The following is a 144179-nucleotide window of genomic DNA, read 5'->3' on the forward strand; positions in this document are numbered from 1 at the left end:
AAGAGGAAAAATACGTATTTTTGATTTTGGGGTGAACTGTCCCTTTAAGTATTCACTACATTTCGCGTCCATTAAATGTTTGAGGTTTTTATGCTGATTTTGACAAGTTGTGACTGCAGAGCCTCTTTTCGCTCAAAATGTTGTGTTTGTAGCTACAGCCACTGTACAGTTTTTATTGTTTACACGTCTATGTTGTCTGCCTTGTTGTTTTGTTCTGCTGTTAATTATATAATTATATTGTTGGTTTGGACACTAGGGTTCTGTGATGTGATGTGTATATGTTGGCATGTTAATGCACTTTGTTTTGTAGCCTAAATGTGTTCTTTAATTTATTAGGTCTATCATATAAAATCAAAATCATCTATGTTTTCCTTTAAATTACCTACTTTTAAGCCATTTTAATTTTACTAATATTCTAGTACTCTTTCCATCCCTAGCAAAAAGACACTTCAAACTGAACCTGTGCCCTTTTTTGTAAAAGAAAAAAAATCAAACAAAAGAAATAAAAATAAAAAAGGAGCTCAAGCATCAAACAGATGACGTGAACAGAGTGTAGTGCTGCTGTCCTGGGGCATGATTTCCTGTGAGCACCTTGGATCACACTATCACCACTTTGCTCCCCAGGAGGTGAGGTCAGGGTGCTGAAATGAAGGTTGGGGCTGCCCCTGAGCACTGAGATTCAGGCCAGTTTTCTTCAACTTCCTCTCCCTGAGCTGTTTTAAGGTTTGAGCCAGGTTTGAGGGGAAAAAGCTGCTGAGAGCTGCCGGCAAGGGCACTGCGCGCCTCCTGAGGCATTTAAAAAGGCATTCTCCCTCTGCGAGACACCTCTATAGTCAGACACCAGGGCAGGAAAGGCAGTTGCTGGCCAACATTTAGCTTCCTGCTGCTGAGCAGGAAATGGGAAAAGGTCCTCGAAAGTTCCACCAACTGACTACAAAAGCAGTAGACATCGCCGCAAACCACTCATGAGAGGTCAGCTATTTTTTCTTTTTCCCTCCCTCCCTTCCTCCACACGGCTGAAGTTACACCATGGAAAGGTGAACCTGAGCTAATCCTGTGCTGGTGAGGGCAGCCGTCACCTCGAGCGTCAAACTAACGCTAACATCCACAAGCTCCAGTGTGGCCAGGATGAAAGGCAGTTGGAGGGGAGTGAACTGTACTGGGCTCTGCAGTATTGATGTTGGAGAAAATGAACCGACTCCTCCATCGATCCGCAGAGGGAAAATGTAGAAATAGAAACTGTAAATCTGGCTAACTTGACTAACAGCTTAACGGTGGCCACCCCCCCCCCCTTTTTTTTTGTTGACTTCTATGTAAACTGGGCCAGTATTCCTGCATTGATGTTTTCTAAAGGGCAGTAAAGCATTTGAAAGTTATATTGGCTTGTTTTGTTCTGTTCTAGATGAAGGACGCTGTGTTTTCATGATTAATAGAGCAGGTCTGAGTTACTGTTCAAGTTAATGTTATTAAGGACAGTAGAGCAGTCACACAGATCTGGCATGTCTAGCTGCTATCTCATCAGATGTCTCGGGAAAGGATTTTAACTCAGTTGAGCAACAATGCCTAAAGACAGTGTTACGCATGAATGAGTGCCGTTCATTGAACATGCTCATGTTTTTGGTGTACGGTGAACTGAACGTATCCGTTTGCAACTAATGAACGTGAGTGTCGTTCACTCCCATGAGAGTGAACGACACTCACGAGGAATAGTAATAGTTTTAAAACTTGAAATGAAATATTGACTTTTCGAAGGATATATGGACTGTCCTATGTTCAAAGAAATTAAGTGTATGAAATATATGAAGGTGACGAGCAAAAATTAAATGTGATATGCATAAATAATTAAATTATGTGGAGGTGGAGGTTGAATGCAATGCACAATATCGAATCCAGTTTGATGAAATATATGAACATGACAAGTGCAGGGATTAATTGAGGGATGTGAAAGGTAAAGTCCAGTTTGATAACGCCTTCTTAAGAAAGGTGATTTCATAATTAAATATACTCAGCCACATATTCTTGGAAATATAAAATTAAATGAGCAACTTCACATTTTACAAGCACAGGCTATAAAATGCCGTTTTTTAAAAGAGATAGTGATGTTTGGATTAAGGTTACGGCCGACCGGCAGAAATTTGAAATGGAATGAAGCCCACTGACGGCAGACAGCCCAAAACAGGATTCGTACCCACCAAGTCCACCCACAATTCCCTGCGTAGCAGCGTCCGTAGCAACCACCATAGCAATGATCTGAGACCTGAGAGAATGTTTGCAATCACTAACAAAACTAAGGATCATATACATTCACTGAATGAAGATTATGAAAATAAAATGCACATTTCTTGCTAGAAATGTTATCAAATCGCATTTTAAGAAATAATCTAAACTGATAGCCATAACATTAACCTATCGTATTGTTGAATTATCTTTTGTGTTTTAAAAGAAAACCTTAACATGGGAATTAACAGTGAGATAAATACTTCTGTGTTGCGGATCCTCGGTTCTCCAATGGGACTGATGCTCACAGTGTCTTATAGCGCCGCAGTATATAATACTGTATACTATACTGTAGTATAGTATATACATACTATATACTATACTATAGTATAGGGAATACAGACACGCAAGCTTGAGTTTACTTGATGGAAAGACGGCAGAGGATGAAGACATAGAGGAATTGATCCCGAGGGAGTCACCGTGGCCGTACCTCAAGAAATACATGAGTCTAAGTGAAGCAACAGAGTGAATGTTCAGGTGCTTATTGAGCAACCCCAAGAAGAAGCTGCTCTCAACTTCCAAGACATCTAACAAAAAATGTAAGAACACACATTCAGGTATTATTCCCGAATAAGCTAACACAACCTTTGCCAACCACGATAACCATCACAATTCAGTGTAGTCTGCAAACACCAGCTAGCAACTTGTCAACAGCTAATTACTAGCTAGCTACAATTTTTTCATTGTTGGCAGAAAATTAATAAAATGAAGCGTGGGGAGCTTCTGTAAATCACCTCGGTACTGTATTCCACATTGGCCCTGAAAACCTCCTCCTCTCAGTGGTCCAAAGCTCCTGTGCTAAAGGTGTAAACAACATCACTCAGCCGGTGTCTGTGCTCCCAGTTTGGGCAGAGTCAGCTAATAGGACTAAATAACTGCTAACTAGTTAAGCTGCAGTTAGCGGTTACTTAGCAACAAGTAAAGCTATCTGTCCAGCAGCCGGAGGACATCAGAGGGAAAACCAGAAAATATTTTCTCCATAAAATATGATCTCTGTGATGTTGCAAATGGAGTTGCTGTGATGCAAGAAACATTTCAGACTCGATCTGACAATAAAGTATCACTATCATCATCATCATCACCATCATCCAGTTTCACCAAAATCGGTGAATAAAGTTATAAAACTTGTGTGTTTTTGTACAGTAATCTGTGAGGCTCGGCCCCCAGAAACGCTGCTGCGTCAATTGTTTTTCAAACATAATTCTTGTCTCATTTGTAGTCTGATGAACAGTAAATTCATCAAATTCAGTGCCACATATCACTAGTCAACATGTCCTCATTGTTGATATCTTACGAAAAGTAATCCTACGAATGTCCAGCAACCAGCAACAGGCGTACCGGACCTTTGTTGTCATGGTAACAAAAAACATGTGGTTAACGTTGTGAAACGGTCGTAATTTGGTTATGTTTAGGCACCAAAACTACTTGGTTAGGTTTAGGAAAAGCTCACAGTTATGGTTAAAATAAGTAAGTTACGTTAGTAACTCACAGTAAGTCACGTGATATAAATACGTAAGTCACATGAAGTAAATCATGTGACACATGAAGTAAATCATGTGACTTTACTTACGTAGGTTACATAACCTACGTAAGTAACTTATCTTACGTATGTAACTTACAATAAGTAAGCATAACTTAAAATAACTCAACGTTGACTTTTGGTTTCACACAAGATACGAACCCCGGCCTCCCGGGTGACAGTCCTGGTACGAAAAGTGAATGAGAACAGCCTCCACTAGTTTCACCAAAATCAGTGAATACAGTTATAAAGTTGTGTTTTTGTACAATTAACCAGTAGTCAGTAAGGCCACCTTCTCGCCTTTCTGCCACAGGCGGACTACACACGAGCAAAGCACTTCAAGCACTCAGACCGACATAACACTAGCAACACTTCTCATTCAGAAAACACACATTTCATTCACAACACACTGACCTAAAAAAACACTAACAACAGGGAGCATTACATGATTGATGAACTTTTCTTTTTTAATGTTTCAGTGATTTTCCACATAAATACTGTAACACAATTTCACTTTATTGAAAGCATTTGTAACACGAATGAAATCAGAAATTAATCAAAATTTCATTTTTTTATATGAATATAGTACTTGAAAATTATAACCAAAAGGTGAAAAAAGAGGGGAAAAACTCCAGGGCTGCAATGATAATAAAAAAGAATAAATAAAATACATTCTACACATTACTGTAACGACATGTGTAGTTGTTCATTATAGTAAATTACAGTGATGGTTCTAGTCTGCTCTCTCCGTTCTCATCAACATCACATCTGATGTCGTCTCTGGCATCTTGGAAAGTTCCTCCTGGGATGTCTGATCCATCCCTGAAAGCCTTCAGGAGAAATGTCTCCACACCCCGCATTCATTGCCTCCAGTATTTTAGTATACTTTCAGTATTTTAAAATAATTACTGGATAAATGCTTGGAATTTGCCATCATTCTGTTTTGAATGTGTTTGTAATAATTTTGAATGCAGTGTGTTAGCATTAGAAAAATGTGCTGAAAATACACAGTATTTTGCATGTTGTGGAGTACGAATGGGAAAAGAGTTCCTGAATTTTGAAAAGTGTGGTCACTGAATGCATTTTGTCTGAAAGCAATGCAAAATGGTTCACAGTTTGGTCTGCATTGACTTCTGTTTCGCTGACTGTGTGAAGAGTTTTGAAAATGTGGTTTCAGTATTGAACAATGCTTGTTAGCAACTGGAAAAAACTAAGTTCACATGCGCCAACGTGCATGCTGCCGTAGCTCCGTCTCGTCGTCTTACTTTTTCCAACTTTTAGCGTTCCTTTTTCTTCCAAACTTGAGTAACTTGTGTGTAAGTATAATTTAAACTACGCTCTTTACGAAAATGAGAGTAGAAAGTGGAACTTCTTCTCTTGCTACTTGGTCAGGGCACCGCCGCAGATCAGCTGTTTGGCCGCATTGTTTACACCAGGGAACAGCTGAAGCGGAGCGTGCCATTGTTGTGGCTGTTTACATCCCCCCCTCTGCTAACTCAGCATTGGCGTGCAAAGCCATTCACAGCGCCACAGCACAACTCCAGACTCAACACCATGTCAATGTTTCAACAACACTAACTAATTTCACCCAGTATGTGAATTGTCCTACTAGAGAGGAGAGGACACTGGACCTGTTGTATGCTAACGTTAAGGATGCATACAGCCCTCTTCACACTAATGACTCCCTCCCTCCCCTGCCTGTAACCTCTGCTGTGTGCCTGATTGCTGACCAGGTGAGAGGACAGCTGATGAAACTCCACTCAAACAAGGCTGCAGGCCCCGATGGAGTTAGCCCCGGGGTGCTAAAAGCCTGTGCCCCCCAGCTATGTGGAGTCCTTCAACATGTCTTCAACCTAAGCCTGAGTCTTCAAAGGGTCCCTGTTCTATGGAAGACATCTTGCCTCGTTCCTGTACTGAAGACGCTGCGTCCCAGTGACTCCAAGGACTACAGACCGGTGGCACTGTCCTCCCACATAATGAAGACCCTGGAGAGACTGGTGCTGGAACAGCTGCGGCCCATGGTCAGACCCCTTCTGGACCCCCTTCAGTTCGCCTACCAGCCCCGGCTGGGAGTTGAGGATGCCATCATCTTCCTGCTGAACCGCATCCACGCCCACCTGGACAAGCCGGCAAGCACAGTGAGGATCATGTTTTTTGACTTCTCCAGTGCTTTCAACACCATCCGGCCAGCCCTCCTCGGTGAGAAGGTGGCTGCGACCCCGGTTTCCATCCAGGGGTTGCTGCCAGTGTGGACATTGTAGAGGATTACAAGTACCTGGGAGTACACATGCACAATAAACTGGACTGGGCTAAGAACACTCAAGCTCTGTAAAGGAGGGCCAGAGCCGCCTCTATTTTCTGAGGAGGCTGAGGTCCATCAACATCTGTCGGACAATGCTGAGGATGTTTTATGAGTCTGTGGTGGCCAGTGCTATGCTGTATGCTGTTGCATGCTGGGGCAGCAGGTTGAGGGTAGTGGACTCTAACAGACTCAACACACTGATCCATAAGGTGACATTGTGAGGGTGGAGCTGGACTCTCTGGCGGTGGTGTCAGAGAGGAGGATGCTGGCCAAACCACATGTCATCTTGCACAGTGTCTCCCACCCACTCCATGACGTGCTGGTCAAACAAAGGAGTACCTTCTGCGGAAGACTCATCCCCCCAAAAAGTACCATAGAGCGCCACAGGAAGTCATTCCTGCCTGTGGCCATCAAACTCTTTAACTCCTCCCTCTAAGTGTTAGTCTATATGACCCTAAGTCATTAAACAGGACATTGGTCATTACATCTCTGCAATACTTGACATAATTGTGCAATATTCTGTGTAATACTCCCGTGCAATATACCCTTTTCAGTTTAAAATTCCCTATTTATTGATATTGATATTTATTCATACCTCTATTACTGCTGTGCAATATCCTCCTTCTCATTATAATCTTAATAAGCTACACTTGACAGTTCATGCACTATTACCTTATACTGTATTATTATCATCAACCGGTAAACCCACTTTGTACTTCACACTTATTTTATTTTATTCTTATACCCACTTGGTACTTAATTTATTTTCTGACCTGTATTATAGTGTATTATATTTTTTGCTAGTATTTCTATTCCTGTGTGCACTGACGTGATAGTGAGCTGCTGTAACAAAAGAGTTTCCCCTCGGGGATCAATAAAGGATTCTGATTCTGATTCTGAATGTCACTGAAAGAATATTTGTCAATACAGAAAATGGTGAGCCATATTTGGTAAACAATATCATACCACTTCATTGTTCATATAAAGTAACTGTCATTGTTATTTCAGGGTTTATTGATCTTTGTCTGTGTCAGTATGACAACATCAAGCCTCACATTCTTCTTATACTGTCAATTAAACATAACATTAGTTAATAAATTTTGTTTCTGTTTTGCAAATGAATTTCTCTGTTCTCTTAAGTCTATGTTTTGATGAGATCCAGAGCATGGTTCATTGAGGGGTTGAGTTTCAGTTTACCAGTCAGTAAGGGTCATAAACTAATAAACTGGCTTAGCTTCACTTTCAACTGGCACTCAACATTCCTTTGTGAGTCTTGCACCATAGTGTGAATTGTATTCCAACAGGATATCAGATTAGTTTGGCTTCCAAACAGACCTGCTGTAAATCGAGAGATTGTCATTCAACTTTCCATTAGTGACCTCTGGAGGTCCTGTGAAAACAGGAGCTCATTTCATGACACAGAGGCCATGAAGAATAAACTTTAATTAATTTTATCCATAAAGATACAAAATGCTCATCAGAATCGGGGTTGATCATGCTACAGCACGCACACACAGACACACACAGTCACAGACACACACACAAATAAACATAGATGAACATACACACACTCTCGACACCAGCTTTTTGTTATTATGTGGAGCACATGTTTGTTTTTGTTGCCAAATTGGTTTTGGAGCAGTAAGAGCAGAGAGCACAGCTAATTATTTAATAAACAATTGAACTTAACATTTTTTGCCAGCCTATCTGTTTGACTGACAGTCTTATTGATCACTGAGATAGCATTGAAATGAAGTTGGTTCAATGTAGAAAAAAATAACTGATGTAGTAAACTACTTTTGCCATGCTGCTGTAGCTTAGCTTGCTACATTTTTCTGGGGGGGGGGGAAGCTTCATTTAATGTAGAGTAACTGGTAGCTTAGCTCACTACACTTTCCAAGTAGCTCGCCCATCACTGTTTAACAATCAACAACCAGACAGATACGTGAATGAGCTGTGAATGTGCGTACCTAACGACCAATCGCTGATCCTTGTTTGTCCGGGAAACTGTTTCTCCTTTGTTTGTGTTCTAAATTATTTAACTTTAAACTTACCTTTACTTTTTTTATAACAGTAAGTTTATTCCAGAGTCTGGATCCTCTCTATTCATGACATTTCAGTTCCACAGTCAACAGCCTTCATAAAAAGGTTTAGAAATTACAGTTAGATTTAGATGCATATTAACTGATAAAATTTGACAATCTTTGAAGCTGAGTTCCAAAAATATTTGTCAGTGGCACAGATAAACTCTGGTTCATCCATATGATTTTATTATTTCAGAAAAATTCTCATTTCATAACAACATCTATTATATATCTAATATAATTGTCTAATATCAATTCTCTTATCATTTTAATGTTATTTTGCAGCACTGGTGTACAGGTGTACAGCTTTCAAGGTATTTTTTATTGCTCCCTGTAGGAGGTACCCCAGGGACACTGACAGGGACATTGATTTCAAACAGTATATGCTTACAAAATATGCTCATTATTACATATATTTGTAGGATTTTAATACCAAAGAAATCCCTGACTGATGAGATGGAATGAAGTTGCTTTGCTGTTGTGCACTGAGTTAAAAACAGGAGTTTGTACACAGATTAAGCTCTTTTGTTCCACTCCACTGTGTTGTTTTTGGGTGAATAAAGCTGAATCTAATTTTTTTCCTCTGCTACAGCGCACTCTGAGCAGAGTGCCCTTAGTATTTTCATCTCACACATCATGCTTTTAATTATGGGACATATCGAGCAGCGTGTCCAATGCACAATGGCTCCGCTGGACTATTCATGTCCAAAGTTGGAGGAAAGTGAAATGTAATTGTAATTAGTGAAGAACCTGGTGCTGCCAATTCTCAAAGGAGCATCTGAGTCACCTGCTGTGTGTATGCGTGTGTGTGTGTGCATCTGTCCTCCTGGCTTAGCGTACCTGGACACACCAGGGAGTGTGAGGAGCTCTCTTGGCTTAACTAGGAGATGTACCTGTCTGTCTCCTTGCTCTGGGCTGAAGTGGCTAGTTAGCATATGCGCCGCCATGCATGCGTGTTTAGCCTATACGGGTGTGTGTGGGCATGTGCGTGTGTATGTGTGTGGTGTGTGTGTGTGAGAAAGAAAGTGCACGTGCGTAGGCCTCATCTCAAGTCTCACCGGAGACTTGTTGTCTAAGATTAATGAAGGTCACTGGAATCCTCCAAAGTATTCTGATAATTAAGGCTTTGTTTATCAAAAACAAGTTATATTAAGAGCAAAAAGATTCATGGTAATTATTCATAATCTTAACAATTCAAGTGTAGCCACCTCATTTGTGCCTTTAATTCTTCTTGTTAATGTTTTGCATAAATCTGCATAATTACTTGAGATGCCTGTTGTATTTTTGACAGCTACTCAGTTCGTGTGCACTAAAGGGTATCGAATGTGCCGCGCGCTGCATACTTAAAAAGTGCCTGTATGGCTAGAGCCACAAAGCATATTTCAGTCATCATGCCGGCTGTGCTGGGCAGCAATGCATGCAGAGAATGGGGTGTTTTCTATCAAAAGGAGTAAATGAATACTTCTGATTCTGGTGGTTAGAATGAGGGCTTTTATGAGTGAGGCGTCCCCCAAATCATGTCGCAAAATGGGGGCATTGGCAAATAAATCCTTGCTCTAAAAAACCGACCCACAAACAGGAGCTGTTGTGAGTTTGCTTTTATTTTGAAGATCAAGTCACCTCTATAATATACACTCATGACATAATTCAATGTATGTGTGTGCATGCCCTGAGTCTCTGTGGATAGCTTGATATGTCAAGGCGCCCCCTGTATAATCCCTGTATAACTGTGATGTAGTAATCACATGTAAATGACCACTGCATGGAAATGCACTCTCTTGGTTTACATAATCTTGTAATGACCTCTTGTAACACATTGTCTGTGATATTGGCCCTAATAGATTGTTCTTGCTATAGTTTTTTTTAACCCAAATTATTTTTTGCAGTGCCGGCTCCTGGAATTACTTGGAGAGTGAGGCTGGCCTATTAGCACCGTGACATGAGTGATTTAATTTACCCTCAGTCTCTCTCTCTGTTACTCTGTCTCTCCTCTTATTTAGCATGCGACAGGCGTGGACAGTAATGCCTGTGTGATTGGGCTGCACTGGGTGATGATTTTAATAAACACACGCCAAGGGCCACAGGTTAACGGTGTTTGGATTCATCAGCCGCACAGGTAGGATAGAGCTGTGAATGATTCAAGAGCATGTTACACACACACACACGCACACACACTTTCAGCATTTTAACCAATGGTCAACATGTTGTGTGAAGAAAACATTGACTTTTCTGTTTTTTCTGTTCTCTTTTTGTGGATGTTTGTGTGTGCATCTGTGTGTGTGTGTGTGTGTGCGTGTGTGTGTGTGTGTGTGTGTGTGCTATCACTGCCCACTGCGTCACACTTTTCTGCGTACCCAGCCCTCCATGCAGGCCTTGTGCTCCTGTTCAAAGAAACATGTGGCTCTGATGTCAATTGAAATTTGTCTAATGAAGTTAAGAAACAGAGAGAGGGACTCATAGGAGAAGAGGTTGGTAGACAAAGAGGGCAAAGAAGAGGAGAAGTAAGAAAAAAAAGAAAGCTTCAACTTTCTTTAATTATGTTTACCCAACAGGCTTTGCTTCCTCATTTAAATAGCATAAACATCTGGCCGTGGCGCGCCACTAGCATGGCGGCAGTAGTCAAGCAAATCTTGTGGAAAATAATGAAATTAGATCCCTGGTGCTGTGACAGTGGAAGGGCAGAAGACATCCGCTCCATGTTAATAAAATTGCCATGAATGAGTGAATACAATTAGGAAATTGTCAGTGGTGGCAGTGAACTTTTGTAACTCACCGATGTTTGCATCATTCGATTAAGGCAGCAATTTGGACTTGTTTATTTGCGGCTGTTGTGGCTTTTATTAATTGTGACCTGGCAATGATTGGCCTGCGATTAAACCAGTCACATATGATGTGGCTGAGGGTGAGGGATGGATTGGTGGGCACGCTGATGGAGGACATTTTTTTATTGTTGTTTATCTTTGTGAGTGCAGAGTGAGGAAGATGGAACTCTGTGTGTAGTGAATGCATGGATGTGTGTTTGGCTCAAACTTTGAATTGTGGCAGTGAGGATATGTGGATTTAATTATGGCTTCATATTTTACAACACAGATTCAGTTGATATGTTTGGGAATCAATCTCAAATTTATGTTTTATCTTAAACGCTCTATAATGAATTAAAACAAATTCAACACAAATGGGATACCGTGTTCTGTACTCCTTTACTGTATGCCAAAATTTCCAGCTGTCCATACTAGTACTCCACATATAGCCCTTTTCTACTGACGTCACATCATGTAACATATAGCCACAGTCATGGGTTCTGCTCTTGTTTCCACTGTTCTCCACCCACTTTAGGGATGAGTTCCTGAAACTAAATTTGGGCACTGCTATTTCCAAGTGCTTTCAGTGTTGTCTTACAGTGCTCTCAATTAGAAATGTCATCACATTACAACGAGGATGACTACAACAAACGCAAAAATATAAAAATATTCGTAAAGACAGCCTACAGTCTAAGTAATATAAAACCTTAAAAGATGATAAAAGGTGATCTTTCAGATAAAGTAAACTAAAAATCATTACTACAGCATCTTAAAACAAGGCAGAATAAGGTCACTCAACTACTATCATAAAATTCAGACTTGATTATAAACAATGTTTAAAACAGGTTAATCTGCCTTGGAAACACGCAGAATTAGCTCGTCCAACTCCAGGATTTGTGTAGTTATGAAGAAATATACAATTTTAAGACTTCAGTGATGACATTCCTTGATAAGATGGACACTGGAAAAACCTTTACCACATTTGTTACTACCTTCTCTTCCCAGAGACATACTGTATTTACTATATATACAGTATAAATACAGACTGTGGTGCTTTGAAATAAATCCCTTCAAATGCTCTCAGTCTTTATCATCTTCTCTCTTCAGGTCTGGCATTCACCATTTCAAGTTCCCATTGCAAATTTTAAGTAGTACGTCCCTACCCTCATTGCTCTGTGCTTTCCAGAGAGAGGACTGTGTTTACTTTACAGCCTCACGCAGGCAAGGGAAGGGATTACATTTGTGGAAATGAGTTGTCATTTCAGGAGGTAATAATGCATTTGGGCCTGAGAGCTTGACAAACACAACACAGGGAGAGCGGAGAGGATGAAACATAAGAGCAGAGGTAGAGAATGTGTGTGTACACAATGGATTTGTGCACACACAGGGAGGATGGGACATGCACACAAAAGCACACACGCATGCACTATTTGGCTGGACATCTGTACAAATGAGAGAGTACTGGTGGATTCTGCTGGGGTGCCTGGTTGGGGGATGGATATCCCACCACAATCTCCAATCTTTAAAGCTCCAGTCCGGTTGGAAGTAATGGTTACCATCCCTGTTGCCAGATTGGGTTCGTCCTGTCATCACCGCTGTATTTACTGACAACCATGTTTTATCTTTTTTCTCGGCCACCCTCAGAATTGCCTCTGTAGTATGTTACTCTGACTTGAAATGTTTCTTCTGTCTTTGGCTGGAGTTTTGGAAGTTCCATTCTCGCCTGCCAAAGGAAACAGGCCTTCTTGGTTTTACCCTCTTGTCTGTAACCATGACCTTAGAACTGCACAGTAGTATGCCAGTCACATTAAATCCATCATCATCACCACACAGGCCTTTTTATTCCATCCCACCTCCCATATGCAGCCATGCATAATGTGTTTGTCCACTGAGTTTTATTTGCACCCTTAGAGCATTTAATTGTTCTTATCTACGCGTTCGTAGATATACATATACATATATATGTATATATGTATATATATATGTATATATGTATATATATATGTATATATGTATGTATGTATATGTGTATGTATATAAATAGCGGCTGGATAGCTCAATTGGTAAGTCACAGGACTTTCACACGGGAGCGCAATGAGCAATGACCCATCATCCAGTGTGGTCGCTGCTGCTGCTGCCTACCTCATGATGATGAGTGACAATGAAATGATTGACATGCCGGCTCAGACGTCGCCCGGCCAAACAAGGTCTGCGTCAGGTGTTGGGGAACCAGGGCATCGAGACGACAAATGGGCTACTGGAACAAGGCGGAAATGGGCGAGATGCGATAATAAGGCTCTGTTGGAATGCTACTACTCCAGTAACCCTAGTCAGAGGGGTTACATGCACAGGATGTGGGTCCTATCAGATACCCTGCGGGAATAATAAGATGGCCAAAGGAGGAGATACAGACCACAGATGTTAAGACGCGAAAGCTCCTCACCATGCATGGAGGGTTCCATCCCAAATCCAGCACCCTGAGACTGTACGCTAGCCGTAAGGAAGGCGGCCGTGGACTAGTGAGTGTGAGAGCCACTATCCAGGATGAAACATCCAAGATCCACAAGTACATCCAAGATAAGGCCCCAACAGATGACGTGCTCAGGGAATGTCTCAGGCAATGGGGAACAGAGGAAGACGTGCTGGAGGAAGGACCATCATGGGAGGACAAACCCCTACATGGGATGTACCACCGGAACATAACTGAAGTGGCTGATATCAAGAAGTCCTACCAATGGCTAGAGCGGGCTGGATTGAAGGACAGCACAGAGGCACTCATCATGGCTGCACAGGAGCAGGCCCTGAGCACCAGAGCAATAGAGGCCCAGATCTACCGCACCAGACAAGACCCAAGGTGTAGGCTGTGCAAAGAGGCCCCTGAGACAATCCAGCACATAACTGCAGGGTGTAAGATGCTGCAAGCATACATGGAGCGCCATAACCAAGTAGCTGGCATAGTGTACAGGAACATCTGCACTGAGTATGGACTGGAAACCCCGAGGTCAAAGTGGGAAACACTTCCAAAGGTGGTAGAGAATGACCGAGCCAAGATCCTGTGGGACTTCCAGATCCAGACTGACAGAATGGTAATGGCGAACCAGCCTGACATCGTGGTGGTTGACAAACAACAGAGGAAAGCCGTTGTGGTTGATGTGGCGATACCAAGCGATGGCAACATCAGGAAAAAGGAACATGAGAAACTAGAGAAGTACCAAGGGCTAAGAGAAGAGCTGGAGAAGGCCTGGAAGGTGAAGGCAACAGTGGTGCCCATGGTCATTGGAGCACTCGGGGCAGTGACCCCCAAACTGGAGGAGTGGCTACAGCAGATCCCTGGAAGAACACCAGACATCTCGGTCCAGAAGAGCGCAGTACTGGGAACAGCAAAAATACTGCGCAGAACCCTCAAGCTCCCAGGCCTCTGGTAGAGGACCCGAGCTCGAAGGATGATGAGACCACCCGTGGGGGGTGAAGGACAAAGTTTTTTTTTTTTATATATATATAATATGTTCTTTTGGTGCGTTGGTTGTATGAATCCTCAGAAGTTAACACTACACACTGGGAAGATGCAATTGCACAAGAGCTGTGACAGTGATGCAAGGTCAGCAGCAGACTCTACACAAATGACAACAACAATGGCAGGAAGTTTTGAAAAGCCACTTGCCACTTTTACTGCCTCTTAACAATAAAGTAACCTCCTTGAGTTTTGCCATGTTTAGTTAGGTTTACATTGTACAAATTGGGAGGTTCTCAAGGAAACTTTGTTGGCCAGGGATGATTTGGCTTTGATCTGCCCCCTAGTGGATATAATTGTTAGTCCTTCAGGTACATACAAAGTATGCAGGCAATAGTGTCAACAATGTCACTAGTGTCACAGCTGCTTGTCTGAATAAATGCATGCATAAAAGCAAGAATGTAAGCATTTTTAATTAATTGAACTGGGCTATACACTTTTAGCATACAAGACGGTGTAGTCCCTCATTCGTCCAGGAATGTTCCATCGTAGAAAAGGTTTCAATCGTAGTCATCTGGACACTGTTTTCAGAATCAAGATGTTTCGGCTCCCATCCGGAAGTCATTCTCAATTGTGAAAAATGGTCTGAGAACTCAGAAATTTAAGCTAATCTTTTAGCATACAGTTGTGAGGCCAATTTACACTTTGAAACAAAAAACTATACTTTAAGTTGTAAATCAGCTATCATCAAATCTCAGTCTCATGATGGCATTAAAGAAAAGAATACTAATAGAAAGAAAAAAAAACATCTTTTAAAAAGACTGCGGGTCATATCTACCATTAGGGGTCCCAGGCAGATTATTTTACAGGCTTTGCATGTACTTCATACTTAATGATGGGACCATATGCTTGAGAATGTATATACCTTGATGTGTATAAAATGATTGTTTCAGGTTATGCATAGGTGAGGGGCAAAGGGGTTTGGTTATAATATGACTGGCTTTGTTAAATAAACTCCACATACTAGCAAAGACATTTTGTGACATACAGCTGTGAAATCACAGGTTTTTTGCAATTAATGAAATATAAGGTAAGCCACAGGACTATAGTTACTGCACATTTCATAGAAAATATCATTAGCCTGAGTCTCTTATATGCTGACTTATGCTTTAGTATAGGTGATGAGGTAGTTGTGTATGCATTTGTATATGGGCATTAGAATGTGTGCCGGCATGTGTGTGTACGCATTTGCATCTGTGTGGAGAATGAATTTGTGTACAAGTATCTACTTGTGCATTACCGTGTGCTTGCATGCTTGCATGAATACATGTGAATCTGTATGTGTGTGTGTGTGTGTCGTGAGACAGATGGGTAATAGCCCCTGTGCTGAAAGCGGGGCCCTGTGTAACGTGCAGCCCTGATTGCAGACCTGATTACCTGCCATATGCTAGCTGAAGGGTTGAGGGCCAGACCAAATGAGAACAGTATGCAAACGTTAAAGCAGCGTTTTTATAGCGCAGTCATTATGCCCCCATTCTGGCAAATGAAAACGAGCGTGGCAGGGAAGGAAAATAATGAAGTCGTAAAAAAATGGACGGGTCACGGTACGTGATCGCCACCACCGCCACCTCCCAGCTGTAATCCCATTGGCTAGAGGGGAAGGGAAAGGGTACCCTGCCAAGACGATGGTAAAGCATTGGTCAGACCGCAGGGTGGCCCTGTTCGATCAAAAAGCCCTCCAGAAAGGGAATATGGCAGTTAAAGATCAAACTGTATCTTTTTCCTGGATACATCACCTTTAGTTAGGGAATGAGTACAAAACACAAGCTTGCATGTGTGTGTGTGTGTGAGTGAGTGTGTGTGTCTGTGTGTGATGTGATTATGTTCCTATTAGCCTTTGCATTCTCCATTATGCATGCAGCGTACAGGGCTAAACTGACCCTGTAAGATGATCATTGACTCTCCTTGGAAAACACTTGTTATCCCAGGATTAACACACACCAATTACTGCCTGCTCGCCACATGAGCTCAGGAAATAAAACATTTCCTATCTGTGTCTCTTACAAAGGGGGAACTCCCAGCCCTCTGTGTACACACACAAATGTGGGGGCATGCAAATACATATAAGTTTTGTGTACACTTATTTGTGACGTTTATGAATGTATAATTTAAAGGCAGAATATATTAACTTGATGGCAGGGATCTGAATGGGCTGTATTACTAACCAGGCAGTTTATGCTACTGATAAAAGTCATAATTAAGATTATACAGCATGTTTTAAAAATCATGTACATTCATGTTTCATGGGTGGGTCAAATTTCCAGTGGTTTTGCATGAATGATGTTCTGTGTTACTACTAACTGGTGGGTCACCTTCAAAAACATGATACATCTACATTTTAGAGAAAAAGGCCCTGACCGTAACTGTTAATGGAGTGAATAGAGGGTTTCAGTTTTTTTCAATTGATTGATGTCTACTCTGTGAATGGATAAACCATGCTTTTGAAGTTTTTTGGATAGTACACAAAGTATGGCTGTATGTATGTCACTACATCCATGTCACTACAGCCACAAATATATATAAATATATATATATATATATATATATATATATTCTTTGTGATTGATTTTGAATAAAACAAAGTGTTAGATGTGTTGGTGGGTGTATTTTCTTACTTTGGACAGGTTGATGCTAGCCGATTCTTCCTGCTTTCAGTCTTTATGCTAAGCTAGGCTAACCCGCCCCAACTTCATACTTAATGCACAGACATGAGATTTATATTGATCTCCTCATCTCACTCAGGGAAAGAAAGTTTTTGAGTATTTGCATTTCCCAAACTTTTGAACTATTTCTTTAAGATTAGATTAAAAACATTTTCCTATTTAACATACTCTAAAGGGTTGAATTAATTTTTCATACCAATGGAAATTACATTAGGATTTGTCTATTCTGTTTGATGTGCTTACAAGAGGAGATTTCTATTCTGGTTATGCTCTAATCATGTTGTTAACAGAATACTGGGCCCCATGTAAACCCAGCATTATGAGATTATTTTGTCCATGTACCATGTATGTCAGTTTTGTGCTGCATTTGGCGAAGAAAACTGATTCCCATTTAACAAGCTGAGACTCCCACCTTACTACAAACCTGTTAGTTGTAAGGAATGACTCTTGTTGCCAGGGGCTCCCCATCACTTTCCCCATTTCCATCCATCAGGAGAAAAAGGGAACTTGTGCATAATCCTGAAGCCCATTGTGACCTATTTAGTGGGAAGGGAACATGGCTTTCTGACTGGTCGTGCCTTTGTATGTGGGTCATCTTCATTCAAATTCTCTTTCATTCCAGCTCTTCTTCCAACACTGTGGCCCATCATTAGCTCTAATATAGGTCACCCCAGGCTTTGTGAAGCTCCAGCCCCATTTGCATTTTTGATTTAGATGTAGCAGTCATAGAGTGACTGTAGGTAGGGAGGTGGGAAGCTAGGGGGGAAGGTGGCATCAGAAGTAAAGGAGAAGCTTTTATCACTTTTGATGAAAGGATGGGGTCAGTCTGGATACATGCTTAAAAGGATCATAGTGTTTTCCCAGTAGTGGGACGATAAAACTTCTAGATGCAGGTTGAAATGTACAGTAGGTACCCTGTCTTTCCTTTTCTTCATGGTGAAAAAAAGAAAAAAGAGGAACCACAATTAAGCTTACTATTACATGTCATATTCCAAGAAATAATCATATGTCAAGGTAAATATCATTAGAGTATTTAAAGAAATACTAAAACTACTAAGCAGGAAAGAAGACCTGTAGTTGAGCTGCCCCTGCAATTTCATTAAGTTTTATTAAGGCAATGGCCACTCTACTCCTGCATTCAACTCAAAAACCTTATTTGAGTTTTTAATTGAGGAATGGGAGAGTGTACTTGCCCTACACACCTCCAAGCAAATACAGGTGTATTCACAGAATAAATGGTTTCCTGTGAAAACTAAGCAGAGGGTTATGACAATGACCTGAGAACAAAATAAAGCTATTCTGGTGTTTGGTGTTCTGCTACATCCTAGGACTGTACAAAGTGAGTGGCTATTATTATTATAGACCTGAACGATGTGTTCATGATGTGTTATTTGTGAGACTTTTTACTGTTGCTGCAAAGTTTTCATCTGCAAAGGCAACATTGTAAAAAACAGTTGTTAGTAATTGCTTTGTCATAATATGTCAGGGGCATTATGTAGAAATGTTATCTTGCTTGTACCTGTTTATCCCACCTGTTACCCATCTACTGTATGTAACTGTTCTTCTACAGCTTCATGTTGACTTTTATGTCCAGCTTTCTCCAATCATCCTCCAACCAGTTTTACGTCATCATTGAGCCCAGAGGGAGCAGATAGTGCCACTGTTTACTTTCTGCCTATTCAGAAACCTGGTAGCCCAGTCTTACTGTTGACATTCCACCATGCTAAAGTCTTCCTGCCAAGATGGTGGTAGGATTTTAAGTTTGTGTTGTACAGTTCTGGGAACACTGAGAATGAGCTTTTCGTCCATCACAGGTAGGTTTCAGGTTACGTGACAGACACCTGTCATCTTGTTGGTTGCGCATTGAAAGGTCACAAAAAACAAAATCAGAGTTGACACTGATTGAGCTTTGAGTGGATCAGCAGGGCATAAAGGTAGAGCTGCTGCAAAGTTTGACGTCATTGCTTCGCCATAAAAAAACAATGGCTCATGTCACTGCAAATTAATTCTGATGCTGATCATGTGTAGATGGTTTAACTGATGACTTGAAGTAAAAAAATAACACATACAAGAGCCCAGTATCCCCAGGAATTACGCTCATTTTGGAGGATTCACCTCATGATTTACATCCAGTGCCAACATTTAGTCTCAGTGAAAGAAGTAGAAGTAGTCCTTTATGTAATTTTTTGCAGTGTCATGTTTGGGTGGTAAAAAGGCATTAATCACAGTCCTAAAGTCCTTAGCAGCAGCTCCAGCCTCTGTGTTTAGTATGCAAAGGCAACAGAGCCTATTGAAGTTTTTTTTTTCTCCTTTGCAAATTACATGTTTCCACCTTAATTGTTATTGGAGATGTTATCATGAATTGGATGCAGCCTTCACTTCTGAACCTGACAGTGGTGTGAAGGGGGCAGAGGAGAGGAGTTATGCAAAATACGGCCTATGTATAATTAATGACCCCCTACACAATACACACAACCCTTCTATCCTCTTTAGGATGGACAGCTGGCGCCAGGGTGTCTTTTTGACTTCTATGGGCTGCTGTGTTAAATTGAGATACTGAGGGCAAGGAGGGAATGGGAACTGGTAAAGGTTGGACGCTAGAGAGAAGACACACACACATGCACAGAACTAAAGGGGCATTAATATAACTGGAATGAAAAATGGAAATGCTCGCAATTTGGGAAACTACATCTTCAGACAATAAAAAAAAAAATATATATATTGTACACATGCACACACACACAATTCAATTCAATTTATATAGCGCCAATTCATAACAGAAGTTATCTCATTGCACTTTTCCTATAGAGCAGGTCTAGACCGTACTCTTTATAATATTATTTACAGAGACCCAACAAATCCCACCATGAGCAAGCACTTGGCGACAGTTGCAAGAAAAAACTTTTAACCTTTTAACAGGCAGAAACCTTGGACAGAACCAGACAGACCAGGGGGGAGGGAGACACAATGCAAATACCACTTAGAATTTTTAAAAATATAGTAATAATAGTAATTGTAGTGGTAATATTAAGAAATTATAATAATAATAGGAATGACAGCTATAGGAAAAATAATGACAGTATTAATAACAGAGCCAATAACAACAACTGTAGTAACAGTTGTCGAGCAGGAAACCAGGGGCAGCAAGTGGCCCACAACCACAGATCCAGTCTCTGCAGCTCCGGAGGTAGAAATACAGTACCTGTTGAAAGTGACAGAAGGAGAGAGGAGAGAAATGAGAAAGCACAGAACTACGGAAGAGAGAAGATGTCGAGTTAGTCAAATGCAGTAATGGGATAAAAATGCATACAGATGGAGAGCAAGAGAAGGAGAGAGGAAAGAGGTGCATTATAGGAAGTCTCAAGACAGTCTAGGCCTATAGTAGCATAACTAAGGGATGGTTTAGGGCTCACCCAAGCCAGCCCTAACTATAAGCTTTATCAAAGAGGAAAGTCTTAAGCCTACTCTTAAATGTAGAGATGGTGTTTGCCTCCCGAACCCAAACTGGGATCTGATTCCACAGGAGAGGAGCTTGATAACTGAAGGCTCTGGCTCCGATTCTACTTTTGTATACTCTAGGAACCACAAATAACCCTGCATTCTGGGAGCGCAGTGTTCTAGTCGGGTAATACAGTATTATGAGCTCTTAAAGATATGATGGTGCCTGACTATTAAGAGCTTTGTAGGTGAGGAGAAGGATTTTTAATTCTATTCTGGATTTTATAGGGAGCCAGTGCAGAGAAGCTAATACTGGAGAAATACTGTCAGTACACATGCCGCAGCATTCTGGATCAACTGTAGAGTCTTAAAGGACTTAATACGGGCAGCCTGATAATAAGGAATTGCAATAGTCCAACCTAGAAGTAACAAATGCATGCACTAGTTTTTCAGCATCATTTTGAGACAGGATGTGCCTCATTTTTGCAATAGCGTAGGTGAAAGAAGGCAGCCCTTGAAGTTTGTTTCATGTGGGAGTTAAAGGATAAATACTGATCAAAGATAACTCCGAGGTTCCTTACGGTAGTGCTGGAGGCCAGGGCAATGCCATCTAGAGTAACTATATCTTTAGATAATGTGTCTCGAAGGTGTTTGGGGCCAAATACAATAACTTCAGTTTTGTCTGAGTTTAACATCAGAAAATTGCAGGTCCTCCAGGTCTTTATGTCCTTAAGGCATGCTTGAAGTTTAGCTAACTGGTTAGTTTCATCTGGCTTGATTAATAGATATTAATGGGTGTCATCCTCATAACAATGAAACGCTACACTAGTACAGCTTAGATGACAGAAATCTGATGTTTAGGGGTCCACATTTAATTCTCCTATTTTGTTGTGCTATTTCAGTGTTTTTGTTTAGGTTTTTATGTATAACTCCTCTTCTGTTAACTTTTGGTTTTATTAATTTAAGTGGACGGGGGGCAGACACCGTCACTAAGGAGTTTTGGGTGGGTAACTGCTCTGGATGCAGAGAGAAGCGTATAGGACTGCAACTCTGCCTCCTGGTCTCAGCTCTCAGTTGTCATGGTTTTGGTCCACTAATAAAATCAGTCAGATTTCTGGATATGAGAGCTGCTCCATCCAAAGTGGGATGAATGCCGTCTCTCCTAATCACACCAGGTCTTCCCCAAAAAGTCTGCCAATTATCTACAAAGCCCACATCGTTTGCTGGACACCACCTCGACAGCCAGCGGCGGAATGAGGACATGCGGCTAAACATGTCATCACTGGTCAGGTTTGGCAGGGGCTCAGAGAAAACTACTTCGGAGTCCGACATTGTCTTTGCATATGTACACACCCACTCAACATTAACTTTAGTGACCTCCAATTGGCGTAATTGGGAGTTGTTACCGGTGATGTGAATAACAATCTTACTGTATTTACGTTTATTCTTAGCCAGCAGTTTTAAAGAGGATTCAACGTCGTCCGCTCTGGTCCCAGGAACACTTTTGACTATGGTCGCTGGTGTCGCTAACTTCACATTTCTCAAAATAGAGCTGCCAATAATCAGAGTTGGTTTCTCAGCGGGTGTGTCGCTGAGTGGGGAGAACTTGTTGGAAATGTGAACAGGTTAGTGGTGAACCGTGGGCTTCTGCTTAGGGCTATGCTTCCTTACCCCTAAGCCTCCCTGGTTTCCCAGCTGCTCGGGAGCTGCCAGGAGATGGCTAACAGGAGCTACTTCTGGTCGGTCTGCACCATCTACTGGAGGCTGGCAAACTACAGCAGCTAATGATTGAGTTCCCATGGTGCGGAACCGCGTTTCCAATTCACAAAGACCCGCCTCCAATGCAACAAATAAACTACATTTATTACATGTACCATTATCCCTAAAGGAGGCAGAGGAATAGCTAAACATTTGACACACTAAGCAAGAGAGAACAGGAGAGTGAAAGGGATAGAGAGAAGCTATTGCTAGCTGCTAAGCTAAAGAACGGTAGCTAGCAAAAATTAATAGCGTGTAAACTGTGAGATTAGCGCGAAAGTCGTTAAAAGATTGAGAGAGCTATGAGTGCTTGAGTAGATCTACTGTACATAAATGTATAGCAGATACTATAATGAAGAATTGAACAAAATGAACTGTGATGAGCTAGAGCAGCAAAACATGCTACTAGTAAAACACAAACACTGGTGACCGGAAATGAGGCAAGACGCTTACCGCAGTATGTCAGCACTTCAGTTGTGTCAAATACACACCCACGCCTGTTGGACAGGGTTGGACACCTGGTTGTTCAGTTACTCGACTAGTAATACAAACTGAGATAAGCTCTGTTGTTGTCAGATGCTGCTACTTGAAATGTGCCTGTTTAACTAAGATATAGTAATGTTGTCTTTTACAATGTGAGCTAATTTTAGCTTTGGCACAACACAAACACAGCAACGCAAAGCAAAGTGATTGTTTTCTATGTAAAATCGCTTCTGACACACATCAGCTCTACAGAAAAGCAGCTCTGATCAACACATCACGGCTACTGTATCTTGACTAGCCTACTACTACTTCTATATTGTGCGTTTGGTGTGTGCAACAGACATGATGCTCTTTAGGTTTGTTGCACTAAAAGGATAGCGTTTCACTGCCAGAGATGAGGGTAAGGGGCTAGCAGCTAAGCAGTGACAATTAGCAATTAAAAGTTAAGAAAAAATATTAGGACTCCAATTAATGATTATTTCTCTGCAAAACAATCTGTCGCTAATTTTTTCTATTAAACATTTAGTCCATAAAATTCAGTCAGTTTTGTTCGACCAACAGTCCAAAACCCAAACAAATTCAATTTACAGTGTTACAGTGTTATTTACATTGGATAATTAGAAACCAGCATATAATTGCCATTTTTGCTTGAAATCAAAATTGCTGGCAATTCATTTTCTATCACTTAACTTACTGCTTAATCAACTGATAATTTCAGCACTAAAAAGTATGCACTTGAGCATAATGCAGTTTAAACAGGGTAGATGGAATGACAGTATTTTTTATTCATGACCTTTTGCAAGGTACCCACACCTGCTTTCATTTAGAAAAACATGTATCTGTTTTCTCTATTTTCACTGACATCCAGAAATACTCTAGTCCAAGAGCAGCGTGGTCAATATGTGCTTTAGGTCAATGAAATTACTTATTGTACATATTCTCTCTTTCACCCTCACCACTAAACACAACTCCTGACCAAAACCTATCCCATGTACAAGTAAATATGGACAAAATTACATCACAAAGGCAGATTTTACTTATTTTTCCATCCTTGTGAGGACATTTGTTGGTATAGAAGTGCCAGAACACACACCACACACTCACATGCACAGAGTTGACTTTTGCATGCTCTCATCAGTTTACTTACTGTACTCCCTATCTCTTCATTAATTGATCTAAAATGGCTCAGATTATCTCAGCTCTTATGCAAAAAAGCCAGAGTCACTGCCAACTCTTTCAAGATAGCAAAAGGCGAGACAGACAGAACTTTGGCTGAAACTCCTCCTGCGCCTTAATTCCTGACGGGAAACACGTTAATATCCCCCACCCCACAACCCCCCTCCCTCTTATCTCCACCTTGAGACCCTGAGACTCTTTTGATGTCCCAACTCTAATCAACTTGTCCAGGCCGACGGATGTGGGGCTGACATGGGACAATCGTCGGGATCTAAATCATTACATCTCCCCTGACATTACCGTGGCATTTTTGCCGTGGCAGAGGTAAGAAGACTGAGAATTCCTTCTGGGGGGGGGGGTTAGCATATTCATATTAGTGTGGAATTAGGCCCTTTTTAGAGAAATCCAGTGTTGGCAAGGAGAGTGCTGGAGTCCATGCGTGTCCTTATCAGGTACGGCGTAGGCCCTATTCATACCGACTGCTATCAGCATAATTCTTTTTGACATTTCAGATAAGGATCTTAACGGAAAGCTCCCAACTAGGCAGAAGGGGGAGTTGTCAAATAATGAAGGAATCCTACATGTTTACTACTAAAATATCAACCTTTTAAATAGGTGTCTGGATTTGACTGTTATCTGTGAACCCTCATCCTACGCTTCCAGTATCTCTGCGAGTGACGGGGGTTAGAGTGTGAGTGTGTGTGTGTTTCTGCTGATGGTTTACATCAACACATGCAGACTCCACAGTGTCTGTGTGTTTCCACTGTATCAGAACATGCCATAACACCATACATCAATCCTATCCGCTTCTAATATGCTAATATTTCCTGTAGAATTAGCTGAGGACACTGTTTTATATGCATATACGCCAGGGATATGCGGTAAACACAGTGCTCCCCGTTCAGTGGTAAAGCATCTACTGCACCCGATACGTGTTGGTTGGACAGATTAGGCATCTGCTGCATTGCTAGGTTGTGGCTGGGAGTAAACACAAACAAATTATTCTTGGATTATAGATCAACCTCTAATCACCAGTCAGCAAGAACAAAGGCCTCATACTTTAGATTAGCTGGCTATAAGAAGTTCAGTTACAGCAAAGGTCAATATAGAAGTTGTATATCTATGATATCTATGTATCTTTAAATTTATACATGACACACTTCTAACTAAGATCACAAATCAAAAATTCTTTACAAGTGAATAAAGCATTCATCGGGCCAGGTCCATGTTCAGTTTAATCATTTCAGGTAGGGCGCTGTTGTATTGCAGGATGTCTCAGGTCTGTGTGCCAAATCCCGAGTGGATCTGAGCGGACTCACTATCAGCTCTGATCAAATGGTATGTCATCATTATCACAGGAGAAAAATATGTTTTTTGACACAAAATGAGAGTTTAAACTGTAAAAAATGACATGTATTACTACTCTTCCAATTGTGGTGGCTTGTAAAGTGGTGGCACTTCAGGCTTCTGCCAGTGTTGGTGTTCTGTCTAGTTGGATTCATGTTCATGTTATGCACAATTTGGAGTTGAAGTGGTTCTGACTGCCCTTTGGTCCCTTTTGGACTGGGTCTCTCTCTCTCTTACTATGGTTCAGGTAGGTTTTGCATGAGTCAGTTTCAGATTGAATTTGTGATAACTTTATATATACACTGTAAAAAAAAATTCAAAATTTTACGGAAAATAACTACATTTTTATAGTAGTTTTGTTTTTTAAAATTGTATACAAAATTCTGTAAAATTACAGACATTATCTGTAAATTAACAACCCAACTGTTATTTTAGGTATTTAGGTGCCAATAATGACAAATTACATTTATTTCAAATTTTTATACAAAAAAATTAATTACTATATTAGTTATACAGTATTTCTGCTTTCTTAAATCACATAAGAATGTATGTAAAATGACAATAATTATCTGTAATTAAATATGTAGCTCATTATATAAAGGTGTTCATATAAACGGCATATATATATATATATATATATATATATATATTCTTTGTAATTTTAAGGTTAATCTTATTAGTTTTATATTCATGGTAGAAAAGGTTTCAGTCGTAGTCATCTGGACACTGTTTTCAGAATCAAGACGTTTCGGCTCCCATCCGGAAGTCATTCTCAATTTTGAAAAAATTGGATAGGAACTGGAAATTTAAGAATAGACAATTTGAAGAACAGAATAGAATTTTTGCAGAAGAAGTTAACAAGCATTGTCCCAGAAGAAATCCTCAAGAGAGTGATGGACTTTACACAGGTAGCACAGGGTGCACAACATAGGAAGAGCAAGGAGCGGCAAATTAAGAAATTTAACATCCTTTTGAATAAGAGGAATCTAGGAAAGGACCAGCACAACAGGAGATCAGGGACTGAACAAAGGGAGACATGTATCAACAGAAACAATTGGATCAAAAACTTATCAGACCGCATCCTGACACAGGCAGAAAAAGATGTGCTCTCCAAAGGGCTCAACTTTTCAGTTACATCCAACCACATCCCTGCAGTGGACTACATCACAGCCACAGAAACAGCCATTAGGAAGAACAACATGACTGAAGCAGAGGCTGCAGACCTGAGGCTACGTGTCACTGCAACATTAAAGAGTGCCAAACCACCTCCTTCCAACATTACATCCGAAGAGAGGAGGGCACTCTCAGCACTGCAGAAGGATCACAGCATAAACATTCTACCAGCAGACAAGGGTCGCTGCACTGTGATTCTGAACACAGCCGATTATGAAACCAAGGTCAACAACCTTCTTGAAGACACAACCACATATCAAAAACTTCAAAGAGATCCAACCAATGGCTACAAGAAGAAGGTTATAGACTGTCTACAGAAGCTTGAGAAGGAGGAGGTGATAGACAGGCCTCTGTACTACAGACTATACCCTGGGGAGGCCATTCCCTGCATCTATGGCCTTCCCAAAATTCACAAAGAGAATGTTCCACTCAGACCCATCGTGTGCAGCACAGATTCCATCACATACAACATAGCCAAACATTTGACTACAATCTTGGCTCCGTTGGTGGGGAACACAGTACATCATGTGGAAAACACACAGAAATTTGTGGACAAAGTGAAACATCTCCAGTTGGACCCAGATGACATTATGGTTTCTTATGATGTAGTGTCCTTGTTCACTTGCATCCCAACCTCAGAAGCAGTGACAGCGGTGATGAGAAGACTGCAGGAGGACTCCACCTTGCAGCAAAGGACCAAGCTTACACCTGAACACATATGTAAACTATTAGACATCTGTCTCAACACAACCTACTTCCAATTCCGGGGACACTTCTACAGACAGATCCACGGCTGTGCTATGGGCTCTCCGGTCTTTCCCATTGTGGCCAACCTGTACATGGAACAGGTTGAGAAGAAGGCATTATCCTCGTTTCCGGGCACACCACCAAGTCATTGGTACCGTTACGTGGATGACACCTTTGTGAAAATCAAGAAACAAGACTTGGAAGCGTTCTCAGAGCATATTAATACGGTGGACCCCAACATCAAGTTCACGCGTGAGGATGCAAAAGAGAACCGCTTGGCCTTTCTTGATTGTTCTACTCTCAGAGGAGAGGACGGAAAGCTCCAGATAGAAGTGTACAGGAAACCAACACATACGGATCAATACCTGCTCTTTGACTCACATCATCCACTACAGCACAAGCTGGGTGTAATCCGGACATTACAACACAGAGCCAAAGAAGTGCCCACAGGCTCAGAGGGTAAGAAGAAAGAGGAAAGGCATGTCCATAATGCACTCTCAGCCTGTGGTTATCCTACTTGGGCTATCAACAAAGTTAAAAGAGCCAAAAAACAGGACAAAAGTGTAACTGAACCAAGAAGGAACAGTGTCTCCATTCCTTATGTATCTGGACTGTCTGAAAAACTACAAAGGATCTTTAGACAGCACAATGTTCCTGTCTTCTTTAAACCAGGCAACACTTTAAGACAGAAACTCGTTCACCCTAAGGACAAGTTACCCACACAAAAACAGATCAATGTTGTCTACTCCATTCAGTGCAGTGAGGAAAACTGCAAAGAACAGTACATAGGCGAAACCAAACAGCCACTTCACAAAAGACTTTATCAGCACAGACGACACGCAAACTCAGGATTACAGAGCGCCGTGCATTTGCATTTAAAAGCTACAAACCACACATTTGAAGACAGCGAGGTGAAGATTCTTAGTAGAGAGAAGAGTTGGTTTGAAAGGGGTTGTCAAGGAAGCCATTTTTGTGAAGAAAGAGAACCCCTCTTTGAACAGAAATGGTGGTCTGAGATTTAATCTGCCCAAAGTCTATCAGAGTGTATTATCACCTTGGTCACGCCTATCACATGCTAATCAGGCACTTAACAGTGATGAAGTAGATGCAGCCAGAGAACAATAGGCCTGATTACTGATCACTGGGCCATCTTGAAACTATTAGGTCAGTTTCAGGTGAAACTAGCTATTAACAGATACTCAGGCAGATTCCCTCCTGAGGGCAGGGCTTATGTAACTCAGATTAGCTTAAATTTCCAGTTCCCGTCCAATTTTTTCACAATTGAGAATGACTTCCGGATGGGAGCCGAAACGTCTTGATTCTGAAAACAGTGTCCAGATGACTACGACTGAAACCTTTTCTACGATAGAACACTCCTGGACGAATGAGGGACTACACCGTCTTATTTATATTCATGTGTACTTTTTCATTCAAACTCTGTAATTCTGGATACAAATTTACCAAGCTTTTTTTCATTACATCAAACATAATTGTAAATTTGTAAAATTTTTTACTGCAATGAAAACACCATTTGACCAATGAATTAAATAAACAGCCTGCAATGAAACAATGAAATACACACATTTCTTTTCTTTCTTTAAAAAAAAAAGGATTTTTGCTATGTTACCACGCTGAAACAATTGCTTCTGGCTGTCTCACCGTGTTGCTTTAAGCATGATTGGTATCTGACTGTCATCCAGGAAACTGGCCAATGACAACTGTGTGTGCCTCACCAGTCAAGTTTGAAACCCACTCAAGTTTGAAACTCACTCTAAGTCTGTTTGAGTGGGTGTGCTGCTGGGCATCCACACTGTTACTCGGTCGGTCGACTAGTAATGGCTGCTACCTGGATTATTACCTGGATTATTTTACATCTGCCAAATTCTTATTTTGAGCTCATTTGAGTTGTGGGATGTCAATGCAGAATAAAAGACTGGAATATGGACACAAACGGCAACCTCTCCGGGGCAAAAAAATGTATGCCAACCCGGAAGTGCCAAAAACTGCAGTTCCTCGAATGGCCACTTGAGACTGCCTCCAAAAGGGCCACTTGAGACTGCCTCCAAAAGGGAGTGAGTCCCCATAGACCCCCATGTTAAAATGCTCAACTTTATAGCAGAAATAAACATGTTTTGTACCAGGCACAGGAGCCTGGTACAAAAAAAAGGTTTTTGGTCTCTATAGTGAATTTCCCCCTTTATGACAACTGCGAGGTGGGTGAATTATTTTATAACTCACCCATTTAAATTATATTAAGGGTTAAAGTTCTGCAAAGTGTGTCAGAATGGGAACCGGAACCAGAGTCAGGCGAGCGGGCAACGGACTGCTAGCTGCATGGCCTGAAAACCTCCTCACTCCCAGTCCGGGCAGCTAATAGGACGGCTACATTAGCTGCATGGCTAATTGGGCTATGGTGATGTTATCTGTACATCAGGACACTCACCGAGAATTGAGGCAGAACAGCTGGAGGACATCAGAGGGAAAAACAGAAGATATTTTCTCCATCCAATATGATCCACTTTAACCAAAATTAGTGAATAAAGTTGTTGTGTTTTTGTACAGTAATCTGTGAGGCCTGTACCTCAGAAAGACTCCATTCCGGCATCTATTGTTTTTCCAACCTAATTCTTGTCTCATTTGTGGTCTGAGAAACAGTAAATTCATCAAAGTAAGTGCCCCCATATTGCTACTTTAACCAAAACCATTGAATAAAGTTATAAAGTTGTCTTACTTCAAACTAAACTAAAAACTACACGAAGAAGACCGACTTCAGTGCTGAGGTCACATGATTTCCTGTCAACTGCGGAGGTTCTCTTGCGGAGATCCACCATTTTGTGTCTGCAGCTAGGTACTCTTGGAATAAGTGGCTGCACCTGTGCCTGATGAGGACTGGAGGGACGGACTACAAAGTGTTGAAAAGGCGAGAGTTGAGGTAGGTACGCTGTTCTGGGGAGCGGCACTTGGTGCGGATGGCCAAGCCTAGCAGAGCACTTGTTGCTTGGGGTGGGTGCCGTGCGCATGCCAGTTAGGGCTGCCGGCGATGAAGACAGGTACTGGGCTGTAGGGCGAGGTGTGTGTGCTTTGTCAGAGGTGGCTGCAGTATCCAACCATATATGGAGCACTTGGGCCCAGTGCTCTACAGGATATAAAAGTCCCAGCTTCCAGCGGGGTTCACTCTCTTCCCTGTCAGTGCTTGCACTCTATTGCTTTGCTTAGCATTTTGTTTGACTTTTACTCCACATCCTGCTATCCTGCACATTCGCATGATAACTACTGATTTCACTGACTAACACACCTCATATCGAAAGTTACAGTTCAGTTTATTTTGTTTACTGCAATAAATAACTTGCATTTAATGGCATTCTGTGTCTTTTCCCATTTTTGTCATGGCCTATGGGCCGGGTTATGACAGATACTTGAGGAAAATTACAATGCCTTGGTTAATGTGATGTGTACTCCATGGTAAAGAGGTTGAAGGCATCACTTGTTTCACAAGACATTAAGATTTTGCCAAATTATGACACTGGGTTATTATCCTTAGGTTCTATCATTATAATTACTGTTACACATCTTGTAAATTTGCAACCTTTTAATATTGATTTTTTTCATGAATGCAAGATTTTATTTGTTAAACTGTTGCTTGTATAGTGATACATTTTTGTTATATAAAATGGATCAGACTAAATATACTTGAGAGTGAAAGCACATTCTTAAAAGCTGTCATTCATCAGTATCCTATGTTAATTGAAAATACAGTGGTGATCTAAACTTTAAAAAAAGTTAATAGTAGAGATATAGTAAAGATAAAATTTCTTTAAGACAAATGTGGAACATTCACTGAGAAACTATACTATTGTGAAAACAATTATCTGCACACTGAATAGTTTTGAAGCCCCCTAGGAGGTGTCATTTATTTGCGATCTCTGAGAAGGTCTTGTGGGTATTGTACAGGTATTGTGAGGCCAATACTGTATAGTGAGGCAAAAGAAAAAAACATGGCTGATCAAATGCACCGATCAGCTGAAAATGTGAATCAGATTAAAATGTGAAATCTAACATTTTCAGTCGGTAATAAAGGCGAAAGGAGTACAAATATAAATAGAATTTATTCAAATGTGAACCATGTTTTTTTTTAAATAAAAGGAGATAAAACAGAAAACTAATAAATGTAAAAGTAAACACATTTATTAAAATACGATCAACAGACTGGGCCTGTGCAAGAGGTAACAGCTATGCCCAGAGAACTGCAGAGTCCATGGGGTGGTAGGGGGAAAAGGGGATAAAGGGTGGGATTGTAGGAATGAGGAAGAGCAGAGGTGGTAACAGTGTTAAGGCTACAGGTGTTATTTTTTAATAACCATAATGAACATGAAAAATAAACTTAACATTAGCCATGACAGTCAGGGCTATGTTTAGGTGTAACAAAATGGGTCCTAAAAGCGAAATTCAAAAGCGCTACCAACTGTAGCAGTTCACTGCGTTTGGAGGTGGTCTTTAAGGCAAATGGCTATTGTACTTAAAAACATATCATTTCCTCTAGGTGTGAAATGAACTGTCATGTCTAATGTGATGGTGCTCAATCATTATCACCATTTAAGCTACGAACAAATATAGCTATAACACTGTTGACAAATTTCCTGGCCTTGTCGAGCTTCACCGGATTGGCACCAGCCTTCCACTGGCACCTTTTGGGTCACAGACAAAGTGTAATAAATGCTTCAGGTAATGAAAAATATAAAGTTAAAGGTGGAGTATACAATTCTAATCCAATATGCATCTTTTTGTCAAATTTAGCAAATATCTCCCCCTGGTACACTAGCTGTCCGTTCAGTGTGTGCACTGAAAAAAAACTCTGGTATATATTCAACTTACTTTCTAGTTTGCTAAGATATGCTGTTGTTGTGATGTTAGCTATAGAAGGAGGAGAGTTGTGAGTATCGCTGTCTGGAGCTGGTTTACTGGCTGGGAAACTGTCTTGTCCTCTCTGGCTGTTTTGCAGCTTTGCAGCAGCAACTGTAGGGACAATTTGCTAACCCATAACCTAGCTAAGCTAACCCACAACCTAGCTAATGTTAGTTACAGTACTTGCTATGTCGTTCACTCAATATCATGGTATTTGTCATGGTATTGGATTTCTCCAGAATCGCATACCCCACCTTTAACTATTAAGGGTGGCTCAGTTTTTCATTTTTACAATACTATTAAGTCACATCTGTAGGAGAAAATGGAACAACGGAGCAACACTTCAAAATATAGATGACAGTCTTTAACATTTGTTGTTGTTGACTGGTACTCCAGGCATCACAGGTGACCATGGCCTCAACGAAGACTGAAAGAAATAAACATCTTGTAACAAATGTAAAAGTGCCTTTCTTATATGTTATATATTTTGCACAGCGCTGTCTGTAGCAGTACACAAATCAAAATCAAAATAATAATTATGACTATACAATCACATCTAGGTAACTTAATGTTACTGTTTGCTTATTAACATTAACTTATTAAAAGTAATGTTATAATCAAGTGACATCCAAATAAATGACTCACAACTAAAGTTATGTGAAAATCTAAATTCAGGTTAATTGGTTTGGTTCAAATTGTATGTATTAAGTAAACATTACGCTAATTCACAGTAACACTGGCCAAATTTCTGCATGTCTCGACAAAATCTAGTTTGGAAATTGCCATAATTATTTATAAAAAAATGTTGATGTATTTTAAATCTTGTGTAGTATAATCTCAATAACAGATGCATCTTATTTTAAGAGTAATTTGGGACGACGATGGGGTACCAACTGTGGACTGCCAACTGCATACCACAGGGTTAGCTGGCTAGCAACGCAGAGTCGCATATAGCATACCTTCTTACCCTAGCTTCTTAGTCTTAACTAGCTTGGTAACTTCGAGCTAGGAGGGTATGTTTCAGCACCCAGTCACCTCAGCTCCACCCACGATCCACCTCTTTGCCTGCTTTGAGCTTCAAAACGGCTCTTCAGAATCCTATGGGTGACATCACGGACAGTCTATGGTAACAACGTAGCGTCAACCCAATCAGAAAGGTAGAGGGGCGGGATGTAAAGGCGGCCCTGTAAAGTGAAGCCACAGGCTAGTGAGATGAGAAAACAGACACGCTGTGTAGTTGCAAAAGCCGCCGTAGAGTAATTATCCCCATTTAGAGTTTTACCAACGGGTAACAGACATACTGCAACCTGCAGAAGGTAAATACCTGTGTGTGTGTATTTTTGTACTGCTTCATCAAGATGTGTGAAGTGAGATGCTAATTGCGATTAGTGCGCTAGCGATATTAGTAGCAGCTAATGTTACTGTGTGTTGCTAGTATGTGTTAATGTTGTCAGCTAGTTTAAAACTCAAACAAACTCGGCATGAGAAGTAAATGAGCATTAGAATGAGTAAAGTGACTGAGAAAACTGTCATGTACACTCGAGGACCAGGAAACACTCCTTGGACTCCATAGAAGGGTAGACGTCTCCAGCTCAGCTCCATCACTTCATCTGGACTGTTGCCTTAATGTTGCTGTAATTCCGCTCATCGTTCCCCTCGTCATGCATCGACCAGTTCCTCATTCTTTGCCCATGTTTCAGATGACAACTCAGGGATTTGAGTAATAACTAACCAATACTTAGCATCTGCAAGCATGCACAGAGGATTGAGTGTTTATGCTCAATGCGCTGTCTGTTGCAATATTCTCTGACACGCCAGGGGCAAACAAAATATCATGTGAATAAGCAAGCTAGCAAGTCAACAAGTGTTACCGGAAGAATGTCATTATCCAAAATGGGATCCCTCATACTTTTCCACACTTTCCTACAAAATTACTTATTTTGCCAGTGTGGTGGTAGCGATATCTCTCCATGAACTGAGAGTCATTTGGCTGTCCATGTGGTCTCTCAAAAAAGGGTGGTAGAGGTGTTTGTAGAGGCGAGGCGAGCCTGCTTGGCCAGTCTACCTTTGGCGTCCATATTGAAATGAAAGCGCATCGTACGCCTGGGGTGCCTAGTTACAAAAATTCAGAGGTGCATGACCAAGTGCCGCAACAGCTTGCAGCTCTATGCAAAAGGCACAATGACGTAATTTTTGTCCCGTGGACCCTCGCGCCAGGGACACTGCATCGAGCATAAAACAGGCTTCAGGCCTGCATCATTTTGTTTTTGGTTTAAAGGACACTATTTTATTTTAGTTGCAGAGTGACTGTTTTAAATTTCAACATATGCACATTTGATAGCTGAATTTAAATGGAGTTGATAAAACACTCAGTTTATGTGGCACCAATTGATGATAAAACTATCAAGCTGGTAGGCGTGTGAGTAAAATATGATCTGGACAAGTTATTGTCATGTCCATCAATGTGAAAAATTACCTTTTTTTGGTTTGTTTTACAAATCTTTCCTTTAACTACACAGAAATATATGATATGGCTTGTGCTTGTCTTGAAGAGATGTTAAATGTTTCTTTCGGAGTAATTTTTACACTCCTTTTTCCAACACTGATAACTGCTAATGATAAAATGCGTTTGGAGTAAGGTTTACAGGGGAGAACAGGCACCCAACAGAGAGACCATCAGTCTATCACTTGTAAGTTCCTACTGCAGTATATAAGACAAGATATTAGTCAATTTTAACCACTATTTCTATACCTTACATTGTGATTAAGACATTTCCCCTACTGGTGATAGAAAAACGGAGTAAATTTTATTTTTGTCTTCCTTCCTCTGAGTTGGTACACTGAAAGGGGATTAGACCATTTTCAAAGACATGTCATCATCATCATCATCAATCCTTTATTTTATTCTCAGGAGAACTTGGAGGGAAAGACCCTCATGACCCTCAGACATGTCATAACAGGTTAAATGCAGCTGCAGTTAATACAATTATTAGATGGTTGGTTTGATTTTGGTGTACCAATTGGCAATTTTCAATTTTTTTTTTTTTTTTTTAAGCGACAACTGCACAAAGTGCCCATTGTTGTGAATCCACGTATTCCTTGTTTTGGTAATTAACATTTTTCTGATGGGAGTCAGAAAATACATGTATTAGGTGCATATTTAAATTGGTAAACATTTAATAACTAGCACTCTCAAAGCTGACAGTACTCTGTTTACATGTTGGTACAGAAATAAAATTTGTTTAAGGAATGGTAAAAAATGAAATCCTACTTTTTAATAAGGTATTTTCAGTGAATCTTAGTGTGTCCTTTTATCTTTCTTCCCTACAGATGCACCAAGGGTCCAGCTGATTACTGGCAATTTGGAGGAGGATTGTTTTTTATCTGCTACATTGTCACTTCTGGTACAGATTCATTGACCTTTTGTGGTATGTTTTGATTTTACTTATTAATACACTGTGTAGTTAGGATTCTGAATTAAAAGACAGTGTAATGTTACACATATTATCAAAACTATACAGAGCCCCAGGTATCAGGAGAATATTGTGGAAAACAATATAAAACTGAATTGGAAAATCAAGCTAAAGAACAGCCAACAACCCCCTCAGATCAACAGCACAATTTGTTGCTTTCTCCACCTGTTTCAAAGGTGAAATCATGACTTCATCATGATAGTAACCATAACAGACAAGATAGACACATGGTTTTTCAATTCCTCTGAAGTACTGTTTGTGAATAATTGATTGATATTGTAAATTTACATCTGAATACATTCAATAAAAGTGTTTTAGAAACAATGGTGGTATTAAGTTTCCAACCCCGCTTTCACTGTAACAGTGAAAATCTTGTAGATGTATCAACTTATTTTGTATTTCACAGTAATCTTAAAGCTTATATTTAATGAGAATTTGAAGAAACGTTTCTACTGTTAATCAGTACAGTATTTTTCACAAAACCTAAATTCATTACATATTGTACTTAGATTGTACTTTTAATGTTTTTTAACAATACTTTACATATTTGAACATGAAATCTAAACACAAACACTGCAAGTTAAAGTTTGAGAAGATTTTAATCTGTTTTATACAGTGTTTTTAGAGACTTTATTTTGTCTTCCAAAATAAAACTGATTTTACAATCTTGAGCATGCGTTAACACTTATTTAAGATGTTTGGTCATAATAATTTAGGAAAAATCTGTAAAATAACAGTGTTTCTCTGCAGAACTTTTGGAAAGGATCTGTAAAAAATTTTGTTTGACAGCCATTGCTGCCAGTCATTTGACCGTTTTTAACAATTTTTTTTACAGTGAAATAATAATATGTGCTTTACAAGGAAACAAAAACAAAGAATTAATAGAAAATGCAAGTAAAAAACATTAAATAATCAGAAAGGCTTTCTTATAAAATAATATTTTATCCCTATTGGACTTGGTTAGTCTCATTTGGACTCACTTCCCTGTTTCCACCACTGCCAGCCGGTAACCCATTTCCCTGTATCTGGACCTATATCTGCCTATTTTCCTGTTACCTGTTTGTTACCTGTCTGCCTACCGGTCTGTCTGCCTGTACCTGCCTGTAAACCACATCACCAATAAACACTGTAGCCATCCGGCTACTTCACCCTCATACTGCTTCCTGGTCATCTGCATTTGGGTCCACTTACTTTCTAGTTTGCCAAGATATGCTGTTCTTGTGATGTTTGCTATAGTAGCCTGAGAGTTGTGAGTATCGCTGTCTGGAGCTGGTTTGCTGGCTCTGGAAAACGTCTTGTCCTCTCTGGCTGTTAGCTTTTTTAGTGTTCACTCTATATCATGGTATTGGATTTCTCCAGAATCGCATAGCCCACCTATAAATTCCTTGTGGCCAGTTACTTGGCCTACAAAGGTGATTCTGATCCAAACTGTTCTTTTAAATCATTGGCAGAACAATAGCATAAACAGACAAAAACAACCACCCACAGAAACTGAAAACTCCTCAGCACAACATCCAAATAAGAGTATGTCACAATACTAACCACAGACCCAAAGATGATGACAATAATAATAATAATAATCAAATGAAGGATGACACTTTCAAGAGGCATCAAGTGTGATTTTTAGTCTCTGTGAAACACAAACAGGTTTTGTATGAAGGAAAGACAAACAGTGGTATGTCAAGGTAAAGTGTATTTATTCTGTTCAAGCACAGAGAGAAAGAAAAAGAGTGACTGAAGGAGAATGTCACTAATAGGACAGAAATAATCAACAGCAGTGCCTGCAGAAAGCTGCCACACATGTACGTTCATATGTTAGAGCGCTGTGGCCAGTCAGCCACATAATAGAACAATCACTCTGTCACTCATCCTTTGCTATTCCTGTGGCTGTTACTCCATTTAAAAATTAAAAAAAAATCCTGTGTTATTCTTTTGTCCTTTTTCTCCTCCTGTCATTTTCGTCATCCTCTTCTGTCCTGCTCTTTGTTTCCTCTGTTCCTCTCTCAGATCTGTCCTTGGTCACCGTCTCCAATTATTCCTTCATCATGATGCATTGTATGTCTTTGGCAACCAACTATTTTAATGTGTCTTCCTCACTCCCAAGCACATTTTGTCCTGTGAACACTTAGAAGAAAATAATCTGCTTTGATATGTCAGGATAAATCACATGGCAGTGATTAAACAGATGAACTGTTGTGTCTTTGTGAAATTATTTCAGTAGATATGAACAGGTTTTTGGGTATGAGGGCATGAAACTTTTCAAGCATGTAAAGAACCATGTCAAATTTCAGTTCAGATTTTTCAAAAAGGAAACAAATATGTACAATTAGACAGCAGGGATAAGGAAACTTTGCTCTCTACAGCAGGCTGGTGCTTTGTGGACAGAAACAGCTGTGGCCTGGCTGTTGCTTAAAGAGTAACTAAACCCCAAAGTTTTGGCTGAAGTGCCTCTACCCTGGCAATTAAAAAAATGCCTCTAGAAAGTATCAACATGGGCAGCGCTGGGAGGGGGCGCAATTGGATAGACCTCCAACCAAGGGAGGTGATGAAAGCTGTCACCATATACGTCACCATAAAGACTGCACTAAAATGTCAAGATTTTGACCTGAATCCAATCAACACAACTAAATACCCATATACATTGGTTTTCTGCTGGTTTGGGGGTTTAGCTACTATTTAAATATGCAAACAGACATCTAGTCTTTCCTATCTTATTATGAGGGGAAAATGGGAAGATACTTTACAAAACAGCTAGAATTGTATGCTCTTTTTAAAGTTAGCCTCAGTCCTGAGATCAAAAGTCCATTTAAATTTTAATCATTTAGCCAACTTCATCCGTCTTATTCTAGTCAGACTAATTTGAGTCTAATTTTAGTCAAAGAAAACCAAGAACATTTAAATGATAAAAACACTGTATATATTAATCTTATTTTACTCAAGCAAGTTGATAAACTTGTGAACATTTTAGTGTAGTTTTAGTCAACACCAAGTATAAGCATTTTTGTCAAACTTAAAACTAATGAATATTTTCATATGAACTATGGATCAAATGACTATGTGTAATATGAAAGGGGTTGCTCCTCTTGACGAAACCACATAAAATGATCACCAACTCTACAGTTCCCCTCAGCTCTACAGAGTTTTTTTTGCATCTTTCAGCACATTTGTTTTAATATGTCAGAATGGTGTTTACACTTTTTTTAAATAGTAGAATAGTAATAAAAGTGTTAATATTAATAAATTAGTAATAATAGGAATGACAGCTATAGGAAAAATAATGTCAGTATTAGTAACAGAGCCAATAACAACAACTGTAGTAGCAGTCGTCGAGCAGGAACACGGGAGCAGCAGGTGGCCCACAACCACAGATCCAGTCTCTGCTGCTCCGTCCAAAGTGGGATGAATGCCGTCTCTCCTAATAAGTCTTCCCCAAAAAGTCCACCAATTATCTACAAAGCCCACATCGTTTGCAGGACACCACCTCGACAGCCAGCGGCGGAATGAAGACATGCGGCTAAACATGTCATCACTGGTCAGGTTTGGCGGGGGCCCAGAGAAAACTAAGGAGTCCGACATTGTCTTTGCATATGTACACACCGACTCAACATTAACTTTAGTGACCTCCAATTAGCATAATCGGGAGTCGTTACTGCCAATGTGAATAACAATCAATGTATTTACGTTTATCCTTAGCCAGTAGTTTTAAATAGGATTCAACGTCACCTGCTCTGGTCCCAGGAATACATTTGACTATGTTCGCTGGTGTCTCTAACTTCACGTTTCTCAAAATGGAGTTACTAATAATCAGAGTTGGTTTCTCAGCGGGTGTGTCGCTGAATGGGGAGAACTTGTTAGAAACGTGAACAGGTTGGTGGTGAACCGTGGGCTTCTGCTTAGGGCTATGCCTCCTTCGTACAGTCACCCAGCCTCCCTGGAGCAGCCGGGAGATGGCTAACAGGAGCTACCTCTGGTTGGTCTGCACCGGCTACTAGGGGCTGGCTAACTACAGCAGCTAATGATTGAGTTCCCATGGTGCGGAACCGCATTTCCAATTCACTAAGCCTCGCCGCCAATGCTACAAATAAACTACATTTATTACATGTACCATTATCACTAAAGGAGGCAGAGGAATAGATAAACATTTGACACACCGAACAAGAGAGAACAACATTTAGGCAACATACAGGCAACATTTTTATCAGTGCTTGACTATGCAGATATAATTTACATACATGCTGCTGCCCATACCATCAAGCCCCTTGATGCTGTGTATCAGTTCTCTTAGGTTTATTACAGGTGACAGTTTCAGAACCCACCGTTGTATACTCTAATGAATGCTCCTGTTTTTCTTAATGTGTCTGCTATGTCCCTGTGTAATGTACTTGTTTTACTGTCTTGCTCTTGTGTTTTTATTTTTGTAAGTCATTTGTCTTGTGTTTGTGTTGAATTTATGTTTTGTATAAAAAAGTTGATCTTACACTTTTTGTATAACTTACATTGATTGATTGATCCAGAATGCTGCGGCACATGTACTGACAAGAACTAGGAAAATAGATCATATTTCTCCAATATTAGCTTCTCTGCATTGGCTCTGCAAAATCCAGAATTTAATTTAAAATCCTTTAAACCATCGTATCTTAAAGAGCTCATAATACCTTATTACCTCACTAGAACACTGTGCTCCCAGATTGCAGGGTTACTTGTGGTTCCTAGAGTGTCCAAAAGTAGAATGGATACCAGAGCCTTCAGTTATCAAGCTCCTCTCCTGTGGAATCAGATCCCAGTTTGGGTTCAGGAGGCAGACACCATCTCCACATTTAAGAGTAGGCTTGAGACTTTCCTCTTTGATAAAGCTTATAGTTAGGGCTGGCTTGGGTGAGTCCTGAACCATCACTTAGTCATGCTGCGATAGACCTAGACTGCCAGGAGATTCCCATGATGCACCTCTTTCCCTCTCCATCTGTATGCAGTTTTATCCCATTAAAGCATGCTACTAACTCGACATCTTCTCTCTCCCGTAATTTTGTGCTTTGGTGTGAATTGCCAAGTTTTGGAGATATCAGCCGTAGAGATGTCTGCATTTTTTTTAATATAATGGGATTATATGGCAACTGGCTTGCAGTGCTCAGTTGTTGTGAGCAGTTTCATGTAGGAACTATTTTCTTTCTACCGTTTCTAGAGAGCGATTCTGTGAGAGTATCTGCACCAAAAGATGAGCTCCTGAATACAACTCAATCTTGGCCCTAAAAAAGTGTGAAATTTTGCAAAATTAAAAATAATCTTGAGAAAGGACTCTAAAGAAGAGGTAACCACATTAATCAACAAGAACAGAAGAGGAAATATCATCTTTGGATATATTTCAAACAACAATATCAAAACTGTCAAGCTAGCTAGCAACTGTTAACTGCTACCTGCTACTATTTCCAACAGTCTAAAGGAGAAACTGCACTAAAGAAGCTAATTGAATAATTACTTTATAAAGAAAAGAAGAAAAATTAAAGGATCCTTGTTGGTAACATTAATATATCTGATGGTGTAGTCCCTCATTCGTCCAGGAGTGTTCCATCGTAGAAAAGGTTTTTGTGAAAAAAGAAAACCCCTCTTTAAACAGAAATGGTGGTCTGAGATTCAACTTGCCAACTGTTTACCACAGTGTATTAACATCTTGGTCAAGCCAATCATATTATAATCAGGTACTTAACAGTGACGAGGGAGGTGCAGCCAGAAAACAATAGGCCTGATTACTAGGCCATCATGGAAACAAAAGAAGGTCAGTTTCAGGTGAAACTAGGCAGGGCAAACAGCAGACACTCAGGAAGACTCCTTCCTGAGGGCAGAGCTTAAGCAACACAGAGTAGCTTAAATTTCTGAGTTCTCAGACCATTTTCGCAATTGAGAATGACTTCCGGATGGGAGCCGAAACGTCTTGATTCTGAAAACATTGTCAAGATGACTACGACTGAAACCTTTTCTATTAATATATCTGGTAAACTGTGCATAGTTCAGTTTTTTGCCAGTGTTTGTAGGCTAGACAAGCTTGCAATGTAAATTGTTATGGAGGTTAAAGGAGATTCAGTACCCTGCTAAATGTAAGAGTGGAACAGCTAGGGAGAAACACAAGGGGTCCTTTTCACTGACTACGCCCAACAAAAGAAGGAAGGAAGAAGAACAACCTCATATTCTTCACTAATTCTATCTACATCTGGAAAGATACTCTGTGCGGCAATTATGCATATGTATCTAGCAAGGGCATTGACTCAGGAGGCAGATTAAAGATCTATGAAGATACAACTTGACAAGGATGACCTTCTGCTTACCACCACATACTACACCAAAGGAAAGGTCATGGTCCAAGGGAATGAAGCACACCTGGAGTCCTTTCAAGAGGCATTTCCCCTGTTGAAAGCTGGACACCAAGAGGATCAATGTCCCCTCTGGCAGTGAAGATGATCAGAGCCCCTAGACCTTCTCTATAAGAAAAGTGCAGTGAGATAACTTCTGTTCTGAATTGGCACTATATAAATAAAATTGAATTGAATTGAAAATTGTCCATCTCTGCTCCTCCCACACCTGCCGGTGCCACCAACCAGCTGAAGGAGAGTATGCTGAGGCTGGACTTTGCTGAATTCAAAGAGCTGAACCAAGCCAGGCTGTCTGACCACCCAGACAACACTCTAGAGCAGCTTAAAGAGGAGCTCCAGCAGCTACATAGACACAACCAGGCCTTGGTATCTGACCTCAGAAGAAGTCTAGAGGCACTCAAAGAGGTGCCTCTAGACTCTCATCAGTCCCCACAATGACAAGTATAGAGACACAGACTCTCGCTTCCAGTGTCCCAAACCCCTGTCTTGTCTCTGCCTCTGTGCTCTGCACTCAGCCCAACAACACCCTGGGACCTGCTGATACATCCACACAGCCAGCTGCCAAAAGCCAGCTCTGCCCATCCCAGCCTCCGTCCACTCAGCCTGAAGAAGAAGCCCCACAAGTGGTCCTACTGGCTGGTAGTGCAATCTGGTTGGGCCTTAGGCCTGTACATAGTTAATGGTAGGCTCAGAGGGGACTCTTTAGGGTCATTCACATACTCCTCAGCTCTTGGGTCTAGTGTAGTAGATTACTATACAATCACTAACATGGACCCCTCCACTTTCAGTGCATTCACTGTCAGACAGCAATCCCCCCTTTCAGATCACAAAGAAATACATTTGTTCTTTAAACTATCAGGTCAAATGAGTGACACAAAAAGGGAACCCAGTAATCTGTATAAATTAAATCCTACTTACAGATGGGCCCAAGACAGTGGAGACAAATTCATCAAGGCCTTGAACTCACCGATCTGATGAATGACATATCAGTATATAACCAAAATCAATATGTCCCTACCAGAGATGGTGTAAAAAAGGCCATTGATGATATTTCAGCTATTAAAACTAACCTTATAAAACAAAAATGGAAGCCTGTTAAAAAGCAAAATGCCAAATGACAAATGGTTTGATCAAGAATGCATCAGAAAAGACCTGAGAAAAATAGCAAATGAAAAACATCGCCAACCAAACAACCCAGCCTTAACACTAGGTACAATTAAATTTTAAACAAATATATATACAATTAGGGACAAAAAACAAAATTATACCCACATGAAACTTAAAGATATTGAAACTGCCATTCATCAAACTCAATTCTGGGATATGTGGAACAACTTCAACACAAAGCAACCACAAGCACTACCCACCCAAAATGGTGATATCTGGAAAGCACATTTTGAAAATCTGTACAGACATACCAATAAATTGAATTAATTCAGACCAAAGTATTATAAAAGAAAAACTCCAAACATTAGAAGAAACCATTAAAGACAACCAAAACCCCCTTGATTTTCCAATTACTTGGGAAGAATTGACCACACAGATAAAGTCTCTCCAGCCAAGAAAAACTTGTGGTCCAGACAGCATTAAAAATTTAATGCTCAAATGCAGCACCCCAGAGATGCAGGGTGCAGTGTTGAAATTGCTCAATATCGTACTACCGTCAGGATGTTTTCCCGACATCTGGTGCAAAGGGCTCATTTCCCCCATTCATCAGAATCAGAATCAGAAATACTTTATTGATCCCCGAGGGGAAACTCTTTGTAAGATGATGAGACAGAGCTACGGCAACAGGCAGTATACACGTTGCTGCCCCCACTTCATAAGAGTGGGGACAAATCAGACCCCAGTAACTACCATGGCATATGTGTCAGCAGTTGTCTAAGTAAACTATTCTGTAGTATTCATTAATAAAAGAATACTAGATTTCCTTGAAGAGCACTCCATCTTGAGTAAAACTCAAATTGGCTTTCTCCCAAAACACTGCACCACTGACCATGTATATACCCTTCATCCTTTAATCAACAAACATGTACACCAAACACAAAATGGTAAGCTATTCACTTGTTTTATTGAGTTCAGGAAAGCTTTCAGCTCTATTTGACATGAAGGGCTCTACTACAGACTTCTAAATTGGGGCAAAATGTATGATCTGGTTAAATCAATGTATTTGGAAAATAGGTGTGCGTTTAAAATTGGAGACAAACTGAATTCTTCACCCAGGGAAGAGGTTTGCGTCAGGGCTGCAATTTAAGCCTGGCTTTATTTAATGTGTATATAAATGAACTTGCTGTACAGAATCAGAAATCCTTTATTGATCCCCGAGGGGAAACTCTTTTGTTACAGCTGCTCACTATCACGTCAATGCACACAGGAATAGAAGTACTAAGCAAATCAAAATATAATACACTATAATACAGGTAAGATAAATTAGCAACATAGTAAGAATTAGTAAGATAAAGTACCGTGCGTGTAAAGTACCAAGTGAGTATAAGTATAAAAGCTAAATAAGTGTAAGTACAAACATGGATTTAGAGGTTGATAGGTTGACAAGTATGCACAGTATAATAATACAATGTAATGATATAAGTAATAAGTAATAGTGCAATAATGAGTTATGAGAGGTTATTATGAGACGGTGACTATTGCATAAATAAATATCTGAAAACAGAGTACATTGCACAGTAGTATTAAACAGAGAATATTGCACAAGTATTTCAAGTATTGCAGTGATGTTAATAGTCCAATATCCAGTTGGATCATTGTGCTGCTCCTGGCCTCTCCCTCCTAGATAGAGAGCTGAAGACTCTGTTTTACGCTGATGACCTTGTTCTACTGTCTCCTACAGCTGGACATAGTAGAACAGTACTGTCAGAACTGGGCACTGGCAGTAAATATGAAGGAAACTAATGTCATAATTTTTCAAAAATGCCCTAGATGTCAGGAGAACAAATCAGTTTACCATAAATAATCATATCATTGAACATAGTATAAATTATACCTACCTTGGTATAACCATAACATCAACAGTTTCAACTTGGCAGTGAATGCACTAAAAGAAAAAAACTTGAAGAGCTCTGAATGCAATTAAGAGAAAATTTCAGAATTTCCAAATTCCAATTAAAATCTGGCTTAAAATATTTGATAGTGTCATTCAGCCCATTGCGCTGTATGGTAGTGAAGTATGGGGTCCACTCAATCATCATAGTTATACCTGTTGGGCCAAACATCCAATAGAATTGTTACATGCAGAATTCTGCAGATACATTTTACACGTACACAGAAAAACACCCACAAATGCATATAGAGCAGAATTAGGCAGATACCTACTCATAATTAACATTCAAAAGAGAGCGCTCAAATTTATTAATCACCTTAAATCCAGCCACCTAGACACCCTCCATTCTAAAGCATGGACAGCCACCTTTGAGACTGTTTTTCACGTTTGGTTATTGTTCCCTGATTCCAGGCTGATGCCTCATAATTATTAATCCATGTGAATATTTTTGATATATCAATATCATTAATATCTTTATAAATATATTTTTGCTAATAATCAAACCTGCCCTACCTGAATCCCAACATTAGCTCGTATCTTACATCAACCAACCATCCAGTAAGCCAAAGTGCACCATCCTAGATGTGCTTGGACAAATAGCCCTCCCCTGACCCCTACAAAAAATTCAAATTAGAAATGAGTCAAGGTCTATCTTGAGAAACATGAGCTACCAATAATCACACTTGGTTTCTCAGTGGGTGTGTCCGTGAGTGGAGAAACGTAAACTGGTTTGTGGTGAACCGTGGGCTTCTGCTTAGGGCTATGCTTCCTTCGGACACTCACCCAGCCTCCCTGGCTGCCCGGCTGCTCGGGAGCTGCCAGGGGACAACAGGAGCTACATGTGGTCTGTCCGCACCAGCTACTGGGGGTTGGCTAACTACAACAGCTAACCATGGATTGAGTTTCAATGGTGTGGAGCCGTGTTTCCAATTCACTAAACCTTGCCTCCAACGCAAGCCTTGCCTCCAATTTATTACATGTACCATTATCACTAAAGGAGGCAGAGAAATAGCTAAATATTTGACACACCAAGCAAGAGAGAACAGGAGAGTGAGAGGGAGAGAGAGAGAAGCCATCACTAACTGCTAAGCTAAAGTACGGTAGCTAGCAAAACTGAATAGCGTGTAAACAACTGTGGTATTAGTGACAAAGTCACTAAAATTAGGAGAGAGCTATGAGTGCTCGGGCAGAACTAGTTTAAGTTTAAATATATTTACTGGATAATTAGCTGCTGTAATGAAGAATCTAACAAAATTAACTGGGTTGGGCTAGAGCAGCAAAATACAGTGCACTCTGCACCCAAAGTTCAATCTAGTTGAAAAGCTGGCGCTGTGCAAGCCATTGGAAATAATAGGTTTCAGAGTACAGTGGTGCCGTTGTCGCGTTGTGTCTGAAATGCCTTAACACACAAGCAACAGCAACCGGAAATGAGACGATACGCTTACCGCAGCACGTCAGCAGGTCTGTAACATCTACACATTACACATCGCTTTTTATTTCTCTGATAACTGTTGGTCCAAATATAAAACTGTGTTGTTGTTTTTTCTGCCAAGCCCCGCTGTTGCTATTACTTATTTTTCCATCATCTTCTCACTTAGCAAAGCTCCTGAGGCCGTAGGATGCAGCTAGGTTTCAGGCTCTAGCACTGTTGGCACTGCACTACAGATGTGTAACGGGGAAGGTGACCCAGGTGTGCAGGAAAAGAAGTTGTGGATTTTGTCTCCTCTTTTTATTAAACAAAAATCCTTTGTAGTACTGTTTATTTGTGATGTTATAAGGAATTTTAGTCACGTTTTTGTTTAATAAAGTGTGTTTTGTCTCAACAAAGTCTCATCTTCATCATGGAAAAAAGGTAATTAACAAATATTTTGTCACAGTTTTCATTAACGAAAACACTACACTCAGCATCACCTGAAAAACAGACACGTACCAAAAATCCGTCATATTCCTTCATGGTTTGATCATTGTGAAATGCAAAGTGGCCCACAAATATCACCCCTTTGCTTTATGCATTCCTGTATTTTTTTCTTATGTATACCTCCTCACTCTGGTGGCATATTTTCAATCATTATTAGTATGCTGGCAGCTCAAGACTCGCAGGCTTTAACCTCTGGTATGTTTGGTGTGTGATAAAAGCCGAAAGCACTATCAATCTTTATTGTCTGGCCCGCAGACTGTAATTGCATTCAATAGTCCACTGATTCTCTTGTCTGCGCTAATGTTGGGGAGCAGAGAGGAGTCAGATGCTGTGACTGCATCACACACACACACACACACACACACACACACACACACATCAGATAGACACACAGGTGTGCAAACACACAGTTCAAGCTTTTATACTTAAAAATAGAAAAATATCCACGCAAGGGTGCTCATACTGGAAAATACACCAGGAATATGCACAGAAACACACGCACGACACACTGGCAGTGCAACTCGGCCCCTGGTTGATAAATTGTTGACAGTATAGATTGTGAGCAGCTGTGCATCCAGAGTGTATATACAAAAAGATTCCTCCTCTACTTTTCTGGTCAGATTGTTTATGTGTATGTACAGTATGTGTATGTGCTGGTGATGTCACCGCTAGGCCAGGTCATGTATTATTCAAATTTAAGCAAGGCTGGAGGAGTGCCAAACACTCGATTGGATCTCAATGAATAGTAAAGAGGCCGACGGAGGGAAGGAGAGAGCGAGAGAAAGGGGTGGAGGAACGTTGGCGAGAGACAGGAGAGAGACAATCAGTATGAATGAGGTGGCATGAAAGAGAAAGAGTGAAGAAAAGAGGAAAAAAGACATATATGACATAGTAGAAGGAGTTATTTGGATAGCCTCTTGTAATTCCACTTCATCCACAAATGAAATCCAACTGCTGCCTTTTCTTTTGTTATTATACATAAGCCGGTGGAGTTTACCGGAGTATGAAGTGTGAGCTTTGTTTGTGCATATGTCTGTGCGTGATGTGTGTGCATGAGCGGTTTTATTCCATATTACCAATCCTCTGCGAGCACCTTCAAATCAGGTGGCGGTGCAATTGCAGAGCCTCACACTGTGGGCAGCCTCGATAAGACAGAGACACCGAGCTCCAGGTAATAGATTTGGGCTTGTTGTCATATCCACACAAAGCACACAAAGCCACCAACCCCAAGGATCAAGCCTGATGAAAACTGGCCTTTGATATTGGTTATGCCAAGACCACTCATTTTGTTGAATTCTGAATAACACACACACTATACATACACACACACACACATCTATCTATCTATATATATATATATATATATATATATATATATATATATATATAGTTGTCCTTTCTTCTCTGGTGATCTGTCAGAACTTGTTTGAGGAAATTCACTGCTGCGGGTTACATGTTTAGGGTGTTTTGTTTTGCAGTTAAGATGCAGTTATGGGTTATATGTGGTGCTTATTCATGCTTTCAGTGGTACTGTTTTTGTTGCACTTTTAAGTGGGCCATGGCTAATAGACTAACTAGCATCAAATCCCAGCTCATTTGGATATAACTGAGGCTGTGGTCTATCCTCCAACCTGTAGTCATGCAGTCATACTTTAGAGGTTGATTATTTTGTGGCTGGCGAGGTGAACAGTCTTGACACAAATCTATTGGTTTTACCATAAGATCATGATTATGCAGTGCTACGTCCACTCTTTATAATGCTGTTTACTGCTATGGCTTGTTTGCGCGGCTGTCTGTGTGCGCATACATTTGCAGGTAACACACTTGCATACACATTCACACATGCACTCAGAGCCAGTGGGGCATGCAGCTTGCACACTATATACAGTAATACATTGCTGAATATCAAAGGAAATTACCCTTCACCTTGGTGCATGGATCTTAGCGAGTTCCTTAACCAGAGGAATGGGCTTTGAACCAGGCAAATTCCCCCAGGGCCTGTATCCTGGCCTCTTCCCGGAATGCCGCGACGGATAAGGGCCGTAATTCCCACTTTTAGGTTTCCATTAATCTGATCCTGACACAGGGGAGATGGGCTGCTTTGCATATCGCCTTCCCAAGATGGAGGGCTATTTACATGATCGCCTCCAGATTGAATATGATCAGTAGCCCACCTCCTCTGCAGCTGAGACGGAAAAATGCTGATTTTTTCAGGGGGTATTTGCTGCATTATCATGGGTGAAATATTATTCACTCAGGTATATTCGCTATAGCGTTTTGATATGTCTCAAGTTAGACTTGATGGATACATGTTGCGGATATTACAGCGCCCTGGTTGATTCCCTTGATGAAGGCCAAATTTATGTTATGAATGTGACAGCAGAGATGGATAGATCGACCCATTTATCATCGCTCACTGATAGCGCTAATGTGAATAGAACAGAACTACCCCCCCTTCTCAACAAATGTGAAGAACACCAGTGAACAGTGCTCCATTTGAAACCATGAAGGCAAACCCCCATGTAAATGTATCTGTAATGAACGCCGCATACAGGAGGTGCATTATTCTCTTTCTGCTACATTTATTTCTGAATATCAAATGAATATGATAAATGTGGAGAGAGGAGGCGGTGGCGTTGGCGGGGGCGGGGGAAGCAAAGTAAGCCGAGGATATGAGATGAGTGATATTGTTATTACACCACCAACGATGAGCAGCAGAAGTTGAGACGGTGTGAGACTGTTGCGTAGGGGGTGAACACACAGACACAGACACACACACACACTCCACCTCACATATTACGTTGCCTCCTTCGTCCGACATTATCCATCCCTTGAACTACCTTTGTTGTTGTTTGTTTTCAGTACGTCAAGCTGAGACACAATTCCACACTCATGTGAGTCCCAGTTGTGAGCTGATACGCAGCAAGACAACAATATGATGTGGTAAAAATAGAATATCACTGTACAAACACCACCACTGTTTAGTGTGATGAAAGAGCAAATCCGCAGTCACACGGTGACGGTGAAATATTGGTGACAAGGCTGAGGAAATGTGCACGCTCTTGTCTGTTACTTCAAAGTATTTCCACTCTTGGCAGGAAACTAATAGGTGGCTGTAATCAAACCAGAGGTGCAGCTGCTAATTTTTTCATTACAACCTCACTTCTGTTGCATTTTATAGAGATCATACAATGTGTGAACTGCCATCCAACAAGAATTTGCACATGGTGCTAATTGTCACCTCGGCACACACTTCATGTAAACAGTGTGATAGAAACCCATCATACGTCCTCAGTCACTTTGTCTCAGGCTGTTTTGGGCGCAGGGAAAACATTCAAGCTTCCCCTAAGTGCATTTCATGCTTTTAATTGACACCATTGCATGTTAATTCGAAGCATGTCACAGATGTGTCACACCAGTAAGCAGCCAGTGTCCGACCTCATGTAATGTCGAATTACATTCCTGCTGCTCATTGCCGTGACAATAGATAAGCTTCTCCTAGGCAACACCAAGCGCTTCAAACAGTCATGTGTAGCTGAGGTGGGTTTTTTTCTTGTTTGCTGTCCTGTTCACTTAGGAGGCTGCATAATGTTGTTTTTAAATCCATTCCCCAGCCTCTGATCACTTTCTTTGTCTATTACTAAATCTAATTCTTCCTCTCTTGGACTATATCATGTATCACTGTAGGCATGGTTCATTTGGACTTTGAAATAAGGACCTCAAAATACATCTGCCAAGGCAAATGGCTGCACCAACACTCTTAAAAGGGTTCTATATAGTAGCAGGAAGTGGTTCTGCAGCCTTAACCTCTTTTATTGCTATTGTACACAAGACATTTCAGGGTTCCCTACATTGATGGTTCTCAAATGCTTAAAAAGTGTTGAGTATCATAAAATGTAATATTCTGTGTGGATTTTCCTTTAATTTTACTAGAGCAGATAGGTCTCAGATAAGAGTTCACCAGTGTTTTTGTTGCTGCTGTTTACATTTCACCAGATTAAAAAACAAAACAAAAATGCATTACAGGAACTGTATGAGGTCATCAACAGTCACATGACAAAACAACCTGATGGTATATTTTTTGTACCTGGTGATTTTAATCAAACAGACCTCAGAACTGTTTTATCTAAATTTCACCAGCATGTCCACACCCTCACCAGGCGAAGCAATACCCTGGACCATGTGTACACGAACACTTCTGGCAGCTACAAAGCCCTCCCTCCCTCATTTTGATCAATCAGAGCATATTTCCCTGCTTCTTCTGCCTACTTACTGCCAACTGATTAAAAGGGTCAAACCATAAAAAAAGAGTTAAAGTGTGGACAGATGAAACTACAGCAGCTCTTGATGCCATGGCCTTAATCACGCGTACATACACACGCACTTAATCACGTGCACATATGGATTCAATTCACCACCACACTGTTAGAAGTAATAGAGCCTCGAGTAACTTTTTGGGGTTCCTCACCATTACGGTGAACAACATACACACACCACATAAGCAAAAGTTCACACATAACCAACTCAAGATAATTTCTGTTATGAAGTGGCGCTATATAAATAAATTGAATTTCCTTGCTAACACTGACTCTGGTAACGCAAAGTTTTGGAAGCAAGCAAAGCACGCCAATTTCTCTGTTGTTGGCTGCAAAAATCAACACAAAAGTCTTCATCTACTCCCACCACCAGAGGAAGCAAAGACCTAGTGGATAAACTTTTTTAGGTTAATGTCCCTACAACAACTGTAAAACTCTTAAATGTGTGCGCTAAGCATTTTGCTTTGGATTGGATTCTCAAGGAGGGCCAGTAATGTTCATTTACAAACCAGGATTTGCTTCAAAACTGAAGCTCAAGGATGGACCAATAACATTACCAACTTTAAACTAGGAAGCTCTAAGTTTTGCAATTTTTATGTTGCTTTACTGTTTATTATGCAGGTTGGCCTGTTGAACTTGACGTTAGCATGTTCTAGCGTCCATAGGCTACATGCTAGTGATGCACGGATCACAGTTATATCCGGGGCCAGGTCCGGGGCCAGGTTGCGGGTGGGTGAAATAGGGAGAAGCTCTCCCCATTAAGAGAGACGCTGCATTTACACAGCAGCGTAACTTCATTGATTATTTAAATCTTCCTACATGCCGACAAGATCGGTCAGGATCTAACGTTAATTAAAGGTCTGTGTTCTTCTACACATAAAAAGGTCACACACACAGTCCAGGGGTCTCATTTATAACCACAAAACAGGGCCTGAAAGAGACGTAAGCAACTTCCCAGGCAAAAGTTGTGATCTGTTAAAACAAACCTGATGGGAGAATGTGTGCACATGTAACTTAAACTCTGACCCATGCGTATGCACATTTTGGAGACAGGGGAATTTGGCTACGCAGATGGTGAGGTGGTGAATTGAAGCCAGATTGCATAATGATGCCTCTTACACATTCAATTATAATAATATAATTAATATCAAATGTTAATTATAGATTCACATTATCATAAACATTCAAACCAGCAATGTTGTTTGTACTTGCGCTTGTAGTGAACCATAACTGTTCCTTTAGCACCTTTCAATTGTAAAATATATAAGCCAACTCAAAAGTCAGCTCAGTATGTCATCAGTGGTGTTTTACCAACACATTCCCCACCCCGGGAGCGCAGAGGAGATGGCCAGATTGTAACTGATCATCATCATCAGTTGTAGTACATCAAATAGCATTAAAGAATTGCAGAACAGAGTGTCAGTAGTTTTTAATAATATCTTTAAATACTGTGCATATATCACAAAGTACAATTTCAGTTATGTTCAATTCAATCAAATTTTATTTATATAGCGCCAATTCATAACAGAAGTTATCTCATTGCACTTTTCCTATAGAGCAGATCTAGACCGTACTCTTTATAATATTAATTACAGAGACCCAACAAATCCCATCATGAGCAAGCATTTGGCGACATGTTATATAGTTTTTGTGTGTAAAATCGCTGCAGTGAACACAACTGTGCTGTCAGGCGCACAGAGCACAATGGAGACACACATCGCACACATACTTTTCCTTCTCACCTCGAATCCCCCAGCACATCTTCACCACCTGCACAAATGGATTGTGTAAATTAGCAAAGTCTGGAAATAAAGCCAGTGCCAGCTCTCGCACAGGCGATACACTCCATATCCTTATTATCAGTCCTCATCATAATACAGGCCAAGCATAACAAAACCAACATAAATAAATGTGTTCACCTGTCAAACTTCCACCTTCAAATGAGGGTGGGGATACCACTGAATAATACGATCATTTTGGCAAGGTGTGAAGTAATCAGTATGATTGCTGTAAACATAGAAATACTACGGTGACACTTGTGCGTAATGGTGCATGATGGATGCGCTGGCACTGCAGAGGACAACGCAAATGGAAGGATTGGGAGGGAAGTAGTGTTCAGGGACCACAAAGATTTCCTGGCCCATGTTGATGACTGGCTAATAGGCCTACGCTGATTTAGATTCCCTAGAGCCGTGTCCTTGGATCTATGTGCTGAACTGGGTCCAGCATTAGATAGACCAACCCGACGGAACCGCGCCATCCCTGAAATACAAGTAGGCTACTAACCACTCTGAGGTTTCTGGCAACTGGCTGTTACCACCGGGAATTAGCCAACAGGTGTGTGTTTGATATGATCAACAATATATAACGTGTACCTTTCTGTCTAAAGCCCCTTTTGGGAATAATATAATTATGTTAAACTTGCTGCATTTCCTTTAGTTTGCGACCCCACTGCTGTAGCCATCAAACAATATAGGACGGTGTAGTCCCTCATTCGTCCAGGAGTGTTCTATCGACAGTCACAATTGAGAATGACTTCCGGATGAGAGCCGAAACGTCTTGATTCTGAAAACAGATGACTATGACTGAAAACCTGATGTAAAATGTATTTCATAGAAGCTACAAGTTTAATTCTGTTTCCTCTGGAGAGTTTCCTCTGTCCTGTCAAGTTTATAACTACAGTTTTTAGTTTTGCTGCTTAAATATCCCATGATATTTGCTTTGACATTTGTGCGCATGGAAACTTTTAAAATGACTGACATCAGCCTCTCTAATCATTAAAGTAAATCGTTAAAGAAAATGCTCATACATCAATACAATACACAATAAAGAAATCACCTGGAAAGCTCGTGCTGCCAGGGACAGGTACAGGTGGAGAGAAATGTTCATGTGGGTGCAGGTCTCTAAATCGGAGAAAGTAATTTGTTTGGGTGGGTGGCGGGTGGATGATTTCTGAGTAGGCTGATGTCAAAGCTGATCACACACACACACACACTTCTGACTTCCTTGAGTTAGGACTGATGTTAAGGCCTTTATAACACATTCCTATTATGAGTAGCTAATAGCTGGTTGCTGTTTAAAATAACAGGTTGGCTTCTACATTTTCTAGCTTTACAATGATGTTAAGGTAACTGAGTTAGTGAGTGAACAAGACAATGTTTCTTATTTAGTGGGAAAAAAACATTAAACATTAACACAGTTGACATAAAAGCTAGTTAAAGTTACCATTAGTGACTACACGGCCATTAGCATTGTTGCTAACATTAGTTAACACTATAGGAATAGTAATTATGCAATATTACACGAGAGGGTGTGCTTTAACGTTAATATTGGCACGACAGTGATGTGGTCAGGTCCGCAAGCAGTTGGCAACAGTTTGATAGCTATGGTTGTAATGTAGAATGCTGTGTAAATATTATCCATAAAACCATAGTAACCATAGTGTGTGTGTGTGTGTGTGTGTGTGTGTGTGTGTGTGTGTGTGCGTGCCTGCTGGGACACACATGCATCCATAAAGGTGTTTGTCCTAAAGTGTGATAAAATAATTTCATGGTTTAAAGGTCCATGATGATTTGAGAGCTAGGATTTTCTACTACAAGTTGCAATGCACAGTTAACTGCTGTCTCAGTCCAGGGCATACAGTCTATGGTCCTGGGTCAGTTAATTTAATAAAGATTAAACTGAGACACCAGTTTAGCCTGACTGGGTGACCAGCCATAGCAAGCTGGCCAACTATACTGACAAACCAGCAAGACCAGCCTGACCAGCTTGTCCAGCCTAGTAAACCAACTAAACCAGCCTAGCACCAGCTAAGACCAGAAACCATCAGGTCTGTGCTGTTTTTTAAGGCAGGGAAGAATATCACTGAAGCGTTTTTTTTTTTTTTCATTCTTTTGCTAGGACACTTGAATATCAGTACCTAGCTTAAGTTAAGTAGGACTGTATCTTTACAAAATGATTTCAAGAAACAACAATTATAAAATGGCTAATATTCTTTTTCGGAGCAGGAAGGCTTTCTGTAGCCTCATTAATGAATTTTGAAAAAGATCCTTCAGTAACTTCACCTCTAAATTGAGCTGTTAAAGGTTCCTCCAGGAACCCTCAAAGCAAACAAGGTTCCTTGAATATCCCCAAAGTTCATTGAGGCTCTCTTAATTCTAAGAGTGCAGGGTTTAAAAAAATATGCAGTTCACACGGTAGCGGGAGCTTAGGTCTTAAGATTAAGACTTAAGGATATAGCCTGACTATGCCACACTTGTTCACTATGTTCACACTGAGTTAAGCTTGTGCGTGGTGAATGAAGAAAGCCATTATCAATGGAGCTCCGATACTACAATTCACCGTAGCAACACATAAATAAAAGGCAGAGCCTCCATTTTAATCCAGAGGACATAAAGATATGACTCAGAGTGAGGAAAAGTGTCAATAAGTTAACACAATAAAGTTTTATTAAGTGTTTTCCATTAAGTAATTCATTTACCAGACTTACATTTCCTTGATAGATGATAAGGTGGTGGAATCTGTTTGTCCAGATTAAAAACAAAACATACATCAAAGACATAGAGATATGATTGTAAGTGCATAATCTGATCCAGTAATATTATGTTTAGTGATTTGCACTTGAAAAGGCGTTGAGGTTAAAATACAGTAGATTTTAAATTTTATTTGGATCAACAGCATTCAGTGGCTTTATTTCAGCTACTTCAAAAAATATAGTAACAATGCAACCACAAGGTGGGCACAAGCCAGTGTCTTCTTGTGCCAGTCCCAAGTCTGGATAAATGCAGAGGGTTGTGTCAGGAAGGGCATCCGACATAAAACACATGCCAAATTAAAAATGCGAATTGTGAAAATGACTTCCATACCGGATCGGTCGGGGCCCGGGATAACAACGACCGCCACCAGTGCTGTTGACCTACAGGGTACCGGTGGAAATTGGACTACTGTTGGTCAAAGACAAAGAAGGAGAGGAGGAAGGTGTGTTCGTAGGCAGAGAGAGAAGAGGAAAGCTAAGAATGTAGAACTGACAGTAGGGACTTTGAAAGTTGGGACTATGACAGGGAAGGCTAGAGAGTTGATTGACATGATGCAGAGAAGGAAGGTGGACATACTGTGTGTCCAGGAGACCAGGTGGAAAGGTAGCAAGGCTAGAAGCTTAGGAGCAGGGTTCAAGTTGTTCTACCATGGGTCAGATAGGAAGAGAAACGGAGTAGAAGTTATCCTGAAAGAGGAGTTTGTGAGGAATGTTCTAGAGGTGAAAAGAGTATCAGACAGGTTGATGAGTCTGAAGCTGGAAATTGAAGGGGTGATGTTCAATGTTGTGAGTGGTTATGCCCCATGGGTAGGATGTGAGTTAGAAGAGAAGGAGAAATTCTGGAGTGAGTTAGATGAAGTGATGCAGAGCATCCCCAGAGGTGAGAGAGTGGTGATTTCAATGGGCATGTAGGTGAATTGAACAGAGGTGATGAGAATGTTATGGGCAGGTTTGGTCTTCAGGACAGGAACACAGAAGGGCAGATGATGGTAGACTTTGCAAAGAGGATGGAAATGGCTGTAGTGAAAACTTTCTTCCAGAAGAGGCAAGAACATAGGGTGACATATAAGAGCGGAGGTAGAAGCACTCAGGTGGACTACATATTGTGTAGACGTTGTAATCTGAAAGAGACCAGTGACTGTAAAGTAGTGGTAGGGGAGAGTGTAGCCAGACAACACAGGATGGTAGTGTGTAAAATGTCTCTGGTGGTGAGGAAGATGAAGAGGACAAATGCAGAGCAGAGGACGAAGTGGTGGAAGTTGAAAAAGGAAGAATGTCGTGTAGTTTTCAGGGAGGAGCTGAGACAGACGAGTCATCCCAGATGACTGGACCACTACAGCTACTGTGATCAGGGAGACAGGCAGGAGGGTACTCGGTTTGTCATCTGGAAAGAGGAAAGTGGACAAGGAGACTTGGTGGTGGAACGAGGAAGTTCAGGACTGTATACAGAGAAAGAGGTTAGCTAAGAAGAAGTGGGACACTGAGAGGACTGAAGAGAGTAGACAGGAGTACAGGGAGATGCAGCGTAAGGTGAAGGTAGAGGTGGCAAAGGCCAAACAAAGAGCATATGAGGACTTGTATGCTAGGTTGGACACTAAAGAGGGAGAGGTGGATATGTACAGGTTGGCCAGACAAAGAGATAGAGATGGGAAGGATGTGCAGCAGGTTAGGGTAATTAAAGATAAGGATGGAAATGTATTGACAGGTGCCAGGAGTGTGATGGGAAGATGGAAGGAGTACTTTGAAGAGTTGATGAATGAGGAAAATGAAAGGGAATGAAGAGTAGAAGAGGTAACTGGTGTGGAGCAGGAAGTAGCAAAGATTAGCAAGAGTGAAGTGAGGAGGACGTTGAAGAGGATGAAGAGTGGGAAGGCAGTTGGTCCTGATGACATACCTGTGGAGGTATGGAAGTGTCTAGGAGAGGTCGCAGTAGAGTTTCTGACTAGTTTGTTTAACAAGATCTTGGAGAGTGAGAGGATGCCCGAGGAATGGAGGAGAAGTGTACTAGTGCCAATTTTTAAGAACAAGGGAGATGTGCAGAGCTGTGGCAACTACAGAGGAATAAAGCTGATGAATCATACAATGAAGTTGTGGGAAAGAGTAGTGGAAGCTAGGCTAAGGGCAGAGGTGAGCATTTGTGAGCAGCAATATGGTTTCATGCCTAGAAAGAGTACAACAGATGCAGTATTTGCTTTGAGGATGCTGATGGAGAAGTACAGAGAAGGTCATAGGGAGTTGCATTGTGTCTTCGTAGATTTAGAGAAAGCGTATGACAGGGTGCCGAGAGAGGAGCTGTGGTGCAGGACATGTATGAAAGCTGTAAGACCATGGTGAGGTGTGCTGTAGGTGTGACAGAGGAGTTCAAGGTGGAGATGGGTCTGCATCAAGGATCGGTTCTGAGCCCCTTCTTGTTTGCTCTGGTGATGGACAGGCTGACAGATGAGGTTAGACAGGAATCTCCATGGACTATGATGTTTGCGGATGACATTGTGATTTGTAGTGAGACCAGGGAGCAGGTGGAGGAAAATCTAGAGAGATGGAGGTCTGTTCTGGAAAACAGAGGAATGAAGCTTAGCTGCAGTAAGACAGAATACATGTGCGTCAATGAGAGGGACCCAGGTGGAACGGTGAGGTTACAGGGAGCAGAGGTGAAGAAGGTGCAGGACTTTAAGTACTTAGGGTCAACGGTTCAGAGCAATGGAGACTGTGGAAAAGAGGTGAAGAGGCGAGTGCAAACAGGTTGGAAAGGGTGGAGAAAAGTGTCAGGTGTGTTGTGTGATAAGAGTATCAGCAAGAATGAAAGGAAAGGTGTTCAAGACGGTGGTGAGACCAGCGATGTTGGACAGCTTAGAGACAGTGGCACTGAAGAAAAGACAAGAGGCAGAGCTGGAGGTAGCAGAGCTTAAGATGTTGAGGTTCTCTCTGGGAGTGACGAGGATGGACAGGATCAGGAATGAGTACATCAGAGGGACAGCTCATGTTAGATGTTTTGGAGATAAAGTCAGAGAGACCAGATTGAGGTGGTTTGGACATGTTCAGAGGAGAGACTGTGAATATATTGGTAGAAGGATGCTGAGGTTGGAGCTGCCAGGCAGGAGGTCTAGAGGAAGACCAAAGAGGAGATTTATGGATGTAGTGAGAGAGGACATGAAGTTAATTGGTGTGAGTGAAGAGGATGCAGAAGACAGGGTTAGATGGAGGCACATGATTCACTGTGGCGACCCCTGAAAGGGAACAGCCGAAAGGAAAAGAAGACTTCAAAAATATAGTAAATTTAAACATTGTCACTGAAACACATTCAGACTATACGCAGTGTCATGGTTTTGGGTTTTTTCCTGTTTTATTTTGTAATATATCCCTCTCTCGTGTCTGGTAGTTTTGTTTCCTGTCTTTGATTGCTTTCACTGTTTTCACCTGTCAGTTGATTCCACCTGTGTCTCGTTGTCTCCCCTACCTGAGTGTATTTAGTCTGTGTTCTTGCTTTGCTCTGTGTCAGATCATTGTTCCACCTCTGTCAAGTGTCATGGTTTATTTTTTCCCTGTACTTTACTGTACTTTTATTTGTGGATTTTTGGATTTTGATTCTTCTGTTCGAGACTGCTTACCTGCTGTGAGCTAGTGTTGCTTGCCTTCTCCAGTATAAGCCTTTTTGTTAATAGTGATCTGCACCAGCTCTGCCTGCTAGTCTGCATTTGGGTCCTCTTCCTGGGCATTCCCTGTTTTCTGGCTTGACTAACTATGACTGTACAATCTGATTATAGACCCAGCTGACTTTCATTCGGATGAACCGGTAGAATTAATCTTGGACCTTGAGGAAGTGTTGAAGGACGGCCAGCAATGATCAGTACAAACACAGTCATAGCTGGTGCACACTATACAGTGTCCTCCAATCCTTGGCTGAGGAACTCTATACCTGAGTGGGCCATGGACGTCCTCAGTCCCCAGAAGAACCAGCCTTCACTCTAGCCCACTAGCAATCTGCCTACACCTCGGCCTGCTAACATCCAGCCTGCTAGTCTTCAGCCTGAACCCCGGCTTGCTAGTTCCCAGCTGATATCCCTGCATGCCTACCTCCTGTGTGCTTCCTCCAGTCTGCACTTCAGCCTACTAGCCTCCAGATCATGGGCAGGTTGCCTGTCCTGAGCTGGTCCCACCCCATACCTAGGCCCCCGCCTAGCTTTTGGAGGCCCTTGCAGCTATCAGCTGGGTTTCCGGCCTGCTTACCAGCCTGCACCTCTGCCTGTTTGTGTCTGCAAAATCCTCCAGAAGAGCATGGCTCCTGCCGATTGTCATATCTCACCGCTGCCCAGTGCTCCTGAGACTCAGTGCCTCAGAGCCATCATCGGTCCTGCCTGGTCCCCAGTCTGACCAGTCGACTCCTGTTCCTGGCCTCCAGTCGGCATCCTGATCCCGGTCGCCAGCCTCCATTGAGCTTTGGTCTTCGTTGCTGGCATCCTGTCAGACCTCCTGAGCTGCTCCATACAACTGGTCAACACCCAGACCAGCTCACCCCTTCAACATTAACATAAAATAAAAATTATGTTCAGAAAATTATACATTGATCCTACATGTCTAAAGCTTCAAAGAAATGACTGACCACTCATGAAAGCGGTAACTCTAGATAGTCCTGAGTAACAAACTTTGGTTTCAGATGTACAGTAAACCTAAGACCTCAGAAACGACTATTTCTTAGGTGTGGCTGTCCAGTCAGTGTTGACGATAAATGTAGTCAACTGAAGCAATAAATTCCTCAGTGAGTGCTATATTGACAGAGAAACCTGAGTTCTCTCCAGCAGCACTGCCAGCGGAGCCATGCTGGCAGTGCCTACATGTACCAGGATGCATTGCGCATGAGCTTCTCATACCCACACTCATCCAGTGGGCTTCTGTATAACAGAGTCTAGCTGTACTTCTACAGTGAATATCACCACAATAACCACTTCTAAACCAAAAACTTCCCCACCACAGGCACAGATTAAAGATCCAAGCTAAAGTAGCCTGTAGTTCTTCCTTGCCTCCAATAATGTCACTGTCTTGTTAAATGACATCACTGGATGCAGAAAAAACTACTTGGCAAACTCAGTTTTCTCTCACTATAGCACTCATTGTGGAATTTATGGCTTCAACTGACTACATTTACCATCAACACTAACTGGACATCCACACAAAATTGACAAATTTTCCCTTTAAGAAGACAAAATTCCTGGGCCAAGTTCTTGTTAACTTTTACAGAGGAGCAATAGAAAGCATCCTGACTGGAAATGTTACAAAGTGACTTGGGATGTGTATGACCCAGGACCAGAGGGCTCTGTGTTAGGTGATTAAAACTGCCCAGAACATCATTGGTACCCATCTACCAAACATCAGTGAAATTGGAGGGGTGAGGTGTCTGCGCAGAGCCCAAAGGTTACTAAAAGACAATACCCACCCCAGCCGCAGCCTGTTCACCCTGCTGCCGTCTGGCAAGCAATACAATATCCGCTGTTGTACCACCAAACTAAAGAGCAGCTTCTTTCCTCAGGCTGTAAGACTCGTCAACTCCACCTCATCCTCCGCACTCTACCATACATAAATGACATGAAACTTTGTTATGCTGGTTTTGCACATTAGCATACCACTACCTTTGTATAATATATGTATATAAGTAACTGTATATTGTTTTTATTTTTTTCGTATTTTAAGTGTGTGTGTGTGAAGGGAGCTACAACTTTTATTTTTTTTTGCAGCCCTGTGTTGTAGAATAACAATATAAATGTACCTTGCATTGGGGGCAGAGTGAGCCAATGCAAGGTCCATGACAGACAGGGCACCCATGGGGACGCTACAAGCAGCATAAATGTGTCATAACAGTATTGTCTCTCTTTTTTGGGGTCTAAATTAGTGTAATTTGGAGTATTCTTTCTTTGGCCAGATGACAGACACAGGCAGTGTGCACACAACATTTTGATTTGCCATTTGAAAAGGGCAAGTTGGCAGCCAAGACAAAGCTGAGCATGGCCCTGGTTCAAATGCTATAGAACCAGCAGTATTAAAATAGTCACTAAATGAAACTAAGTTGTTTAATATGATTTTGTATAATTTGAACTAAATGTTTTTTATTTAGTAGCGTATATATCTGGCCCTTTAGAGTTGTTTCAGCTTGGAATTACAGAGAAGGACCACAGAGCACATACTATATTTATACATTTAAAGGCCCACTCCAGCAATTAAGTGTTGTACTTTCATAAAGTTGAGGAACTATTGAGAAAATATTTAAAAATATTAACATATAAAAAAGAATCGGAGCAGCAGAGGCTGAGATGTTCTGACTTTTAATCTTTAGTATGGCTAAAGCTCCAAAAATTCTGGATCCTATATTTCCCATAATGCATAATGTACATAGGCACAGCGGTGCTTTGATCTAAAGGCTATTGTCAGCATGCTAACTTGCTCACAATAACAATGCTAACATGTTGGTGTTATGGTATAATGTTTACCATTTTCACCATCTTAGTTTAGCATGTTAGCATGCTAGCATTTGCTAATTAGCACAAAACTAGTACAGCTGGGGCTGATGGGAAAGTCATTAGTTTTGCAGGTATTTGGTCATTGCATTGTGCTACTGTATGCTCTCTTTGATCCTGCTCTCTCTCTCTCAACTCAGTAGCATCTTTCATTGGACCCTCCTTCCCTAAATTCCCATGTCTTTCAGACTCTTTGGTCCCAGTTTGTAAAGCAGCTTTCTGTTAAAAATTTGTAGTCTCTTAGCCCAAGCCAAGATAACCCTGATGACATCACCAGGGTTATTTTTCAGACTTGACAAAGCTCCTCTAGAGCTACAGAAGACATGATACAACTATATTTACAGGCTGATTAGTACTCCCCACGACTAGTGAATTGATTTTGGAGTGCCCTCCATTGCAGGACCTTACATCCTTTAAAACACCTGTATAGCAAATAAACATATCTGCCAGCCTGCTTCAAATCTTCCACCATCATCCCCATCCCCAAAAAACCAAGGACCACAGGACTTAACGACTACAGTCCCATCACCCTGACCTACATGGTAATGAAGTCTTTTGAGCGCCTTGTGTTGTCCCACCTCAAATCCATCACAGACCCACTCCTGGACCCCCTGCAGTTCACCTAAAGAGCCAACAGGTCTGTAGACGATGCAGTAAACATGGCCCTTCACTTCATCCTCCAGCACCTGGACCGCTCAGGAACCTACGCCAGGATCCTGTTTGTGGATTTCAGTGGATTTCTGAACATCAGCTCCCTCACCAAGAAAGCCCAGCAGAGAATGTACTTCCTGCGGCAGCTGAAGAAATTCAACCAGCCAAAGAGAATGATGGGTGCACTTCTACACCGCCATCATCGAATCCATCCTCACCTCCATTACCATCTGGAACGTTGCTGCTACTACCAAGGACAAGGGCAGAATGCAGTGTATCATTCGTTCTGCAGAGAAGGTGATTGGCAGCAATCTACCTTCCCTCCAGGACCTGTATGCATCCAAGACCCTGAGGCATGCAGGAAAGATTGTGGCTGATCCCTCCCACCCCGGACACAAAGTGTTTCTGACACTCCCCTCCGGCAGGAGGCTGCGGTCCATCAGGACCAAAACCTCACACCACAAAAACAGTTTCTTTCCAACTGCAGCTGGCCTCATCAACAAGGCCGGGACGCCCACTGACACTGACTTTTGTACCCACCCAACCCCCCACTTATATTACGCTATAATCATACTGTAAACTTTTGCACATTCACATTTAAATATTTTGTACATTGCTCATCCCTGCAAAAACTGTAATTTAAATAACAGTCACATTGTACATATTCTTTATTATTTTCTTATATTTTTTATATTCTTTAATATATTTTTGTCAATTTTATATTTATAATTCTTGACCTGCAGTGCTTGCTTTATATTTCTTACATTTCTACTACGTTTATTGTTTTGCACCAAAATACCAAAGCAAATTCCTTGTATGTGCAAACCTACTTGGCAATAAAGCTGATTCTGATTCTGATTTGACACTTGTAAACATTAAATTATACCTAGCTAGCTAATGTTGCCAAATATTACTAATAATGTACCATATATATGTTTCTCCCTTAGTTTTACTTGATCATTGATCAATTCAGAGAGGTTGTAGCAGCTGGGAGTTTTAAACTTGAACACAATGCACGATAACATGAACAGTCACCATGGCCTAGACTGCTGGGAGACTTCCCATGATGCACCTCTTTCCTCTCTCCTTCTCTCCCCCTCCATCTGTATGCATTTTTATCCCATTACTGCATGTTACTAACTCAACATCGTCTCTCTCCCGTAGTTAATTGCTTTCTCATTTCTCTCCTCTCTCCCTATGTTGCTTTCAGCAGGTATTTCTACCTCTGGAGCTGCAGAGACTGGATCTGTGGTTGTGGGCCACCTGCTGCCCTCGTGTTCCTGCTCGTCAACTGCTGCCACAGTTGTTGTTATTGGCTCTGTTACTAATACTGACATTATTTTTTCTATAGCTGTCATTCCTATTATTATTATTAATTTATTAATATTAACACTACAATTACATTATTATTATTTTAAAAATTCTAGGTGGTATTTGCATTGTGCCTCCCTCTCCCCCACCTCTCTCTCTCTCGCTCTCTCTCTCTCTCTCTCTCTCTCTCTCTCTCTCTCTCTCTCTCTCGCTCTCTCTCTCACTCTCTCTCAAAACCACCATTGAGTCTGGTTCTGTCCAAGGTTTCTGCCTCTTAAAGGAAGTTTTTCCTTGCCACTGTCGCCAAATGCTTGCTCATGGTGGGATTTGTTGGGTCTCTGTAATTAATATTATAAAGAGTGCGGTCTAGACCTGCTCTATAGGAAAAGTGCAATGAGATAACTTCTGTTATGAATTGGCGCTATATAAATAAAATTGAATTGAACTGAAAAGTAAGACAGGCTTTCGTTTAACAAAATGTCACATTTTACAGAACATTGGTAAAACCTATAAAAAATATCACTGTCATAACTGAAAAAATAACGTTGGAAATTAGCAGTGATCATACTTTTTGGACAAACACTCCAGTCTTGTTCTGATACCACCACTTGTTATCAAAGTCACATCATTGTCTTGATCTCATTTGCACCATTTTACAGTCACAAGTGAAACAAAACAAATGGCTAAAATGGCCGCTGCAAAATGGCTGCAAGATGGGAGCTGTGAAAGCAGATGATTGGCTTTGACGCCTCATGGCCTGTGTGTCTCACGCTGCTGTATCTGGTCAAAGAGTGATAGCGCTGGCCCCAAGAATAGCTCCAAATTATTCATAGCGAGGTATGACAAGCTCTGGTGAAAAATATGACTGTGTCTGAGTCCATTGCTGCAGGCCAGGGGAATAGATTAAATATAAAGCTGTTAGCCAGTAAGTAATACACTATCAGATCAAAGGACATAAACCTATCACTGGACAGTAACTCTGTGGCACAGAAACAATATCTCATGAATCTATGGTCATCACACACCTCTAAATCCATTGATGGATAATTACTTCTGTATGTCTTTTATCAAGACATAAGAGTACAATATGAAGGAGACATACTATAAGATTGTGTAAGCTTTACTGAGTGACTTCTAATTAGAAAAAACTCAAATAATACACTTTAGAACTTGGGGAACCAATCAGAATGAAGACACTCGACTAAAAAAACCCACAAATGGCAGGCAAAAGTAATAATATTCTATGTTTTGTACCTGATTTACTGTGGTTTTTAGGATTGCTTGTAGTGACAAAACAACAGAATATATCAGCTCTGCAGAACTTTTTTAAAAAAACTCATTGTTTTTGGAAAACCAAAACAATGAGCTTTTTTGCACAAATTCTACTTTCATCAACCCCATATCCAGTCTGAGAATGCAGCTGTTTTGTGTGAACAAGACTAAAGGTCTACAGCAATGCTAAAGGCTCTGCAGGTTGTACAAAGTGGTGCTTTGATCTAAATGCTATTGTCGGCATGCTAACATGTTGATGGTATGGTATCATGTTTACCATCTTAGTTTAGCATGTTAGCATGCTAACATTTGCTAATTAGCACAAAACTAGTACAGCTGAGGCTGATTGATCTCTCTCTCTCTCTCTCTCTCTCTCTCTCTCTCTCTCTCTCTCTCTCTCTCTCTCTCTCTCTCTCTCTCTCTCTCTCTCTCTCTCTCAACCGGTAGCAGCAGATGGCTGCCTACCCTGAGTCTGGTTCTGCTCAAGGTTTCTGCCTCTTAAAAGGAAGTTTTTCATTACCACTAATGCCAAGTACTTGCTCATGGTGGGAATTGTTGGGTCTCTGTAAATAATATTACAAAGAGTACAGTCTAAACCTGCTCTCGAGGAAAAGTGCAATGAGATAACTTGAAATGGCAATTGCCACTACATAAATAAAACTGAATTGAATGAACCAAAGTATTGGACAAATTGTAATTTTGACTTGATGATGCCACTAAATGAATCACCAAAGTGATTAACATTCTGAAGAGGACATGACCATGTGGAACACATTTCATACATTTAATAGTTATTAACTAAAATCCACAAATGTCAACCTCATGGTGACGCTAGAGTAAGTCATGGGATCACCAACATCAGTAGGATACATATAAGAACCATGAACCATTTGTCTGTACAAAATTTCATGCAATCCATTCAGTAGTTGTTGAGATATTTCAGTCTTGACCAAAGTTTGGACCGATAGTGCCATCCCCAGAGGCATGCTGCTAACATGGCTATAAAGCTCTGATAAACCCACCCAGCACCAATTAAAGGGCAGACAGACAAAGATAGAGACGCGCATTTAGCAGCTAAAGAGACTCAAGAGTTGGGGGAGAGCAAATCAGAGCTGAGAGTTAATATTGATTTTAGAAACTACTTGAAACAAATTGATTTGTATTAGAGGAGGTTGGAATTTGGGATGAGGTTGGATGGGGGAATGAGCTACAAATTACGGTTGTGCATAAGTCCTCCACTTTATTTAACCAGGTTATTTAGCAGCTTGTTTATTCCTTAGCTATAAGCTTTAAGCATTGTACTGAAACGTTGGACTATATATATATATATATATGCAGGGAGGAAGGTGCTGCTACACAGCAGGCTCGGAATCACACTCACACAGTCTCACTCTCTCATACCCGCCCACACATACAGCTCACTTTTAGCCCTCAGGCGTCGCATTTTAGAGTTTAATTTACTTGATTAAATCATATTTGCATATGGAAATTGTTTGAAAATTATATTAATTTGTTATATTCAAAGGAGAATTACTTTCTCATATTAAAGCTAAATCAGACAAAGGCTGTAAGAGTGAGGATATTGCACTTGGGGCCTGGAACCACACACACAGGATATAGATCCGGTTACACCTCCTCATCTCAGGTGTGTATGTGTCCAAATCTGTGTCCAAATACTCTGTTTCCTCCATTTCAATAAATACGAGGGTCATTTGTTCAGCAGTGAGCGGCAGGACTTTCCTCAATCTTGTATGTTGTGTCCAGGTGTGTGTGACTGATGTAGCTCAGTGAGACACCACTGTGGGACAGATCTCCTCCTGAGCCAACTTAACTTATCAGGAACATGGACCAAAAAAATCAGGCTAATTAATTAAGAACAGTATTAGAAGTAATGGGATATTATAATATAAATTGCTACATTCTGGAACCAATTTAATCCAATTACTGGAACCCCTCATGAATATAATACCTCCAAAATCACTCCGTCAGAGTCCAAAGGGAGATGTGTCTGACTACTAAGACTGAAAGAAAAGAAAGGAAAAAAAATCTGCTCCCTTTTAACGGTGAACACCAACAATGATTTAAATGGTTGAGAGGAACTGTTAATTTGAGTTATAAACCTAATGATGACTTTTCTTTTTCTAATTGACATTTCGACCATTTACAACCTAAGTAGGTTTTTGTTTGAGCTCCCTTGTGTTTGATAAAGATGATTGGCTGGAAAGGCTGATTGGTGCATTTTCTCTTAATGGCCCCCAATCTAAAAAAAAATGTCTTAAAAGAGACAAAAGAATACTATTCTCCACCAGTTAAAGTTGAGTGCATTTTGACAGAGTGGATGGGATAAATTGACATTAAGAATCACAGCAACTGTAGAGGCTCAGAAATCATTTCATGAGGGATAAAGCCACATTACTGCATATAAACAATACATGAGTGCTTTGGAGACGATTTAGGGTTTGGTGGCAAGACTCTTACTGGGTATCTTATAAATGGGAACAAATTGCAAAGCAGTTTGAGAGTAAAGTTTCTTGTCCTCAATGATAGAAGCAAATGTACTTAAAAGGTTCCTATAATTTTGTGATTGCCTAGCAGTGGTGGAAGAAGTATTCAGATACATACATTCTTTAATTGAGAGTAGCCATGCCACATTGTAAAAATACTATGTTACAAGTAAAAGTCCTTTATTAAAAGCAAAATGTACTTCTAGTACTCAAGTACTCATTGTAGACAGAATGGCCTCTGTCAGTGTTATATTAATCTTCATTATTGACATTGGTGGAATATAACTGAGTACATTCACTCAAGAACTGTACTTAGTGCAATTTTGAGGTACTTGTACTAAGAGGCAAATATTGTTTTCACAGCACTATATTTATTTAACAGCTACAGTATAATTAATAATTACTTTAATAATTAAGATTTTGCATACCAACTATATGATGAGTTTAGAATATATGATGGATTGTTATAGATTAAACTACCCAGCAGTATATAAAATAGTTAAATTTAGCACCACATCAACCAACTACAACATTAAAGTGCTACTTATACATCAATGCATCAGTAATAATCCAATAATATAATATAATAGTATAGCACTCAGAGGGACTTTTGATACTTTAAGTAAATTTTCCTAATAATATTTACATACTTCTACTAGTGACATTTTCAATGCAGGACTTGAATTTTTAATGGTGCATTTTTACAGTGTGGTATTGCCACTTAAAGTTGCACTAATTCATATTTTTATAATAGCAATGGATCAAATGGCTATGTGAAAGGTGTCACTTGTAGTGACAAACCCACAGAGAATTATCTCTGCTGTCCTCCTCAACTCTTCGGAGCATTTTAGGTGGCATGCAAGGAATTATTAATTATTATGAATTAATTATTATCAAAACACATCATAATTCAGAGAATTCCGGAATGGATGCCGACGTGCGTGGAGGTGCTAGGGCCAGATCATCGCTGCTTGCAGCTTTAATTTTACAATGTAATTCTGTGTACATGATTTAGCAGTGTGTGGAAGTGTATAGAACTACACTGCAGATTGGAGTCTGCTAACAGTGACAACCAGAGATTAACCTGTGACACCCACTGTATGTCATGTGAGTGCAGGTTTAATGTACGTTCAGTAGACACTGGTCACACCCGCATCTCCTGTAATGATAAGGATATTACTGACCATTTAGTTTGGCATTTTTTGTTCTTAAAGGTTTTGTGTATGTGTATGCTGATACATGTGTGTACTTGAAAACCCATCACAAGCACTGATAGTGTCACCCATACTTTCTTTTGACCCTACTGTGTCAGGATACAATTATTCGATTTTTAGGAATCCAGACGGTAACTTCTGCAGACTGGGAAAAAAGTGACTATAAAACTTTCCAAAGAAGAAATTTAATTATTTCACAGGGAAAAACAAAACTCACTTGCTCTTTTAATCAGCAACAAATCAACCATCCCTTAATGCATATTTAATTACATCAACTTTCCCTTTTTTTTTTGATCAAAGCGAGAGGGAAGATCTCGTTAAACGGAGGCATATGGACGTTAGTATGAAATATTGAGAAGTATATGAAAAAGGAGCCCTGTATTCCCCGGTGGATCCCTCAGACAATCACACCAAAGAATTGAGCCGAATGAAATGAGGTGCTTGTTGTTGTTGAGAAAATCCTCAGCTCACCAGTAAAGCTATTATCCCATACTACTGAATACAATAAAATTTGAGTCAATTCAGTTTTATCGATACTCTCACGAGCAATTTAGAAGGTAGTGTTTGTAGTCATAAAGCAACATCTCATCCCAACTTATTCAGGACAAAAACAACAGATAATGCAATGCAATTGTAATGGTAGATGCAGTGGAAAAGGACCATACACCAGTGTATGTTTTTGTGTCCAGTAGATCAAGTCACCTTTGCCAAAAAGAGAAAAAGATCAATGTGACAAAACACAAGTTACACAAGCTAGTGGAACTATATGCTAGTTTGCCATCTTGCCAAGAGTCAGATGACAAGATAATATTAGTGTAATCCCCCCCGACCACTTAAATTAATAAAACCAAAAGTTAACAGAAGTGGAGTTATACATAAAAACATAAACAAAAACACGGAAATAGCACAACAAAATAGGATAATTAAATGTGGACTCTTAAACATCAGATCTCTGTCATCTAAAGCTGTAGTAGTGAACAATTTAATATCAGAGTATCACATTGTCTTATTTTGTCTGACTGAAACCTGGCTGGGTCATGAAGAATATGTTAGCCTAAATGAATCCACTCCGCCCAGTCATTTTAAAACTCACATTCCCCGAGGCACCGGTAGGGGAGGTGGAGTTGCTGTCACAGTCTGTCATGTTCTCTCCAGCCACTCCCCTTCACTCTGCACTCCCTCACCTGTAAATTGATTCCCAGCACCTGTCACCCATCACACACCTGAACGTCATCAGCCACTCTACTCCTCTATAAATTACAATTCCTCACCTCAGTCAGGGTCCGGTCTTGTTAGTATGAAGGACAGAGCTTCTACTCCAGCCGCTCATACTCTACGGACTCACCCACGACGCTGGCGGACCTCCGGGCTGGAGGCCGACGGCGAACCCCGCTACTCCGAACCCCGAACCCCCATCCCGACTCCTGAGATCTCCAGCTCCGGCTCCTGTGTGTCTCCGGTCTCCCGAGTGTGTCGCTCCAGCTCCGGCCCCAGTGTGTCTCCTGTCTCCTGTGTGTGTTGCTCCAGTTCCCGTTCCCGTGTTCCTCTGTTCATCTCCAGTACTCTTCTGCCATCAGCGAAATAAGGGACGGTATCATTAACCCCTCTCATCCACTCATTTTACGTTTGTGTATAAATAAACTCACTCAGTCTCTTCACCGTTGTCTCCGGTTGTTCTGTCTGTAACAGAAGACCGGACCACAACAAGGATGACGGCCAGAAACCCATTACTTCACCTGAGTGGTTTGGCCAAACGCTATATCCTCAGCCTCCCTAGTCTTTTTATCGCTGTGGACGAGTTTCTACAGCTGGGGATTTTCTCCGGTGGAGTAGAGAACTGCAAAGAGTTTCTCACGAAGTGCTGCCTCGCGTTCCTATTACACCCAGATCAGTTCCCGTCTGAGCGGACACAGGTAGCCTTCGTGGTGCTTCGGCTGGACGGTCCGGCACTGCACTGGGCGGGGTCCCTGGCTGTTAAGGAAGAGGCAGTTCTCCATTCTCTGGGCCTCTTCTTGGCGAGGTTCTGCCAGGAGTTTGGCCCGCCGAACCTATGGTCATCCACTAATCCCCAACCTGTCTGCCAGCCGCCTGCCTCCAGCCCTGAGGCTCAGCTGCCGCCGCCTGCATCCAGCCCTGAGGCTCAGCCGCCGCCGCCTGCCTCCAGAGGGTCCCAGCCGCCTGCCTCCAGAGGGTCCCAGCCTTCGCCGTCGGCCTCCAGCCCGGAGGTCCGCCAGTCACCTGAATCCCCAGGCTCTGCCCGGCCTCCAGCCCGGAGGTCCGCCAGTCGCCTGAATCCCCAGGCTCAGCCCCGGCCTCCAGCCCGGAGGCCCGCCAGTCGCCTGAATCCCCAGGCTCAGCCCCGGTTTCCAGCCCGGAGGTCATCAGCCGGCCAGAGTCCGCTCCGGTTTCCAGCCCGGAGGTCATCAGCCGGCCAGAGTCCGCTCCGGTTTCCAGCCCGGAGGTCAGCAGCCGGCCAGGGTCCGCTCCGGTTTCCAGCCCGAAAGGTCTCCTCTCCAGTCTCCTCTCCGGCTTCCAGCCCGGAGGTCTCCTCTCCAGTCTCCTCCCTGGTCTCCAGCCGTCTGCAAGCCCCTGGTCGTCCGCCAGAGTCCGCGACGGCCTCACGCCGTCTCCAAGCCCCAGAGGCCACCCCGGTTTCCAGCCCGGCCCAAGCTCCTGGTCGGCCGCCAGAGGCCGCTCCGGTCTCCAGCCCGGCCCAAGCTCCTGGTCGACCGCCAGAGGACGCTCCGGTCTCCAGCCCGGCCCAAGCTCCTGGTCGACTGCCCGACACACCAGATCCCTATAAGCTCCCCAGATCGGCTTGGCCCCTAGGGACAGTTGCAGCCATCTTTGACTCAAGCCTAATATAACTTAAGCCTATAACAAGCCTTAATAAAACCCTAAACCTAAACTAAATTATAACTCATTTGAAAGCCTTGTTCTTAGTCTTTCACACCCAACCTGTAAAACATGACAGACAATTCTATTTGTTATAGTGTACTGCGCTCCTGGTTTTTATTCTGTGTTTTTATCTGAATTCTCAGAGTTTTTATCAAGTTTAGTCCTTAAAACACATAAAGTAATTATTGTAGATGATTTCAATATTCATGTGGATGCTGAAAATTATTTATTCATCTCATTATTAGATTCGATTGGCTTTGTCAGAATCCTTCATTATCGAACCATTATTAGGTAACTTTTGAACTCCTATTACTGGAGTACACGCCATTAGGCAAAAACTGCTACTCTAGATGTCTTTCTGATAGTGCTGTAGCTAAATTTAAGTAAGCGATCCCATCTGCATTTAATTCAATGCTGTCTCAATGTAACAGAGGACTCTTATGCAAATCGCAGCACCTCCCAAATTCACCATCTAGTTGATAGTGCTGCAGGCTCACTGCGAACGACACTTGATTCTATCGCCCCTCTAAAAAAGAAGCCAATAAAACAAAGAAGGTTTGCTCCATGGTATAACCGTATAACCCCCAAACCCGCAAATTAAAGCAAACATTGCGAAATTCTAGGTGGTATTTGCATTGTGCCTCCCTCTCTCTCTCTCTCTCCTCTCTCTCTCTCTCTCTCTCTCTCTCTCTCTCTCTCTCTCTCTCTCTCTCTCTCTCTCTCTCTCTCTCTCTCTCTCTCTCAAAACCTGACATGGCAGTAGTGGATGGCCGCCCACCATTGAGTCTGGTTCTGTCCAAGGTTTCTGCCTGTTAAAAGAAGTTTTTTCTTGCCAATGTCACCAAATGCTTGCTCATTGTGGGATTTGTTGGGTCTCTGTGAGTAATTAGTAATTATAAAGAGTACGGTCTGGACCTACTCTAAAGGAAAAGTGCAATGAGATAACTTCTGTTATGAATTGGTGCTATATAAATGAAACTGAATTGAAATTAAATTGAAAACTTGAAAGGAAATGGCGTTCCTGGCAACAACCAGGAAGAATCTCGTTTAGTCTTAAAACATGTAAGAAAGTCCTCCGTAATGCCTATTATAATAATAACAGCCTATTATTCATCATTAATAGAGGAAAATACAAACAACCCCATGTTTCTTTTCAGCACTGTGGCCAGGCTGACAGAGAATCACTGCTCTTTTGAGCCATATATTCCTATAGCCCTCAGTAGTAACGACTTCATGAGCTTCTTTAATGATAAAATTTTAACTATTAGAGAAAAAATTCATCACATCCTGCCCTCAACCAGTACAGATTTATCTTCAAACATAGGAACCTTAGAAACAACTGTAAAACCTGATATATATTTTGATTGCTTTGCTCCTTTTGACCTTCTTCAGCTAACTTTGACGATTAATTCATCTAAGCCATCAACATGTCTGTTATACCCCATTCCAACTAGGCTGCTTAAATACGTTTTACCCTTAGTTAGCACTTCTTTGCTGATATGAACAGTCTGTGTTTATTAACAGGCTATGTATGTCTTTTAAAATAGCTGTAATCAAACCTCTTCTTAAAAAGCCCACTCTTGATCTAGGGGTTTCAGCCAACTACTTATACGACTTATATCTAACCTTCCCTTTCTCTCTAAGATCCTTGTGAAAGAAGTCGCCAATCAGTTGTGTGACTTTCTAAATAATAATTGTTTATTTGAGGATTTTCAGTCAGGATTTAGAGTGCATCATAACACAGAGACAGCACTGGTGAAAAGTACAATTGACCTTTTAATTACATCAGACAATGGACTTGTCTCTGTACTTGTCTTGTTAGATCTTAGTGCTGCATTTGACACCATTGACCATCACATCCTATTACAGAGACTGAAACATTCAACTGGCATTAAAGGAACCGCACTAAGCTGGTTTAAAGGCACTGAGCTTTCCTATCTGTCAGATCAATCTCAGTTTGTACATATTAATGGTGAGTCCTCCGTGTACGCCAAAGTTTGTCACAGAGTTCCACAAGGTTCTGTGCTTGGACCAATTCTATTCACCTTATATATGCTTCCTTTAGGCAATATTATTAGGAAACACTCCATAAACTTTCATTGTTATGCGGATGATACCCAATTATATCTATCGATCAAGCCAGATGAAACTAACCAGTTAGCTAAACTTTAAGCATGCCTTAAGGATATAAAGACCTGGATGACCTGCAATTTTCTAATGTTAAACTCAGACAAAACTGAAGTTATTGTACTTGGCCCCAAACACCGCCAAGACACATTATCTAAAGACATAGTTGCTCTAGATGGCATTGCCCTGGCCTCCAGCACCACCGAAAAGAACCTCGGAGTTATCTTTGATCAGTATTTATCCTTTAACTCCCACATGAAACAAACTTCAAGGACTGCCTTCTTTCACCTACGCAACATTGCAAAAATCAGGCACATCCTGCCTCAAAATAATGCAGAAAAACTAGTGCATGCATTTGTTACTTCTAGATTGAACTCTTGCAATTCCTTATTATCAGGCTGCCCAGATAAGTCCCTTAAGACTCTTCAGTTGATCCAGAATGCTGCGGCATGTGTACTGACAAGAACTAGGAAAAGAGATCATATTTCTCCAGTATTAGCTTCTCTGCACTGGCACCCTGTAAAATCCAGAATGGAATTAAAAATCCTTCTCCTTACCTACAAAGCTCTTAATGGTCAGGCACCATCGTATCTTATAGAGCTCATAATACCGTATTACCCAACTAGAACACTGCGCTCCCAGAACGAAGGGTTACTTGTGGTTCCTAGAGTATCTAAAAGTAGAATGGCAGCCAGAGCCTTCAGTTATCAAGCTCCTCTCCTGTGGAATCAGATCCCAGTTTGGGTTCGGGACGCAGACACCATCTCCACATTTAAGAGTAGGCTTAAAACTTTCCTCTTTGATAAAGCTTGTAGTTAGGGCTGGCTTGGGTGAGTCCTGAACCTTAGTTATGCTGTTATAGGCCTAGACTGCCAGGAGACTTCCCATGATGCACTGAGCTCCTCTCTCCTCCTCTCCCTCTCTATCTGTGTGCATTTTTATCCCATTATTGCATATTACTAACTCGACATCTTCTCTCTCCCGTAGTTTTGTGCTTTCTCGTTTCTCTCTTCTCTCCTGTTACTTTCAGCAGGTATTTCTACCTCCGAAGCTGCAGAGACTGGATCTGTGGTTGTGGGCCACCTGCTGCCCCCGTGTTCCTGCTCGACAACTGCTACTACAGTTGATGTTATTGGTTCTGTTACTATTATTGTCATTCCTATTATTATTAATATTTTAATATTAATATTACCACTACCATTACGTTATTAATATTTTAAAATTCCAGGTGGTATTTGCATTGTGCTTCCCTTCCCTTCAGTTCAGTTTAGAGGCATATAGAGTATTATATATACATATTTCGCTGAAGGTACTATTTTGTTTAACCAGCACATCATGGAGTGGGTGGGAGACACTGTCCAAGATGGTATGTAGTTTGGCCAGCATCCTCCTCTCTGACACCACTGACAGAGAGTCCAACTCCACCCCCAAGACTCAAAACTCCACCAACATTTGTAGTGTAAAGAATAAACTTTATTGTTCTTATATTTGGGCAAAAACAGTATAAAAATTCAAAGTCGTGTTGTGTTGGCAACTAGTGACACCTGAAGCACAGTGAAAAAGGCAAGCACTCTTTACATTAAAAAAAGATACAACTAAATCACACTAGGTTGTGTCAGATCGGTCACTTGACCCGAATGTCACTTGACCCGAATGTTCAAACTAGCCATATTGTTGTTTGAAGGTAAGGTTGTTATCTATGATCTGCCATGCCGACTGATGATTTTTATTGATTTGTTGTAAATTAATAAATTATTTAGTTGCATGTTGACTGATGTTACTTTTTTGCCAGTCAAGTTTGCCATACTTATGCTCTGTAAAACGATAGCTCTTTAGACTCTGATGTCAGCCTTCACAGTGGTTCAGTCTCTGATTAAAGTAATTTTTAGTGCAGGTCTTTGGCAGGAGGCAAAGAGGTGAATCTCTGTTTAAAGCTGCTGATTCTTGGCCACATTTTCAGCCATACAGCGTTAATCACATCAATGCAAGTCTTTTGTTACTGTGTGTCTGTGTGTCCAATGATTACTCATGTTCACACATAAGCTGACTCTATTTGTGGCTTCACTGGCAATAGCACTGGTGACTGTGTACATGTGTGGCTGTGTGTTTAATGATGTTTTATATGTGTGTGTGTGTGGGAGTGGATTTGGCCCTCTCTCCTTTGTGATTGTGACTTTATTAAAGGTGTTTGTTCTGTCGGATGGTAGAGACACAGAAGAAGCTAAAATGGAAAGCACATAATCTGCACATTATACACATCATGTGTCAAAATATAGAAGAGTGATTTATGTGACAATCCCAATCCATGACATTTTGCTGCTTTATGGTATCAGAATTTAATGATACATATCATTTATTATAAGCACGGCATAAAATTACCATGAGCTAGTAGCCAAATGCTGCTGAATGAAGGATTTGGTGGTTTATCTTTCAATTCAGGGAACATTGTAAAAATATCCAATGAGACATTTAAACTAAAATTGAGTCTTAAAAAATGTTGACTTTTCAGACTTTGGAGGCGGGGACTCAACTTTCTTCTTATTGGCTGGCGGGGGCCGCTTGTCTCACCTACCGTCACGTCTTCATTCTCCAGGCTGTATCTGCAAGTTATGAAGCATGGACACACTGCATAACAAGTCTAATGTTAGCCACATATGCTAGCGTATTTAGCTTTTTTGTTCTGGGAAATCACTATATGGCTCTCAAGCTATATGCTGTATATTTACATAAACACAGAGTCTTCCTCATAAGTTGGCTCCTCTGCCAAATGTACATTTAGAGGAAAAAACCGACCAGACTCACCTACAAAAGCGGGATCTGTGCGTGGCCATGACCAGATGTAATCCCTGAATGCAGACGTGATGGTAGGCGTGACAAGCGGCCTCCGCCAGCCAATCAGAAAAAGTTGAGTCCCCACCCCCAATGTCTCAAAAGTCAACTTGCCGAGCGAGCAAATGTTGAGTAATTGCGTGCACTTAGGAAGGGTCGAGCGAGCGCTTGTCACAGCCCCATGCTCGCGGGACTGCATTTGTGCACGCAGAGCAGAAATGTTCCCTCGCAAGGATGGTTTTCCGCTCGCTGATACTGTTCTGTGCGCTTGCAGAGCAGAAATGCTTCCTCATGAGGATGGTTTTCACGTGCACGGGCCTGGTTTTTATGTGCATGGGTTTTGAGACTACATAAATGCCATAACACTCATTCTCAATGTATGTCTACTGTAGTGTTATTGCAGGAATTTGCAAGAAACATGTAAATGGAGTTCTAAAACAAGAAAGCCCCACTAGTATCACAAAAGTGATTTTTTTCATTGATGTTGCAAAAATGAAATTATAATGGGTATTTTTGTCGTTTTACACATACATGAAAGGTTTTTATGACTATGTTAAGCTTGTCAAATCAAGACACACCCACTAGTGGGGCGATTGTGAGGGTTACTGGGATTTAACACCAAGCAAGACTCGTCAGCAGTCACCTCTGTTCGGCTGTCACTGTCTTCAGGTGCCGGGTCTTATTGATTCATTTATTTTATTACCCCTGCCCACTGTAGCTCTATATGGCAGTTGTGAAACTGCAAAGCTCATAGAAAAACTGGGGGCCTTGACTGATCATTTAAGGAGTCAGTGTGGATACATTTGTTGAAATGGAAGCAGTCTGAGATGAATGAGTATGGAATATCAAAAATGCTTCAAAAAACACTGCTGGTGCCCTTTAAGGTGGACATTTTTATAGAGTCTACAAACTTCTCACAACTTGATGGCTGATGGAGGAATCAGGAAAGGCATTTAACAGGATAATGCTCTGGCTGTAATCTGATAAAAGCAGCTTGTAGATAAATAATCAACTCTTCCTTAGACAGCAAAAACATCACTTCTCTGTAGAGATCTTAAACTGGTTTGAATATTGAACCAAAATATTTAATGGAAAGTTAGTAGAAATTTTCAGCCATCAACTCCATGTCTACCTTCTCTGTGTTGTTATAAGTGGACTCAAACAGAAGCAACACAACACAAATGGAAGGAGTGACACTCTTTTTCAGTATAGACCCAAATTCCCAGCTAGATTTTTTTTCATTTTTAAAAGCATTATCTCACAGTGTCTTGAACTGATCACACACCTGAGTAAAATTATGCCCACATTTACCCTGCTTTTTAAACCCCCTCTCTATGGTTATCTCGGGGTCTCCTGCCATACACATCGCATGTTGGACGCCCAGAAATGATGGCATGTAATTGAGCTGCTGTAATTTGTAGTGATTGACCCAGAGGGCTAGCTATTAACAATTATCCGCTGTAATGATAGATCCGTTTAGCATTACAGAGCCATGGCCGTAACTTGTTATTGTTATTTATAGATCATGTTGGGCCTGTAATAAACATAAAAACATAAAACTGCAGCTAATGTGCTGCTAATAAAATCTAGACATAAGCAACTTTATGAATTGGAATAATTCACAGGACTGTTTCAGTGGCGCAGGTGCCTCTAACTCAGAAAAGGTTAGCAGTGTGTGTGTTTGTGTGTGTGTGGGTATAGAGCTGCTGTGCTCATTTTCAAGGTGTAAATGTATAGCAGCACAACTACAGTGCAGTCAATGAGAATAGAGTGTGCTGTGCTGAACTGTTATGCTGCCTTTGGATAAGTGGATAAGTGGTTTAAAACTATGTTCAGTAATTTTTTTCATCCAAAAGTATGACCTCTATTCACTTCACTTGTGTGAGGAGTGCATTACAAGGGAGCCATGTATGATCCTTGAAACCTCCTTTTCAGATCGCCATGGCTTTTTTGCTCTAACAAGCCTTTACTGTAATAAAGCTTAGAACTTGACGGCTGGATGTGTTCTACAAAATATCTTTAAATTATCAGTTTAAAATAGAATATTATAGAATAGAATCACCAATTCAATTCAATTCAATTTTATTTGTATAGCGCCAATTCATAACAGAAGTTATCTCATTGCACTTTTCCTATAGAGCCCGTACTCTTTATAATATTAATTACAGAGACCCAACAAATCCCACCATGAGCAAGCATTTGGCGACATTGGCAAGAAAAAACTTCCTTTAAGAGGCAGAAACCTTGGACAGAACCAGACTCAATGGTGGGCAGCCATTCACCTCTGCCGTGTTAGGTTTTGAGAGAGAGAGAGACAGAGAGAGAAGGGGGCACACTGCAAATGCACCCCTCACCTTCAAAAACTAAAGATGGAAACAACATCATTATATTATTTTAATTACTATTTTGAACAGCTCAAATAACTCAAATGTAAACTTTTCAAAATAAGAAAAGTACCAAATTCCTCGCTATCAACATATAACAACATAGTAATACTTACATATCCATACTGGGCATAATCATAATAAACTTTGGAGGGTACAAGTACCCCCCAATAATGTATTGATCTCGACTATTTTTATGCTCTTATAATGTGCATAAAATTTGGCACCAATCAACATTATTTTCCAGCACAACGGTGAACCACAAATGCATTTAATGAGAAGGCACACACGTTGCAAATCTGGGTTCAAAGGAGAGAGAATCACCACTTGTTCGGGTCGTGGCTAAACCGGATACTAGTTTTTTCAAGACTGCAAAGCATAGGTAACATAATCTGTGACCTTATTTTTGTAATATTTAAAAGCTGAACAGCGAAGTGAGGCTGGGTTGAGCAGGGTCTACACTCTACTAATTGAAGTAAACAGCTGACGCAAACTTCCAGCTGTCTCTCAAACTCTTGCACACTAGCTTCCAGCTGTCTCCTAAACTCTCATGAGAAAATTTGCAGTTTTGAAAAAATTAGTATCCTGTCTAGCCATGACCCCCAATATTCGCACTTTGGCCTTTTGACCTGCGTTTGACGTCCTAACAATAACCATGAAAAGGAACAGTGCGTTTCTTTGGAAAACCATTAAGAGGGTGAGCTGATAAAGTGAACATTAGTACCTGGTTCCATAGTTGTATTTCTATGGAAGTTTCTTATATTAACCAAATGCTGCTACTTATTTCATGTTCAATTTGTTGTAATCAGGCAAAAGAAAAGGAGAAAGGAGAAGAGATAGATGGCAGCAGAGGAGGCATGGAGGTAAATAAGAAATCAATCAACTTAAATCTTCAGAAGGCAACAGCCTACATTCACCTACAACTATCCATCATATAATCATGTAGGCCCATGCTGTTCAAATATGAACAAATATGAACAGAATCCAATAGTTTACCAAATAATCTCATGTTGACTCTTGTGGACTTAGTGGACAGAGAGGGAGAAAGGAAAGGAAGGGCACAGGTGACTTGGAGGAGGTGAGTGAAAATAGTGTGATTTTTTTGTAAACTATGTCAATACAATGGAGTAAAAGTCTATCATTACTCTTTTTGATCACCTTATATAGATCAATAGACACACAGTCATTGACAATCTTATATTTGCTCCAGATGATTCAGGGACAGGAGTAAAGTGAAGACAGGGCAGGCACAGGTGACTTGGAGGAGGTGAGTGAGAATAGACACCTTTTTGGAAACAATGACAGAATACAATAAAGCTTTGTTTACTTGGTAATATATTGTCTACATGCATATTTAAAAGGGGAATTGTTCAGGTCTCAATGCATTGATCTCTAGGTGGACAAGGTCTGGACCCTTGTCAGATAAGTAATGGTGTGATCATAGAATTTTAAAAATAAATATTAAAACACACATAGACCTAGATTGTTTATTAATTGTTTTACCACAGTCGAGAAGCATGTGAGTAGGCCTTATAATGCTGAAGTGTAAACAAGCTCCCCCGAGACCCACCTGGACGGTTGGGTCACAGAAGGTGTACATTGAAAATGGTCCCCCACAATGTTAAATACATAATTACATTTTTTGCTGCTTTCACTTTGATAGGACTGTTTACGTTTTTATGTAGTACAAATTTTAGATGCACATGTGGTGGATTCTAATTAATAATATCTCTCACGTTGTGTAGAGTTATTTTTCAGTTAAATACCTGCAGCCACCAGTATGAGAGGCCATTATGGACATTATTGAGAATTACCATACATATACATGTACTTTTCCTCTCACATACACATATGAAACCAAACTTATTCACAAACTATATTGAAAACCACACACAAATACAAGTGAAATGCTTTTTCATACACAACTGAAACACTCTCACAAAAACAACTGAAAAACTATACGCTCACATACACAACTGAAAGGCTCTCATGAAAACTATTGAAAAGTGTTCACACGTACTAGTAAAATTTGCTCATATACACAGTTGAAATGCTCTCATATAGTTTTGAGAAAACCTTTTACATAAATTATTGAAAAGCTTTCACACACTAGTAAAATGCTGTCATATAATATTGTGAAACTTTTTACATAAACTATTGAAAAGCTTTCACACATACTAGTAAAATGTGCTCATACACAGCTGAAAATGCTCTCATATAGTATTGTGAAAACCTCTACGTAAACTATTGAAAAGCATTCACAATTACTATTGAAAAAAAATGACAATTTGTATGAGAGGATTTCAGTTAAAACGGAAGGCGTTTCAGTTGAACTGGAAGGTGGTTGAGAATTTCATGTAACAGGCAAACAACAACTGTTGTTTGTTCGTCACAGTGATGTCTGCTCAACAGCCTGCAAGTAACCTAACCGAAGCAGCGGTGTAACTTAACAATATATTGGCCTCAGCAGAGACCATCAGAACCCTGTCAAATGTCTCAACAATCGGGCTGCAACAGATCATTGAAACTACTGTACAAGTGTGGACACTCTGGACAGTCACCTAGCATCGCTCTTCTCATTCCACCAGTTATCTGAATACTTGATACCAACTTGAAAAAAAGACTAGACTGCCAGGAGACTTCCTATGATGCGCCTCTTTCCTCTTTCCTCTCTCCTTCTCTCCCTCTCCATCTGTATGCATTTTTATCCCATTACTAACTCAACATCTTCTCTCTCCCGTAGTTTGTGCTTTCTTGTTTCTCTCCTCTCTCCTTCTGTCGCTTTCAGCAGGTATTTCTGCCTCCGGAGCTGTGGTTGTGGGCCACCTGCTGGTTCCAGCAGTATATCTTGCTGGTTCAAGATATACTGCTGGAACTGTCAAGCAAATTTAGCACAAAACAACAGGGCAAATTTAATTATAAATTGCCCTGCTGTCTTGGAGGGAGCTTCCAAAGAGTATCCTGTGACCCCTACTTGATGATCTGAGTAAAATTCTCAGATGACGTGGGGAGAAATGAGGAAGGAGTTGATTTAGGAGGGCCAAGGAGAGAATTTTTTAGGCTGCTGATAGACCATTGCCAGGTCACCCATGTTTGAGGGAAAAGAAAACAGCAAGAACTTGGCTCTTGACAGTTCTGGTAATGACTTGCTTTTCTAAAATTAATAATGTGAGAATTTTAATTTATGGTGATTTTTACATACAACGTTTAGCTTTTGAACTGAACAGTACTGTATTTAATAGCACAATGAATTCCATGATTATATGTAGTAGTGAGATTTTATGTATTATCAATATTACATTTCCCTTACATTTACATTCCATTGTTTTGCAGCTCTAGGGAGAGTACCAGTACTATACAGCTGGCAGAGCCATTGCGGTAAGCTTGGTACATGGTGGTCCACAACCAAACTTACAGACATAGCTGAGACGCAACTCTTGGAAAAAGTCAAAACGGTCAGTTAGTTAGTTGTTAACTGTTTTATTGCATTAGAATTAGGTTACATTACAATGTTCATTGTTGTTTTCCATTTTGAGTGGGAGTATCTGTCTAGCCCAGTCTGCCCATTGCTGAATGACTACTTTCCATATGTTGTAGATTGAATACAACCACTATTGAACAGACAAGTGTAGTCAGCAAAGTGTACATACCTTTTTTTATCACATTATAGCAATGTGGAAAAAACCTGCATTGCTATGAACTGTTAGGAGACCCTTGGATCATGTATTATGCAGATGTCAAGTATCTGGGTTCTTACTAACAAGTTATAAGACTAAAAAGTAGCCTCCATAACAAGCCATCAAAGGCACCTCTGCTTGACTACTTGGCCAATGCAGGATGTCTGAGGCCTATGCGGTCAATAAGAGACAGGGATCTGCTGGTACATGACATTGTCATGCCTCAGGTCATCCACACGGTTCAAGGTCAATTTCAAAGGTATTCAATGTTGGTTGTTTAGTCAGGTTAATCAGAATAGGGATCAGAATTTTACCCATTGATAAACATGGTCTAGAACTTACTTCACAAAATCTATTATTTTTATAGAAAACTAAGTGATAAATTGACAATGCATAAGTGAATTAGGAACCCTAATTAAATTTGGCATAATGAATACATATATTCCATGATCTTTGTACAGATTCTGTGAAGGACTAAAAACGCTTGGGTTTCTGGAGAAAATCTGAAGGCATCAGGACAGCTTTTGCCCTATGTTCTGCTATGTGCCAAGTACACTGACTGCTGACCAGGTGGATGTTCTTTTCAGCATTCATCTGTCTCCAGAAGGGAGCAACAAGAGAGATGCTGAGGAGGGGCTTGTTACCTTCTGGTGAGACTATCTACTACTATATCCAGGATGCAGAAGGTAATTGACAGTTTAATGTAAAAGTAAACTAAGGCATCTATTTATATATATTTTTTTTTTTCAAAACATACCTGTACAACAAAAACATTACATCTTAAATTTTCTTGTTCTCTTGATTGTAGTACCATTATCATGTTGCACCCTGAGATTGTTGAAAGATGAAAGGTGTGTTATAAATCCATTGCTATAAGAGTCATTCAGTTTCATGACCTTTGGTTTTGAGAAGTAAAAAACTCTTATTGGACAATTTATTCAGCATCAGCTGATGTAAATTGTTCTAGAGATGTTTCATATTGGACCAACTACCACTTATAATGTTTTTCTGTTTTTTATAGAAGAAGAATGTCCATCCAAACTACAGAAGATATTGGCCTTCGCAACTGGAGCATCTGTGGTACAACCTACTGGCTTTTCCCCTACTCCCTCTATCCAGTTCTTTCATTAAGAAGATGACAACTTTTCCTCTACACCAAGGTTCCCTATGGCCAACACATGTGAACTGCATCAAGTTGCCACTACATGTGTCATATCAACTGTTCAAGGAGAAGTTTGACTTTGCAGTGGTAAACACATGTGAGTTTGGCAAGGTATGAACATATCATGCTCTGCATGAATTTCTCTGTCTCACTTTCTCTGCTCATCTCCGTCTCTGCCTTTCTCTCTGCTTGTCTTGGTCTGTGTGTCTTTGAAAAAAGTTAATAAGGACAGCTGTTTCCAATTTCCTCAAAAATTATAGATGTCTGCAATAAAGTTTGCAATTATTAGAGAATATTGAGTAATGATGTATTTTGTATTTCCACCGCAATTCAACTGACTTCAACTTTTACATTTTTTTGACATTTATTTTTAACGACATGTCTCGTATTCATACTGTTTCATACCAACTGTTTAAGGTATACTTTAGACAATTACAATTTAGACAATTAAGCATGAACATGTCATGCTCTGTATCTCTATCTGTGTTGCACTTTGTCTGTCTCTGTCAGTCTTGGTCTGTCTGTGCCTGCTTTTCTTTTTGATTATTTTAATTATTTTTTAAATCATTTTGAAGTTTGGACTGTTGGTTGGACAAAACAAGCATTGTGTAGGTGTTACGTTGGGTTCGGATTAATTGTGACAGCATTTCTCACTATTTTCAGAATTTTTACAAACCAAACAATGGATTAAAGAAAAAATAATCAGCAGATTAATCCATAATGAAAATAAAGTTGCAGTCCGATATAAAATAATTTAAAATGAGCGCCAACTCAAACAACTACAACAGTAAAATCCTGCTTTCACATTAATGCATGAGTAATAATAATCTATATAATAGTATAACTGTCACGGATACACCAGGCTCCACCATCTGTTAATCATCCACACCTGCTCCCTATCACACTCCTGCTCCTCATCAGCACCTAAACCCAGTACTCACCTTAGCCAGTGTCTGACCTCACTTGATACAAGGACTCCCCATGCTACTCTGCATAACCCCGATCTCCCTCTCCAGCGATCTCCACACCAGCGAGTCTTCCCTCCAACAGACTCCCCCATCTCCATACCTGCACACCTGTCTTACCTGGCTGTAACCTAATAAACAACCATCTGTCTCCATATCGTGTCCCCTGCCTGTCTGTCCGTAACAGAAGACTGGACGTTTACTGAAGGACTATACCAGCACTCCCTTAGTCTCTCCGTCACCTTCCACTTCACCATGCCAAGGGCCAGACCGGCACCTTTCTTCGATTCGATGGTGGATGACAATGGTGTACTGTGGCTCTATCCATCGACGCTAGACATGCAGCCCACAGTGCCAAATCCATACCGGGGCACCCATCTGGCTCAATGTGGTCCACGCAGTGACCAGAATGCATGTCGAACTGCCAATCATCAGCCAACTAACCAGCTACTCGCCTGCACCGCTGCCCAGCTGCCCAGCCGCTTGCCTGCACCGCCACCCAGCTGCTTGCCTGTACCGTCGCCCAATGGCTCGCCAGCTTCTCTGCCCAGCTGTTCGGCGGCTCCGCCGCCCCTCTGCTCACCTGTTCCGCCGTCCAGTGACCCGCCAGCTCCACTACCGTCTCCAGTCTGAGTGCCGTGGTGGCCTCCAGTCCCAGCAATCATCACTCCCTGCTGGATCGCAGCAGCCAGCTTTTGCCTTCGCCACCGGTCTCCAGAGAGTCCCCGCCTTCACTTCAGGCCTCCAAGGGGTACCAGCCTTCGCCGACGACTTTTCGTCTGGCCTCTAGATGACGTTGATCTTTGTCACGGACTTCATGTGGTGAGATCCACACAAGCTCCAGCAATCTCTTTGTCCAGCGATCTCCCTCTCCCACTGTATAAAGTCTCTCCTGACCGAAATTGTTGGACTCTTTGCTTTGCAGTGACAGTGACTCAACGCATTGCAGAGCACTAGTAAAAAAAAACTTGCAACATCCTCTTCATTGTCTCTCACCTCAAAAAAATAAAGTTTGGACTTGAAAAACAAATAGTATCATTGTGGTTGAAATACTTCAAATTCAGCAAGACCACATGCACTTCCTTGTGTGGAGTCTTCCTGTTCCAGCAAGGTGGAGAACTGGATAGTAGTAACAGTTTTTATTGTAAATAAGCACTGGTCAATGAGCGCTCTTCCAGCGTGGGCGGGTCAGGTGTAGTCCGCTGGAGACAGGATTGCAGTTTGCCGACACAGTCCATGGAGGACCGGCTGGGTTCAGAGGGTAGAGGTGTTGAGTGGGGCTTCTGGATATGGCTCGTGTAGTGTGGCAGGTAGAACAGGAAAGCAGCTGGGTTGTGTAGCGTGGCAGGCAGAACAGGAAAGCGGCGTTGCAGAGAGCATACGGTGGCTGCGATCAGTGGCAGGGAATGACTCTGTGGCAGAGACAGACAAGGGTTACACGAGATACAACAACAACGAGTAATAATAAACTGGACTCTTAACTGGATCAAGAAGAGCGCCGTGGCGAAGGTGTCGTACGGAGACGATCTGGCGCTGGTTGTGAGGTAGAGCCAGGTAGATATACTGTGGAGACTGCTTGGATGATGAACGTCAGGTGTGCCGGTGATCAGCAGCAGGAGGGAAAACCAGGGTGCCCAGCCCAGGCCGGTACAAACACACACACACACACACACACACACACACACAGCGACAAACAGAGGACTGACAAGGAACACAGGGAGAGGAGAGCACACAAGGATAGGGAGAGAGGTGTGGCTAACTATGACAGTAATTCATCATTCTTCATTTAAATCTTCCACCAGTAATCAAACTGTAATTGACCTCTGTACTATTTTACACACTCATGAGTTGTTAAACACAGATTCAATTGAAATCATTTGTATAGCCAGGTTTGCTCACAATAAATGTTGTGGTGTCAGCAGGATTTTTATGAGTTCTCAGTTAATGTAAATGGCCAGATTTGCTTTTCTCATAGTATTTACAGTAATGGTAAATGTATCCTAATATGAATAACTGAAAACAACTTTTTTTCATCAACTGATTAAAAATATAGTTAACTTTGAAATATGTTTTTAGATGTAGCCCCAACTGTTTTCTAAAATAACTGCATACACATTGATAGGAGTTTTAGTTTCTCCTGAAATGTAAATTCAACATCATCTGCCCTTTGGGTTGCTGTATAATAAAAATTAGATGCTTGATATCAATATTTGAAGTTCAGAAAGCCAGTTTGGACTCTCCTCCTCATTAAACCATTAAACTGTCTTCTGCTTTTAAAGGGTTAAAGAGGATGAGAGGAGTTTATATGATGTGAGATGTTGGTCATAAAATTATTACTGGAGGGCACCCCCAACTCCACCTGCTATATTTTATATTATGGAAAGGATCACTACAGAGATAGATCTTTTTGTGAAAGAGTAAGATGACTTACTGACTCACATTTCCGCCGTCATCTTCCTGCAACAACTCACGTCTCGCAAGATTTCCATAATATTGTCAGACACTTAGAATAACAATCTGAGCCTGTCAGTGGCAAAAACAAGCACTTTTAGTGGTGGTACTTTTGACAGGCGCAGTTTCCCCCAAGGATTACGGTGCAGCCATTGCAGCCTGTTTCACGGCTGCTGGCTGAGGCGATCTGCTGGACCGATTCCAAAACTTTTTGTACCTATTAGTCATTTAAACCCCAAAATATGTAACAACAGGGCACCGCAATACCCTGTAAAGATAAGAAATCTTGCTCAAAATGCCGGCCATACAAAGACATAGTTATGCTGCTTAGGTTACATCAGTAATTAATTTCCTAACAAACTAGATAAAATATTCTGATATTCTGAATTTCTATGTCATATGCAAAATCACAAAAATGTTACAGATAAAGAGCAATGCTTTCTAATCATTTGGAAGTTGAAAGTAAACGACAAAATGTCTCCTGAGCAGTTCAGCTCTCCATAAGCTTTCTTCAAGGTAACCATGCTATCTAGTGGTCTGTGTACTTGTGTGTGTTCGGATGTTGTTCAGATCAGTGTATTTTCCAGCATGCGCCATAAAAGCTGCTTCTTTGAGCTGCTGTCCACACTGTGTTGTATTTACTCTGTGTGGCTGCATTTGCACACACATGCAATTATATGTCTGTGCATGTGTGTGTGAATGTGTGTTTAAATCTCCTGCTCCCTTTCTCCCCATCTTATTGCTTTCTTGAAATCCTCTTGATTTGCCTAGTGCCCGAGGCTAGAGCTCCATACACAGCAGATGTTCCACTGAAAAGGCCATGAATGTTTAATCATTTGTGTTATTGATGCCGCCTTTTTGTTTGTTAGCAAGTGTGAGTGACTGTTAGGGTCTTATGTGTCTATTTTTGCATGTTACATCCGTCTTTGTGTGTGGCAAAGAGAGATCTTAGTAAATTCACAAATATCACTCTTTTTCATTTCTGTTTAAAAAAAGCTCTTTTTACCTCAAATGCCCTGCAATAATTGAATAATGAAGTCTATTAAAAATGTTATTCAGGATCATGATTGAGTGTGCTGTGTCAAATATTACATCAATGCACTCCCACAAAACAAGACAATCTTTTTTTTCCCTTTCCAAACTGAAGTTAAACCCTACTTTCCCACCATCATGGATGAACAAACTGGGCTCCGTCACTAAACTGTGATTTGTTGGACTTAAAGCTGCTGTTTTAGTATTTGAGCTGACAGCCAGATTTGATCATAATTAGACAGCATGCCGTGGGCTTTGATTGGCACGGTAATTGGATTGTCATTGGGGCTGAAAAGCTATTATCTTAGGATCATGCCCCATGAAATTTGTTGGAAAAACTTCTGTGGTTGTCATTAAGTCGGCCATCTTGGGGGCCTTCGCAAATGAGCTTTTTTTTCAGTGAAGGAGGAGTGAGCGAGAAGAAGGGAGGAGGTAAAAAAAGGTACCTGTGCACCACTGGGACCCTTAGATCCTTCGAATCGCAGCAAACACATCTGGGCTCTATTGATTAATGATATTAGCATACCAGGTAGCGCTAAGTCGAAAAGCGGCATGCTGGGTTATTGCCCATCGCTCTCGCCCACTCGCCAGTAACAGGGGAGGGGGTAGGAGGAAGCTGGCAGCAAGTGAAGGAATGGGATAATGAGAGAGAGAGGTGAGCTTGGAAGGAGTGCAAGGGAGGGGAGTGATGGGAGGAAAAGGGGAAACTGCAGGGTGGCTTTTCATTTGCAATTGTTTATGTAAAGTATCAGGTGCGATGCCCATTTTAGGGGAATAAGTAGCAATATGAGGTAATGAAAATGAGAATAGAGATGTGAGAAGTGAAATAGGTGGCATTCCTCAAAGCCATTGGGCAATTAAGTCAACTTACCTCTGAAAGCTGAAAAAAAACACCATCAGAGATATCTGACTCCCACTTTCTCTCTTTTTCTGTTTGTTTGTCTGTACTCCAGGGGCAGTGGCGGCTGGTGGAAAAGATTCTAGGTAGGGCTGTGCCACATCCAAACAACTTTCAGCAAACATCCAAGTGTGATTTACTGCAAAAAAGTGAAGGTATCATATACACATTACTACTTTGCAGTTAAATATTTAACAATTGTTTTATTCCAACATGAAATAAAGCAGTAAATAACGCCATGACAAACACATCAGGATATCTTATTTTGGTCACCCACACAGGCGAATTCAGAATAATATAAAACATGTAATAGAAAATGTTTATTTATTGAGATGCCCCTATGGACCTTGTTTTGTTGGGGAAACCAATAGGAAGCTAAAGATCAGGATAAGTAAACATGAAGTACAATTAGGAATAATGGTGTTCTTGTCCTTGCTGTTCAGACACTTGAATGGACATACTTGTAAGCATGGGAGTCAAGTTCTCCGAAATGGTAAACCCCAGCAAACTTCTGCTTCAAAACCCTCACCTTAGTTAAAAGGCACAACCTGGTGGCGGAAGCCGTACAACACATCCACAACCATACTGCATAAAATGCTAAATTATGAACACTGGATCATGGAAAACATGTTAGATCGGTACATCTTGGAATGTAAACATTACCTGCATAGAAATTAATTTCAAATTAAACTGTTAAGTGAATTAAATTGAATTATACTCAAAAATATGTTGGGGATCCTTGATAACTAACACAAAACAGTTAACAGAAGGAAACAACCTAAAATAATTCCTCTTGCACATGGAATTATTTGAGATTTGTTTTAAAATGTCAACTATGCACATAGCACAAAAACACCACACTGGGGCTGAACATGAACAAATGTACACTACCAGTCAAAGTTTGAGTACATCTGCTTGATACCTGGTTATTCATTGTCCATTTGGGAGTATGGTGCTTAGCCTCTTCAGAAGCGCTGTAGTGATGTTGTTGGCAGTTGGTAATGAACTCGAAAAGACGAAAAAACGTTGGATGTTACTGCTGATGTTAATGTAGCTTAGCACAAGTTGGTAGTGTGTGGGTGGAAATGTCAGATGTCTCATCTGCTTGAATGGTAATAAAATCAGTGTTTTTATCCACCTCCTGTGGCCATCATCCACATGCTACGTAACATGGATAGCTTGACAAAATGATCTGTGCCCTGGTGTTTTCATGTTTCCTTACTTTCTCAGACAGGTGCTTCATATCCCTCACTCCCATAACTGTGCATGCTGGATCTGTCCTCGTTTTAAAAAGCAAGCATGGGAAGCAAAATATGGCATTAACATGACTGCATCCAGCTAGCCAGGACTTTCTGGTGTACCAGGTATGAGAGAAGCCTTGCATACTCTGCTTCCCTTATCATTAGCTTGCTGTGTGATTGCGAGGTCAGGTCGATCTGGGCCCAGCTCTTTCACATGTAGTTTCTCCACCAAAGTTCTACTCTCTCTTGAGGGAGCAATTTTACCGTTTTAGGGTTGGGTCTTGGAGTGGTGACTGCACTAGCCATTGTCATGTAGTTAAAAGGGCGCCTGTAGAGACTAGTCCTGACTTTAGCAGGGGCACGCATGGCGCGATAAAATAAAAATAATCGCCCTTTTCGGATTAGATTTGAGGACGTTGGTTGACTAAATTGAATCAGCAATTGGCTAAACTGCTACGCAGTCCTGCTCCTGTGGGTGATTTCTCCATCACCCCAGAGCTGTTGAGACATTCAGACAGGCGGAAGAGACGTGTAGGAAAAGCATACATTTTGCGCAGATGATTTTCTAGCATATTTTACACATATTACTCGGTGCATTCCATAATTCACAAATAAACACACAAATACAATTTGTATACTTTATTATTATTATTATTATTATTATTATTATTATTAATAATAATAATAATAATAATAATAATAATAATGTTTTTTTGTGGCTCAAGGAGGGCGTCTCCCTATTGCTATCTATTGGCCAGCCGCCCCTGTCCAGGGGTCATGAGTCAATGTAACCCCCCCCCCACGACACCCCCAATGAATTTAATTGTATCTATTGTAATACATCACAAACTAGACCCAGAATGCTGTATGTACGGTTTCAAACAATACTACAAAAAGTCCCAAAATAAAGAAAACCAATTCAAATAATTTTCACAATCAGATTTTCAGGCTTTGATGTCTACAACAAAGTTCATAAATCACTGGTAAAATGTATTGTATAAGACAAATCAGAATAAATAATAATTAAATATTCCATATTGCCTGCATTTCCAGACTTTTGAAACAAAGTTAGCTCCCTTAAACACATCAAAATAAAACAACATTCCAATTGTGACTATCAGTACACTTGAATACTTCAAGGTTTTCTTGAGCCATTTCATGTAAAACTGAAAACATTCTTAAATCATCAGAGTGGGCAAAATACGAAAGAAAATGGGACTCACTTTCCACTTCTCTCAAATCACACAGCTCACACATTCTGTTTTCCTCCTGAATATTTTCAAATCTGCCAACCTCAACTTCCAGAGGAAGAAAACCAGTCCTCAACTGTGCAACTAAAGATATTTGGGTTCTAGATATGTGAGATGTAACCAGTGAGTCATGGCTATACTTTTGGTTAATGTACATATTCATTCACACCCCTCAATGCCAAATCCACTGATGTAAACCCTCTGGGGCCAATAGGTGACAACATGGCAGCACTACCCACTGTTCTCACACAGAAAAATGATGCGTTAATATCCTTGAATACAACACTGTGTCATGCATTTGGGAGCATTATGTTATGCTCTTTGTTACAGAAAACTCAGGAGGAGTGAATGTATGTGTGTGTGTGTGTGTGTGTGTGTGTGTGTGTGTTGCAAATGTATTACCTCTGGTTTATTATATAGGCTTTCTGTACATATAACTGAAATGTTGCATATGTGGATGCATGGTTTATGCAAGATAATGAATGTAGCTTTACATCATATCTGAAAGGTGTAATACAGCAGGAAATGTTTTGTCCTGCTAATAGCAGCTCTCTCTGTGTTTCCCTTCTCTTTCATTGTGTCTGTGGGTGAAAGTTTCCATGCAGGCACTGTTGATCATGGCCTAGCAAGTGTCATCTGATTTGCATTCAGTGGACGCATCATTATTCACAACATTTGATGTCCACAAAAACACATTAGACCTCTGTTTCAGTGCCAAGTGGCATTGGCCGCAACCGCCCAGACATAATTTGTGCACCCAAATAGTCCAAATGTAAATTGATATGTAAGAAAATGCCCCATTAACTTTTTCATTAATGATTATAATGCATTCTGAGTGTCATCTGCAGGGCGGTGTGCTTTCCTGAGCAAGACCACGCATACATGTGCCACACACACACACAAACAACACAGAGGCACACAAACACATGCATGCAAATACACAAATGCACACTGATAAATTATACATGAAATACTGAAACACAATGAATGAAAATACTCCACACACACATACCTATATTAGCAAACTTCATATACATTCAACTGTAGATATTGATAATACAATTGATAATATAATTTAATCTTAAAAGCAGTATATCCGTTCATTTTTATGCCATTTTACTTTAAAGTGACCATTATTGCACCTGACAGCTGTTTGATAGATAGATACCATGGTGCTCATGTCGGCTTTCACCACTTTCCACTGAGGTTGCAGAAATTTTTGAGTGTGAAGTGACTCACCCTTAATACATACACACTGTACCGTACTGTACACATTGTCTGGAAGCAATGTAGAGATGATCCACTTGTGTTCTAAGCTTTGTGCTCGGCCTTTCCTAATGCACTTAACAAAAGCTGTAGGTATCTGCCGCTCAGGTAACCAGCAGCTTGGGCGGCCTTGTATCAATATTTGCTCTCTCGATAGCTCTGATTTTCTATCTTCGTCTTTATTAAGTAGTCTTTTGTCTCCTCTTCTTTATGTCTCTCAACACCCCTCATTCTTTGAATTTATGTTTTCACTGTAAGTCTCCAAAGGAAGTAAGAATGCTACAATAGAATCCGGGTCGTAGATACCATTAAAGACACACAGTCATGTTCACAGCATTGCTACAGAGAAATTGAGGGTTTTACACAACCTGAAGAGGAATTAACTTTTTATGGCTACACACAAATTACTTTTCTTTTATGAATATTTATTAGATTACCTTTATGTTACCTGGATTTTGTTTTTTTAAGGATGATTCCAGTATTATTTACACTTATTTTGACTTTAGATTTAGACTAATATCTTTAAAGCTGCATTAATATATTTTTTGGGGGGCAACAGAACAAGACAAAAACACATCTGATATATCATCACCTTATCAAGTTGATATGGCTAACATGTTAGCAAGCAGTTGCCAATTTAAAAATCCACCAGACATGAAGAAACATTAGCATTCATTTGGAGTCACGTTTCTTACAACTCCTTCACTTACATTCACTCCTTAATTCACTCCTTTTAACTCTGTTTTGATCTCCACTACCATCTGAGAACAAATATTAAATATGTTCACCAGCTAGTCATGATGTTTGTCTGTCAACTGTTTGGTGCTGGGCAGGTAGTGTGCAGTGGGTTTATCAAAGCTTTTTTTTTTTTTTGCTGAAAACAGCAGCCTGCTGCTGCTGGAAACGAGTTTCATAGGATTGGAAAACCAGAACAATGAGCTAGAAAAGGTTAAAATGCTGAAAGGAACTGCAGTCTGGTGATAATTGTGAGTTTGTCACTACAATCAACATCTTTCACTTTACAGTGTTTGACACATTGTTAATATAATGAATATTGATTAGTGCATATAATTGAACAGTTAAATGAAAAGAAAATCTTAAAATTTTATAAGCTCTTTTGGTGGCCATTAAAAAAATTCTTAGGAGGGTGGGGGAATCTGGACTACAGACCTCAGTGTTTTTAAAATCCTGGCTATGGCCCATAATAAAATATTTTTTAATTTCTAGATCACCAAAAATGATGATGAAGTTAAACATAAGAAAATCTGTGATTCTGCAATATATTGTCAAGTTTTCACCATTTATCTCTTTTTTGACTACTACCTACTACATGTTTCTCTTTTTATATTTGTCTCTGCACACACATGCTTGCAGTGTGCACACATAAACACACCAACACTCCCACCAGCAGTCACTGCAAGAGTTAATATGTCTATTGTTTGGCCAGCACGTCAAGCACTTATCCCTGAGTGTTTGCAGGCTTCTGAGGGGAAAGAATCAAAGGTGAGTGTTTGTTAAGCATTCACACACATATACACACATGTGCAGGTCGCTAGGCTGCAAAACCATGGCAACATTTACAGGATCAAGCATGAGTGGCAACTGTGAGAGTTCAGTTCACGCTGGTGCTTGTGTGTTTATGAACACTTTGAAGCATGGAGACTGCAGATAACTTAGTTATAATACAATAACTAAGTTGGCCACGGAGCAGAGAAAAACAATGGTGCAGATAATACAGAAGAGCCTGCTGCACACTCAGATCCACGGATGCTTCACGTGTTAGACAAAGTTATTATCCAGTCAGTTATGGTACGCATCATGAGAAAAATTGTATAGTAAATAACAAAAACACAACAAAAAGGTTTAACCAGTTTTGTGAGAATCTTTGAGTGGCCTCAGCCCTAATGACGACTTTTGTTGATGAAATTGTTTCTTTGTCTCCTGCTTTGTTAAGATTAAATGATGATACAGATTTAGATTTAACTGTTTCTCACCTTTGCATTACTTTATACGATGGAGTATTAGTGCCACTATATTAGGAAAAAAAATCTTAAATTATATTAATGTTAAAATATTTTGAGAAAAAGTTTTAATGTTATGAGAAAAAAAGTCAATAGAATATTAAAATCTAGTTCTTGGCTTTATTCTTGAAATATGATAAATCTCAAAATATTTCAACTATATTTTTGAAATCTCTGGATTTTTTTCTTAACATTATATGTTACTGTTGTAACTGCTCTCAAAAATGTAGTAGATATTTGATAGAAGCAACTGCACTCAAAACTCAGTGATATGAGTTTAGTAATCTCCATAATATAATAAATTATGCAAAACAGCATAATAGTACTTTTTTTAAGGCACTGCATCAGCGTTGTGTCTTTTACTAGCATACTAATCTTTGGTAGATTGGTTTATCTGGAAATCAGTGAGCATTAACTAAAATTATCCAGAACAACCCAAAGACATTTCAAGTGGTGATATCTTTTTTTGAATGAGCCTTCTCTAGCACTCACTTGAAGTATGTAAGGCCCACCAAAAGCCCCAGGGTGCAGTGCAGTTTTCACAACCAGACCATTTCAGCTGGCTTCCTTCCTGGAAGTATATGGCAGAAAAAATGCTCTTGGCATGTGGCCTGTTTATGCTGGACATTTCAAAGGTAATCTTGTGAACTTTGACATAGTTGAGTTTACTAAACAAAATTATGTAAATTTTTTTTGATAAAAAAGATTTTTAGAAAATACAGTCACTTAGTAAAATGGTCACCAGACACTGACCACCAAAATCTAATAACTGAGGGCGGTGCAGCATCTGCTCGAAGTCTATGTCCAGATAGAAATTTATTCATTTTTGAAACATGTTTCCTGTTCCATGCAGATTGTTGAAGGTGCTCTTGATGTAAACGGACATCTCATTTGCTTGGTAAAGGCTCATTTAGAAAAAAATGTGTGGTCAAAATAATGCTCCATTGCTTTTTACTTGAGTGGTGATTTTGAAGGTGAAGGCTGGCATGTGTACAGCATGTCTGAATAAGAGTACATAAACTGTATTTGTAGATACACATTTATTATGTGTTTGTGATGTCTGTATTGCTGACGTTTTCCTTTTGCTGCAGTTTTTTATATTGTTCATGAACCAATAAAACAGTTGATCACAAAAAGTCTTATGGGAAGAGGAGAGAGAATAATATTTTCTTGATGTAGCCATGCAAATATAAAAAGCATGATTATTCAAAAACAACATGAAGCAACATTAATCAGTAGTGATTGTTGGTCAGCTACCAGTCAGAGTATGTGAACCTCAGCAGGTGTGGTGGTCATCATCGGAATAGCTAGATTCAGTTGTGATAATATCCTTTTCTCTTGTGACATCTACTTAGAATAGATAGAATGAAAAATGAGAAATGTTTTCTTTTCTGCTCCCACCCCCCTTTACTCTTCCTATTAAATTTACTGTTGAGGGGCAAAAACATTAACAGAAAAATGCAACAGATAATGTGGACATTTCATGTGTAAGCTGCGATATGAGCGAAGTATTAATGGGGGGAAATTATTGTGCATTCAATTACGGTACAATGCCTTCCAGCGATGTTTGTGTGATTTGGCCACTGCCTGCCACGGCGGGGGTCCTTTCCTGACTGATGAGCACCCTAATCTGCTAATCTCACCAACCGGGGTGGAGGTGGGTTGGGGAGAGGGGGTGGTGGTTTATATGACAAGCCAAACGCCTCGACTCGCCGCCCGCTAACGGTGGCCAATAAAATTAAAGAGCTGGTACGTGCCCGGGCGCGGAGCAAGACGAGAGAGGAAATCAGAGATAGATAAACAAATAGAATCATAAAAAGGCAGGGCGCTGGTGAAGTGGTAATTCAGTGGGAGTTCATTAGGGGAGAGATGGAGGAATGAGGAGTGAAGGGCTAAACTGTGGATGACATTACCTCTAATGTGGCTCCCCTGCAGAGTTTGTGATAGGGTGGCCGTTCCCGGCGAAAATAGGGTTTTTAGCATGACGCCACGCTCACAAAGACAAACTCCCATTAAATAGGATTTTTTTTCTTAAGCATTTAACTATTTTAGTCCAGAAAACATCTCCAAATGGGGTTCTCAAATGTGTTCAGGCAAACAGCCAAGTTGAGACAACATGGACAAATAGGTTTTGTGTTGTGGCAAATTTGCAAGGCACTACAATGTTTTAAGCAGTAAGCCCAAAGCAAGCTTTTTCTCAAAAAAATGCTAGACCACCCATCAGTTACATTCCATCAATTATAGTGTCTACTATGAAACAGAAATTGTTTTATTTTTCTGGACAGAATATTGTCTTGTTGACAACTGTTGTCTCTAAAATGAAGCTGCTGAACATTAAATTACAAATTAACATTTGATGATGCTGAAATGTTCTATCTTTACTTAATATTTTTTCAGACAGTGAACATAACTTAATCTCTTAAAGCAGTGGTTCCCAACCTTTTTTGATGTACCCCCACAGCCCTATCAGATAGGCCTAAGTACCCCTTTATCATACCTCTTTGATAGATGGAATAGCTTTATGGTATTGTTTAGTGGTATTTTTTTGTAGTTTTGGCCAAGTTTGCCATTTGGAGTGACAGAAACAGGTTGTTTTGGGCTGAAATTAATTGTTTTGTATATTGCCATATAATTTATGTATATTATTTATTTTTCTGTATCTATATCCTGTGCAGCACTTTGTAACTTTGTTTTAAAAGGTGCTATATAAATGAAATTGTACTTACTATTACACTGTAACATAAACAAATGTATGTATTGTAAGATGATTTAGTATTGCAGTGTTTTCACAGGAATGGTTTTTAGACCTCACATGGGTGATTTAACTGTCCATGAGGGATAAGAAAGAAGAAAAAAGAGAAATGTATACATTGTCTCCTTAGGCCTTTAAATTAAACAATCTAAGAATATTATGAAAAATCGGAAAATCTAACTGAAAGAAATAACTGAAACAATTTTGTTTGCTTAGGACAGTGGTTCCTAACCTCGGGGTTAGTAAACTCAAAAGGGTCCAAAGATAAATCTGAGGGGTGACCAGATGGTTAAAGGGATAAGAAAAAAATAAATCTGTAACATGTTAATTAGAATTATTATTTTTTATACTTATTTACTTTTTCTGACTTTTCTCTCTAAAAGGAAACCACTGGCCTAGAAAATTAGTATACAAATAAAGGAGCTGCAACTTAAAAGGATACGTAAAAGATACAGCATACTGTGTGAAAATACTGTAATTAAAAAGCAGTCATAGTCAACAAAGGGATTACAAGTGAAAGATGTGTTCCTTACATTTCTGCTATTATCTGTCGCCATTGTCTGCCATCTACCTCTGGATGTCTTACTGAGACGTCACTTCATCTGTAAACAAATGTGTGTTGCTCTTAGCATTCTGGCGTATTTGTTGTCTGGTAGAGCGTATTTAGTAGATGAAACGTGTTGTGATGACAAGCATGACAGAACACATATCTAGCCGAGGGCTATCCTCTCTGCCTCCCCTGTTGTGTCTACATGAGCAACTGATTGTGTTTAGTGTGTGTGGTGACGTTTTTTTCGTGTGAGCTGCTGGTATCTCAGGGCGCTTTAATGTTGGAGCTCTATGTGTGTGTATGTGAGAGAGAGTGTGTGTAAAATAAGAGTTGCTTAGTCCTTTCTTTCTCTCCATTATGGTATTCTTATTTTTCAACCTGGCATCTCCTTTTTTTTCTTTCCTCTCTCCTCTCCTCTTCCTGCTATCCAGCACTTTAGAGTAGATGTAATTGCTCAGACAGAGCAGGCATTCAGAGCACTGTCGATGTAAATGCTGCTCCATGGCGGTGGCTGACTTAATGAACAGCAGGGCTCGCAGCCCTCTGGCAGCACTTAAACTTTAAAACATCTATTATTGAGGCGTGAAAAAAACAGAGAGGGATGAGAGAGGGGTCAGTGCTGGCCACTCTTTTTATCTCGCTAGTCATGAGGGTGGAAGGGTTGATGTTGATGAAAGATAAAGGTGCTGCATGTAGAATTTTTGAACTTCAGTGTATCATGGTCTAAATGATTTGATAACTTGGTTTGAAGTGCAAAAAATGAGTTAATCACATTTACTGTACTTTTTGCCTTTATGTCACGCTGGCTTAAACATTGAGCTTTCTGTTTTCCCCTCCTGCTATATACAGTGTAAATATACAGTGTAAAAAAAAAAAACGTCGTCCTTCACCCCCCGCGGGTGGTCTCATCCTTTGAGCTTGGGTCCTCTACCAGAGGTCTGGGAGCTTGAGGGTTCTGCGCAGTATCTTTGCTGTTCCTAGGACTGCACTTTTCTGGACTGAGATGTCTGGTGTTCTTCCAGGGATCTGCTGTAGCCACTCCTCCAGTTTGGGGGTCACTGCCTCGAGTGCTCCGATGAACACGGGCACCACTGTCGCCTTCACCTTCCAAGCCTTCTCCAGCTCTTCTCTGAGCCCTTGGTATTTCTCTAGTTTCTCATGTTCCTTTTTCCTGATGTAGCCATCACTTGGTATTGCCAAACACAACGGCTTTCCTCTGCTGTTTGTCCACCACCACGATGTCTGGTTGATTCCCCATTACCATTACCAGTCAGTCTGAATCTGGAAGTCCCACAGGATCTTGGCTCGGTCATTCTCTACCACCTTTGGAGGTGGTTCCCATTTTGACCTTGGAGTTTCCAGTCCATACTATGCCAGCCACTTGGTTATGGCGCTCCATGTATGCTTTCCCTGCCAGCATCTTACACCCTGCAGTTATGTGCTGGATTGTCTCAGGGGCCTCTTTGCACAGCCTACACCTTGGGTCTTGTCTGGTGTGGTAGATCTGGGCCTCTATTGCTCTGGTACTCAGGGCCTGCTCCTGTGCAGCCATGATGAGTGCCTCTGTGCTATCCTTCAGTCCGGCCCGCTCTAGCCATTGGTAGGATTTCTTGATATCAGCCGTTTCAGTTATGTTCCGGTGGTACATCCCATATAGGGGTTGGTCCTCCCATTATGGTCCCTCCTCCAGCACCTCTTCCTCTGTTCCCCATTGCCTGAGACATTCACTGAGCATGTCATCTGTTGGGGCTTTCTCTTTGATGTACTTGTGGATCTTGGATGTTTCATCCTGGATAGTGGCTCTCATACTCACTAGTCCACGGCCGCCTTCCTTACGGCTAGCGTACAGTCTCAGCGTGCTGGATTTGGGATGGAACCCTCCATGCATGGTGAGGAGCTTTCGTGTCTTAACGTCTGTGGTCTGTATCTCTTCCTTTGGCCACCTTATTATTCCTGCAGGGTATCTGATCACTGGCAGGGTGTAGCTGTTTAGTGCCTGGGACTTGTTCTTGCCATTAAGCTGACTTCTTAGGACTTACCTTACTCTTTGGAGATATTTGGCAGTTGCTGTTTTCCTTGGGCCCACTTAAAATCATTGCCATCCTACAGTTACCTTATCCTGGATGTAAATACAATAACAAATAAGTGCAGATGAAGTCAGAGTTAGCTTAATGCTAACCTCTTTCTCTTTCCCTCTATCTTTCTCTGGAAGTACAGATTTAAAAGGCCATTATACTCCATTACCTCCACCATGCACAGTGTCACTGCCATCACTGCAGCAAAAGTGTCTTATTTCTGTATTAGAGGGTGAGAGATAAGTGTGTGTGTGTGTGTGTGTGTGTGTGTGTGTGTGTGTGTGTGTGTGTGTGTGTGTGTGTGTGAGCAAACTTAGGCCTAATGTGCTACCCACTGTATGTGTGTGTGTGAGTGAAAATATTCTGTACAAGAGGTTAGTTGTGAGTGTGAGTGGGCCTTGCTCTGCTCTGGACGCACTTATCTCTCCTGCTGCGTAATGGATCCTACTGGATATTTGCATAAGGTATGGAGGTGATGTCATTTGGTCCTCAGAGCTGCATTTCAATGATGGTTGACTGTTAGCAAAGTGGACATACTCAGAACAAGCTGCACCACTCCACTTCCTTCTGTTCAAACTTTGATCAAACTTGTTTTCAGGACCTCAACTGAATTTAAACAGTTAGAAATGATAATTGCAGTTCATTAGAAATCTGGATCTTATTTTCATAGTTTTGGACATCATTCCTATTGGTAATAACGACATTGTACGGAACACTGTCACAAAGTTAAATGCTGAGATTCAAGGAAGGAATTCAATGACACTGAAACAACAAAGTCCAATGGGTCAAAAACTTGAGTAGTCAGGTTCTAAACAAACTCCCAGGTTAGTTAAAGTAATGAAGGCAAACAATAAAATGTTTACCCAAACTGTCCATGATAAAAAGCCATCAAAGTTAACAGACCGACTTCCTGGCTCAATTTTGGTGATATTTTATATTTTTGTTATTGTCAACAAATCCCATGAAAAGACCCAAACCATCAGTCATCAGCCCCCCCCTAGCTCTATGGCACAGAGAAATAAGATATATCAGACTTTGGATATACACACAATATTTGTGTGTAGTAGTTCATTGTTGGTTTTGTTCTTTTCATGGGAGTTTTTTGACAGTAATAGAAATATATCACCAGACTTCACCAAAAGGCTATTGCCAAAGAATAAAACCTTTTCAGGACATCCCTACTTTTGACTGAGCTCTCTGATTTACCAACAAGAAAAGTTGATAACAGGCTCTGGCTTTGGGGCCCCGCAAGCCCTTGGGCCTTTGCCCAGTAGGCCTGTTTGGTAGTTCACCTTTGCTGACCGCTTGTGACTTGACTTGATTATTGTAGCAATGCTGAAATGACTTCAGTGAGTACAATGTTATCATAACTGATGGAAATGATGCCATAACTACGAAAATAATTTTTTTATTAAGTTGTAATAAAGCACAATTATCTTTTAACACTTAAGTAAAAGATGCATGATTTTATTGTTGGTCAAAAACCTTGTATCTCTCATGTCATCCAACACATGTCAAATAACTTAAAGAACCATACAACCCCTAAACCATGCAAAACCAAAAAATTACAGCAGCAATTAAAAAATAATCTATCGTGTAAGATACATGAAGGCCCACATTTCCACACTTTCCTATTCTGTGAAGAGCTAAGCTTCCAATCTTTTTAGAGTTTGTGTTTCTGATGTCAGTGTCACTGTTCAAATGTCAGCATGGTGGGGAAACTTTCATGAACATAATAGTTCAGTCTGCACAAAGGTCACATCAAATCAGTTTAATTGCACTTACAGTATTTGGAAATCTCTTACAAGAGCTCCCCTTGAGGATGCTGAGCTTCCTCTCTGTGCCTCGACAACCCACCCCTCGCTAATGGCTGTTGTCTTAATGCCAAAGCTGGGTATTTTTCAGGTTAAATTTGGGGTGGCAATGCTGGGCAGCGACATTAATCACGGTAGTAATGTAGGATGGCCGGCGTTATTTGTATCCTCGCATGTCAAGTGTTTTGTCAAAAGTAGGCGAGTTTTGCTTCCCTCTGGTAGATTTGTGTTCTCCCCTGGGAGCCATGGCCCAGTAAGAGACAGCAGTTGCTCGACATAATTAGACTGAGAAGGTCCTTGTAAACTCATTAATATCTCGCCCAGGCTGAAATGGCTGGCTCGCCAGTGGTTCCTTGGCGAAGAGCATGGAGAGATTTTTTGGAAAAAGGAAGATATCAAGTTAAAGTAGCAAGATGAATGGAGGGTTTGAAGTAAACAAGTTGAGGTGATGGTCATGAAGGGCTAGGTGTATGGGTTCAAAGCTCCAGAAATGGTTTGTAAGGGAATTAAACAGATCATGGCTTTACACTGCTTTTAAAGAGGAACACTGCTCGGATGTCAGTTCTCTGACATGAATGCTGTTTAAAAGCTACAGTACAGAATTCACTAAACACAGAGCAAACCCATGCATTGACTTTGATTTGCCACAAAAACCTGTTTCGAGGATAATAAGAAACAATGACTGATACACTGACTACATGTTATGATTTGGTCATTGTGATATATTATGACATAAATCATTAAACTCAGATCAGAGGAAAGAATGTGTTTTTGCATTTCAGATATGGCTTCTACGTGAATTCACATCAAATTTAGCATCATCCTTACTTTTCAATATAATATATTTTAATTACAACAGGTACAGTATATCTTAATACTGTATACTTACACACATATACATGGGAAAAACCTATAAAAACAATTGAAACATGTAGAGACAATTCTCTGATGTCTGTATTTTGATTAATAGAGAAACAGTGAACAGTCTTTGTTTTGTTTTATCTGTTTTGTTTGGTCAAACTGCTGTAATCTATTTTCTTTAACTGTTACTGTGTTAGGGTTGTTTTTGAGTGAAAGACATATTTCATAAGTATAACAGTATCAATAAGTAGTTGGTCAGTACACTAATTTACTGTTTGGTCTGTCCATTCCACTCGGGAAAACCTGTTACAAAAGTGGTATTGGTGTAGCTGTTGTGTGTCAGTTTGACCCATTTGAGTTTGTGGGTGCCAATTAGTTGAGTTAATAGGAGTATCAAGCCCCCACAAAGATTTTATAAACTGTAAATTTCATGAATCTAGCTTTTTATCCACATAATAGAAACACTTGGATCAGGTCAAATTATTGTATAAGTAGATAGATAAAAACTGAGATTGATGTTTTTTGAGTAGTCAGAAAGACTAGAAAGGCGCTATATAAGTACAGTCCATTTACCATTTAGAAAAGTCAATTTCCTATCCTATTTCCTATTATTATCAAGTGTGTACATTACAGTGCTGGTTTGTGGGATAGTTAAGCAGGCAAAAAGCATCATTTTTAATTCCGCGTCACAACAGTGATTTAGAAGATGTTTTAGAGTCAGCGGACAATGCTGTTGATAATCCAGGATGTTAAGTGTCTTCTAAAGAGGATTCAGAGACAAGATGTTGCACATCCTCCTCCACATTTAATGGAAACTGAATACAGAGACCATTCACAAGACATGAGGGGTAATGGAAATCTGGAAATGGTTATGTTGAATGGGCACCACCACCACAGCAAACACTGTCAGCTTCCAATGTAACATCTAATCAGACTGGATCCTGCATAGACCAACAAGGATTGCGAATCCATGACATGGCATAAGCAATTGAGCTCTTCAATCACAGCCACAGAGAAAATTATACTGAACATAAATGTCAATGTGCCAGCTTCTCAACCGATGCTGGGAGGTTGGCAGGTTGTGCCAATGCAAGGTAGAGGGGCTCGGTAAAGCACGCGCTGACACCCAAGGTAGACCACCCATACCAAAATCCAGCCGGCCAAGACATGAGCTAAAATGCCAGTCTTGGAGAGGACATTCAAACAAACACCATATGTGTGAACACTTGCAAAGAGTGCACACTTATTGTACATTCTGCTCATCAATTGGGGAGTTGTTTAATTGTAAAGAGCAGTTGCGACTATCTTCACCACAGGTCAAATTCTTGAAAAAGAATTAACACAACCATCCAAAACTATGGAATTAATGAAATTCAAACAGTTGAATGTAAGTATTATGTTTGGGATTCAAGGGAATCCAAGTGTTTTGAAATTGAAGTATAAAGCATAAAATTGAAGTTTTATGTTTTTATTCTAGTTAAGAAAGTTCTAAATTGTTTTAATTTTTTAAAGTGAGTATACCTTGTGGGTCAATTTGAAATGACATTTAATGGACATTAAATTATTTTTCTTACCATAATACATAGTTTAAATAACAGCTTCGCAACTCAATAATTATGGTTTTCCATAATAAATAATGAGTTTTTATGCAGAAATTACTGCAAGAAAGGAAGTGGATACTTTTCCCCCCTGCAAGCATAGGTATGTATAACTAAGATATGCAGCAGTTTCCATCTGTTCAGCTTCTAGACCCAGGAAAGTCTCACAGATGGGGATTTTGATGGACTTTGTCATAAAGTTAGAACATGGCAGGACAGTTCATATCATATAATTCAGTATATGTGGAGCCTGTGTTAAATCTGTACAATCTTTTTTTCAATGCTAATACATTTTTCAGGGACAATTTATTAGATGCTCAGTCTTAGAGAAAGGGGCTTTGGGAAGTCAAAATCTGCAGTGTTGAGAGGCAGATGTAGTTTATAGTTTTTTCTGTCATACACAGTATAGTGTGAAAAATGTAATTTGTTTTCCTTTTCTTTGAAACAACTTAAATAATAAATAATTAACATAAATAATTATGTTTGCTTAGATTTTCAAATTGGCAGTAAGGACCCCCATCAAATGAGTAAAGGAATAAGAAAGAAAAAAATACTTTTGTTACATAAAATTAGGTTTGTTTCCTAACCTTTCTCGGCCTCCATTAATCCTTCAAATTAAACAAACCGAGAAGACACTTTACTCTTGGGTTGAACTGCTAACAACTCATGTCCATTACAAGGCATTACTTGTAATGGGGAACACAAGTAGACATTAAGGGTGGGTATCGATAGGATTAAATCGAAACAGGTATCAATACCAGTACTTCTTATTGATATCGATACCAGAATTAACCTCCATAATTTTAGTGTAAATGTGTAACTAGAGGCACTAGTACTCACTGTGTCCTCTATTTATTTACTTCTCTATTTCTATAAAAAAACTGAAATCAGCAGGAATGGTACACAAGTCCGCCAGTTGATAAAAGATAAAGATGTGATGTTAGGTTTTGTTTAATAGCTAATGAAACGGAATGGAATGGAATGTGAATATGCATTCACATAAAATAATGGATCATAACTTGCAACAAGACAAAATGTAAATTGGAATGCCAACAGGGTGGACACCGCAGGCCCCCTGGACAGAAGCACTGGTTTTGTTCACTGGTCAACTTCAGCTCCTCTCTCTCTGGCTTGTGGGCCAGAGGAAGGGGCCCTACAGATCAACTGAATCCCGAGCCACACAGAACGTGCTGAATTCCGATATCACAAACATGACAAAAGTTAGAAATGTCAGAACTGTGACAAACTCTGGCAAAAGCTGGCAACGTGTCTTTAGTACACCCGAGTGGGGGATGTGCAAAGATGTTATCATCCTAAGGCACGCTGAGAGTGAGCGGAACGGAGACGGCTGACTCAAGCCGCGACGCCACGTTGGATCAACAATGCCTGAAAAGAGCTGACATGCTGTGTATGACACTTCTCATATGACCTCGATACATCTGGGGGCTTGGCTAGGAGTTCTGGTGCTGTACTGTAAATAGCGCTTAGACCATCACTTCTGGACACTAAATACACACTTTTCACTATCTTTCTCACACACACATAGTGATCTATCACATGACACACCCCTGCCACATGGTTTATGCCTCATTTTGGACAAATATTTCCGATTATTTGATTTGCCACAAACTGGGGCAGGCTGTCTGTGCAAGAAAGAGCAGTAGAGGAAATAGTCCCTGATTGCCCTGCTGTTCCTCTCTACACAAGTCCCTCTGGTACACCCCACACACTTTGTGACCTCTCTGCTCAGTGGACATCATCAGGCAGATTAAAATCAGTTAATGCGCTTGGGGCTAGTTGACTCTCTGTCACACACACACACAACCATCAACCAACCATTTCTCGCTCACTTTTTAAAATTAATACCCATTGTTTTTGCTAAGCAGAGGATGTCCTGTAGGCTGCCTCATGGGTGTGTGTGTGGTGTGGTGTGTGCATGTATGGGCTGCACATATATTCAGTGAGGAGAGGGTTTCAGTGGATTACTATGGCCTCAAAGTGCTGTGCCCTTTCATTAACCTTGCCTCTTAGTCGTCTCATTTAATACAAAACAAATTTCTAATCTGCAGCCTGCTAAACAGTTCTGCAGCTCACTCTGTGGCTGTGCTTGTGAGTGTGTGTGTGTGTGTGTGTGTGTATTACTGTTACTCTTATTGCCTTGGGTTCCCTCTGCCTAGCCCCTTAATTACTCCCGAAACAGGCGGCCAGGCTCCTCCTATGTGCTATCATCATTTTAAATTTATTTTGATTGATTTGTGTCAGCTTTAACTATGCTTTGGGCCAAGGTCGATAAATAAAGATCAATACTTTAATGTTTTCCTCTGAACCTTTATTAAAAAATAGATTGGTTATAAAGAGGGCTGAATTACGAGGAGGACTGCCTACTTCCAACGCATGTCAACTGGAATTTAATTGAACAACATTGAACCGGCAGAGATTAGTCCAGGGAATGTGAGCTGCAGGAGGCCTGGACTTTTGGAGAGGGAGTAGAGAGGAAGACTGATGCTGCAAGGTGAAAGAGAGAGAAAAGAAAAGTTGATTTGATGAGTTGTTTGGTCCAACTGAAAACAGCTGGTGATGTGGACCTGCTTCTGCTGAGTAGCAGTAGTCCAGACGGGAGATGACAGGCGCCTGGATGAGCACCTGGGCCTCCTCCCTGGTGAGGATGGAGCAAAACCTCATGATGTTCTAAAGGAGGAATCGACAGGAGAGAACTACTGCTACAATATTTGCTAAGAACGACACTTCATTTAGGGGCACTCCCAGGTTCCTCATCGTTGGCACCACCACAGTGTTGTCAATGGTGATGGACAGATCTCAGTGAGGGGACCCTCTCCCCTGGAGGAACACAAGCTCAGTCTTGTCCAGGTTGAGTTTTAGGTGGTGACATCCACTCTGAGATTTCAGCCAAGCAAGCAGCAATGCATGCCTCTGCTTGAGTGTCAGATGGGGGGAATGACAAGAATAGCTGGATGTCATCAGCATAGCAGTGGTAGGAAAAGCCATGTGAGTGTATGACAGCACCAAGCACCCTTGTGTAGAGGGAGACGAGGAGAGGATCTAGGATGGAGCCTTGTGGAACCCCTGTTGTCAGACTGAACCGACACCGATCCTTTCCATGTCACCTGGTAGGAGCGACCCGTCAGGTAGGATGCAAACAGAGTGTAGAGTCTGACACACCCAATCCTTTAAGTGTGGAGAGGAGGGTCTGGTGGTTCACTGTGTCAAATGCAGTAGAGATTAATTCTCTGTATTGAACAATAACCAGAAAATAATGGATTGTGACTTTGAGTAACATTTATTTAACATATCAATAGTTAAAAACACTTAGGCATTTGAGCTTGACTTCCTTTATCTCATTACCATAACTGTATAAATTACTACATGGATCCAGGGTGAAGTTGTAGCTAACTTCAGGGTTAACCCACATCACTATACTCAGCTGCTGCTAAACAAAACTCGACTTTTTACTGAGCTGTACCATTCAAATTGTGACAAACTGTAACTCATAGTGTGCGTACATTCACACAGTTTATTGCTAGCCTGACTCAGCATAATCGAAGTGAACAGCATTTGGAGATTTTGGAGTGATGTGTTAAAACACCACTCTCCACCACCGTCAATAAAACACCAGATGAGGGAATATCTTTTGGAACAATGTTGTTCATCCCTCCAGTAGAGTTCAGAGACTTGGAGAATTTATGACAGGGAGCACTGAAGCTGTTCTGTTGGCACTTTATGTGGGATTTATTTTTAATTTGTAACCCATCTGTACACTTTTGTGTAGTGATCACAATGGCTGCATGTCTCCCAGACATTCACTAACACTCTGCTGCAATGTTTACGACCTGATGAAATTCCATGGGGGGAGTTTTGAATACACCTTTTCTTGTGACTCCTCCGGATCTGCAAACTGAGTTCTCCTTTCCCTAATAGTTGAAAATGTCAATTTGGAGACTTGCCAGACAAGACAAGAACTTCTCACCCCTGAGAAAATATGTCTTGTCAAGATAACAAAGTCACAGCAAGATGTGAAGAACCATAAAATTACTCTTTTGATTAGCAAGAGAAGAAACTGAAAACACACACACACACCAACACTTTCTTCTCACCCCCTGATGTGGTCTGAGATAAGGTTTGCCTAAAATAAAACTGAAGGGAAATTCCTGAGGAAGTAACAGTGATATTCTTGCTTTTTAACCCAAGTCTGAATTAAAGTGAATTAGCTATATAACAAATCAGTAACCCAGCTAAGATTTCTCAGCATGTTTCATTGATGTCTAACATTTAGTTCTGCTTATTATTTAGTTTTAGTTATTTATTCATGGAATTTTTATGGAATGTTTTAGATCATGATTGCATGGTCATAGTGATGTTTGAGTATGTGATATTTTGCTTGTAAAACTTAAATTTCACTAAAGTCAGGAAAACATGAATAGCCATGTTAAAAGTTTGAAACAAAGGAATAGATTTTTCCCCCCTTTATTTGATAGGAACAGCCGAGACAGAAATGTGGGGGAGAGAAAGAGAGAGAGCGGGATAACATGCAGTAAAGGGCCACGGGTTGGATTTGAACCCGGGCTGCTGTGGTAAGGACTTTGTACATGGGGCTCGCACTGTACAAGGGGAGCTACCATAACACCCAGTATGTGTTTTCTTTGAAGCAGAAGACAAGGTTAATCTTTCGAAAATAATTCAATCCTTCTTAAGAGACTGATCAATTTAATCATCAAGTTTTATGTATTAATTACAGTTTTTCTCAATCAATTTGGTACATTTCTCCAAACTTAGGTAACAGCTCTCAAAACAGTTAACACAGTGATCAGTACACTTTGTCCTAAACAGTAAATTCTCCTTCATTTCATACAAATCACATATCAAAAGCATAATTTTCTCAAAACACTGTGCACAAAAATACCAAATTTTATCACAGCAGTTCATACAGCCAACCAAATCAAAACATTTGTAACTTTTTCATCGTTCTTCACAAAGATCACAAGCATTTTTGTACCATTTTCAAAACAACAAACAAAACTCTGTGAATTGTAAAATAGTCAGTTGCACACCTTGTGTCTTCAATTAACGGCAAATTGTTTTCTGAGGAGTTAGTAATCCACTCAACACAGAAAAAGCCAATTTCCTAATTGTTCACACAGCTGTCTTACGTAATTACAACAACTACAAAAGGGGAATAGAAGAAGAACAAAGAAGACAAATGAGGAGATACAGTAAGACAAAAAAAGAAGTATGAGCAGTGGAAACAGAAGAGGTTTAAGAGTGAGAGGTGGTGGCCAGGGTAGAGGGAGAAGAGGAAGAGGAGGAGGAGATAGAGAAAGAAGATCTGAAGATGTAGGAGGAAGAGCGAGAAGAGCTGAGGATGTAGGAAGAGGAGAAGAGATGAATAGATTGGAGGGCAATGGTATAGTGGAAAGAGAAAATATAAGAAGAGGTGGACAGGGAGGAAGAGGAGGGCAAAGAGGAAGAGGAGGCCAAGGTGTAAGAGGAGGGAGGAGAGGTAGAATGAGGGTAGGGTACAAATGAAATCAGAGCCACACTTATTGACCATGTCATAAATCATGGTCTCTCACTGAGAGAAGCTGGCCAGAGAGTTCAGCCCAATATAAACAGATCCACAGTGGCTTCAATTATCCGTACATTTCAGAAGGAAAACTGGTAAGTAACTATATCATTCTACTTTTACAATGAGAGTCCATGTAGTCTTGTTTGACATAGGTCTAGATCTCTACAGTAAATGTTCCTGCTTGTCCAAACCTTTTTCAGAATTGAAGTTAGAGAACATTCAGGTGGATGAACAAGACTTTTTTCAGTTGAACAAGAGCATGCCATTATTGACATGGTGGTCCAGAACAACACCCTCCGCCTCAAAGAAATTCAACAAAGAATAACACAGGACAATCAACTGTTCCACAATATCCACCAATGCAGTCTTTCCACAATTGACTGTGTTCTAAGAAGAAATGCTATCCGAATGAAGCAACTATACAAAGTGCCCTGTCAGAGGAGAGCGAAGGCGATTCCAGTTTGTTCAAGTATGTGCAACCCAATTACTGCAAAACTCAAAGATATATTTTTCCTGAATTTTAAGTATGTGTCCATAAACTATTCCATGCAACTATATGTGAAAGATTTAGGCATATCTATGTATTCTGCTGCTTCAAAGTGTGAACTCAAACTTCAGCAACAATTTCACAGTAGTATTGACTGCAATCAATGCCATTACTGTAAAACACAAATTTACTATATTTTACCTTGTGTTCTTTTTACTCTAGAGAATCTTGGAGTTGGATAACAGTGCAACTCATTATGAGTACCTGTATATTGATGAAGCAGGCTTCAATCAAAAAAAAAGGGGAAGAGGGAGAAATGTGATTGGCCATCGTGCTACAGTCAATGTCCCTGGACAACGAGGATGCAACATCACTTTCTGTGCAGCAATTTCTACAACTGGTGTTGTGGCACACAATGCTGTTTTGGGACCATACAACACAGCAAGGCTCCTACATTTTTTAAACCTCCTCAATGAAATCCTCTTTCCGCAGGGTGATCAGGAGCAAATGGTGCGGAATTTTGTAGTTGTTTGGGACAATGTCCAATTCCACCATTCAGCACTAGTGCGAGAGTGGTTTGAGAATCACCCACAATTCAGGATGGTGTTTCTTCCACCATATTCTCCTTTCCTGAATCCAAATGAGGAATTCTTTTCCTCTTGGGAGATGGAAAGTACATGATCGCAACCCTTACAACCAAGTAAGTCTTCCTCAAGCGATGGAAGAGGCCTGTGGAGATATTGGGGCACAAGCATGTCCAGGATGGATACAGCATTCAAGGCGTTTTTTCCCATGATGCATGACTCGTGAAAATATTTTCTGTGATGTTAATGAAATTCTCTGGCCAGATGTAATTAAATTATTGATTCAATGAATGCAGTACATTTATCACTTTATTTTTTTATTTACCCATGTACTTATTTGCATTATTTATATATATATATATATATATATATATAAACTTTCATCAATTGTGGCTGCAGGTAGACTGCTATTGATAACAATTGTTATACACCTGAACTCCTCATTAAAGAACTTAATGAAAAACATGTATTTTCATTTATTTCTTTGTGTATCTTCAGCTGAATTTGTTATAAAATCAACAGAGAACACACTTTTAATTTTGATGTTAATATTGAATTTTAATAAATGCATTACTAGAATAAAATGCTGTGTTTCATTGTGCAGTGAATACTTAACGGTTTTGCCAGCATAAGAGTGTGTTCAGTTTGCTGTGTTAACTGTTTTGAGAGCTGTTACCTGAGTTTGGAGAAATGTACCAAATCGATTGAGAAAAACTGGAATTTGGTGTATTTGTTTTGCCTGGAACAGGGTGGTGCCCCAGTATTAAAGTATAATTATTTGATTAACATTAGAATGGCCACAACGGTCATTTTGACCGTTTTGAAATTTATATGTGCAATAACTTTGTTGAATAAAAAAATACAATCTTGCTGGTACCTGACTTTTCCTAAAAGTTTTTGTATTTTTATTTACAATAAGGCTTATATAAATTACACAAAAGGCAAAGAAAATCTGATCATTTTTACCTATTTCGGTCATACACGGTCATATTGACCGCAGTGAATTTTGCGCTATTCTATTGTTCTATTGTGCTGGCCCCACAGCACACACGGCTCACGGCCTTCTTGTGTGTTTGACAATGGCATGCTGAAACACATCAGGGACTGCACTGTGGCTGAGGCACATCAGCACCGTGGTGGCAGCTCATGACCTGACAATTTTGGCTGGCTGAGGATGTCAATTAAAAATACATGCTGAACGGAGCTCCGTTTCTGGGAAAAGAGGAGACGCGGAGCAGAGGTCAGCTCGTGGGAGAGAGTATGGTGCTGAAACTGGGGGAGCCATTCCTGGGGAAGGGAAGAAATATTACCAGATAATTTCTTCACTTCTCTGAAACTGGCCACGCCTTACAGGCCAAGAAGACCAGCCTGGTTGGCACCCTGGGGAAAACTAAGCGTGAGTCGCCCCCCTCCGCAAAAGAACAAGCAGAGCTGTTCAGCACAAAAGGTGCTAAAATGTGTAGATGCGACGCTCACCATCTATCAGGGAAAGCCAAGGAAGAATGTATGTATTCTGAGCTCCGTGCACACAAGCGTGGGCATTACCGATGGGCTGAAGGCAAAGCGGGAGTTGGTGACACTGGTGTAAATATAGCTTATGCAATAATTATGATTTACTATATGCGATGATATGAATATTGATGAATGTATAATTAAACTTTTTTAAATGTATATTTTGGTGTTATTTGGTTTTTTAAAAGATATCCTAACACAATAAATGCAGTAATCTCCCATTTGGGTAATTTATCATTAGAGATTATAAAGTTTGGAATCTAGCGGTCAAAATGACTGCTTACGGCAATTCTAGTAAGTTTGGAATTCTGGCACTTCTAGTGTTAAAGTGATTCTCCTACACTGGAAATTGGATTTTATATCAGAAAGTTCTGAAATTTGTGAAAACAAAAGCTTTTGGCTTTTGCTTATTTGAAACAGAAATTTGCATGGCCATAGTGCTAGGTCACCTGCAATACTCCTCTGACCTTTCTATCTGTTCAAAACCTGTTTTATAGTATTTCCAATTGAAATGGATATCAAGAATTTTAACATTATAAGAAGTTTCTTTAGTCAGACAGCAGGACTATCAGTTTAGAGCAAGGTTTCCTCTCTTAAACAAATGCCATTTTCCAGGTTAAAGGTCACTGATATGATTGTTACTGTCCTACAGATCTCATTAAAAGCAATACTGGAGGACACACACACATACACACACACATACCCTCCTATATCTTTCTTTCTCTGTCTGTGTTTCTGTATATTTCTGTTCTCCAGTTGTGGCCTCTGTCTGTCCAGCAGTCAGTCTCTTTGGGATCATAGTTTTGACCTCCCCCTGGCTATAGGCCTAATCCTCCACACCTTAAATGAGACTGTTTGACCGGTCCCCCAAACATAGTGTCTGGGTGCAGCCCTGGCCCTTGTGATTAATGGCCAGAGGTTAGACACTGATGTGATATCTTCAGTCAGTCTTGAACTGTTGAGCCTAATTTATATTTTCTGATTCAGATGCAGACTTATCAGTGCAAATATACATAATGAACAAACTTTTGAATAGCAGGCATCTGCTGAAATAAGTTAACTTAGCTCTTACAAAGAACATCCAAGCCTACAAATAAATCCAGATCTGAAATGCTTAATTTCAGGTAGTGCATTTGCCATGAACAAGGCCAAAAGACCCTGTTGTGTCTGGAAGAGTTAAGTCCTAGATTTCTGTTATGTGTCCATCCAGAAAGACACAAGATTCCAAATACAGTACATCATGCAGTGCATGCTGAGAAATAATCTGAACACATTTTACCTCACGTTAGTGGATAACCTGGTATCTCAAATAACTGTATTTGATCACCAATGGGCTTATGTCTTTCATCCTTCCAAAGGGAGGTCAATGGTACAAAGAAGCAGCCTTAGAGGTGTTAGGGATTCAGTAGCTTGCTAAGTGACACTAAAGCAGGGTACAAATTTTCAAGGATAGTCCTCCTATTCACTAGTTCAGCATATCGGACAACTAATATGTGAAATGTATGGTGTATCCAAACTGGAAAGTGTTAATTCTCTGTTTTTTGTATGTTTCACAGGTAGATGTTAGCTTTTGATATTCCTTGTGCATGGGGGAAATTTTGGCCAGATCATGGCATTAAACAAAAGGTCAGAAGGTCACCAGAATTAATAAAGTGTCAGTGATGCTGACGGGCAGACTGACAGCGTCACTGGACTGAACATTTTTAAAAAAGAAGGAGAAAAACAAGGCTGACATATTTAATGCGCACGGGTTACGTCTCAGGGCAGGGCAGGAAGTGTGGTGAGGTGGGATTAAAAGAGACTTTGTGTTACTGTCATTGTCAGACAAACCGACAGAACACACTGTCATCAACTGTCTTTCCAATCCACACTGTGATTAACCTTTTGTACAGGGCACAGATTATGGCCTAAATGTGGTATGCTTACACAGACACATACTTTACACACACTTATGGGCGCTGCAGTTTAGCTCAAAATGGTTTTGTCTGTGGTGTTGTGTAGGTACAGTAGCACATACTTAGCTTTATATTTAATGCTTTTAAAGATTCTAAGTTAATTCTTAGCATGAAAAACTTCAGAAATTAGTATACAATTTGTTACGATGCTGTTGTGAACCACTTTGTTTAAAGTGTGTTTTTCTGTTGTCCATAATTTATTTACTTTTCTTAACCGTTTTGACTGGGCTCTGCCAGGACCCCATTGCATTGGTGTTTTTAAAAAGCACAAATTAAAAAAGAAACAGATAATAATGATATGAAGTTATTAGGAACAAATTGATTGACAAAGTCAAGAAAAATTGGAATGATAGAATAAAGCACCTGTGAGAAAGCATTTAGCGTTCAGCTCATTGTTTTGTTTAAGGGCCCGCACCTTGACTGTTTTGGTTCATTCTCACCATTCTCATAACTTTGTTTACAGTCTAAGCACACAGCTGTGTTCTGCAAAAAAGCAGCAGAGACAAAGTTAGCTTGACTAGCTGGTGAACATAGTGGAGCATTGAGCAGCTAAAGAGCCAGACATTTTTCTCAGGAGTTGGTGGAGACCACAGCAAAGCTAAAAAGAGTGACTATTGGACAGATATAGTTTTTATTTATTAATTTTTTTTTGTTTATTTAAGGATCCCCATTGGCACGTGGATGTGCCTCTAGTCTTCCTGGGATCCCTCATCCGGTGGACACAAACACAACTCAAATGAATGATAATGTTGCTCTGTCTGCTGGATGTGTACCAACTGTTTGCTAACACATTTGCTGTAATAACTTTATTAGACTTAATATTTGTATTTTAATAGGATGCAGATAATGCATTAGCAGTCTACCTGCAGCCACAATTGATGAATAAAGCTGACTAATATTACTAACTGCAATATTATTAAAGAAAAACTATGGTTTATTGTGTGATTGATCTTCTAATCTTTATTTTTATTGTGTGATTAATCACACTATTTTCTTCTAATCTTTATTTGTGTTTTTGTCACACTGTTCTTCTAATCTATATTGTGTGACTATGATCTTCTAATCTTTACTTTTATTGTGTGATTAATCACACTATGTTCTTCTAATTTTTACTTTTACTATCAGCAGTTGGTCTTTATTGAGTGTATGTTCTACAAAAAAATTATTAAAAGTATTAAAAATAGTACTATTGTTCTTCAAATCTTTAATATTTTACTGTCTTCTGTACGTTTTGCGGTCGACATCTACTCCTGCATACTTTCAGCTATAAAAAACATTCAACTATCAAAATGTTCAGTTCTTTGTGCTTGTATTTTTCTTTTTTCTACCTTTTATACTAACACATTTTTACATTGTAAGTCATTGGAGTAATCCTCAAATCCTCTTCAAACCTACTCCACTTTGGAATACTACTAGTTCTGTATACTTTCAGCTATTAAAATTTTACTAAGCTTTTTTATATCTTTTACAGTTTTTTTTTCAATATAGCAATTTATGTTTTATGCTTTTTTCAGTCCTTTTCTGAGTTTTTGATGGGTTTGTATTGGGCGGAATGTTCAGAGCTAGAATGGGTGACATCATCGCTAGAGTGCAGAGGATTTGTAAAATTTTCTGAAAATCTCTTAAACTTGCACTCATTACTACAATTTTCACTCTTCATACATCATTTTACACCAAAACATAGGAACATTTGTGCTGGTTCTACACATATAATCAAACTACTATGGAATCAAACAGACTTATACATTTGGCTTGGTGAGCTCCCAAGTGACAAGAGTGCCAAGCAACTGCTGTATATGCTCCCATGTTAACTGTGAGTCGAAATTTCTGGAGGAAAGCAGAAAGTGCCAGTTTTTTTAAATCGATGTAATGGTCACATTTTTTCCTTTATCCACACAAATTACATATGTAGACATTCGGAAAAGCCTATGCCTATGGATACTCTTGGTGTGGTCATTTCAACGATATGACCTACAGTCTTTTAATGAGGGTGTCTTGTTTGAGTGGGCCTTTGACAGGGATTTCTCTGTCTGTCTCAATGACTCAGCACAGGCAGTTACACACACACCAGAGGTTGATTGGCTGATTACACATCAAAGCAGTTTGCAGTCTATTCTGATTGGTGAATAGGTGCTCAGCTATTTTTGGCATTTGATACCTCTGTCCTTATGCTGCATTCCAGTCAAAGTCAGAGGTCGGAATTTCCCAGTTGAGATTTCCAACTTCCGACCTCCAAGCATTCCAGGTGCACAACGTCAAACGTAAACAAAAAACATGGCTGACTGTGACAAACTGATGTTTCTTTGACAAGTGTACACACAACTGAACTCTCAGCAGTGCAGACTCTTCATATATAAACGAAACAGAGGAGGAAACAACACCACATGAACAAACGCCATTATACATATTATTTTAGGGCACTTTTATTCTCAATATTCCATTCACTAGCCTAATACAATACTGTAGTCTACATCCTACCCCCCTCCCCTATTGATTGAAATGTAGTCTAATGTGCGCTTCCATGGGTGCTGCCATTGTTGTGTGACATCAGAACACTGCTTCTTCATGAATTTGGGGTAGATGGATTTGCCTCAAGTAAGTAGGAACTCTGACTTTGCTGTGGTGTTCTATTGTACTTTTTCTAGTAGGAGGTTGGAAATATTCGTGTTCTGAGTTGTCTAGAACGCAGCATAACATTGAGCTGTTTCAGTCGTCTTTGAAGGCAACTTTTACAGGGCTCTTTCTGTCTCTGAGCACCTTCAGGCTACACAGATACAGTTACACACTGTTGATGCTGCTTAACTGATTAAACCTCCAACAGTTTATTCCTCTTTTATGATTTTCACAGTTTTCACTCTTCATACATATTTTATACATCAAAATGTAGGAAAAGGTTGCAGACATGTAACTGTGGAATCAAGCAGACTCACAGGGTTTGCACAGTCAACTTCAAAGTGACAGCAGTGCCAGTCAACTGCCATAAAGACTTCCATATTAACTGAGACCAGAATTTTCAAGAGGGAGGCAGAAACAGGGAGATTTCTAACTGCTCTCATTCCCACTTTGGTGATAGGGGTTTGAGCTAGAAGCAGGAATTTGAGAGGTGCGCCTCAGTTAAAATCTCTATGATATTAACTCTCTGAACCAGGAGTTACACACCTGCTTTGTGAACCATCACCATGGCAACCTTTAATCTCAGTTGGGAAACAGCTGATTTAGTTTAGGTATTTAGTGCAGTTTGACATAAATACAAGTTAGTCTGAAGTCCATTCACTTTCAGTAGGAAATCCCAGCACTCAACTAATGGACCTTTAAACCATACAGTATAGGAGAAAGACATGTATGAATACCTGTGTCCCAGCAGGCATGTACACACACACACACACACACACACACACACACACACACACACACACCTATCTGTCTCTCTCTCGCTGTCTCTCACACTTCCTGTCGCTGTCTCTCACACTGTCTGTCTACTTGTCTCTCTCTCTCTCTCTTAAAATTGGTCAGCTCTTTAATGACATTTATGCTATGATTCAGCTATTTTCTACCTTATTTTTTCATTCATACTTTTTGAACAAAACCTTAAAATATTCCACACGTTTCATACATTATTGGTATTATTCACATTCTAAAGCCAGCAATCCAGTTTAGCGTCACCTTTTTCAACCAACCTTAAAATATTCCACATTTTTCATACACTATTGGTATTATTCGACATGTATCATTCAACAGCCAGCATTCATGCCCACAATTTATTCAGAAATTGCTTCTCTAGTTGATATATTTTTAGTGTGAGAGTTGTTATTATTTAGTATTAAGATTGATATGCATTTTAAAAATTAGTCATCAATTGCTGTCAGCTAACAGTGTATCTTAATAGTCCTGTGGTTTCATCGCGTCCTACCCTCAACCGGTACTAATGTATCTTCAAACACAGGAACCTTAGAAACAGCTGTAAAACCTGATATATATTTAGACTGCTTTTCTCCTATCAACCTTCTTCAACTAACTTAAACGATTAATTCATCTAAGCCATCAACCTGTCTGTTAGACCCCATTCCAACTAGGCTACTTGAAGAACTTTTACCCTTAGTTAGCACTTCTTTGCTGATATGATCAGTCTGTGTTTATTAACAGGCTATGTATGTCTTTTAAAATAGCTGTAATTAAACCTCTTCTTAAAAAGCCCACTCTTGATCTAGGGGTTTTAACCAACTATAGACCTACTGTATATCTAACCTTCCCTTTCTCTCTAAGATCCTTGAGAAAGCAGTAGCCAATCAGTTGTGTGACTTTCTACATAACAATAGTTTATTTGAGTATTTTCAGTCAGGATTTAGAGTGCATCATAGCACAGATACAGCACTGGTGAAAATTACAAATGACCTTTTAATTGCATCAGACATTGGGCTTGTCTCTGTACTTGTCTTGTTAGATCTTAGTGATGCATTCAACTCCAATCACCATCACATCCTATTACAGAGACTAGAAAATCAGATTGATCTCAGTTTGCACATAACGGTGTGTCCTCCGTGCATGCAAACGTTAGTCACAGAGTTCCAGAAGGTTCTGTGCTTGGACCGATTCTATTCACCATATATATGGTTCCTTTATGCAATAGTATTAGGAAACACTCTATACTTTCATTGTTATGCAGATGATACCCAATTATATCTATCGATCAAGCCAGATGAAACTAACCAGTTAACTAAACTTCAAGCATGCTTTAAGGACATAAAGACCTGGATGACCTGCAACTTTCTGGTGTTAAACTCTGACAAAACTGAAGTTATTGTACTTGGTCCCAAACACCTCCGAGACACATTATCTAAAGATATATTTGCTCTAGATAGCATTGCCCTGGCCTCCACCGTAAGGAACCTCAGAGTTATCTTTGATCAGGATTTATCTTTAACTCCCACATGAAACAAACTTCAAGGGCTGCCTTTTTTCACCTAAGTAACATTGCAAAAATCGGGCACAACCTGTCTCAAGATGATACCTAAAAACTAGTCCATGCATTTGTTAATTCTAGGCTGGAATATTGCAATTTCTTATCATAAGTTCCTTAAGACTCTTCAGTTGATCCACAAGGCAGTTGCATGTGTACTGACAAGAACTAGGAAAAGAGATCATATTTCTTCAATATTACCTTCTCTGCACTGGCTCCCTGTAAAATCCAGAATGGAATAAATGATTCCAGTTTGGGTTCAGGAGGCAGACACTATCTCCACATTTACGACTAGGCTTAAGACTTTCCTTTTTGATAAAGCTTATAGTTAGGGCTGGCTTGGGTGAGTCCTGAACCATCCCTTAGTTATGCTGCTATAGGCCTAGACTGCTGGGGGACTTCCCATGATGCACTGAGCTCCTCTTTCCTCCTCTCCCTCTCCATCTGTATGTATTTTTATCCTATTACTGCATGTTACTAACTCTACATCTTCACTCTCCCATAGTTTTGTGCGTTCTCATCTCTCCTTCTCTCTCTCTATTTGTACCCCCAGAGCTGCAGAAACTGGGTCTGTGGTTGTGGGCCACCTGCTGCCCCTGTGTTCCTGCCTCGACAACTGCTACTACAGTTGTTGTTGTCATTATTATTCCTATCACTATAATTCCCATTATTATTGCTTTATTAATATTACCACTACCATTACATTTTTTTATTTTAAAATTCTAGGTGGAATTTGCAATGTGCTTCCCTCTCCCCCACCCCCTTCTCTCTCTCTGGCCGCCCACCATTGAGTCTGGTTCTGCCTGAGGTTTCTACCTCTTAAAGGAAGTTTTTCCTTGCCACTGTCACCAAGTGCTTGCTCATGGTGAGATTTGTTGGGTCTCTGTAAACAATATTATAACGAGTACGGTCTAGACCTGCTCTATAGGAAAAGTGCAATGAGATAACTTCTGTTTGTTATGGTACACAGAGGCTGGACCCAAAAGCACGACTAGCACAGAGGGAGTTGAAGTAGTTAGTTTCGGTTTACTTGTAAAATCAGAATCAGAAATACTTTATTCTAAGCAAATCAAAATATAGTACACTATAATACAGGTAACACAAGGAGTAACCAGCTGTGTGGAAGTAATCGCCATGAGCCGGTGGACTGGCGAAGACAGCGGGCTGGCAAGAGACTGGTGAGAGCAGGCAGGTGGAGCGAGGACAGCGGGCTGAGGTGGAACAGCGGAGGATCCGTGGTGAGATCTTTCTGGAAAGCTGGTGAGTAACTTGGAGGCAGGTGAGAGGAATGAACCTGAACACAGGGAGTCAGAGAGTTACTCAGGAATTCAGAAAACAGACAGGCAAATCTTTCAGTGAGGCAAGCCAGAGACAGAGGCGTAGTATCACTTGGGTAAACAGACGATCTGGCGAAAACTGGTGAGAAGAGCCGGGTACTTATACTGCAAGGTGTTGATTGGTGTATGGAGAGCAGGTGAGCAGCAGCAGATTAGTAGCAGGTGTATCAGTCTCTGATTGGAAGTTCACCGGAGGCCACACCCTGCAGGCACACACACATACACACATAGATGCACACAAACACAGGAGGGGAACCAACAGGGGACAAACAGACAGAGAGACACTAGGAATGGTACAGCTGTACCATGACAGTGTTATGAATTGGCACTATATAAATAAAATTGAATTGAAAAAATTGAACAAGTGGAAATCTGCAAAAAAATATATATATATCGGAGATCTAAACATTAAAATGTATAGTTCTGGTTGTGGTTATTGATGACAACACTATAAAGTTCAGGACTATATTTTCTGTGTTTTGATACACTGGGAATGATTTTAAAATGATATAGTGAAATATAGAATGGGCGCGCTGGTGTGCTATGAGGTCTAGAGGGTTAAACAAAAAATCTTCAGTCGTGTGATGTCATTACCTCAATTTGTGTGAAGGTTGCCAGTGGTGTAGTCAGTAAGTTATAGTTAGTTATAGGTTCGGGTTGTGCAGAGGTCCAGGATTTGAATGCTGGTAGGCCCAGACTTACTTTCCAATAATGTGGCATTTTATGTCTTCTTATGCATTTTGTGTGTTCTTAAGAGCTTATCGTCAAATTGTACATATTTTTCATGAGATGTATGCCATTACTTATACTCTTTATTTTCAGTGACTTTATATTTTTTTTTTAAATATTAAATGTCCAGTGTGGAAAAGCTTAACATATTGAATCATGGTATCTATTGCACCACTATGTGGTCAATTATTATCTGTTTTATGTTTTGGCTAATAACTCATGAACTGTGAATGCTTCTTTCTAGGACTCATTCAGAAGCTAGGCTGGCGAGCAGCAGCAGATGCAACAATCACACGCATTTTCTTCAGAAAATGCAAATATTCTAGTTACTGTTTATAGTAATTTGGAACCTTTCAAAAGGGATACCCTGCTAAGAAGAAAGTATCATTCACTGGAGTGCCTTTGTCTGGCACATAGTAAAACCACAGTCAAATCTGGTGGAACAGTAGGTTTAAGAGTGTTAGGCCATCTTTTCAGCGCTTTTTGGATCGACATTTTAATATTTCTCCTGTTTTTCCACATTTCCTCACCAGATTTCATTGCGTATTTTTACGAAAAGCAAGAAAGGCAAAATTTACAGCACAACCCCAACTTTCCTGATTGCATTTTGACAAGCAAAGATAAAAAAGATAAACTCAAAAATATTAAAGAGACAGAGTTACAGAGCAATAAAGAAAAGTGTTAAACAGAAGGTGGAATCACTGCAGCACTGAGGATCTTATATTTCATGATACTGCCACTTTTATTTGAATACCTGATGTGTTAAAGCCTAGTTAAATGTAAGGGATTAAACACAATATAAACTTGATCCCTTTCAGTAACTGGCTCTAATCTGTCTTTGTCAGGTGGAAGAATACTGATGTATTGCCTCCCAGCTCTTTGCCACTGCTTGTCTTTTATCAGCCTCTAGTCAGGTATGTGATTGGAGCTCACACATATAATGGTTTGTGTGTGTGTTTGGGAAAAGGCTAGATAGCTGAATCTTGCCAGCAGTTTCACTGGTCAACAGTCCTGAGAGGTGAAATCCTGTCTGGAAGAGAATGTAGAAGGAAGACCTTGAGTTATTTCCATCTCAGTGGATACACACACACACACACAGTGGCCAATATAGGTAAGTACTAGGGGGGGTTAAGCTGGCGAGAGTGTCAGAGGGTACGTGCGGCTGGCTATAGTGCATTTTGTTGTAATGGTGTCCCAGTTGTCTCGTCAGAAATCAATGGGAACCAGGAGTCTCTGCAAGCACAAGGAGGTCAAGGCTTCGTCTGCCTAAATATTTAATTCTGGGAACACGTCTGGAGCTTTTAAAGATGAGCATGCTGCCCTCTTTTCTCCTGCCACAAGCGTGTGCGGACACAAATACACACACTGCACCTTCTTTTTGAGGTTCGCTGTAAATGCACCGTTCACACGCATGTGGAAACACAAACCACGGAAGCACAAATGCACGTGAAACACACATGTAAACACGCACGTTCATGCTTGGACAGCACTGCCTGTCCATCCTGAATCAGGTCAGGGCTGGGTTAAAATCAATTCTAATCAATTATTAAGAGCTTGGATATATCAGCAATGCTGAAAAGGGAGCCAGTGGGTTGAGCTGATGGATAGAGTCCACTCCTTCCATCACTGACTTCTCTTGGACAACTCCTAAACCCCCTAAAAAAGCAGAATATAAACTCTGATGAGAGGGCAAAAGTGGAGGGAACATAATATGATTATTATAATATAGGTTTGGCCATGTGGGTGAACTGATAGTCGTGCATTGTTTTTACCTTTTCACTTGGATGACAGGATTTTAAAATAACTTAGTTGGGTTCATTACTTGAACTTTCAGTAAAATTAGTTGTATTTGTTAGTTGGACAAAATATTTGAAATTCAAGAAACTCAAGACCCCAAAATCAAAAGCCCCTATGTGTATGATTTTTATGTGTCTTACACAAGTCCCCAAATGTGTGAAATTACACGCAACTTTAAAGGGACAGTTCACCTCAGTCAAAAATACATATTTTTCTTCTTACCTGTAGTGCTATTTATCCATGTAGATTTTTTTGGAGTGAGTTTGGCCGTAGAGATGTCTATTTTTTGAATATAATGGGACTATATGGCACTCGGCTTGTGGTGCTCAAAGCACCAAAAAAAAAAAAAAATACAGTGAAAAACTCAACAGCAATGTCTCTTTCCAGAAACCATTACTCAAGATAATCCACAGATTTGTTGTGAGTAGTTTCATGTAGGAACTATTTTCTACCAATAGTTCCTACATTTCTGGGAAGAGACACTGCTGTTGAGTTTTTCAAGTGTTTTTTTTTTTTTTTTTTTGGCGATAAATGACCTTTATTGGCAACTCACACCAAAACAATTTAGATGGATTAATACACTACAGGTAAGAGGAACATTGTGTATTTTTGATTTTGGGGTGAACTGTAAACAGTATTACTCAATAGTTGTAAACTCACAACTACTCAGGGAAACACATGTATTTTGTAATTATATGCTTGTGAATTGCCCCCAAATAAAATTTATTTTTAGCAAGCTTTTTTAATTGCATTTTGACATTTTGTCTGATGTGCGTTGTGGCTAGAGCATGAAGTCCATGCCCAGCATCAGCCCTGTCCTTCCCACAACAGAGGACATGTCAAGGTGGGGCCAGGGTGACCCAGATGGGCCTAACTCCAATCAATGCTTACTCATCTTAAGAGGTGATCACTAAAGACAGACAGACAAACACACATAAAAGCACACACACATACCCAGATAGGATGGCCATGCCTTGGTTGATGGGCCCCGGGGCTGGTCTGAAAAGGCGTCACATCTTAGAAGCATGTCGTTCCAGCCTGATGAGCAATCTACCTCATCAAAAGACCTTTATCTCAATCGATAAGGCTTTCGACAAGGGAGCCCTGCACCACTTGTCCACATTCCCCACTGCACGCCGCTCTGTGTGAGACTGCGTTTCTGTGTGTGCGTTCAACAGGGGATATGTTGGGGATGTCAGATGAAAGGTTTTCATTTGAGGCTGTACACTAATAAGAGGAAGGAATGTCATTTTTTTCAGTGTTGATGTCTGCATATGCATTTCGCATGTGTCACTTCAAGTTCAAGTGTGCATGGGTTTGATGTTTGGAGTGTTTTGTGGCGTTTTTGTTCTACTGGAGGCCTATGACCAGATCATAAGTGCTTCAGTGACATGCGTATTTGTCACTGATGGATTCAAATAGGAAAAATAAAATACACTTATATTCTAGATGTCTGCTAGTTATGGTGGCCACTCTCTCTCCCACTTTCCCCTTCACTCTGTCTTTGCACTCTTTTTCAGTTTCTCATTAATTCCATTTAGGAAGATGTACTGCAGTCATTTAGTTTTGCACTTCCATTAAGTCTGGGACAGATTTGACAGATTAACAAGACTAAGAGTTTACAACCATGCTAACAACTCTGTGAGGCTGTACTTGGACACAGTGGTGCTTTGAACTTTGAACATGCTCACCATTACAATGCTAACATGTGCATGGTTAGTAGGTAATGTTGACCATGTTCACCATCTTAAGGTCAGTGGGTTGGAGAAATGGGCATGTGACTAGTAGGTTGCTTGTTCGATCCCCAACCAGTAGGCTGTACCTGGGTGGGGGAAGTGAAACAACAGCGCTTGAGCATGGACTGTGGTTGTCCTGGGGAGCTTCCGGGCGAGAATGTTCTGAAAAAGAATGCATTGCTTTCAGTGAAACTTCCCTGTTTAAATAAAGGTGGTGTGTTAGCAAGCTAACATTTGCTAATTAGCAATAAACACATGTAATGTCATTACTTTTGCAGGTATTTGGTCATAAATCAAAGTATTGTACAAATAAAATTTTTTACCTCATCTTCTGGGAACCATGAATCTCTGTACAAACTTTTGTGTCAACCCATCAAGTAGATGTTGAGATGTCTCATTGGATAAGTGAATACTTTGACCTGCTGGTGGTGCTACAGGAGAAGTCAGGGAATCACCAAAGTCATTAGGATTCATCCTCTAGGGAACATGGCCATCTGTACCAAATTCCATGGTAATCGATCCAGTAGATATTGAGATGTTTCATTGGATAAGTGAATACTTTACATAGAAATGCCATGCCTCCAGTGAGTAACACAGGCTCTCTGTTATAGCCTCCAAGCTCAAACTGAGATAACCCTGATGACATCACTTGGAGTTCATCAGTGGTTGTTTTCTCAGACAAAGCTCCTCCAGAGCCACAGAAGTCATTATATAACTATTTTCACAGGCTGAGTACTACTCCCCATGACTAGTAAAGTGATATTTTATGTGTAAAATTGGTGGAGTGCCCCTTCAATTTCTCATAAAAAATAAAATTGGTAGTGTGTGTGGTTTGCGTCTGTATAATGTGTCAGTGTGATAGTCACTCTATGATGACAAATTACCATTCTCTGAGAGTCTTTATTCTGTTGGCCATTACAGGAGTGCTGTGAATTCATCTTTTATCTTGCTCCTCCCTTAACTCCGCAGGGGGCCTGCTAATTAACCTAATAAAAACACTAACCATTTTCCTAAGGTAAATTTAATTGACTTGTCAACGGTGTATGTCAGTACACATAAGGAACATTAGTGCTTAGTGGGAAGAGCATTAAAGGTGGCTGGATGAGTGTACAAGGAGGGCCTTCTAGAAAAATTGGTTTACTAGCGATCTTTCCTGGCAATCTGATCGCTCGATTGTGAGTGTGGTGAAAATGATTTCAAATTAAAAGTGCAAGCAGTATGTCAAGGAGTTTGGGGCATGAGGCTTAATTGGCTTAAGGTAAATATTTTTGTCTGAATAAATATATCTAAATGCCCACTGGTTAAATCTTTTGATGAACAGGATGATGTGTTTTGTATTTCTGGTTATTCTTGGAGTTAAATGGTAAATGGCAAATGGACTGTACTTGTATAGCACCTTTCTAGACTTCCGACTACTCAAAGTGCTTCACACGACAAAGGACCAAAGAAAAAAGAATTTGGTCTTCACTGCTCTGCTAGGAATACAATTCTGGTGGACAAAAACTGAATCCTTTCTGAGTGTTCGAAGCACCACAGGTGCTGGATGATTACATGGCCTTGGCATGGCCATTTTTACCCATGAGATTTTCCACTATTTTGAATTATGTGCAAAACCGACAGAACATTCAAATTTGGTCCATTCTTCACCAAATTAAACACATGAAGAGCTGCACAAAAGTAATTAAATTTAATTTTGAGTTGTTACCTTTTGCTACAATTCCTTTTCAAAGTTGTGACAATTGTTTTTAATGTAAACTCTCATAAATCATGTTTGCTTTGTGCTTTTGTAACCAAAGCTGGTGCACATGTTCCCATGCTACCTCTGAGGAACATTCTGCCTTTCTCATATTGGACTGCAACCTTTTTCTTGAAATTAAGTCAACATGATCAAGGGCTAAATCCAAGACCATGTAAGATTTGGTTGTGATTGATGAGGTTTTATCAAATTTTAGCACCGTTTCACTTGAAACGTCCAAATTTGCCAAAAGTCACCAGTAGGTCCTACAGACAACAGGTCTTGCAAAACATTAAGAAATTTTGCTTTAATGCAACCTATGAAATACAATAGGTTTTCAAACAGTAGAAGTTAAACTCTCCCAGGTTGCTGTAACCCCCACAATTCCAGAAAAAACAAACAAGAAATGAAGTGATCCTGTTTACAACACTGCTTGCCTGTTTGATAGTTACATTTGATTAACAGAGTGATCTCTGGGAAATGCAGTGCAAAAACACAGAAGCAGTAAACTTTTAGCTCCAAAATATGGACACACAAAATAGAGAGCTAGAACTATAGGAGACACTTTGTTTTTACATTTTGATTTTACTTCCTCTTTCTTCCTCCTTTTCTGGCCATAGACTTCCTTCCATCTCTTTGTAACAGAGGAACAGACAGAGAGAAATAGCCTCCTGCTGTCTGCCTTCCTGCCTCATCCTGTTAATGTTAATAGCGGCGGCTAATGTTTTAATAAATTAAGCTTGATTAAGAAGATTGTCGCCCTTTCGATTCTAATGGGGTCTTAAACAAACTCTACTGTGATAGAATAATCATAAAAAAAACATTGGTGGAGTGTGGAGTGTATGTTTCTGTGTGAGGTGTGTGTGTGTGTGTGTGTGTGTGTGTGTGTGTGCATCACTGCCTCTGCTTGTGTGTTGAGAAGTGAAGAAGTGAGATCTGAATTGGAGAGTGTGTGGAAGCACCCATTGATACTGTGTCTTCACTGGGGAGTGTCAGCCTCACTGTGTGTGTATGTGTGTGTGTGTGAGATGGTTTATGAGCACTCTTCTCCCTAGACCATTATGTTCCTTCCTCTGGTCTCTCCCTGTGGTGGTGTAATGACCTGCAATCAGCTCTGAGTGTATCTCCATTAAAAGGCCTTTTCCTTCCCACCCTGCACTGAGGCAAACGGCTCTGTTAGGGGAAATTAGAGGCTTGGCTACCTCTCTAGTTATTACAGATCTATAGTCTTACTACTACCACCTACCATGATGGGTATAGTGTGGTTATCTAGTGGACGTTTTTTTTTTTTTTTCAAGAAAATATTCTGCTTTATGGATAGTGTGGGATTTTTTCAGATATGTATTTCTTTGTAAGAGTGGATTATCCGTGTTGTATTTTCTCTATTTTACATTACTTGGAGGCTAATATTGGTCTGCCAACTTGGAGAAAGCTATTGCTTTTTACCTGGGAACTTATAAACTGCATCATAGTTTAGACTTAACAGGACCTTTTGTTTTACAGTATGCATTATTACTAGGGAGGTCCCCATCGAGTTTTTCTGGCCCCAAGGCAACACTTTACTTTGATAGTTTGCCTACAGATAGGTTATAGATTGTTTGTAACATTTCAACTGTTATATAAAGTATATGTATAATTCATGAACATGCCCTAACCAGGATGTTTTTATGCCTAAACCTAACCAAACTTTTATTTGTTGAGATTTGTGTTAAATCTCAACTAATAAGCTGTTGAAATGTTACAAATACTCTATAAACAATCTGTAGGCAGACTATCCAAGTAAAGTGTAATCAAAACAGTTTGCTGATAAGCTTAAATTATTGATATGATATGAATGAAAGTTTAACACAAGTAAATTTGATGTGAAGCAATCTGCTAGAGAGAAGATGTATAACTCTGTTGGAGTTGTTGGAACTACAGAAAAACTCAATCCACTCGCAATTGTACAGTGGTGGTGGAGTGGAGGTTCTTCCCTCGCAAACTATCTTTGGCCGAGTACAGACACCAGCTTGCAGAGAGCATGCAAACCGACAACAGACAAGGACAGACCTGTTGGCTCTGTAGGCGAACGGCAGGGGGTCCAGGAGAGGGTCAGTAATGGATTTGAGGTGTGACAGCACAAGGCACTCAAATGACTTCATTACCACAGAGGTCAGGGTGACAAGTGTGTAGTTATTAAGTCCTATGGTCCTTGTTTTTTTGGGGACAGGGATGATGGAGGTTTTGAAGCAGGCTGGCAAAAGGCATGTCTCCAGTGAGGTGTTGAAGATGTCTGTGAACACCGGAGACAGCTGATCAGCACAGTGCTTCAGGGTGGATGGAGAGACAGTGTCTGGTCCGGCTGCTTTCTGGGGGTTCTGCCTCTTGAAAAGCCTGTTAACGTCCCTTTCCTGGATGGAAAGAGTTGTCACTGTGGTAGGGGAGGAGGGGGCCTCTGAGGTGGGCAGTTGTGGAGAGGCCCCTGCTGAGGCAGGGTAGGTGCAGTTGGTGGGCTGGAGCTGGTGGATGGAGTCAGGACTGTCCCATTTTCTTTCAAAGCGACAGTATAACTCATTCACTTCATTGGCCAGTCACACGTTGTTAATAGAGTGGGGCTTTAGGTTTGCAGTTGGTGATCTGTCTGAGCCCCCTCCAGACAAAAGCAGAGTCGTTGGCTGAGAACTGGTGTTGGAGTTTCTCAGAGTACAGTCGTTTAGCCTCTCTAGCTAAACCTGTACTTTGACTCTCTAAACCTGGCCCTGTCCGAACTCCTCAATGCTTCTTCCTTTTCACACCTTAGCTGTCTGAATTTAGCTGTGAACCAGGGTTTGTCTTAGTTGTAACTCACCCTGGTGCATGTTGGTACACAGCAGTCATCACAGAAGCTGATGTATGATGTCACAGCCTCTGTGAAATCATCCAGACTGATGAGACTGTTGGTAGCAGAACTAAAAGAGAGTGAATATTGGACTTACATTCACCAGGTGGCCAGAAACATGACTGCAAATTAATTATAATGTTGCCCCTAACAGCTGGATGTGTAAATAAGCAACCGTTTGCTAACAAGTTCACCATATCACGTTAAAACATGTCAAACCAATGTTGTGTTCACTTCTTCTGCCCCCAAGTGGCCAAAAAAATCTGATATTGCAGATTTAAAGGAGTTGACAGGCATGTTTATTAACTTTAGACAGAGCCAGGATAGCTGTTTCCCCTTGTGTGTTTATACTAAGCTAGGCTAATCATAAAAGAGAGCAAACAAACGTATTTCCCAAAATGTTGAACTATTCCTTTAATGAGGAGTCTTCTTCATAGACCTCTTTTTCCAATCACAACCTTGTAACTCATATTTTTATCCAAGCTAAATACTACAAAACAGTACTGTTTTGTTTTATTGCACTGTAATAAATTTACAACACATGAAACTCTTGACCTCTTCTCCATTGTCGTTTCATACTGTACTGGATGATTTCAAGCAATTTCTCAACAATACATTCAATATTAATTACAATGGAAACCACACACATGTACCAGTATATATTCCTACTCAGTTGGCGATTTGAGGGGGACGAGGGGGGATGCTATCCCCCTTGTTAGCAAATTGACCAAAATCCATCCCCCCCATTAACCTGCTGATAAGATGCTCTGTGCTTTGTCTCGTAGTGGTGCTTCACATTACCACAATAATCGCCACGGTCTCAGAACATATGAGACATTCTGGTTTTGAACTGCATTTGGGGAGATTGAACATGTAAGAGTCTGTCCATCTACTTTTCTCTTTTTAGAGCACGGCATGCAAAATTATATCTACTCTACCTGTGTGTGTATCTCACTCACTGACTAGTCGCAATGCTTAGCAGAATGCACAGATTTGATTGGCTGAGTAGCATCACGTGAGAGCAAAAATGCCCTTGAATAGTGAATTGGAAACGCGGTTCCGTATCATGGGAACTCAATCATTGGCTGGTGTAGTTAGGCAGCCCCCAATAGCCAGTGCGGACCGACCAGAGGTAGCTCCTGTTAGCCATCCCCTGGCAGCTCCCGAGCAGCCGGGAAACCAGGGAGGCTGGGTGACTGTCTGAAGGAAGTATAGCCCTAAGCAGACGCCCATGGTTCACCAACAACTTGTTTTCGTTTCTAACAGGTTCTCCCCACTTGGCGACACACCTGCTGAGAAACCAACTCTGATTATTGGCAGCTCCATTTTGAGAAACGTGAAGTTAGCGATACCAGCGACCATAGTCAAATGTATTCCTGGGGCCAGAGCAGGCAACGTTGAATCCTATTTAAAACTGCTGGCTAAACATAAATACAGTAAGATTGTTATTCAGGTTGGGGGTAACGACTCCAGATTACGCCAATCGGAGGTCACTAAAGTTAATGTTGAGTTGGTGTGTACATATGCAAAGACAATGTCGGACTCCAAAGTTTTCTCTGGGCCACTGCCAAACCTGACCAGTGATGACATGTTTAGCTGCATGTCTCCATTCCGTCACTGGCTGTCGAGATGGTATCCAGCAAATGATGTGCGCTTTGTAGATAATTGGCAAACTTTCTGGGGAAGACCTGGTCTCATTGGGAGAGACGGCATTCATCCCACTTTGGATGGCGCAGCTCTCATATATAGAAATCTCGCCAAGTTTATTAGTGGACCAAAACCATGACAACTTGTTGAGACCAGGAGGCAGAGTTGCAGTCCTACATGCTTCTTTGCACTTCCAGAGCAGTTACCCACCCAAAACTCCTTACTGACAGTGTCTGCCCCCCGACCACTTAAATTAATCAAATCAAAAGTTAACAGAAGAGGAGTTATACATAAAAACCTAAACAAAAATGCGGAAATAGCACAACCAAATATGAGAATTAAATGTGGACTCTTAAACATCAGATCTCCTAAATGAATCCACTCCGCCCAGTCATATTAATACTCACATTCCTCGAGGCACTGGCCAAGGAAATGGAGTTGCAGCCATCTTTGACTCAAGCCTATTAATCAACCCTAAACCTAAACTAAATTATAAGTCATTGGAAAGCCTTGTTCTTAGTCTTTCACACCCGACCTGGAAAACACGACAGCCATTTCTATTTGTTATAGTGTAATGCGTTCCTGGTCCTTATTCTGAATTTTTATGTGAATTCTCTGAATTTTTATCAAGTTTAGTCCTTAAAACATATAAAGTAATTATTGTAGGTGATTTCAATATCCATGTGGACCTTGATAATGATAGCCTTAGTACTGTGTTTATCTCATTATTAGATTCAAATGGCTTTTGTCAAAGTGTACATAAACTCACTCACTGTTTTAACCACACCCTCAACCTTGTTCTGATATATGGCATTGAAATTTAACATTATATTAATAGTCTTTCCACAGAATCCTTCATTATCGGACCATTATTTAATAACTTTTGAACTCCTATTACTGGACTACACACCATTAGGCAAAAACTCCTATTCTAGATGTCTATCTGATAGTGCTGTAGCTAAATTTAAGGAAGCGATCCCATCTACATTTAATTTGGTGCGTTGTCTCAATATAACAGAGGATTCCTATGCTAATTTTCCCCTCCCAAATTGACCATCTTGTTGATAGTGCTGCAGGCTCACTGCGAACGATCGCCCCTCTAAAAAAGAAGATAATAAAACAAAGAAAAACCTCTCTCTCTCTCTCTCACGGGAAAGGTGGATGGCCGTCCATCATTGAGTCTGGTTCTGCTCGAGGTTTTCCTTGTCACTGTCGTCAAGTGCTTGCTAGACCTGCTCTATAGCAAAAGTACAAAGAGATGACTTCTGTTATGAATTGGCACTATATAAATAAAATTGTATAACCCCCAAACACGCAAATTAAAGCAAACATTGCGAAAACCTGAAAGGAAATGGCATTCCAACAACCTGGAAGAATCTCATTTAGTCTGGCAAGATAGTCGTAAAACATAAAGGGAAAGCCCTCCGTAATGCCAGAGCAGTAGTAACGACTTCATGAGCTTCTTTAATGATAAAATTTTAACTATTAGAGAAAAAATTCATCACATCCTGCCCTCAACCAGTACAGATTTATCTTCAAACATAGGAACCTTAGAAACAACTGTAAAACCTGATATATATTTGACTGCTTTGCTCCTAATGACCTTCTTCAACTAACTTCAATGATTAATTCATCTAAGCCATCAACCTGTCTGTTAGACTCCATTCCATCTGGGCTATTTAAGATGTTTTACCCTTAGTTAGCACTTCTTTACTGGATATGATCAATCTGTCTTTATTAAGAGGCTATGTCCCATAGTCTTTTTAAATAGCTGTAATTAAACCTCTCTCTCTAAAAAGCCCACTCTTGATCCAGGGATTTTAACCAACTATAGACCTATATCTAACCTTCCCTTTCTCCTTGAGAAAGCAGTCGCCAATCAGTTATGAGACTTTCTAAATAACAATAGTTTATTTGAGTATTTTCAGTCAGGATTTAGAGTGCATCGTAGTACAGATACAGCACTGGTGAAAATTACATATGACCTTTTAATTGCATCAGACAATGGACTTGTCTCTGTAATTGTTGGATCTTAATGCTGCATTCAACACCATTGACCATCACATCCTATCACAGAGACTGGAATTTAATTACCATTAAAGGAACCGCACTAAGCTGGTTTAAGTCCTATCTATCACATCGATCTCAGTTTGTACATGTTAACGGGGTTAACAAGGTAACAAGGTTCTGTGCTTGGGCCGATTCTATTCACCTCATATATGCTTCCTTTACGCAATATTATTAGGAAACACTCCATAAACTTTCATCGTTATGCGGCTGATACCCCATTATATCTATCAGTCAAACCAGATGAAACTAATTACTTAGCTAAACTTCAAGCATGCCTTAATGACATAAAAACCTGGATGACCTGCAATTTTCTGATGCTAAACTCTGACAAAACTGAAGTCATTGTACTTGGCCCCAAACACCTCCGAGACACATTATCTAAAAAAACAGTTGCTCTAGATGGCATTGCCCTGGCCTCCAGCACCACCGTAAAGAACCTTGGAGTTATCTTTGATCAGGATTTATCCCTTAACTCCTACATGAAACAAAGTTCAAGGACTGCCTTCTTTCATCTACGTAACATTGCAAAAATCAGGCACATCCTGTCACAAAATGATGCCGAAAAACCAGGCCTTGCGTTTGTTACTTCTAGGCTGGATAATTATTATATTATTATTAATTATTATGAATAAGTCCCTTAAGACTCTGATTGATCCAGAATGCTGTGAAAACTAGGAAAGATATCATATTTCTCCAATTTTAGCTTCTCTGCACTGGCTCCCTATAAAATCCCGAATGGAATTAAAAATCCTTCTCCTCACCTACACAGCTCTTAATAGTCAGGCACCATCGTATCTTAAAGAGCTCATAATACCTTATTAATTCAATACAATTTAATTTCTATAGCACCAATTCATAACAGTAGTTATCTCATTGCACTTTTCCTATACAGCAGGTCTAGACTGTACTCTTTATAATATTATTTACAGAGACCCAACAAATCCCACCATGAGCAAGCATTTGGCGACAGTGGCAAGAAAAAACTTCCTTATTACCCTACTAGAACACTGCACTCACAGAATGCAGGGTTACTTGTGGTTCCTAGAGTCTCCAAAATGAGAGAATGTAGAATGGGAGCGAGACCCTTCAGTTATTAAGCTCCTCTCCTGTGGAATCAGGTCCCAGTTTGGGTTCGGGAGGCAGACACCATCTCCACATTTAGGAGTAGGCTTAAGACTTTCCTCTATGATAAAGCTTATAGTTAGGGCTGGCTGGGGTGAGTTCTGAACCATCCCTTAGTTATGCTGCTATAGGCCTAGACTGCCGGGAGACTTCCCATGATGCACCTCTTTCCTTCTCTCCTTCTCCATCTATATGTATTTTTATCACATTAATGCATGTTACTAACTCAACATCTCTCTCCCGTAGTTTTGTGCTTTCTCGTCTCTCTCCTTTCTCCTTCTGTCGCATTCCTGTCACTATCATTCCTTTTATTACATTATTATTATTTTAAAATTATAGGTGGAATTTGCATTGCTCTCTCTCTCTCTCTCTCTCTCTCTGTTTCAGAGTTTAGTGAATACTCCTAAAAATAAGTTCAAGGGGCAAAAAATAGGCTACCTTCTGATAAAAAAGGAAAACAAGGAAGCCCTCCTTGCCCTACAGCGGGGGGCAGGGGGTCCTCCCATTGGGCCATCACCCCTGTGAAATACTAACAAATCATCTACTGTTCCTACTACTCCACAGAAAGAACAGTGCCTATTTGAAGTGTTGTCCTTTATAAATTAGAACGCCTAAATACAGGCTAACATATTTCAGTCACTGTGTGTTACACTAATCTTGTTGTTCAAACGCAGGATCCCCCACCATTTCTTATTGCAATGTACACAGGCATCTCCCAGAAATTAATGGCATCTATTTATGAGAAATGTTACCTAACAATTTAATGCTATGTGGGCAGCAGCAAGGCTGATTAAATTATAATTATAACTTTATTCCTAGGGAGCTCAGGCTTTGGACACTGAAAGAGGAGAAAGGAGTTTTTTTTAGTGTGCACCAATGTGCATTACTGTTGAAAAGGTGGTGTTGTGATTTACAATTCATATGTAGAGTCCCAACAGTGTTCTCTCTTCATAGCAAGGAACAAGACTGAAATACTACACCAAGTGGCTGGTACACTATACCATTCATAAAAGGACCAGGAATTTACTTATATGTTTTAGAATGTATGTGCTCAGAGTTCCCAGTTGATACTACCCATTTAATTAGGTAGCAAGTAAGTTAAGAAATAAAATAAAAATAAACACAGACACTCTACTGTCTTTTCCACATCTACTGATGTGGATATGACTGGAATTATTTCAACCACAGATGGTCTTCCTCAAGTAATCAGAATCAGAAATACTTTATTGATCCCCGAAGGGAAACTCTTTGTTACAGCAGCTCGCCTTTACGTCAGTGCACACAGGAGAAAGTACTAGCAAAAAATATAATACAAGTACTTTCTCCTGTGTGCACTGACATAAAGGTAAAGGTAAAGAAGTGAAAATACACCTGCATTTATTTGTGATGATTAGATAACCTGCCACATATTGTCACAGACACGCCAGGCTCCACCTCATCTCAGCCACACCGCTCCTCCTCACCTGAATACTAATCACCTGCACCTGTGACTCAGCACACACCTGGTTGCAATTAGCCACTCCTCTCCACTATAAATCTCCACTCTTCACCTCAGTCAGTGTCCGGTCTCGTTCGCTAGAAGGACAGGGCTACGCCTCCTACCTTCAGTTAACCTCGGACTCTACTACGACGCTACTTCTTGTTCTCAGCCATCCAGCGCTACGAACCTCCAACTCGACTCCTGTTTCCTATGGGTAGCAGTTCTCACCCGGCTCCGGAGTGTCTTCTGTCTCCAGTGTGTGTGGCTCCCGTTCCCGTCGCCTCGTGTTCAGCTATCCAGCTCCTGCACTTCACTCCCGTCAGTGATCCAAGGGACGGTATCTTCTCTACTCCTATAGACTCTCTATTTATCTCTGTAATCAATAAACCCTCGAAATCTCCTTACCTGTGTCTCCGGGTTGGTCTGTTCCGTAACAGAAGACCGGACCTTAACAACAGGATTGCAACATGAGTGCCACGGACCCCTTCCAGGAGCTGGTGGAGATCCTACGCCGTGGCCTCAACGCTCCACCATCATCCACGTCCACCTCCACTACTTCCGCTTCCGCTCCCGTCACTCCAGCAGTTCCGCATTGTTCCAGTCCCATGGCCAAACCAGCGCCCTTCTCTGGCTCAGCGGAGGACTGCAATGGATTCATTTTACAGTGTACCCTGGTCCTGGAAATGCAATCGCCCTTGTATCCCACTGAATGCTCCAAAATAGCCTTTGTTATCTCCCAGCTGCAAGGGAGAGCGTTACAGTGGGCCGAGTCCATCTGGTCACAAAGCGGACCCGTCACCCAGTCTCTGACGAGTTTCCTAGATCACTTCCGCGAGGTATTCGGACGACCCGCCGGTGACTCTTCAGCTGGTGAGAAATTATATCAGCTTAAGCAAGGTCAGCGGTCTATCCAGGACTACGCCCTGGAATTCCGAACCCTTGCGGCAGCAAGCGGTTGGAACGAGCAATCCCTCATCACCACCTTCCGTCAGGGATTGGAACCCCGCGTACGATTGCATCTGGCTGCATACGAAGACACCATCGGCCTCGAAAGGTTTATCCAGTTAGCCATTAGGGTGGCTACTCGTATGCGGACGTGTTTGGTGGAACACCAGGATCAACCATCACACACTCACCATCCCCGTCAGCCAGAGAAACATCGCTCTCCAGAACCTGAACCCGAACCCATGCAGTTAGACACCAACCGTTTAACCCAGGCGGAGCGGCAGAGACGGCTGACCCACAGGTTGTGTTTGTACTGTGGCGCCTCAGGACATAACAGGGCCACCTGTCCCGTGAGACCACCTAAACCTATGGTGAGTGCAATAATTCATAGTCTCCCATGTAGTAAGCCCTTGTCTACAAGAATCATCCTGGTTACACCTACTCTATCCCTTCCAGTACAAGCCCTCATCGACTCCGGGTCAGCCGGCAATTTCATCTCTGGCTCCCTCTGCCGGCAACTAAAGATCAAGACTTCCTTCACGTCTACCAGTTACCGAATTACTGCCATAACCAGGAAATCAATCAGCCGCCGTGGGGTTCAGAAGGCTACTGTTCCCATCACCCTTCGGGTAGGTCTACTACATGAAGAACAACTGCATTTAATGGTTCTGGAGGGTTCGACTGCGGAGGTAATCTTAGGGTGGCCTTGGTTGGAGCAACATGACCCCATCATTTCCTGGACTACAGGGGAAGTACTGAAATGGGGCAAGTCCTGTTATCCCGGCTGTTTCCACGCGACGACCACGACCGTCCCTCGTATAACTCCCAGAGTCTTCCCGTGTGCCACGCCCATCGAGAGTCCTAAGGAAAAACAGTCAGTGGACATTCCGTCTTGCTATGCCGCCTATCAAGATGTTTTCTGCCCAAAGAGAGCCTCCCAGTTACCCCGCGATCGGCCATGGGACTGTGCAATAGATCTCCTACCGGGTGAACCAGTGCCCAATGGAAGAATCTATCCATTGTCCCTACCAGAACAGAAAGTCATGGGGAGTATATTGAGGAGGCCCTAGCCCAGGGTATATCAGACCATCCACTTCTCCAGCAGCCTCAAGATTCTTCTTTGTGGCCAAGAAGGACGGAGGCTTGCGGCCCTGTATAGATTATAGAGCACTCAATCGGATTACAGTCAAGTTCCGTTACCCACTTCCTCTCGTCCCTGCTGCACTGGAACAACTTCGTGGTGCCACCGTCTACACCAAGTTGGACCTCCGCAGCGCATACAACCTGATCCGGATACGGGAGGGAGACGAATGGAAAACAGCCTTCGTAACACCCACCGGCCATTATGAGTACCTTGTCATGCCCTACGGTCTGGCTAACGCCCCTTCCGTCTTCCAGGACTTCATCCATGAGGTGCTCCGGGAGTTCCTTCACAAATTCGTCATAGTTTACATCGATGACATCCTGATCTACTCCCGTAACGAGGAAGACCGTCGCCAACACGTTGCGGAGGTCCTCGAACGCCTGCGAAGCCATCAGCTCTTCCTCAAGGCTGAGAAGTGCAAGTTCCATCGATCCTCCGTGCAGTTCCTTGGTTACGTCATCAGGAGCAGTGGCATCCAGATGGACGAGGGGAAAGTGGAGGCCATTAGGAATCGGCCCACTCCAACTACGATAAAGGAACTACAACGATTCCTGGGGTTCGCTAACTTCTACCGCCGCTTCATTCAGGACTACAGCAGGATAGTCCACCCTTTGACCAGTCTCCTTCACAACAAGCCCAAGTCTCTGTCCTGGCCACAAGCAGCACAGGAAGCTTTCGACCTCCTCAAGAGAGCATTCAGCACTGCACCGCTCCTCACCCATCCAGACCCCGAGAAACCTTTCACAGTCGAGGTGGACGCCTCTACTACGGGGGTAGGAGTGGTGCTATCACAACTACAGGGAGATCCAGCCAAACTCCACCCATGTGCTTTCTTCTCTCGGAAACTCAGCCCGGCGGAGAGAAACTACGATATCGGTGACCGTGAACTACTGGCTGTGAAGTTGGCACTAGAGGAATGGAGACATTGGTTGGAGGGTGCTCAACACCCATTCACCGTGTTAACAGATCACAAGAACCTAGAGTATCTCAAGAGAGCCAAACGTCTCAACCCGCGCCAGGCACGCTGGGCCTTGTTCTTTACTAGATTCCATTTCAACATCACATATCGCCCTGGATCCAAGAACCTGAAAGCTGATGCACTTTCCCGCCTACACGCTCCAGAAAGCACCACGGAAGACCCAGAACCCATCATACCCCGGCAAGTATTCATTAATCCCATACAATGGTCAGAGGATTCTGTTCCCTCCTCCAATGTCTCCACTAACACTCCGCCGGGCTGTCCCCCCAATCTTCAGTATGTTCCGAGAAATCAACTCATCCATACTTCTCACACCTCACTAGGCACTGGTCACCCAGGGGCCAATGAAACCCTCTCGCTGCTACGAGAACACTTCTGGTGGCCAAGCATGGCAAGGGACGTGAGAAGGTACGTGCAGGGGTGTACAGAATGTGCCATGTCTAAATCTCCGCGTCATCTTCCTGCAGGCAAACTATGTCCCCTACCGACGCCCAATAGACCCTGGTCACACCTAGGAGTGGACTTCATCACCGACCTCCCTCCATCAAACAACAACACCTGTGTCCTGGTAATCGTGGACCGTTTTTCGAAGTCTTGCCGTCTCATCCCTCTTCGAGGACTACCTACGGCCATGGAGACGGCAGAATGTCTCTTCAACCAGGTCTTTAGATACTTTGGGATACCTGAAGACATAGTTTCAGATAGAGGTCCACAATTCATCTCCCGGATTTGGAAGGCCTTCTTCTCGCTCCTGGGTGTGACCATCAGCCTCTCCTCTGGTTACCATCCCCAAAGCAACGGCCAGACGGAGAGGAAGATTCAGGATATTGGGCGTTTTCTACGTACCTTCTGCCACGGCCATCAGAACTCTTGGAACCAGTTCCTGGGCTGGGCCGAGTACGCACAAAACTCGCTACGTCAACCATCTACTGGACTCACTCCCTTCCAGTGCGTGCTCGGTTACCAGCCTCCTCTCTTCCCATGGTATGGGGAGCCTTCGGAGGTTCCTTCCGTGGACTACTGGTTCCGAGAGAGCGAGAGGGTCTGGGACGCAGCTCATCGGCAACTCAGAAGAGCACTCTGCAGGTGCAGGCTGACAGCCGACCATAGGAGATCCACCACTCCGACGTACCAACCTGGCCAGAAGGTCTGGCTGTCCACCCGCGATATCAGGATGTGCCTGCCCTGCAAGAAGCTAAGTCCCAGATTCATTGGTCCCTTTACCATAACAGAACAAATCAATCCTATTACATACAAGCTTCAGTTACCACCACAATACAAGATTCATCCTACCTTCCACGTATCACTGCTTAAACCTTTCTATCCCTCTGTCTCCGTCTCTACAGAGCCTGGCGATTCAGCAGATCCCCCCTTACCGCTAATCGTAGATGATGGAGCCGCTTACCAGGTCAGTGAGATCTTGGACTCCCGACGCCGTGGTGGTCTTCTGGAGTATCTGGTGGACTGGGAGGGCTACGGTCCGGAGGAAAGGTCATGGGTTCCCCGACATGACATCCTCGATCCCTCCTTTGTTGACTGAATTCCACGCTAACCATCCGGACCGACCGGCCCCCCGAGGAAGAGGAAGACCACCGCGACGTCAGGGTCCTCGGTCCTCAGGAGCGGACCGTGAAGGGGGGGGTACTGTCACAGACACGCCAGGCTCCACCTCATCTCAGCCACACCGCTCCTCCTCACCTGAATACTAATCACCTGCACCTGTGACTCAGCACACACCTGGTTGCAATTAGCCACTTCTCTCCACTATAAATCTCCACTCTTCACCTCAGTCAGTGTCCGGTCTCGTTCGCTAGAAGGACAGGGCTACGCCTCCTACCTTCAGTTAACCTCGGACTCTACTACGACGCTACTTCTTGTTCTCAGCCATCCAGCGCTACGAACCTCCAACTCGACTCCTGTTTCCTATGGGTAGCAGTTCTCACCCGGCTCCGGAGTGTCTTCTGTCTCCAGTGTGTGTGGCTCCCGTTCCCGTCGCCTCGTGTTCAGCTATCCAGCTCCTGCACTTCACTCCCGTCAGTGATCCAAGGGACGGTATCTTCTCTACTCCTATAGACTCTCTATTTATCTCTGTAATCAATAAATCCTCGAAATCTCCTTACCTGTGTCTCCGGGTTGGTCTGTTCCGTAACACATATACACCAGGACAATATTCCCAGTCGGTATCTCTCAAGTGTGTTCACAAAATATTACATTAATATACTATTAAATACACCAATAAGTAAAGGTTTTTTAAAATTATATTCTTTGCTTTTTGTCTCCTATATTAAATTATGATTTGGCAAGTAAATCAGCAAATTAGATGCATGTCTATATTATAGAGTGTCAACATGTTACAGTGTCCTTAAACTGTGCTAATTCCAGTATTGATGTCCAAAGTCCCAGTTCCCATCACAGACAGCCACAGATCAGGTGTGAGCCCCCCGCATCCGGGTCTCTCTAATCACATGAAGACAATAATATTACAGAAGTGATCAAATCAGTCTCTAATCTTTCTAAAAAATGTCTCATATCAGATGACTCATTTAGGCTAATTAGGAGATAATGCTGTGATGTTTCATCATTAATTGCCTAGGTCTGTTCACTTCTTCACTTTGACCTGAAGAAGACCATCTGTGGTTGAAATGTTATATCAGTCATTACTGAATATTTGAATATTTACATTATGGCAGAAAGCAGGAGTAGTAGTAGTTTAGAAGTATGATATACTGTGTGTATACAGTGTGTATGTGTATATTTAACTTATTAGCATTAACACAACAGACACACTTACTGCGTCACCCACTGAACTGTATGCTGTTAATTTGTAAATATTAGCTGCTACCACTGTTTGAATCAGAATCAGAAAGCCATAATCGTGCTGTAGCTTCAGCCATTATGCAGACTTAAACAGTCATGTGGAGGCATGGCTGCGGTAGGATAACAGAGTGCCATCAGACCTGGGACCAGCTGACCACCTGCCTCTTAACGGATCATGAATGCATAAAATAATAAATAAAAGTAGTGCGATGAATGTTTCCAAATGTAATGGAGTAAAAGAAATGTTTTTCCTCTAAAAATCTATTCACCATCCATCCATCCATCCATCCATCTTCTTCCGCTTATCCGGGCCGGGTCGCGGGGGCAGCAGTCTAAGCAGGGACTCCCAGACTTCCTTCGCCCCAGACACTTCCTCCAGCTCCTCCGGGGGGATCCCGAGGCGTTCCCAGGCCAGCCGAGAGACATAGTCCCTCCAGCGTGTCCTGGGTCTTCCCCGGGGCCGCCTCCCGGTGGGACATGCCCAGAACACCTCCCGAGGGAGGCGTCCAGGAGGCATCCGGATCAGATGCCCTAGCCACCTCAGCTGGCTCCTCTCGACGTGGAGGAGCAGCGGCTCTACTCGAGCTCCCCGTGTGACTGAGCTCCTCACCCTATCTCTAAGGGCGCCCAGCCACTCGGCGGAGGAAGCCCATTTCGGCCGCTTGTATCCGCGATCTTGTCCTTTCGGTCACTACCCAAAGCTCATGACCATAGGTGAGGGCAGGAGCGTAGATTGACCGGTAAATCGAGAGCTTTGTCTTTCGACTCAGCTCCTTCTTTACCACAACGGTCCGATACAGCGCCCGCATCACTGCAGACGCTGCACCGATCCGCCTGTCAATCTCACGCTCCATCCGTCCCTCACTCGTGAACAAGACCCCGAGATACTTAAACTCCTCCACTTGGGGCAAGGACTCCCCACCCACGCGAAGAGAGCAAACCACCTTTTTCCGGTCAAGAACCATGGCCTCAGATTTGGAAGAGCTGATTCTCATCCCAGCTGCTTCACACTCGGCTGCAAACCGTCCCAGTGCATGCTGCAGGTCCTGGTTTGAAGAAGCCATCAGAACGACATCATCTGCAAACAGCAGAGATGAGATCCTGTGGTTCCCAAACCGGACACCCTCCGGCCCCTGAGTGCGCCTAGAAATTCTGTCCATATAAATTATGAACAGAACCGGTGACAAAGGGCAGCCCTGGCGGAGTCCAACATGCAACGGGAACAGGTCTGACTTACTGCCGGCAATGCGAACACAGCTCCTGCTCCGGTTATACAGGGACCGGACAGCCCTTAGCAAAGGGCCCCGGACCCCATACTCCCAGAGCACTCCCACAAAGCGCCCGGGGCACACGGTCGAATGCCTTCTCCAGATCCACAAAGCACATGTGGACTGGTTGGGCAAACTCCCATGAACCCTCGAGCACCCGATGGAGAGTATAGAGCTGGTCCAGTGTTCCACGACCGGGACGAAAACCACTCTGCTCCTCCTGAATCCGAGGTTCGACTATCGGACGAATTCTCCTCTCCAGTACCCTGGAATAGACCTTACCGGGAGGCTG

Source organism: Siniperca chuatsi, linkage group LG11 (genome assembly GCF_020085105.1).
Source record: "Siniperca chuatsi isolate FFG_IHB_CAS linkage group LG11, ASM2008510v1, whole genome shotgun sequence".
Classification (NCBI taxonomy): Eukaryota; Metazoa; Chordata; class Actinopteri; order Centrarchiformes; family Sinipercidae; genus Siniperca; species Siniperca chuatsi.